This window comes from Molossus molossus, unplaced genomic scaffold (genome assembly GCF_014108415.1).
Source record: "Molossus molossus isolate mMolMol1 unplaced genomic scaffold, mMolMol1.p scaffold_m16_p_20, whole genome shotgun sequence".
In the NCBI taxonomy this organism is placed as follows: Eukaryota; Metazoa; Chordata; class Mammalia; order Chiroptera; family Molossidae; genus Molossus; species Molossus molossus.
Window position 1 is genome coordinate 47,793,461 of NW_023425356.1, and position 143,162 is coordinate 47,936,622.

General features: G+C 52.8%; 1 protein-coding gene across 1 annotated transcript; it reads left to right on the forward strand.

The window, feature by feature from the left end:
* The first annotated feature begins 52,411 nt into the window (after positions 1-52,411).
* Positions 52,412-115,532, forward strand: TNR (tenascin R). Its single transcript, XM_036273134.1, has 21 exons — positions 52,412-52,904; positions 55,524-56,000; positions 62,308-62,571; positions 65,809-65,924; positions 68,354-68,504; positions 71,722-71,991; positions 79,463-79,648; positions 87,443-87,532; positions 88,455-88,718; positions 89,343-89,612; positions 90,535-90,654; positions 91,780-91,926; positions 95,083-95,202; positions 98,004-98,147; positions 98,854-98,984; positions 99,796-99,928; positions 108,904-109,055; positions 110,309-110,405; positions 113,028-113,189; positions 114,567-114,730; positions 115,413-115,532. The coding sequence occupies exons 1-21, from the start codon at positions 52,412-52,414 to the stop codon at positions 115,530-115,532; spliced, it is 4,071 nt and encodes a 1,356-aa protein (XP_036129027.1).
* The last annotated feature ends 27,630 nt before the right edge of the window (positions 115,533-143,162 follow it).

Consider the following 143,162-nt stretch of genomic DNA (forward strand, 5'->3'; position numbering starts at 1 on the left):
GTTGCCTTCCCTCCCACATTCCCACCATCCTTGCCCCATCTACCCTTTTGGGGACCAGCAAACATGCCCCCGTTTCATTCCCCATCCCTCATGCCATCTGCCAGCTTTTCGTGGCGGCAAGGGATTCTGGGAGTTTCCTCTTCCTGCAGTTTCTTGAGTGGCATGTGCATTGGCCCGTGCTGGAACCTCCATGGCAGCTGGGGATCAATAATCAGTGCCCTGACCCAAGTGACATTCTTGGAGAGGGATTCTGGGAAGCATTTGAAACTGCCCAACTTGACACCAAGGACTGTGCAGGACCTCTGAGGTGCCCCTGCCCAGCTCCCCCTAAATCAATTTCTCAGCCCAGCAGAGAAACTGGGCAGGGTTGTATTGAATCTATTCCCCTTCATTGCCCCTCACTGCATTCCCAAATCACATCTGGCTTCTAGCGCCTTCTTCCAACCAGCATTTAATCCTCAGTGGCGATCCTTTTAAGAAATTTAATTCCGTTCTCCTCTCTTCTTTCCCCAACCATGAAAAAAAACAGTTCTGGGAATTTTCAAATTCTGACATCATCTGAAAATTTCTTTGTTCTGCAAAAGTACTCATCTCCCGGAACCATCCGCAGCCAATGCATTGCATGTTACCAGGGTGTATAGATCTCTCACTTGCTAACTGCTTCTTACAACAGCCAGGAATTTCAGCCTTGGAGAAGTTTCAGTGAGTTTGGTTCCTATAATCAATCATCTTACTTTTCATCTATTGCATTGTTCGCAGCCTGTTCATTCATTCGTATGTTCAACTAGTAAGTACAAAGTACCAGACTAGATACTCACCTTCTTGGTGTACCCCCCTGGTACACATTTACTTGGTTATGCTCTGGTACAGAGGGTTACTGTTTGCTGAGCAAACTTTAATCAACATTTTCCTCATTAGCCTATGGCTAGCATATCAGCTCATGGTTCATGCCATTCATTCTCTCTTTTTACATTTAATAAGATGCAAGTTGGATGGTCATGAAAGGTCTCCTGTTGTGGGTGAAGAATTGAAAATAAACATGAATGAAATTAACTCTGGTTTGTTATGTTCAGCAAGAGAAGTGTTATTCCTCCCAGTCATCATACCAAGGGCTACAAAGGCAAAGTCAGGGAAGAGCTGTTGCCATATCCTCCGATTTCCTGAATCTATGGGACAAAACCCACAACATGTAAATAGTAGGTCCGGGGAGTGCGGTCATCTGGAAGCTGACCGAACCACATGTAAATAGTAGGTCCGGGTAGTGCGGTCGTCTGGAAGCTGACCGAACCACAACATGTAAATAGTAGGTCCGGGTAGTGCGGTCATCTGGAAGCTGACCGAACCACAACATGTAAATAGTAGGTCCGGGTAGTGCGGTCATCTGGAAGCTGACCGAACCACAACATGTAAATAGTAGGTCCAAGTAGTGCGGTCATCTGGAAGCTGACCGAGCCACAACATGTAAATAGTAGGTCCGGGTAGTGCGGTCATCTGGAAGCTGACCGAGGCATCTAGTGCAGCCCAGAGGACCAGCGCCCATTCTTCTAGGGCCTACAGACAACAGAAACGAAAACTTGAAGGTGTCTTTGTCCTTGAAGAATTCCTAGTGACATGCCCAGGAAATGACCACTGACCATTTGATGTTGATATGTAATGTGACAACACCTGGGGCTGGGGTGTAGTTGGGGGGCAGTGTATCAGGGAGGCCTCACAGAGGAGGTGACCAACTCTAGACACTTTTCAAGTGGTTCTGTTACAGAGGAATGTCAATCAGAATAGATGTTATCCCCCCTCCCAACAGGACACACTGGGACAGCCAATCAGAACAGATGTTATCCTCCCTCCCAACAGGACACATTGGGGCAGCCAATCAGAACAGATATTACCCCCCTCCCAACAGGACGCACTGGGACAGCCAATCAGAACAGATGTTACCTCCCCTCCCAACAGGACACATTGGGACAGCCAATCAGAACAGATGTTACCTCCCTTCCAACAGGATGCACTGGGACAGTGCTTTGTGGGCAAAGTTGTTTACAGAGAAAAGTCTGGGTCCATCTGGAGCCCTAGGTTCCTGTCTGGGTTACCAGAGTAAAGGCTGGAACGTGGCATTATCTGGAATACTGCCTTCTGGTAGTTGCTAGAATAAAAAAAAAAAATACACCAAAAAGCAGAGGTCAATGTTTAGCCAACGGTCCATCCCCTCAGCCACATCCTTTTCCCAAGAGCCACCCACGGGTGCAGTGTCTGATAGGACAGGTTTTGGCTTTGATCATTCTACCAGGGCTGAGCCACAGGTGGACACCCCAACAGCATCGGTCATCCTAGGGCTGGAGGGGAGCCCTGCCTTCTCTCCAAACAGCAAAGGGAACAAACAACCCCTGTCTGTACCTGACCGCCCCTCCCCCCACGAAGGGCTTAGCGCAGGAAGGGAGCACATGGAAACTCATCTCCGAATCTGATCCCCAGAATCAACCTTTAGGATAACAATTTTCCATGCCCCAGGCTCTCCCTTCAATGATTAGCACCAGCATAGATGTTGGAAAATGTTAACAGTGGCCTCTACTGTCCAGACATAATATCATCATGTACTTAAACCTTGTCTAGATATTTTCATCTTCACTCATTTGTTCACTCATTCACTCACTCAGTCATTTTTCATTAAACATGTATTGGGTGTTTACTATATGTCAAGCTAGTAAGATGATGCACTTCAAAGGGAACAAGGATGAAAGCCCCCCCCCCTTTCTCCAGCCTCCAGTTTTCTCTCTCACTGACGGGTCCAGGCATAAAACCTGAGATTTATACACTTCTTTCTCCTTGGTTTTAAGGCATAGTAGTCCACTGTGACAATGCAGAAAGTTTTTGGTTCAAGACAACATATTACTTCTTGGTAGCCATTAACACTTTAGCAGAAATTAGTTTATGCTATCAGAAAGCATCCTTAGGGGGAATAAACAGAGAACCATGTGAGGGTGGATTAATAAAAGGATCAGAAGGGGTCCAGGATATGCCCCTAGGAAAGGCAGTGCAATGAGGCACAAAGGGCTAGAGAAGGGGAATTGAGGACATCAGGCAGAAGGAAGAAAGGTCAGAGAAAAGGCAGTAGAACTAGTGGCATTGGAGAATGTGTTCCGAGTTCAAGTCTGCCCTCTGGTCTGCTAGCCTTTGATTTCAGGTGAGCTTCGAACCTCTCTAAACCCCCTCCAAATTCCCCACATAGCATTGTGGGGGTGAAGTTAGATAATGTGTGTAAAGTACTTAGCACAGGGCAAGCACGGTGCAGGCACTGAGTGAATAGGAGTCATGACTGGAGGAGAGGAGGGAGGAAGCCATGGAGCAGTGGGCAAACCCCTGCTCACAGGTTGGCCGAGTGCAGCCTTTCCCCTGCTCATCACGTCCCCCGGCCAGTGGCTGCTGCCGCTGACATGAGGCAGATCTCCACAGGCGCTGGGCACGTTCTCCTTGCAGCTGGAAAAGGGAGCCTGGAGCCCGGGACGGGTCCAGAGACCCGCAGGAGTCCAGGGGCACCGTCAGCCCTGGCTGCTCCGAGGAGGCGGAGGGAAGGCTTTCACGGAGACGCTGCCAGATCCTCCCACGGCGGAGCGGGCGGGTCCTGGTGCCTACTGCTGGCCTCTCCTCCCTCTGCCCCTGCTCCGGCTTGGCCAGTGGTGCCATCTGTCCTTGTCCTTGTAGCATGAAGACAGGAGCTCCTTCCTGGGGGTCTGAAATGCCTCCCTATGTATCCAGAACCTCACTTGAATCCTCTTCCTAGAGATTTGAAGTAGATTTGTCCGTGGTTTCGCGTCTTTGGAAATTAGCAGGCCTCATTAGTTTGGCTCAGAGGTCACTGAAAATGTAGCTCCCTGCAGCCGCAGGGAAGGTTTTCAAAGGAGCCGACTGCCCACAGAGCATACCAGCGGGGAGTCGTGAGGGCCCTAGAACTGCACACCTCGGGGCCAGGGCTCAGCGAGTGAGTAACTGGTGAGTGGCCAAGCTACTCTGTTATTGGAGCTTGGTATCGAGAACGGTGGATACCAACCTCGGGAACCCTGGCTGCCACGTTCAGCCAGGAGCCTCGTGTGACCGAAGCTGGCGGGCCCCTGGAGAGCTGAGAGAAACTGGGGGTTGAGTCTGAGGTACCAGGTCACCACGATTATAATTCTTAGGAAGAAGGAGAAGATCAAGACTAGTCTGGCCACTTTGAGCGCCTCCCCCTCCAGAAGCCTGATGGCCCAACATGAAAGGAATTGAAGCAAGACAGCTCCATCCGGGATACTGACTGCAGGGGACCTTTTCAGGGAGTGTCCCCGGAAGAGGCCTTCTGAATGTAATCCAACCCAATGCTAGAAAAACAGTCACCCCAAATTCCTCAAGGAATTCTACCATCAGCAGAGAGTACGTCCTTCCTACAGCAAGGGGGGCAGTTGGCAGCCACTCAGGAAATCAGAGCGTCAGCATGGGTGGGTGCAACCTTGCCAGTGCCTGAGAACAACCTGCCAGAGTTTGAGTCCCAGCTCTACCTAGTATGTCATCTTGAACACGTGTTTTAATGCTTCCGAACATTAATTTCCTCATGTCAAATGGGGATAATAGCGTCAAGCTAGTGAAACCATGTACCTAAAGGACTTGATGCAGTATAAATGCTCCAAGGACACAGGCTAATGCAGCCCGTGTGTCCCATGACGTACTAGCCGCAATCACAGTATCAAGTCCTGTTTCCTTTAGATGCCGCATTTGTGCGGTATGAGCCCCAGCGGCCTAATTGCTGACGTTCGCGAGTGGAATAGAATGAGAGCGTGCGGACGGTGTGACCACGGTCCTGGAGGAGCAGCAGCAGGTCCTACCCAGGGACACAGCCACATCACCTTTTACCAACAGGGAACCTTGCTGGTTCTGCTCGGCCCCCTTCTTTCTCTCCTTGCCCGCTCCGATGAACGCCCCTTCGTGTGAACAACCCTTGCACATGGATTGAAAGCTGGTGCAGGGCTGTGTATAAACTGAACGGGGACTTTGCAACGATCCACTCGGCAGAGAATTGCCAACGAAGTAAAAAAAATTTCAAGACAGCAATTGCACATAACCCTGAATGGTTTATGTTTAACGTGAGACCGCAATGTGTGTCCTCCATTGGCAGCACACTTAATTTCTGCTATGCCTTGCCATCGCTAATACTCGAGTGAATTTGCATTCTTCCAGCACCCAGCAAGTGACAGGTTAGACAGCCAGCCACCCGGAAGACTGGGGGGCAGAGGAAGCCGGCTGGAGATGAAGCACTAGCTTTGCAAAGACCCACACTTAAATGCCACATCCCCACCCCTGAGGAGGACCAAGGCTGGGGGACGTTGTAGGAAGAGGGAGACAAGCACAAGGGAAGGTGGAGGGACAGGTAACTTCTAAAGGTTCCTTCCAACCCTGTGTTGGCAGGAGGGCTGACACATATCTCCTCATTTTTCTCTAAACACTTCCCTGTCTTCCCTCGGATCCTCTGCTGACTGGCCCCGGTTCCCAAGCCAGCAGCAGCTCCCCAGGTCTGGTATTTGTAGGATCCCCAGTGCTCGGGCTTGTCTTATTTTCATTCCGTGGTGCTTTCCACGGGGCAGGGAGCCGGGTCCCTGTTCACCGGCTGAGCACTGCGTATGGCCAGCATTTTGCAAACAATGCAAACAGACAAGAAATTGGCTAATGCCCGAGATAAGCAGTTGACAGAAAGCCACATGCAGATGCCACCGCAGCGAGAGGTAAAAGCACAGCCCTCCACGTGGGGTTACGGGAAGCAGGCGTTTCAAAGAGATAGATGGTACGGCCCGGAAAGCTCACCCGCAAACATATTCTAAGCAGGCTCCTCCGAGTGTGTGTGGCACATACGAAAACGGGTCTCTCCTTTCACGCCGGAGCTGGAAAAGAAAACGTTATTAGTGGGAATGACATGTTGAGGCTCGCTGTGAATAAATAGACCATGTCTATGTATATATAGTACATGCATAATAATGACTCCTCAAGTCTACATCGCGCTTTGCTTCCCGGGCACTAACACTGATCCACGGCTACTACTATCTCATCCATCCTTGCAGACTTTTTGGTACCGCTATTTTGCTGGTGCATTATCAAACTAGAGAAGCACTTAGGAGCCATTCTCTTGGTGCTTACTTCTGGTGCGGCCCTGCCTTTCCCTTATGCTCGCCTTAGGGTGCAGCGAGGAGGGAGCCCTGGAATAGAGCCCTGCCGTGGGCTCACAGGTCTGGGTAGCAGAGGCCTGCCAGGTGCTGTGATGGGTCCCTAAGGACCTACAGTCCTGATGGGCTCCCCCACCCCCATCCTGAGCGTCCATGAAGAGGGTCACCATTTGGGGTTTGAGCTGTGTGCCAGGCGATATGTCTTTCTTACCTGTCAGAGGAGGGGGGTCACACAGAAAGCCCTTGTAACCTGCTAATGCTTTTGCAAAAGTCAGTTAGCAGGTGAATGAGTCTGCTTCCCAGCAAGTGTGGAAGAGCCTCTTGGGTAGAGACTAGTGGTTTTTGGGTGGGGAGGCGTGACTGTGGGAGGCTGAAGGGAGTGTGGAATGTGAATCGCTTCAGAAGCCTCCAAGGAGGGCACAATTCGGAGGCAGGCCCCGGGGGAGGGGGCGTCCCTGAGCGGCATGGGGACAGACACTGGGGACTGTGGGTCAGGCGCTCCAAGGAGTCCAGGTGGGGAAGTAGCATGAGGACCATCAAAGCCACAGACAAAGAGCAGTTGATCTCTGGAGCCAACCCTTGTCTGCACAGTGTTCCGAGTTAGGGGAGCCCCTACGCCACTCACCGGCTTGGTCCTCTGGGCGGTCTTCCACATCAGCCCATTTTGCAGTTGTGTAAACGGATGCTCGGAGACATTGTGGCTTTCCCGAGCTCTTCCTGTGCCTCAAGCATGGCACACTCACTCGCTTCCAGACTCTGGGAGACGGTTACATGGTCACCCAGGGCTGGTGCCTGCTGTCCCCGATCCCGGACGGAATAAAGCAAGAACAAGAAGCAGGTGCCAAGCGTCCGCGTGTGGATGACTGTGTGGCCCTATGGCAACTGCTCTGATTCTCCCACTTGGGCTATATGTGGGCTTCCTGTCCGGGTCTCACTCCCTCCACAAGGCTCTTCACTCGCGGACCACAGCGCCCCCTCTGGCTGCACAACTAGCTTGCACCTTAAAATACGTCATTATAGGGCTGTTGAAGTTTGGAGGGGCAACCAGATACTCTGGGTGGGAAAAAAAGCCAGTTTTAGTCCTTAGATGATTTCAAATTCCTAATTACTTCTTGGGTTCTTCTTCTTGTGTGCATTGATTAACAGTAAGCAAGTAAGTGGGGGGGGATAGGAACAGGTTTTCTTTTCTCATCCGGGATAAGAACGGAATGATTCAGAAGCTCCGAGTTCTACTGGGACAGTCATCAGGGAGATGACATCCGAGGGAGGACATCTGGACGTTAGGAGATGGACATGGAAGATGCTTCCTGGCACAGAACGCAGGCCCGAGCATACGCAGAGGCACGGTGGCATTGACCCAGAACCACATTCCCAGGGCTGGAAGCATTCTGCATGTGTGTAGCATAAACTGTGAATAACAGGAAATAAAGCCAGAGAAGTATCTTAAGGATCAAATTATAAAAGACTCTCTTTTTGTGCCAAAGAGCTTGATTTTTATCCCTCTCCATCCCGAAAAGCTAGTGTATCCACAACGCTTAGCATATCATTTCATGCAACTCGTTAACCAGCTCACCGACACCCACACACCCTTCCCCAGCCCGGAGGTAATGGAGATAATGAGCAGCAACATGCCACGAGTTTTCAATTTTTACTTTGGCAGGAGGTGGAGGAGAAGCCAGGGGTAGAAGATGCAAGGAAGATGCCCCTGGGACACAGATGTTGGGGAGAGCCGAGATGAGAGTCAGCGGGAACCCAGAGGGAAGCAGGACTGGGGAACAGGGGGAGGGAGGAGCGGGGGCACTGGGTCCCTTGGGTGATCGAGAGCTCGCTGCCCCTGGGGCATCCTGTTTCGTTGCAATAGACTTCTTCACCGTGAGCCAGCGCTCGCTCACTCAGCAGACACCACGCACTCTCCATGCGCCTGGCGTTGCTCTAAGCACGTCAACAATTGTAACTGGTTTAATCCTACGACAGCCCACGTGGTGGGAACCGCTGCGACTCCCACGTCACCAATGGAGAATGCGAGCTTGCCGAGGTCACGTGGCCGAGCGGGGCGGGGTTGGCTCCGACAGACAGCCCTGCTGTCGCTCCAGGTGTTCCCCATCACCCAGCGTGGACCGTGCGCCTGTCTGCCTACCTGCGTGTGGACACTGACCGCTGTGACCAGCTCCACCCCTCCTGCCCGGTGCCCTGTCTAGCCCGCGGCAGCATCTCCGGCATTCAGAGACAGAGGGCGCCACTACTGCCAACACCCTTAGTCCCTGTTTTCCAGAAGTTTCCAGGTGCTCCTACTGACCTCACTCAGGAAATGCGTAGCTTTGGGCTGCCCTCCCAGGCCCTTGGATCACTTTCTCCCCAAAATGAGCTCATAGCCCCTGCTCCAATCTCAAGCTTTGGGCCTTTCGTGAGTCTGCTGGGGCCCCCATAGCAAATACCACGGGGTGGGGGGAGCAAGAGAAACCTCATTTCTCATGCTCTGGAGGCTGGAGGCCCAAAATCAAGGTCCCAGCAGGGCTGCCTTCCCCTGAGTCCGCTCTGCTCGGCTAGCAGGTGGCCGCCCTCCTGACGCCTCTTCTCGTGGTCTCTGGGCACACAGGCACCTGATGTCACTCTTTGTGGCCTAATCGCCTCCTAAGGACACCAGTCAGACTGGACGAGGACTCATCTAACAGCCTCATTTTAACCTAATCACCTCTGTGAACAGCTTAGCTGACTACGGCCACATTCAGAAGTGCTGGGGGTTGGGACTTCAATGTCCAACTTGTAGAGGGACACAGTTCAGCCCCTAACACGACTTCTCCCCGTCTCTCCACCTACCTGTCTCGTGGCTCACTTTTCTCCCGGAGACACATCATCTTACGGAAACCAAGTGAATTACGTGGAGATACGCACCAGTACCGTGGAGCTTTCCAGAAATGTAGAGTTTTTGCACGTGCGAGTCCTAAAGTGACGTCCCCCTGCCTCCCTCCCACAGACTGGCTGTGCGGAGACAGCTCCAGGGGAGGTAGTGTGATAGAAGCGCCCCGCCGTGGCCTGAATCTCCCCATTTTAATGCCCTTCATTAAAACCAGCTTTTTTATTACAAAGACCTGCCAAAGTGAATATCAGACAGAAAGGCGTGTTAAGATGCCTTTGGTCTTTCCAGGTAGATTGTACACTGAAGAGGGCACTTCTCACTCTGTTTGCCGCTCGCACATAAAAGCAAGAATCCAGAGGAAAGAGCTTCAGCCTCGTCCCTCCAACGTCACCGTGGCTACCCAGGGGGGCGGGGTGGGCAGAACCAGGCCAGGGTCGGAGCCACCTGCATCTCCTTTCCAAACCTTTTTAGACATCTGGGCCGTGGCCACCTTCTCCGCCCACCCAAGTGACCTTCCCCGTGACTGGGAGGTCAAGGCGTTTACCAGGTTGTTCGTTCCAACCCAGAGCTTCCGTCCCCAGGACAGGGTCTGAGTCGTCCGAGGTCTTAGTTCAGCCAGAAGCGTGTACAGGATCATGTTTCTTCCTCGGTGATTTTTCATCAGTGGGGCGGTGCTCATTTAGGATAGGGCCAGGGGCGTCTTTGGGGGTCTGCTGGTGATTGGCATGTGCAGGTATGAGCATGCATGTTTGTGTCACCATCTGACAAGGACAGAAAGCAGACGGTAGTGGGGAGAGGAGAAAAGTTCATTTGGCAGCTGCGCAAGAAGGTCTATGACGACTGGGCGTGCCGGGTTCACTCGAGCCGGAGCCGGAGTCAGGGCTTGTCTGCAGATGGCCCACGTCCTCACCAGGACTCCCGTTGGCCGCAACAGAGCAGGTCAAGAGGAGTGGATGGGTTTCCCACACTGCATGATGGGAACCCAGCCGTGGGGAAGAAATGGACATGTGTTGTTGAGGACTGTCTAAAGGTAAAGGGAGCCCTGGCCGGTTTGGCTCAGCGGTTAGAGCATCGGCCTGTGGTCCTGAGAGACCCGGGTTCGGTTCCCGCTAAGGGCACGTACCTCGGTTGCAGTTTGTCCCCAGCCCTGGTCGGTTGTGCGGGTGGCAGCCACTCGATGTGTTCCTTTCACATCGATGTTTCTCTCTCTCTCTCTGTTCCTCTCTCTCCCTCCCACTCTACCTGAACAAAAAATGGAAAAAAATGTCCTCGGGTGAGGATAAAAAAAAAATAAAATAAAAAATAAATAAATAAATAAAGGTAAAGGGAATGAACTAATAGTACATGCCAGGTGCTTTGTATCACCCACTCAAGTCTCACGCGAACTCCGTGGGGCGTGCATGATGGCCTCCATCCATATATGAGTGAGGACATTAAGGCTCAGAGAGGGTAAGTGACTTGCCCAGGGGTGACCAGGAGGAATTCAAACTCACATCTACTCCTTTGTATTCGTGCCCTTCCCTTTCCACCGTGCTGCCAGGGAGACAGGTGGCCCGGTGGCCCCGGGATCAAGCCCCTGTCCCGCCCCCTGTCCCACCACAGTCATTCCTGCTACTCGGCAGGTCTCCTGCGCTCCATGGGTCTGCAGGTGTGGAGCCCGGCTCTGGGGCTGCGGCATCACATCGCAGACTCCCATCCAATTTGCTGTTTGCTCGCTCCCTGAGGGCACATTCACGTTAGTGCTTCAAAGGCGAGCATCCCTGCCTGAGGCGGGCACGGACCCATTTGTCACCGGCATCCACGTTATGGGAAAATGCGGTGCTTTATATATTAACGAGTCATTTTCTTGCCCAATGCAGTTCAAAATTCAATAAATGTCGTTTAAGCCCAATTTTCCCACTTGTAGGTCAGAGAGCAGCCACGTGGGGTGGGGAGAAAATTCCCACACATAGCCTGTCCTCCTCCCTGCCTCGCCCCAACTGCCCCCGCCCCCCAGATATCAGTACACCCAGTATGACTGCCACCAACACTCAGGGTGACAGCTGCAGTCTAAGCCCCAGCGGTCCGGGGGGCCTGGAGCCTCACCGAGGTCTGTCCAAGGGGAAGCCCCTCAGAGTCCCCCGTGGGCTGAAATCGACCATGAGAAAGGTCATGCCTCTGAGTTAAGTGCTGCCTAAGCCTTTTTTAGGATAGAAATGCTCCATTAAGTCACTTACATCTTAACTCAGCCAAGTGCATTGTTTCACAGAGTGAACCAAGTCAACTTGTGGCTTGAACCTGAATTTGAAGAATTAAGGGAAATGATGGGGCAGGAGGCAAACTATATGGTCTTTATCTTTCTTCCAAGATTGATGCCTGCTGGGAAGGAGAAGGGCAGGGTGGGCAGGCAGGACATGAGGCTGCCTCCGGCCCTCTGTGGAAGACAGTGACAGCACCCTTGGGCAGACCAGAGTCACCCAGCTCTGGGCACAAGACACCTAGGACACTAGGAATATGAGTCCAGGTCTGCTCTCTGCATTGAATAATAATAAAGTAAAATCTCAATTAAAACCAAGTCATAAATCACATTTAACGCTGCCCTGATGGGTCAAAGCTAATATGCCAGGACTATTAATCATCTGGCAGCCCCAGAATCCCAGCCTCCCTCTGAGGACTCGGGCGGAAGTCCTTCCTCCTCTGTGCCGTGTAATCTGACCCCAGAGAACAAGGGCCGCAGAGGTTTGGGACTGTGTCATGCCCTGAGTGTGGGGAGTGGCAGCTCGCATACAGAGGGGGAGCCCAGCAGAGAAGAGGAGCCCAGAGTCCTAAAGAGGCTGTTTGTCTGCCTGGCGCGGACCGGGTTCAGGCAGTGACTGTAGGTACCGTTGCCGGAGCCGGACACACAATCCGCCGGGTGGAGGAGTGCTCCGGAGACCAGACAATGCCCGGTGGGCATCAGATCTGGGGGACGAGAGGATTTCCACAATCTGCTCCGTGATGGGGGCCTCCAATAGGGAAACAAAGCGGCTGGCCCAGGAGATGGTGGCCATGGCCAGGAACCGGGCGGAGATTCCGGGTGGGACCGGGGTGCCTGGGAGGGAGCAGGTTAAGCCTGGAGAATCAAGGTCAGTATATACAGATCTCCTGGGAGATGGACGGGCTGCAGAAGGTGTGGGCAGTGGCCAAGTGACCAACTGGGGACACTGCGTTCCACAGATCTAAAACTGGGTATGGGGCGCATCCCTGCAGCCTCGGGGAACCTGAGAGCCACTTCGGCGTCCATTAGAAAAGCCAAGGCTGAGAAACGCTAGGACCTAAGATCTGAAGGCAGAGGGGCACTGAGTCCTCCTTGGCGGCCCTGCGCCAGGCCCTCCACCCCTCTGCGCCTCTGCTTCCCCATCTGTGACAAGAAGTCACAAAACTGAACCCCCAGGATTGTGTTGAATGTCCACTGTGACGCCCACGTGTGACAAGTAGGGACTCAACTAATGAAAACCATCGACAGTGCAGCGGCAGAAAGACCAGGTCCACACAGCAAGTTCAAGAGACCACGGGCAGCATCGCGGTCCGGGTGGCACAGCCAGCGTCCAAGCTGGCAAACGGGTGGGATACGAAAAGGTCAGACCAAGTGGGCACTGTCTTAAGCCACCCCACACCACCTTGGAGCCCCCATGTCCACCAGCAGGTCCCTCACTGGGCGAGAGGTGCTAAGGAGCCAGAGGCAGGGTGGGTGTGGTCAGATTGCCACACTGGGTGCCCAGCTCGGGGCAGTGCTGGGCCACGGGCAAGGCTGCGCCGGAGCGAGGACAAGGGGGCCGTCTTTCCACCTCTCCACTCCTTCATCCCTTCCTCTCCCTTTTCTTCCTACTTCTCTTCAATGTGTACTTCTGGGTCCCTCCTTTATGCCAGGCATTGGAGCATGACCCTGGGAACCTGGGAGAGCCAATGGGCAGGGACTCAGGCCCTGGCCAGCAGGCTGCACCCCTCCTAGGGGAAAGCAAGTACCTTCTTACTTTTGAAAGAGCTCATTTTAAAAAATCACACATAGGCATCTAGTTGCTTTATGATTGATATGCTTTGAAATCTACTTGAACACTTGCCATCAAGTCTCATTTTATGCCACCGATGGGCGCAAACTCATAGTTGTCCCTTACTGAGCATGTATAGTATGCCGGACACCGAGCTAAGATGTTTACGGGATTATTTCTTTAATCCTCCCAATCTAGGCACTTCGGCAACATTATTGTCCCCATTTCATAGATTGAGAAACCGAGGCTTAAAGAAGGAAAGGAACTTGCCCAAGGTCTTACAGTAAGTAGGTAACAGAGCTGGGCTCTGAACAGCTGTGTCCCAGGACCTCCGTGCAGGGCGGGTGGTCTGGCTGATTCCTCCGGGATACCTGGCTGCCGCCTGCCACATGGGCACCGGGAACCCAGCGATGCTTTCCTGCCAGTCCGTGAGAGCTAGAACCAAGTGACCTAGGCTCGCGCTGGCTTTGCCCACACGCAGCGCCCACTTTGGTGGGAGCAGGCAGCGTGGTGCCCGCAGGCTGAGAGCCTCCCCCTTCCCCACAGGAGGCAAACCACAGCCCACTCTCCAGCAGCAGCCTGGCGGCTGGATTCCTCCAGCCCTGCATTTGAATATGTGCCTCCATTTCCAGTGCCCTGTCCAGGGTATTCGAACAGGAAAACTAAAACCAAGTCCATCGATAGGGTAGGAGACGATGAAAAATAAATGTTATCTATTAAACTGAGCATTTTCTGGCTACTATTAAGATAGTAGGACGGTGGAAGGTTGCAAAGGGCTGCTTTTCCAATCTAGAAAATGACTTCAGCTCACAGGAGCTGGTTTCCACGGACCCTTTCTGTTTCTTACACTGGCTCAGCCCTTTGCCAGGGAATAGTCCAGGGTACGGTCCAGAAGTTTGCCAGGTGCTTGAATGCCCGTGTCTGGGTACTATTACACCCGAGGTGTGGGCCTTCCCAGCACCCCTGACCTCCTCATGGCTCGGCCCCAGCACCCACTCTCATGCCCAGTGTCCCCTCTTCCGCGGAGCTGGCTGGCTTCTGGCTCGAGACCTACGTGTTTATGACGGGATTCTGCTCTCCTTCAGGAACAGTGACATCTCACTCAGCACTTTGATCTGGATGTTGGATTTCTGAAGCCCTGGGGCTCCTCGGGCCAAGGTGAACCCCTGTCTATAACCCCTGCAACCTGGTGGGCAAATGGATTTGCTCCTATCCAGACGTTCTGAGTCCAGCGCAGTTGGGATTTGTCCTAGTATCAAGTAATTCTTCTCCTGGATCACTCCCCTTTGAGTGCACGACATTCTATCAGGTTTTGGGGAGAAGACATCTGCAGCTTAGATCTTGGGAGGGAAGCGATTAGTCGAGTGAGGACCAGGGGACCAATTTTTCAGGATTAACAAGCCTGTGTGATAACTGCACACTCTTTGCGACAGTGCTTCAGATTCGAGAATCCTAAGAGGTCCGACCAGAGAAGGAAAGAATGTGACTCCTTGGCAGCCTTGCGCTCTATGTGTCCTGATTACGTTACCGACTCTGTGGAAATCATATATTTTGTGGGAATCTACCCAACAGTCTGTGCTCATCTCTTCTTCGTAGCAGAATCCTAGTTTAGTTCACTTGTCTGATAGCAATTCGTTGAGGAGGAGGCTGAGCCCCACTCCTGCCACTGTTGGGAAGGGGGAGTCCTCACCAATCGAAGCCGATCATGGCAACTCTGTTCCCCTGCAAGGAGTCGTCGTGGAGATGGGGACATGCAGTTCTGGCCAATAAGTTGCGAGGCAGCTTTAGGGAATGTTCATACTTTTAAAGGGGGATATAAGGAAGGGAAAGTCCCTCTTACTCAATTCCAAACTTTGGACAGTGCTGGATAAGGAGGCGGCAGCTGGGGCTATGGCAACTGTTTTGGGATCAAGAGGAATCAAGGCTGAGAACAAAAGCCAACATGATGAGCATGTCAGTTCAGGAAGACAAAGATAACTTAGATCCTTGATGATGCATTCAGCTGCTAAATAAACTAGCTTTGGACAAGTGTACATATTGAAAGGATGGAAAGAAGAAAGACAGAGAGCTGGTAAGAGCATACTTCACTGAGTTTATGGAATAAAACCAGGAAAGGGGTCAACTCTCTGGAAAGTGTGGTGGAATCAGAAGCTGCTGTTGAAACCTTCACGTAGGTGGAGTAAGTAAATGTAATGAGCCCTCCCCTCAAAGGTCACCTGCTCCCTATAGGACTCTTGCTTGGAACCCTAGGCTCTCTAGAGATAAAAATAGATACAGGGTCTATTAAGCAGAGCTTCTCCAATGCAATTCAGACAAAACTGCCATCTGCTCTGGCCCCTGACTTCTAGAAAGCTACTGATGACCCGTTTCTTCCTCTAATAAAAGCACAAGAACACAATTCTATGTTCTACAGAAAAAATTTCCAAAACATGGTCTCTGGGTATGTCAAACAAATAAAACCTATATTCTGGCAAAGCAAACTATTAACTTAAAAGCCCTCTGTCCAGGGTGTAAATTTACCCACCACCCTCACCCCTGTCAATGCCGGTTCATATTCTCTGACCAGCTGTCCTTGTCTTGTTGCTGGTCTTTTGTTGTTGTTGTTGTTCTGTTTTTGGTTTTGGGGGGGTGATGGTGGGATGTTGTGATTATTGATAGGGTGGTGTTATTTGCAAATAACCTCACTGTGTCAGTGTGAATTAACTGACTTTTAAGGCAGCACAGAGGTCCCCCCACTGAACCTAATGGTTCCCAGTGAACCCAAGCATCCAGACTGCTTGTTTTATGGCCAAATCCAAACACACAAAATGAGCAAGGTCAGCTCTCGGCGTGCTGGCCGCTGCCAAGGAAGACCTCTGGGGAGCGCCCGTGTCTGCCATTAAATCGTGCGTAATAATGGCGTGCGTCTGGAAGATGACTTCTTGGACGGGTCCGTCTTTATCTTGCGGGCCCTGACAGCTTGTTTCAACCAGGAGCAAATCCTGATGTTTCTTCTTCTCCATTTATCACAATGCTTTCAGTGCACACAGGGAGCGCGAGGGAATTGATCCTTCGGCGAATTTCAGCCTCATCATTTTCTTCCTCGTTTAAATTGCATCTGTGTTTTCACTGGCGTTGGCATCGCATCAAACCCGTCTCGTCGAAGAACTGGCACATACACCAAGCTAAGGCCATTTCTACCTTTATGTGACCTGGTTCATCCACGCAGCTTAATCTGTGTAATTTAATGGATCAGAAAAGGAAAGAATGTGGACACGTGTATAGTCCAAAGAGAAAGGGCTGGGGGCAACGGGACATTTTGCGCGTACCTATTACTTCCCATGGGATCTCATTTCATTCTCAAAATAATACTACATGACGTGTTATTAGCCCATATTTTAAATCTAGAAATCAAGATGCTCAGGGCAGTGAATGTGGCTTCCCGAGGTCATGGCACTATGACAGTCATAGAGTCTGGAATGAAATGTGTGTGTGTCCCCCTCCCCGAAGCCCCCATTCCGCCGACAACACCCCCTGCGAAGGGGGCACAGAGACTCACCGCCAGAGGAGAGGGAAGGCCCATGGCGCGGGAAGGAAACACCAGGAATTGGCAGAGACAAGGGACTATCCGAATTGCGAATTCATGGTGGTAGAAGGAAAAGGTCTCATTTGAAATGAAAACTGAAAATTGATAGAAAAAATAATATGAGCAGAAGCAGTAAACACTTGAAAATAAAGAGTAAGATTTCCCAAGAGATGCTGCAGGGAGAAGTCACCGTAAAAGATGGAATAAGAGCGGGGTGGGGAGGGAAAGATCAGATGTAGAGAATTCGTTTTCTGGTATTTCATGCAAAGTTCCTTGTAGGTTATTCGAGTGGAGAGTCGAGACTAGGACCTTTGAGAAAAACATGAGTAGGCTCTGACATGAATGCTTTCTAATCTCTGGGGAAGTGGATCTAATATTTAAAATTTTAGACACTCTCGCCTCTCAGAGTGATTTTTAAATCTAAAGGTGAGCCAGGGGAGGGAAAACATTTCCTTGGGACCAGGAGTTATCCCTCCTGTGAGGTAAATTACATCTTCCTGGACACTGAGTGCTATCAATCTTAGTCCCAGCAAATCGTCGCCACCGACTACTATGAACCCCAGCTGGAGGTCAGTGGCTAAAAGAGACCATGGATCATGATTCTCCAGAATTGCAGACCCCTGCAGGGTGGAAATCATTTCCTAGGGCTCCTGAGTGACTCCACCCATCCATCTGGGGCCAGGAGTGATTCTTGACACTCAGAGTGATTTTTCTCTGAAGTGAAGGGAAACAAACTATACAACAAAAACCCTGTCCTACTGGTAATGTTTCTGTGGCTTTATTTGTGCAAGTAAGCGTGCATGGGAGTGTGTGTACCTGTATGTGTGTGCACCTGCATGGGTGTGTACCTGCGTGTGTGTGCACTTGCATATGTGTACGTGTGTATACATGCACCCATGTGTGCATATGTGCAAGTGTGCAGGTGTGTATCTGTGTAATGCATGCCCTGTGCATGTGTGCATAAATGCATGTATGTATCCATGCGTGTGTATATGTGTGCATGTGTGTGCCCACCCCCATATGCACACACACAAAAAGCAACAAAGTCTGTGTCTGCAAAAGTGTCTCTAGAGAGGTACTTGAGTAGTAATAAAAGGACTGAACGGGGAGTCAAAACACCTAACTTGGAGCATATTTTGGATGAATTCTTTCCCTGAGTTGCTTTGCCATGATGGACAAGTTACTAACCCTCTCCTAACCTCAATTTCCTCATCTGTAAGATGGGGTAGAAGTCCCTGCTTCATTGGGGTAAGCCAAAACACGTTGTAAAAACACATGCGTTCTCACTTGTTTAGGGGCAAACATGCAAGATAATATATGATGATCGAATTACTCATTTTTCAACTTGAGTCCATTTTTCAACTGGTTCGTCTTCTTGAAATCCAAGGGCTGGCAGAATCGTCAAGGTTTGCCAATGTTCTGGTGCTTTCTTGGTAGGAGCGAGGGGCCCCCCACTGCCTCTGGAGAAGCCCAGGAAATCGGGTTCGTATCTCTGTACTCTCTCAATGCCCAGCATGTCTCTTAGACCTGCTTTGGTGCTAAGGGGGAAGAAGCCAGCAGAGGCCGACTCTCGAGACACATTTCCCTGCTGCCTGTCTCCCGTCCTCCCACCTTGGTGGCATATGTCATCTCCTTGCCACCCATTCCTAGGAGCAGAGAGGACAGCAAATCCTCCATCTGCCTCCTCCCTTCCTCCCCACATCTCCACTGAAAGGCAAAGGTGCCCTGCCCCAGCTCAAGGGAAAAGCCAGATTAACCTTTCTGACACTCCAGCAAATGTTAACAGTCTGCCCTGCCTTTCATAATGCCAGTCCCGACACCCGTCCTTCACCGCCTGTTAGAAATACAGAGAATACATGTCAGAGCTCACCCGCACATGCTGAATCGGAAAAGAGCAGTTATTACTGCAAACTCTATATACATTATTTATCAAACGAACTCTCTGCAGTAGGAATACAATTCATTTCCACTCTCTCTCTTGTTCTTTCATTTCAATAGGAGATGAAAGAAACCATTTATAGAATCTTTCTGGGCATTACTCATGCGACAGTATCCCTGGCTGGGGTTTAAAGTCAGAGCTGTTATTGCCTGAAGCGAGTGGGCTGCTTTGAGTGGGAGACAAACAAGGCATCTACCAGCTCCTCGCGGGCTCCTCTCTCCATAGACACCACGGCCACCCACCGCTTGGATCTGTGAATAACTGGGTATCTCTTCAGCTCTCCAGGCACACTTGAAGGAAGTGGGGGCCTTGGCTCAGAGTCAAGCAAGTAACTTTTAAATGTATCTTCTTGCAGCATCAGCTTAACAAAGTATCACAAGGTGGGAAGGATGTTCCCAATAGGTCAGTTTGGGGTCAAGACCAGCTCCCAGATGGCCTCCCATTAGAGAACAGAAGAAATAAAGCTCTTACTCAGGTTAAATTGGTGTAGCCCTTACAGTGAAGTCCACTCATTTTCATAAGCATCTTGGCTCAAAGTTAGGAGTGTTTCCTGGTGGGGATGGCGGTGTTAGGAGCCATGTTGGAGGCGATGGTGATGACGGTGGAGGTGATAGTCATAATGGTGGTGGTGTTAGTGGTGATAATAGAGGTGATGGTGGTTGTAGTGATGGCCGAATGAGGATGGTGGTGATGGTTATGATTAAATAATAGTGATGGTAGAGGTGATAATAATGATGTTGATGATGATAGTGTTGGTGGTGGTGATGTTAGTGGTGGTGGTAGAGATGATGATGATCGGGAGGGGATAGTGGAGGTGGTGATGATCTTCTGTGTCTCTCAGAGTAGTGGTCACAAAATCAAAGTTTCATTTCTGAAGGACTGGTTGCCTGCTGGTGCCCAAATACATTCTTGTCTTTGGGGCTCGGTGTCTTGACCATCTTCTCTCCTAAAAGTCAAATTCTGGTTGTCCTACAGCCGAGCTCAAGCTCAGCCTCACACCTCTGGCCCACAGGAACAGGAACTCCCCTCCTCAAGCCTGACTTATTGGCTTAGCACATGTGTTGCCTTTATTATTTTACCTTGTGTGCGTGCTTGTCCATCTCCACCAGACTGCAAGTTTCTTGAAGATGAGGTGCATTTCTGGTCTTCCTTAAATCTCTTACCCTTGAAATAAATATATATTGAACAAATGAATAAATGGATTGATGAATGAATCTAGGCATGACGGCGCATACAATAGTCAAGAAATTAGTTTGAGCATAAAGAATAAAGATCTCCTCAGCATTGTAAGAAAGTGGGGAGCTAATGAACAATACTCTAAAAGTATCTGACGTGTTAGATTCTGTGCTAAGCACTTATCACACATCATCTCCTGTAGTCTTCACAGTGAGCTGTGGCATGAGCACTGTGTCCCCATCTTATAGACAAAACATTGGGGGTCAGGGTGTTCCAGTCACTGGCATTAAAGCCCTGTGGTTAAAAGTACTAGCTTCGGACCCAGATGAGCATGGTTTCAAATCAAAACATTGTCATTTGCCAGTTGCCTGGCTTGTGTTAAGTCAATGTTACTTTTGGACTTTGGTTTCCTCATCTGAAAAGTGGGGAAGCAACACTTCATTGTACAAGGGAGAATTCTATGAGAAGTATTATACATTTATAAATATATACATAGTTAATATAACATCGTTATCTCTCCCTCCTCTGCTCCCTCCTTCTCCCTCCCTCTTCTCTGCTCAGTGCCCCATATAAAGTAAATGCGAGCTCTTTCTTTTCCTTCTCTGTTCTCCTGCTTAGGGCATCATAGCCTTCAAGTGATGAAAACAGGGCTTAGCTACACGTCTGGCCGTAGAGCCCATGCTCTCCCACGCCACACGTTTGCCTCCAAAATGAGCTACGTCTCTGGGCACTGACGGTGTATCGCGGGCATCTCTAGGAGTGATGATCATGACCGAACTGTGAACACCCAGGCAGGCTAGTTTGCATGGCCGCCTGTGGTCTAACACCAACCCACAACGTCCATGCCCTGCTTAGCAGTCCACTTGCACGTGGCCATCCACGGAGCCTGGAATCTCACCCACGTACTGTGGCTGCCTGTGGAGACAGAGACCCTCCCACCCGTGCACGGGGTCGATGGGGCGGTTCCTGCAGGGAGCAGCCCGTGCAGCCCCGGGACTCACCGCCGGCAGCCCACGCGTGCTGGTCTGGGGACGCACTTCCCTTCCGCTGCTGTACGCACGCAAGTGTTAAAAATTAATTTAACTCTGATCGCACTGACAGGGGAAAAGTTAATAGAAGTTTTATTTTTAATTTATGAGGAACCTTAACAGGATTTAAACTGAATGCCTCAGAAATGGGGAGGGCTGCTGCCAATTTGTCTACCAGAATCTGCAGAGTGCGGTGTGGAGCTAAGGAAACGGGAGAAGCATTATTTCAGCAGCTAGAGGCAGGGTTGAAATACCCCCCACAGCCGCTGGAAAAAATCCCAATAGTCTGCCAACCCCAGAAAATTGAGCCATAAATTGCCCAAATCCTCAGTTTCCCCTATTACTCTGACCTCCAGTTTTCTTTCCTATCCAGAAAAAAATATATATTTCATTTCAATTTTTTAAAGATATAATAGAGCTTTTCACGTAGAACCGTAGAATTTTAGAGCTGTTTTCTCCCAGCTATAATAATTTATGATACTAAGAGATATGGTGGGAAAGTTTATAACGGAAAATTGTGCAGAACGCGGGCCATACATTTCGCTGTAGACATGGCTCTTGGCTATTTTCAAAGCTACTAACTTTAAAAAAAATCTCTCATGCAAAACATTCTTCAGTGCCCTTCGACTGAGCTGCCTGAGCTATTTGTTGTTAGACTATATTTCATGGAGGCCAGTCAACGACTTTTGCTTAGGAATTCTTTCACTGGGTATTTATCGTGTGGCTGCTACATGTCAAGGGGTTCTAGACAGTCAGGAATTCAGCAGCAAATGAAACAACCCAAAACACTAACAAGATAAATAGTACGCCGGGTATTCTATTGGAAGTGATGAGTGCTACAGAAAAAATAAACAAAGAAATAAAGAAGACAAGACTGTTGAGAGACTCCCTTTTAAATAAGGTAGGCAGGAAGGGCCTTATGAAGAAATGACATTTCAGCAAAGACTTGAAGGAAGAGATGGAATAAGGTTTATGACAGAATCCAGGAGGTAGGGGAGGCAGAGGCAGAAACTTGCCTGTATGGTCAGGAATCATCAGGAAAGGTAGTGTGGCCAGCCAGGGGTGGGCAAGGGGGCAGAGAAATAGGAGGTGGGCTCAGGGGGCTGCAAGGTGGTAGATGGGGACAGGCCTTCGGAAGCCTATTGATGTGGTGACTATACATTCCAATGGCCTAGAACGATCTTGAACTAACACCTGTTGGCCTGGCAGAATTACTAATAATGGCCCTGTTCATTCTCACAGTGACTTTAAATATTTTTTAATTACAGTTGACATACAATATTATATTAGTTTCAGGTGTATAACCCAGTTATTAGATATTATATTTACTAAGTGATCACTCCAATAAATCTAAGACCAATCTGACATCATACATAGTTATTACAATATTATTGACTATATTTTTTATGCTGTACTTTACATCACTGTGACCATTCTGTAACTATCAATTTATACTCCTTAATTCCTACCCATCCCCCAACCCCCTTCCCATCTGGCAACCATCAATCTGTCCTCTGTATCTATGAGTGTTTCTGTTCTGCTTGTTCATTTATTTTATTTTTCAAATTCAATTGTTGATTAGATATGTATTTATTGCCATTTTATTGTTCATATTCTTTTTTTTTTCTTCTTCTTTTTTTAATCCTCACCCAAGGACATTTTTGCATTTATCTTCAGATAGAGCAGGAGGGAGAGAGAGATAGAGAGAGAGAGAGAGAGAGAGAGAGAGAGAGAGAGAGAGAGACTGAGTGGTTGCCACCCACACGACCCAACCAGGGCCAGGGACAAACTGCAACCAAGGTACGTGCCCTTAGTGGGAACCGAACCTGGGACTCTCGGTCCACAGGCCAATGTTCTAACCACTGAGCAAAATCGGCCAGGACCTTTTTCTTCTTCTTAAAGAAGACTCTTTAACATTTTATGTAATACTGGTTTGGTGGTGATGGACTCCTTTCGCTTTTTCTTGTCTGGGAAGTTATTTATTTCTCCTTCAATTCTAAAGTAAAGCTTTGCTGAGTAGAATAATCTTGGTTGTAGGTCATTGCTTTTCATCACTTTGAATATTTCATGCCACTCCCTTCTGGCCTGCAAAGTTTCCATTGAGAAATCATCTGACAGTCTTATGGCAGCTTCCTTCTAGGTAACTAACTGTTTTTCTCTTACTGCTTTTAAGATTCTCTCTTTGTCTTTAACTTTTTGTATTTTAATTATGATGTGTCTTGGTGTGGGCCTCTTGGGGTTCATCTTGTTTGAAACCGCTGTGCTTCCTAGACTTGTATGTCTATTTTCTTCCCCAGGTTAGGGAACTTTTTCATCATTATTGTTTCACATAGGTTTTCAATTTCTTGCTCTCTCTCTTCTCCTTCTGGCAACCCCATGATGTAAATGTTAGTATGCTTGAAGTTGTCAGTGAGGCTCCTTATACTGTCCTCATTTTTTAGGGTTCTTTTTTTCTTTTTGCTGTTCTGATTGGGTGTTTTCTGCTTCCTTATCTTCCAAATCGCTGGTTTGATCCTCTGCTTCATTTACTCCAGTGTTGATTTCCTGTGATGCATTCTTCATACCAGATAATACACTCTTCATTTTTGACTGGTTCTTTATTACATTTTCTAGTTCTATTTTTATGTTTCTTATCTCTTTGTTGAAGTTCTCACTAAGTTCATCTATTCTTCTGCTAAGTTCATTTAGCATCCTAATAACTAGTGTTTTAAACTCTGCATTTAGTAGATTGCTTGTCTCCATTTTGTTTAGTTCTTTTTCTGAAATTTTGTTCTGTTGTTTCATTTGGGACATGTTTCCTTGTCTCCTCATTTTGGCTGCCCCCAGTGTTTGTTTCCATATATTAGGTAGAGCTCTTATGCATCCCAGGCTTGGTAGAGTGGCCTTATGTAGTAAGTGTTCTGTAGGGTCCAGTGCCACAGCCTCCCCATTCACCCAAGCTGGGCACTCCAGGTGTACCCCACCCCATGTGAGTTGTATACACCCTCCTGTTGTAGTTGACCCTTGATTACTGTTGGCACCTCAGTGAGAGGGATTTACCCCCAGGCCACTGGCTACAAGAACTGGCTGTGACCACCAACCTCTGTAGAAGATCAGCTGTGTAGGAGCCAACCCCATGGAGCAGGACTTGCTTCAGTGGGGCTCTGGTGTCTGCTGAGTCCACCCCCGGAGGTCTCCATTGTAGAAAAGGTTGGGTGGTGCTTCAGCATGTTTTAAAGCTATCCACCAGGTACACTGGCTCTGGGAGCCCGTGGGAGATGCAGGCCAAGGTCATCTGCCACCTGTGCCCTGCCCAACGCCACTCACCATGAGTTACAGAGCAATCTGCAGACGGCTGCTACTTGTGCTGGGCTTGGAGGTGCCCAGGAGAGGCCAAGCTGTGAACCAAGGCTGGGCCTGGAGCTACTCAGCAATACGTGTGAGGCCCACTGAGGCCAGATCCTGCTTGTTTGAGGGATTTTAGGTAAGCCCAAAGCATGAGCCAAGGCAGGCCATTTGTATGGAAAAGACCCTGGAAATGGCATAGGTTGGACCGGCAAACTGGGTGGGGTCTCAGGGAATAACCATGATGGGGTGAACAGTGACAGCCAGGGCGATAGAGACTCAGACATAATGTCTGCTGCCATCCCTGTGGAGGGAGTACTCAGAAAAGGAACCATGGCCTCTGCCCGCACTTCTGTCTGATTTTCATCTGCCACACACACGTGTGGGATGAACCCCTTCCATGTCTCTGCTCCTCCTACCAGTCTTGATGTGGCTTCTTTATATCCTTAGTTGTAGGATTTCTCTGGGGCTAGAATGCAGGTGGTTCTGAGTGATGGCTGTTCCGCAGTTTCGTTGTAATTTTGATATGGTTGTGAGCAGATTCAAGTACCTGGTTTATCCACGCTGCCATCTTGACGGGAATTCGCATGTATCGCTCTACCCACTTCTAGTGCAAGGCAGTGAGGATCTTTCTTGTGAAAAGAGAAATTTTTATATATGGGGCGTATGGTCTAAATGTGTGTGTCTCCCCCCTTCCCAAATGTCAAAACCTAACCCCAAAGGGTGATGATGTTAGTAGGTGGAGCCTTTGGGGAGGGATTAGGCCATGGCTTGGAGCCCTCGTGAATGACATCGGTGCTCCCTGGCCCCTTCGACCATGTGAGAAGTCTGCCACCCCAAAGAGGGCCCTCACCTGATCACGGTGCCACTGTGATCTTGGGCATCAGCCTCCAGAATGAGGAGGAATAAAAACCTGGTAACTTGCATCTTCCTTCCCTGTCAGGGTAGTGGGAGGCAGAGGACAGAGTGACAGGGTCCATCTCTGGGAAACCAACCCTGCCCGCCCCTTCCTCACTGCCTGACCTTTTCTTAAAGGCAAAAGACAGCTAAAATGAAAGCTGTCCTGCCCTTGATCAAAATTGCCTGCCAGAGCCCTGAGCTCACGTCCCGGGCCGGCCGTGAATCCTCCATGGGTCCCAGAGAGCGCACCTTGTCTCTCTGGGCCTCAGCTGTGTTCGCTGGGACTTGATGGTCTGCGGCTTGATCTCTGCCCGTCCACCGCTAACCTTCTGTAGTCCCAGGGAATTGACTGTAACTTTCTCTCTTTCCCTCATGCCTGACAGATGCACAATATGAAATGTATTCTTGTAACCATTTTAAGTGCACAATCCACTGCATTAAGTACATTCACACTGTTGTGCAACCATCACCACCATCCCTCTCCTGAGCTGCTTCATCATCTCAGCCTGCAACTCTGTCCCCATTAAACACGAATCCCCTCCCCCGCCCTGGCAGGCGCCGTTCTGCTTTCTGTCTCTGAATGTGAGCTCTCTGGGAACACGGGTACCTCTCTCCAGGTACCTCATGTAAGCGGAATCACACAAGATTTGTCATTTCTGACTGGCTCATTTCCCTGTCTTCTAGGTTTATCCAGTTTGTAGCATGTGTCAGAGTTTCCTTCCTTTTCACACTGGGTAGGATTCTGTCGTCTGCATAGACCACACTTTGTTTCTTCATTCATCATTCGGTGGACATTTGGGTTGTTTCCACCTTTCGGCTCTTGTGAATAATCTGCCATAAACTTTGTTGTGCTGAGTCATCTTTTTTAAAAATGCAAGTCAGTTCTTGCTGTTCTCCACTCTCTTAAAGCTCTCCCAAGCTTCATGCCAAGAATAAAATTCAGACTCCTTCCCCTTGTCCCCTCACCCCTAGAGGTTCCCCTCCTCCCTTCCCTCTCTCCTGAACTTACCAGGTTCCAGCCATATCAGCTCCTGTTCATGTCTCAGACACAGCAGCACATCCTCATCAGGGCCTTTGCACGTTCTGTTACCCCTCTCCCCATGCTTTTCCTCCAGACGTGAGTGTGGCCAGCTCCGGCTCTTCATTCAGGTCTGCTCAAATCCATCCTCCTTACAGAGGCCTTTGTCATGCCCCTGAGTGCAGGGGCCGAGGTACCCAACCAGCCACAGATCCTGTCCCCGGGTTTGTTTGCCTCACCACGGTTGCACCCCTGATGTGACATAATACCCCTGTCGGGTGCTGTCTTCTTCTGCCACTAGACTGTGGGGCAGGCTGCCGTGTGCATTGCTGAGTCCCAGCGTCCAGTGCCCGGTGCACAGGGGCACCCCGTGCTGGGAAATGAGTGAAGCCCAAGTATCTGATTGGACAGCCCACAGCGGAAGTGCAGCTGGAGGGAGGAGTCACCGGGTCCCCGAAGGAGCTGACAGAGGAGACACAGGGCACATGATGGTTTCCCTTACAGTGTGGCCTCTGCTGCTTTGGCCTCCTCACGTGGCAGCCTGGGGCAGACAGATGAATGGCAAGTCAGGGAACTCTTGGTGCAGTAATAACCAAGGCACTTGTCCACTCCAACTAGGTCAGGCTTTGGATCCGGCCAGAGCAATTCTTCATAGACGAGCCCCTAAGTCACTGCACCACATAGTATATATCAGGAGAGACCCCATTAGTCCATGTCCCTCCACCGTCCAAAATGCTAAGTCATTTTTCAGGCTCGGCTTGATTCTCTTTCATCAATAAGAGCTGCCGTCCTGCCAAGCTGGGAACCGCCTTACCTGCCGCCAAGATGGGCAGCTCTGCAGAAGGCGCGGGAGTGTCAGCGCCCTCGTGTGCTCGGCGGAGGCTCCACGCGTCTGTTCTCAGGGCCCTTAGAGGCTCTCGTCCTCGGGGTCGGGGGCACAGCCGACAGTCTGTTCTGGTGCCCCGGTGACGAAAGCCCCTGTTGCGGAGGCACAACCGAGACTCTGCTGCTGGAAGCAATGAGGCTGCGGACTCGGGAGCAGACTGGAGGCCCGGCTCCCAGATGCACTGTTGACTGACCAGACGGCACTGAGAAGTCCTCGCACCTCTTCGAACCTGTTTCCTCAAGTGCAGGTGCAAGGAATTGGGCCGGATCGTCCATAACACCCCTTTAAGCTTGAAAATTCTATGCTTTGATCAGCAGGAGGGTCCCGAGAGACATGGGAAGGGGAGCGAGGAGCCAGCTCTGCTCCCATCCCCTGCAATTCTGCCTGCACCCGCTCACGTCGCTGGTACACTTCAGGACTCTAAGCCAACAGTGAATTTATCCTTATGGGAAAACAGAACAGGAAATTACTCTGCCTCCCCCCGAAATGAGCAGTTCAAACTCTGTGAATGCCAATTGAAAAAAACAGTTTCCTCATAGTGCTTGTGCATGTGTGTGCACGTGTGCATGTGTGTGTGCATGCGCATGTGCACATGTATGTGTGTACTTGTGCGTGTGTGTGTGCATGTGCCCCTGTGCCTGTGTGTATGAGCACGCATGTGTGTGCACTCGCCCAGGTAGGAGTGTGCATGCATGTGTGCACACCTGTGCCTGTGTGTGCGCGTGCATGGGTGTGCATGGAGGTGCACTCACGCAGGTGTGAGTGTGCGTGCATGTGTGCACGCCTGTGCCTGTGTGCGCGCACATGTGCCACCTGTGGGGGAGAGGAAGGCTTGGCAGAGCTCCCTGGGCTGGAGGTTGTGCCGGCCGTTTCCGTGGCAGTGGGCAGCTGTCACCACCAGGCTGCTTGCGGCAGGCGGCAGATTCCACGGTTTTCTACGACTCCACGTGGTCTCTACTATTTCAGATAAGAAACAGTCCAGGGTCTTTGCAGAACTTCCCGTGCTCTGCTGTCACTTAAATGTGTCCTCAGGCGGCTGTACCAGCAGGCTGATCACTGGGTCAGATGACTGGACCCAACAGAAGAGTAATCCTGTTGGCTTGGGGCCAGCCCCCAGGAAGGGTAAAGTGTGCCCAAGCAGTGTCAACCTTCCCTGGACACCCTCTCCATGGGGTGCAGTGACAGACCCAGGCCACTGTTGTCATGGAGGAGAGTAGGGCAGACCCCTTCCAGGCCTCCCCTACCTGCCTTAGGGGCAGAATCAGCTCCCCGCTCCGTTCTGGACGTCCGGGGGTCACCAAAGTGCATGTCAGGAAACTTGAACCTGGAATTGCCTGCGTCCAGCCCGGGAGGGCATGTGACCACTCAGCCTCCTCCAGTGGCTTCTGGTGGCCTCTGCTGAGCCCACACACTTAGGTCTCGCATGTCCCATGGGACCATGCACCTTGGCCTGGTTAGAGGTGGACCGGGGAGCCCAGCGGGCCATTATCCACCAGACTGAGAAGACTCCTGACCGTGCCCGAGAGCGGGAGGCGGGAGGCAGGGCTTGCGTCACAGTGTCAGGCCCAGGAGCCCCCCTGAGGCGCAGAGGCCGCGGCGGGAGAACGGCACCCTTGCAAACGGCCCGAGCTCTCCTGTGGCTCCGAGCCCCCTCCGTCCACTCCGGGCGACTGTTGTCTTCCCCAGTGCAAAGTGACGAGCAGCAGATAGTAACAGCAATAACAAGGGGTAGCGTGTACTGCGCCCTTCCTGTCCAGCAGTCAGCATGTTAAAGGTTCTCACGGATTAGCTCACGAAACCATCAGAACAACCTTAAGAGACGGGCACGTAGTTGGCCTCATCTTGCGTGTGTTAGAATGAAAGTTGATGATATTAACTGAGGGACTTTCCCTCGCTGAGCTGCACACATCTGCCCCCCACCTAGAGCCCCTTCTTGCCCACAGGTGGGGTGGGTGCGCAATCAAGAACCAAAACCACCCAATAACACCATGCGCACACACACACACACAACGAAAACCCAGAGATCGATTGGGTCTCCTTATAGGCACTGTAAAGGCGCAGCCGAGACTGCAGTCTTGAAGCGAGTGCAATGATTCCTGCAAATGCCCGGAGCTGGACACCCCTCCTCTCGGGAGCTGCCAGGGAGCAGGGGCAAACGGCTGGGCAGGAAAATGAGAGCCACGACCCTGTCGGCCTGGACGAGCTTGGCCTGCGCACCCTGCCCCAGCCTTGGAGACCAGCCTGAAGAGACTGAAGGAGCCAGACACCCAGAAAACCACGATTCCCATAACGGCACAGATGAAACTCTATTGTCCGGAACGTTTGAAAAGCGGGAGCTCATTTCAGACAGGGGACGCAAAGACGACGCCGTGCGCCGGGGAAACTCGATCAGGAGCCGTCTAATGAGAGCAGATGATAACGTACGGCTGCAATCACAGGTCACGCATGAATTATTAACCCCGAGGAGTTTTCCATCCGTTCCGGAAACTCCGGATTGCATCTCTGGTCTACGATTCCGGAGATATTGGTTCTCCGTTTCATAAGAGAGGGCCCGAAGCCGCAAACGTAGTCATTTCTTCTTTGAATATACACTGTCATTACCAGTCGGCGATGACTAAATGTTATTAACCATCTCTGGCTCTTCGGGGACCTGCGGTCAGTAAACCTTAGCATCTTCTGTAGTGTGGTGGCCGGGGCACGCACACACCTTTAAAGTTTTGAGACTTTGTTATTGGACATTTTTATAGACAGAGACAAAGAGATGAAAATAAATCTTGGAACAGGTTTAAAGCTTGTGCTCAGAATCCTGTGCTGGTTCTCACTGCAGTCAGAACAGTCTAAACCCCTTTGGTTCACTTGTCAGGCCTCACATGGGATGGTCCAACCTCCAGCTCGGCACCTTGCCTCCCGCCCCTGCTCTGTGTCCGTCAGCTTGGTCTGTAACAGTTTCCAAAGGTGCCGAGTTCTTTCCCTACTCAGGGCCTTTGCACATGCTGTTCCCTGTCCCGGGGACATTCCTATCCAGCCCCAGTGCTCTGCCTGACTCTCTCGTCCTCATTTCTCAGGCCGCAATCTAAACGTCTTTCCTCAGCCAGCTTCGCCTGCACGGCACTGGGGTGCATCTCTGCACCCTGCGGTCTCCTCCCAGGCACTGGTTGCGGGTTAGAGTTGCTCAGTTGTGGGTTCACACGTGAGGCCTCTGTCCCTCCCAGGGGACAGAACACTGAGACTGCGTCTGTATGATTTACTGCTGTAATTCTAGCAATAAGAATGCGACCGGCTATTTGTTGATTGAACAGATGCATGAAGCACGCTGTTTGTTATTTCTTATTTAGGGTGTTTGAAGAACAGGGCTGAGTCAGGACACGTGATGCACACACAGGGATCGGGGCCAGGGCCCTCTGCCCACAGACCGGCACCCAGTGCTGGGCAGCCGCGCTTTCTGCGCCCACAGTGCACCTGCGGGCCCCTCTTTCGGCATGCACCCAGGTTTTCCTCGGCCGGTCCAAATCCTTAGATATCTGAGCCCCATTAAGTCTCACTTCTCCTTTAAAAGGTCTTGGAGCCCTGGCTGGTTTGGCTCAGCGGTTAGAGCGTCCGCCTGCGGTCCAGAGAGGCCCGGGTTCAGTTCCCGCTAAGGGCATGTACCTCGGTTGCAGTTTGTCCCCGGCCCTGGTTGGTTGTGCGGGTGGCAGCCACTCGATGTGTCCCTTTCACATTGATGTTTCCCTCTCTCTCTCTCTTCCTCTCTCTCCCTCCCACTCTGTCTGTACAAAAAATGGAAAAATGTCCTCGGATGAGGATTAAAAAAAATAAAAGGTCTTGGATTGCTTGGTCAGGAAATGAAGAGACACCTTAAATCTCTTCCTCACCTTCCAGAGCTCCTTCCTCCCCGCTGACCAGCCACAACCCTGACCCCCGATTCGCCGCGTGACTACGTGCCCTCCTTCATACACCTTGCTTTCGGGTGCTGATTGCGCTTTTGCTGTTGGACTATCAGTATTTTGATTCGAGTCTCAGATTCTGGTGCCTCCTTACCCTGAGAGGTCTAGACCCGAAGGTCCATGGCCACATGAAGCCAAGCACTCTCCCGTGGGCTTATGGGTTCAGGAACCCCTGTGCCTCAAGCTCATGTCAACTAGAAATCCAGTCCTCTATTAGAGTCCTCTGAAGAGACCCTCCCCCAATCCACCCCCAAACAAAACATTTGTAGGGACAGTCAAAGCTCCTGAAGTTTTAGGAGCTGCAAAGAAGAAAACCACCTCTCAAGTCGGGGAGCAGTGCACCTGAGCCCACAGTCTCGCCTTCCTCCCACCTGCTCCTTGCGACCCCGGCACCCTGCCCCACAGGGCTCCCTGCTTGGTTCCCATCCCTCCCCTTCCTCTCTTTCTTCGGGCTAAACAGTGTTCCTGGGTTCTGGCAGAGAGATGGCATGATCGTCCGGGGACACTGAAACGTCCTGAAAGTATGTCACGCTCCATCCCAGGCTCAACGTGGCAAAGCTTTGTTTAAACTTCTGACCTCACATTATTATTTGCTTTAATACCCCTCCACACAGAGCCCCTGCCGCAGAGCCAAGCACACAGTAGGTGATCAGTAAGCACTTGCTAAGCGGTGACCGAAGGACCTGGTTGACCTGGGGGTGTCGCTTGTTATCATGAGCGCAGGGAAGTGATAGGACATTGGAGTCCCGGTCCTCCTGGTGTGTGGAACTGGAGTCCCCTTCTCCAAGCCCACGAGGACATGCTGCTGTCCGGAGACAGGAACTCCACAGTTCAACCTGAAATAAGGTGGCAGTGAAGTGACATGCAAATATCCACTTGCAGACGCCGAAGGGACTTAAGCAAGCAAAGGGCACAGCTTTTGTGTTGCAGCATCATGGAAGCGCATTTCATCACTCTAGCAATCGGCAAAAAAGTCAAATGCCTTTATGGGGCTTTATCTAAATTACTTTATTAATGCGTGTAATATTGTTGAAAAATTATGCTACAGAGTAAATGTTCCACTGAGCTACAAGTTGCCTGCAGGAACGCGTCATAAATACACAGGGGCGACTCTGTTCCTATCTGTGCAAGGCATTCTGCACGTAGCACAGCCTCCCGAAACCAGCGAGCAGAGGAGTCGGAAAGGCAGAGACATCGTACCACAAAGCAGCAGCGGGGGCAGCTTGCGGAGCCTGGAAATACACCAATTGTCACAGGGTGTGGTAGCTTTTCCGGGAGATGTGTCAGGGTTTCTTTCTTTCTTTTTTAATGTTCTGATTGATTTTTAGAGAGACAGATAGAAATATCCACAGGAGAGAGGAACATCCATCGGCTGCCTCCTGCACGCCCCCTACTGGGGATGGAGCCCGCCACCCGGGCATGTGCCCTGACCAGAATCGAACCGGGACCTCTCAGTCCATGGGACGTTGCTCAATCCACTGAGCCACACCAGCCGGGCTCAGGATTTCTCTTTCCCAGATGACATTTACGTTTAGAAACCTGTTCTGGCTGATCTGGGGCAGGTGACAGGACCTTTCATACTTACTGTATTTTGATGTGTGGATCAGAAGGGCTGACGGCTAAGATGGGCCTGGGAGGATGGGTTTTCGCCCCTTCCTTCTGGTCCCTGACTGTGCGTCTGTCCTGATGGACGGTGCATCTAGTGCCGGCCCAGGGATTGCAAACACAGTGTCTCTCTGTCCCTGGAGGGCCCTGAGACCACCCACTACCTCTCACTGCTCCAGGAACGCAGCCGATACCTTCCAGAGCCCGAAGGGTCAGCATCAGTGTCTCACCACCTCCCTCTCCCAGCTCCGGCCTCTCCTCAAGCACGACCCCAGGGCCACTCCGTCTTCATTCATTTCCGTCCGGGTTCTGCTTAAATCTCCTACCACCGGCTCGGCACTAAGTCAAACTGATGGGCATCGTCTTGTCCTAATTTACGAGGCTCGTGTTCACGTCCTGCTGCCTGATTGAATTCTAGGAACTGGTTGAAGAAGGAGAGGGAGGGGGTGGAAATCCAGGAGAAAAATAAGATGTAAAAGTAGGTAAGTCAGGAGGCAAATGAAAATCGAGTGCACCACGTGCCTCGCGGAATCCCTCAGGGCTCCCACTCCGGGCCTTGCCGCGCCCTGCAGACGGGAGCCACGCGGTCCCGAGAGCGCACGTCACCCCACCGACGACAGACGTCAGTCCTTGCCCCCTGTTCCCGCAGCAGCTCGTCCGGGCTGGGAAGACTCCCAAACGCACAGTGTCACACAGACATAACTTTTACGTTCTCTGTTTCAGTCATTCCCATTTTCATTCTTTGCTTGTCTAACCTCCATCTCCTTGGTTTTTAAAAACATTTTAAAGCCCATCTTTATGTTATTTTTTTCTTCCGGAATACGAGAGTGTTAGGACTATTTGGACCAGGTCACTGAGAAGTAGTTGGTTGGACTCAGAGGCTAGGAAGGGAGAGCAGGACTTGGTCATACCCAGGCCAGCATCAGGACCAGTGCATGGGTGGGGTGGTTTCCCTAATGTAGCTCAACAGGCGACGGGGAGGCCCCTTGTCCCTCCACGGCTCCCCCTCTGGCCTCCCACAGGCCGACTTCCCACAGGCCGACTCCCCACAGCCCGACTCCCCACAGGCCGACTCCCCACAGGCCGACTTCCCACAGGCCGACTTCCCACAGGCCGACTCCCACAGTCCTTTGGACGTAAGTACAGGGGGCAGGATGTGGCCCAGGCCTACCGCAGCCAGGAACGGCCATCTAAGATGGGTTTATCTAATAACAGCAATGCTTAACGTCCATTTAAATAGGTTTAATATTTTTAGGTGTATGTTACGTGTTGTGTGTGTGCGCGCGTGTATATACTTAGATAGACTATATGAATACACACACAGAGTTTGAGTCAAAAGCACTGTGTTTCTCCCGTGGTACCCCATCTCCTCTTGTACAAGCCCCACAAGTGTTCTGAACACGTGAACAGCCCAAAACCAGACAACCAGAAAACGCCAAGTCACTGGGTGGCACTTTGGTTTACCCACCACGCACTTATGTCAACCAAGCGGCAGGCGCCTCGTCAGTCTCTGGGGACACAGCGACATGGGCCCTCAGCTTCATCCTCATGCCTCCTTCTCTGGATGCAGAAGCAATCAGAAGAGACATCCTGGTCACGCCTACTTCCCGGCTCCCAACCACTGCTTTGCCTTGGTCTTCCCTCCAGGAACTAGGCTCCTGGCTAGAGCAGCTCTCTCCACTTGAATCCTGGGGCCCACCCCCTCCTGCCTACTCAGGGACATCAGGCCACCAGGTACTCTCTGTTCTGTGTCACCTATTTCCCTCTGCTCTGAAGTCACCTGTGACTTCCTCAGGGCCACATCCAATGGACACATCTCAGTCCTTATCTTACTGGATTGGCCCACAACTCCGAAACCCTGCGTCTCTCGGTATTGAGGAGTACACTCTCTCTGGGTCTCCCCCTGTCTCAGGAGGTGCTCCTTGTCACTTGTCGGCGCGAGTCCTCATCATCGGTTGAATCTCATAATGTCGGTGCTCCACAGGGATCCATCCTTGGGATCCTTCTCTGCAGTTCCTCCCTCACTCCATTCACTTCTGTGGACGCTCACTGATGCTTTTTGCCATTTATTATCTCTAGTTCAAGTTCTGCCTTGAATTTCAGACTCATATCCAGTTTCCTTCTCAACATGACCTCTTGGAGTTCTGATAGTTATCTCAACTTTATACATCCCCAATCAAACCTCTGATTACTCCCTGCCCTCCACCTGGTCCTCCCTGGTCTTTCCCGTTCTAGTTCATGGCAATGGCGTGATTCGGTCTGGGCAGACCAAACATCTTGGTGCCATCTCTCGTTTCATTCTTTCTCTCACCGACCACCCTCAGTCCATCAGCACACCCAATTAGTTACACCTCCAAAATCTCACACAAGTTGCATCATGTCACGTCTCTGCTCTTAATCCTCCCGGGGTTTTCCTTCCAACTCAGAGAAATATCCACAGTCCTCCCATGGCTCCCAGTGCCCTTTCCAACCAGCCCTGCTCTCAGACCCCTCTCTGACTTGATCGTGTCCCTCTCCCTCTTACCTACTTGCCTTCTTACTGTGCTTGGAATATCTCAAACGTAATCCATCTCAGGGCCTTTGCACCTGCTGTTCTCTCCGGCCAGAAGGCTTCTCCTGCCGACACCTGCATGGCTTGCTCCCTGCTGAAACCGTTCCTCCCCAGAGGTATCCTTAGACCTCCCAGCACCGCACCCCTTTTTACTCTATTGGAACTTTTTAAATAACACATATACTGTATGTATACGTCTCTTTTCTCTCCACCACTAGAGTGTAAGTTCCTTGGGAGCTATTTTTTCATTGCAGAGTCACGAGTGTGCCCAAAACATCCCAGCTACTCAAGCAATACGTACTGTGAACAGAATTATTGGCTCAGCCCTTGCCCTAAGGAGCTCACAGTCAAGCAGAGAAGACAGAAAGAGAAGAACATATTCACAAGGCAATACAGAGAGTTCAGGGACAGAGAGGTGTGGGAATGAGAAAGAGGCAGCTGTCGCTCCCCCCTGGGAGGGCCTCAGACAGCTTCCCGGAAGAGGAAGGAAGGAGGAGTCAGCTGGTGAGTCCTCGGTGGGGAGAGGGAGGTAGGGAGATGAGGGATGGGGAAGAATTGTCCAGGGCATTTTAGGCAGAGGGACAGCAGGAGCAAATGTAAAGGATTCAGAAAGTCCGTGCTGCACACTGGAACGCGGTAGGGAGCAGCCTCGGCGGAAGCCTGTTCCTAAGCACAAACCAAGGGGCCCAGAGTGATAGGAGGTGAGACCGGAGACCTAATAGCCACGTGCTAGAGCACCTTCAATGCTAAGATGATGCGCTTGGAATGCAGATGGCAGGGAGACATTTCAAGGTCGTAAGGAGAGGCAGGATGGTGTTATTCACTCAGGAACTCAATGAACTCTTGCATTGATACAGGCAGCGTGCCTGCTGTTGGCACAGTGACCCTGAGGTCACAGTGCTGCAGTCCAGCAGGGGGTGTCAGTGAGCAGCTGCAATGCAGGGAGGGATGGAGCATGGTCTGGGCCAGGTCCCCTCCCTGGAGATGCCCAAGAATCAGAGACAGGGCCAGTGGGGAATTCGTATTCCATTCAGGCAAGAGATGAGACACTGTCAGGCCCTTCCAGGGAAGGAGCAGTGTTCCCAGAGACAGTCGGCATGCCATCAGTTGTCGTCATCAACGACAGAGCTTCTCCCAGTGTTCATGCCTGTGACCCCTGCTGTCTGGAAATGGCCAGCGCCCCTCCCTGGCTGTCAGGGCCTTCCTGGGAAACCCGACGTGGACGAAGCTGGGAAATGCAATCTGGCTGCATCCTCGGAGTGTCACGTGCTGGTCGTCTGGGACCACACACTGAGACACTTTGCGAGAAAATGTAACAGAAAACAGATGGCAAATGTCAGGGGACCTCGCACAACTGAGAAGGCAAAGGAGTAAACCAAAAACCAAAGCATCAGGGCCAGAGTTCCGAGAGCAGCAGGGAGGTGTCCCCCTTCCCTCCGGCCCTGGCCCCGGGGGAACTGGCAGGACTGGGAGGTGAACTGAGCTCCGGCAGGAGCCGCTCGGGTCTCTGTGGCCCAGTGGGTGAGCTGGTGCTTAGACCGATGGTGGATGGTCCCACATCTCTCCATTCTGTTCTTTCACTCTGAATATCCTTTGAGCTTATTACAACAGCTCAGAACGAACACTCTAAATTTAGACCCAAACTATGTCATGTTTCCAAGGGAACTGTAAGTGACTTTGTGAATGTACATGCAACACAGCCAGCGGACTCCGCTTGACGAAGCCCTCTCTCAAACGCGGCGTCTGAAGGTGCCACGTGAATCGGCGCCTTGTCCACGCCCCAGGACAGGGACAGCCTCGATGGATTGTCTTTGCTTCCCCCTATGACACTTGCGTAGGAAACTCTGCCATGTGCAAGGGACTCCCACCTGCAGCTGCTACAGCTCCGAGCTCCCCAAAGTACCACACTGTGCCTACGAAGGGTTTGTTGGATGGAGAAGAGTGGAGATGCCCCATGGCTTATGATAAGCCACCCAACACGAGAGTCAAAGCACCCGTGTCCTGCCTGACAGTGAGATGGAAGAGTCAGTGACCCAGGAAGGAGAAGTAGAGTGTGGGGAACAGTGCTCGGTGGGGCTGTGACTCACTCAGGAGTGTGTGCAGCTGCAGTAAGAGACTGGACATACCAGTGGCTGGCACTACATAGCAGTTTATTGCTCTCTCAAGAATAAGCCCAGAGACATCCAGTGCAGGGCTGGTACAGTAGGCGCACAGTGTCTCCAGGGACCCAGACACCTCCCACCTTCCCTCTGCATTCCTAAGGTGTCGTTTTCATCCTCGAGTTCACCGCATGGGCCATGAGGGCTCCTGGTGCGCCATCGTCGTTCAAGTCCAAGCCCCGGGGCAGGAAAGAGGAGGGTGGAAGGGCCAGAGTCTGCAGTTCAGCCGGTCAGCGTCCTCTCTGCGGCTTCGCCAGAGCCCCACACAGCACTCTGCTTGCATCCCATTGGCCCAACCTCGATTACCGGGCCACCAAAGACCTTTCAAAAAAGTTAAATGAATTGGGGTGACTTCGGTTAATAGAATGATATAGGTTTCAAGTGTACAATTCTACAGTACATCATCGGTATATTGCATTGCCCATACTCAGATGTATATTGCATCATCTGTATATTGCACCGCCCATACTCAGATGTATATTGCATCATCTGTATATTGCACCGCCCATACTCAAATCTTCTTCCATCACCATATATGTGGCCCCCTCTACCCTTTGCTGCTCCCCACCCCCTTCCCTCTGGTAACCACCACACTGATTCTGTGTCTATGCGTTTTTGTTTGTTTTTCTTGTTTATTCATTTGTTGTTTTCAGTTTTATATCCCACATATAAGTGAAATCATATGATTCTCAACTTTTTCTATCTGACTTATTTCATTTAGCATGATATTCTCAAGATCCATCCATGTTGTTTCAAATGGCAGTATTTCATCTTTTCTTATGGCTGAGTAGTATTCTACTGTGTATATGCACCACATCTTCTTTTTTTTTATTTATTTGTTTTTGTTATAGATGTTTCTCCTTTTTACCTTATTGACACCCTCCACCCCCTCCCTCCCTCCCTGCCCTGTCCCCAGCTTTGTTGTTCATGTCCATTGGCTATGCATACATGCATATAAATTCTGTGGTTTATCTCTCCCCCCCCCCACTCCCTCTTCTGGGGCTTGTCAGTCTGTACCCTACTTCCACGTCTCTGGGACTACCCTGTTCTTCAGACTGTTATGTTGATTATATTCCACAAATAAGTGAGATCATATGATATTTGTCTTTCTCTGTTAGGCTTGTTTCACTTAGGATAATACTTTCCAGATCCCTCCATGTCATCTCAAAGGATAAGAGATCTTTCTTTCTTACAGCTGCACAGTACTCCATTGTGTATATGTACCACTGCTTTTTTATCCATTCGTCTACTGGTGGACACTTGGGCTGTTTCCTGATCTTAGCTATTGTAAATAGTGCTGCTACAAACATGGGGGTACATGTATTCTTTCTGATTGGTGTTTCAGGCTTCTTAGGTATATTCCTAGAAGTGGGATCACTGGGTCAAATGGCAATTCAGTTTTTAATTTTTTGAGGTAACACCATAGTGTTTTCCATAGTGGCTGCACCAGTCTGCATTCCCACCAGCAGTGCACTAGAGTCCCCTTTTCTCCACACCCTCGCCAACACTTGTTGTTTGATGATTTGTTGATGGCGGCCATTCTGACAGGTGTGAGGTGATACCTCATTGTTGTTTTAATTTGCATCTCTCTGATGATTAGTGATGTTGAGCATTTCTTCATATGTCTCTGGCTATTTGTATGTCCTGTTTGGAGAGGTGTCTATTTATTTCCTCTGCCCATTTTTAAATTGGGTTCTTTGTCTTCCTTTTGTTGAGTTGTATGAGCACTCTATATATATTGGAAATTAACCCCTTATCCGATGTATCATTGGCAATTATGCTCTCCCGTACAGTGGGTTGCCTTTCCATTTTGTACCACACCTTCTTTGTCCAATCATATACTGAAGGACACTTTGGTTGTCTCCACGTCTCAGCCACCGTGAATAACGCTGCGATGAACATACAGGAGCATATATCTTTGCAAATAAATGTTTTCAAAATTTTCAGATAGATAACCAGAGGAGGGTTTGCTGGGTCATGTGGTAACTCTATCCTTAATTTTTTGAGGAACCTCCACACTGGTTTCCATAGTGGCTGCACCAGTTTACATTCCCACCAGCAATGAATGACAGATCCTTTTTCTCCACAACTTCTCCAACACTTATCACCTGACTTGTTGGTAACAGCCATCCTAATACTTATGAGGTGGTATCTCATTGTAGTTTTGATTTGCATTTTCCTAATAGCTAGTGAAGTTAAGCGTCTTTTCATGTAACTGTTGGCCATTTGTATGTCTTCTTGAGAGAAATGTCTGTTCAGGTCCTTTGCCCATTTTTTAATTGGATTGTTCATTTGGTGTTAAGCTGGGTGAGTTCTTTGTATATTTTGGATAGTAACCCCTTGTCAGAACTGTTCTTCGCAAATAGCTTCTCCCATTTGGTTGGTTGCCTTTTTTGCTTGTGGGCGGTTTCTTTTGCTGTGCAGAAGCTTTTTAGTTTGATACCTGAAGGCCCCGTTTGTAGGTACTCAGGGCCCCGCTTCAGAAGTGAACGCCACCGGTTGGAATAACAACCAGTTCTATTCTGAACCACTCAGGATGCTCATAGCAAAGTGCCTCGGAGCCCACACAGCACCTCAGGAAACACGAGCAGTTGGGCTAACATGTTCTGTAGAGCGGTCGCTTTGCACTAGGCCTTGTGTTAAATGCTTAATGCACATTATATTGTACATGCTTCAAACACCTCTGGGGGTCCACACAGCATTACTTCCATTTTACAGATGAGGAGACCGAGGCTCAGAGGAAGGAAGTCGCTTGCCCACGATCACACAGCTGGTACCCGGCAGACAGTGTCATGCCTAAGGCACATTTTACCTCCCACCCCACGCAGCCTTAACTCAGGATCTTAGAAAATGGTACAACCAGCCCGCAGTAAGCCACAAACCCGAGCACCCAGGTGCTTGGGTGAGAATGACCCCCAGACTATCTCTGGGGGGTGAGACTCTGGGACCCACAGGGACTCTGGTAGTCACAACACTCCTGAGGTGGCGCCTGGAGGGCACCATCTATGACCAGCTCCCCGCCAACCACTTCCACCAAGTCCAAGGGCAAAGAAGGCTCCAGATCTTCCTCCTTTTAAGTAAATCCACGAGAGGCTGAACGGGCCTGAGTAATCAGAGAAGCCAGCCGTTCAGTGAAGGTGGACCTGTGGCAGGTGAAGACACGTAGGGGTCGGACACCAAGGCACCAAGGGCAATAATAAGAAACAATGTTACAGCAAGAAAAGAAAAGAGAGACCTGGAGTCCTGGCTCGGTGAGAGTCTGGAAGGGGGTGGGCCATTCATTACCCCCCGTACATGTGCTGACGGCGAGCTCCCAGGACAACGGGTCCCCAGTCCCCTCAGAGTCACCCCACACACTCCCTGCAGCCGGCCTCCTGGGCAACACTGCAGAGAGGAAAATTTCCGAAACTTTGGAAGCTGGAAAAGCAGCCTGTGGGACTATGCACATACCTGAGCAGGTACGGCGGGCTGGCACACAGCACATGTATGTAGACATGTGTGCATGTGTTGAGAGGCAGAACTGATTAGACCTCAGGATCTGTGCTCAATGTGGGCATCAAGGATAACTGGGTCACAGACCTGCCCTCTGGGGACCTTCCACGGGGGGGCGGGCACCTCTGTGGACACCTTCTGCGATAAGTTGGTAACCAATCCTGTTTGAGCTCAGACAGGGAGCTACATGTCCCAAGTTCCTTCTCATACAAAGTTTCCAATCCCACTAGACACATCCCTTGATTCAGAAAAAGACTTTGGAGCCAGGCTGCTGACATCTGACTCTTGGCACCTTCACTTAAAGGCTTTGTGATGGTAGACACGCCTTCACCTCTCCGTGGCTCAGTTCCCCTGTCTGCAAAGTGATGAGGGTCAGGGTCACTTGCAGGGTTGCCGTGAGGACTAAATGAGTTAATGTGTAAAGCTTTAGCAGAGTGCCTGGTGTGCCTGGTGTGCGTGGTGTGTGTGGGTGTGCCTGGTGTGCCTGGTGTGCCTGGTGTGCCTGGTGTGCGTGGTGTGCGTGGTGTGCGTGGGTCACAGAAAGCCCTTCCTGCCTTCACGGGGTGACCCTGCCTGTGCTCTGGGCTGGGCAGACCCAGGCCCCGGGTGGGTGGTTCCATCAGACCCGCTTCGCTGAGGTGCTGGGATTTTTCTTCCTCGCTCAGTGCAGCTGTTGGACAGACACCGCCCCGTCCCACGTTTCGATCTTCCAGGGAAAGCCCAGAATCCTTGTTGTTCTGCACAAAGGTGATACCTAGTCATTGCTGATTTAATACACAGAGGTCCTCTTGCAGATCAAACATCTGGATCATTCTGGACACATCCGTGGGTCTAGACTAAAGAGGGGAGCGTATTCCAGCACCGTAGAAGAACAGGCTGCCTACCTCATAATTATCTTGCCACTCAGCCCCTGACGGAGAAGGCGTGAAAAATTCTCAGAGGCGGTTTGGGAAACAGTTCCCCTGCCTGGGGCTTCCCAAGAATCCGCTGGTGTCTTCTCAGCCGAGGGACGCTTGTGCAATGACTTCCCTGTGGGAACCCTGTTTAGTAACAAACTGGAATCAAAGGGACACGTTTTACTCCTACGAACTCCAAAGAAAGGATTCAGTTTTGAGTGGCTGCTAGAGAAATCTGATCGCCTCGGGGTATCTCTCTCCAACCCCCGAGTAGGACTGTTGTTGAGTAAATCCCTAGAGAGAAGTAAAAAGTGTCCTCTGCCTTGACCCGCTTGGGCCCCTCCACCCACTCTCCTCCCAGCTCGGCTGCCAGACCCCACCCGCCACCACCTTGCAGCTCAGAGTCAAGGGCGGTGAGCCCCTCTGCCTACCCCAGGCCTCTGCTCACGAGAGCGCCTCAAAGTGGCCAACGAGTGGAGAACGTAGAAAACCAGCACTTAACAGCTTGCTATTCGCACGAATGAGCCTCAGTGTACTCACCTGTAGAATGGGGCAATGTACCGTCCTCCATACTTTCAAAACCGGAGCAGGCTCCACCCAGACTGTGTTCAGGAAAGCATCCTGAAAACCAGGACAAGTCGGCCAATGTCAGGAGCTGTCCCTCGGCCTCATTTTAGCGCTGCTCCAGAGCGGAAAGGCAGAAAGATCAATGCCGGAGAAAACTGCTGAACCCTTCCGCAGGCAATGAATCTCCGTCTCAGCTTCAGCTGAAGTCACGCCGAACCGTGTCCACCGCGAGGGTAGTTGAAGGCTGCTGTTAAAATGAAAATGTCACTGTTATTTATGGCGTCGGGCCCACCTGTTTCCAAATAGGTTTTCAGAAGGTATTAATTTATTGCCAACACTGTACCTCATGTTACTTTGGCATTTGACTGCTGAGGGAGGGAGGCACCGGGGACAGGGGAGTTTAAGCAGAGTGGGGGACAGGAGAAATGCCTGGGCAAGCGAGGTCCCCGGGAACTAAGTCCCAGTGTACCTACAGGGGCAAGCACTGGACAGTTGTGGTCAATAAGTGAGCGTGCTGGACCCAGACCATCGGAGCTCTTGCCATCTCTACACCCCCCAAAGGTGAGGGCAGTTGGCAGCGAGGTTACCTAAACTCGGAAAGAGAATCAGTCATGCAGAGGTCACCTTGAGGGGAGCAGTGCCCTTCACTGAGGGGTGCAGCCAGTGCTGGGGGCTCCAGGGGGGAAGCCAGGACTCCACTGGCCCGCAGGCTGGAGGCCAGCTCTCCTGCTGGGCTCCACATCGGCTAAGGGAAGCTCCAGGGCAAGAGAACCCCGGGAGAGACCCGGGAGGAGAAGGTGGAGACAGCGTCTGGGTGGAGATGGAAGAGCTCCTGAAGCCCGTGTGCAGAGAGGGGAGCTGGGCCAGAGCAGGGCACAGAAGGTGGGGGAGGAAGGAGCCTGGGCTGAGGGAGAACCCCCATCAGAGAGACCGGGGCGCCACACACAGATCATTTCAGGCATTAACCCAGCCCACCCAAGACACTCTGCATCCTCTTGTGGGCTGTTTTATACCCTACGCTCCGGACTTTGGGGACCCGCACAGCTTGCTCGGCTCCCCAAAGCCTCAGTCACCAGCCACCAAGAGCCTGTGTCCTTAATTTGTCAGAAAGGCAGCTGCGTAGAGCTAAAGAGCCCATTCTTGTCTTCCTTCAGACTGAAAACATTAAAACGTCCAATATTTTACAATACATCTCCCGGACCTCACAGCTAATAAAACCGCACGGGAGCCCCCATGAAACAATAATGAACAGAGATGATGCTGTATAACTTAATGGAGAACAAATACACTTTGTCAAGAGGAGAGAGAAGGAATTTAAGAAATGATGTTCCCTGGAACAATCACTCTGTAAAGTCATGAGGAAGACGAATGTGGGCCTTAGCGACGCCATCCCTGCAAAGGAAGATAAATGACAAGCGAAACAAACTTCTCGGTCTTTCAGATTAGAATTCATCTTTGGGGCCAATTGCAACCACAGATGTCGAAGGGTTTCTTAATCATGGTGTCATACGCCGCTTAAGAAACACCAGTGGTGCCGGGCAGGTGTGGCTCAGTGGTTGAGCGTCGACCCAGGCACCAGGAAGTCGCCGGTTCGATTCCCGGCAGGGCACATGCCCAGGTTGTGGGCCAGATCCCCAGTGGGGGGCAAGCAGGAGGTGGCCAATGTTCTCTCTCATTGATGTTTCTATCTCTCTCTCCCTCTCCCTTCCTCTCTCTCTAAAATCTATAAAGAAAAAACATTTTTAAAAAGAAACACCCGGGGAGTGCATTTCCAAAGACACCAGCCAGGGTCTCTGACATCTCAGTACCTTTCCTCCCTGAACACACAGTCCTCTGGGCCACCACCCAGGGACCGCGCCCTTCGCCAGGCGTGATTCCCTCGGGACGCTCCTCACTGACTCCCTCCGCCTCTCCCCACCCCTCCTTCCACAGTCTTCCTCTTTCCTGGAGACCAGTGCGAAGGCCAACTCTTCCACTGAGCTTCCTCTACGGAGTCTTCTGGTAGAAACACCTTCTTCTGCTGGGCTCCCGGAATGCCCCCATGCCCCTGACCTGGCACTCCTCACGGTCTGCTGTTTATCCTCCTCCCGCGACTCCTTTCCCCCGGGTGACGCGGCAGTCACCTGAGAGTTTCTTGCTCACGCCGGACATCTCGACGAAACCTAGCCCGCTCCCTGGCACGCGATCCGTGTGGAGCCGGATTGAATTACGCAAGTTGTGCCCTGTGCACCAGTGCTGTCAGAGGCTCCTCAAATTTCAGTTAGAAAATAATTATGTTGTTTCATGCACGAGAAAATATAACTCACCTGTGTATAGTCTCTGGGCCAGGGTGGTGCTATTCTATGCTCTAAAAGGCATAATTCACACAATGAAGTCGATAACTCCTTTCGAGCGGAGTATCCATAAGCCATCGCCTCCAACACACGAACCAGCTGAAGAAATTAATGGATAGCCAATACGCAGGCAAGTATTCTGTTCCTGCTGGAAGGATCAACTCCAATCGAGTTATGTCAGATAATTGAAAACAGCATGAATTTGATATTTGACTCTGTCACTGGGTATTTTTAGAACAGATGAATTAGCTGGTGTTCTGGATATGGGTGAGTGTAATTTTTACAGGTGACTATTCCTAAGGTTGGTTTGTTTCTAAAGGGTTTCAGTGGCCTAGAAATCAAGCAAATAGTTTCTACAGTTACAGTGATAATTAATGAGATGTTCTGAGCCCATGCTTCTAAATTGGCATGACCCCAAGTTGTCCTCCTGGACCCCACGGGTCCCTGGGCACCAAGGCCTAGAAACACTGCTAACACATGGCCACCTCCCTCTCCTCAGAGGCGCACATCGGGCATGTGAGAAGTATTTTCATAATCTAGTTTTAATTGATTTTGAGCCTTTGCGACGACTGAAGATGGTCCCTCCAGAGGCAGAGCATCCTTGCGTTGGGCTGTGGGCTCCGGTGGACTCTGCTCATGCCATGCCCTTTGCCTACTGCCCCCCTGCACCCCACAACTCTGTGCACCTTTCTGACCCCACCCCGCCATCTGGACTGGGTCACTCCCTCTTCCAAAGCCTCTCCGGTCACTTCTCCCACACTCATCTCTGCTCACTGTTAGGAGAGCCTCTTACACGTAAAATGAGTGCTCTTCGGTTGCTTAATAAAAACGTCCCCCCTCCTTTCTCCTTCGGCCTCCCGCGTAGGAGTCTCTTCTCAGCTGGGTTATAAGGCCCAGGAGGGCAGAGACCATGTTTATATTCCGAAGCAATTTCTCCATCTGTCCCAAAGAGGACGTCGAGCAGAGCTAGAACCCGTGGAGCCAGCCTGTCGTCTGGCCATCTTGCTCACGAGGGAGTTTTCTTTGCCCTTTTGAGTCTAGAGAAGGGAAAGATGGAAGGGGCTAGGATGACTCTCCGAGAAGAATAATTGAGCGGCAAATTGGGACGTGCTGTCCCCCCAGCCCAGGGAACACGGCTGAGAAACAGCTATTCGTGACAGCAGAAGTCAGACGCTTGGATGAATTCTTGACCAAGATGATGGAGACTAATGAGGAATTCATTATTTATATCCTGCCTCCTTCCCAAGCATGGGAACCGCTGCGGGGGGGAGGCGGTGGCGTCCGCGACAGAAACGAGCCTGGACACTCGACTCGGGAGTCCGCTTGGCTCTACCTGCCTGTGTAATTGGGCGAATCATTCCCACGCTGTGAGCCTCATCTGTGAAACGAGAATAATCCCATCGACGGTCCTCAGGATTAAATAGGAGTATTGAATTATATATATTCAAATGCTCTCCAGATGCTAACAATTCTCTGAGGTCTATAAAAACCGGATAAATTCTCCCCTAAATGGCATCTCTATAGACCCCAAATCCTGAGGCCACCTGGAAGCAGACCATCAGCCTCAGCTGCCCAGCGTTGCCAGTCTATTGGAAAGCGGGAATTCACGCTCGCTTCCGGTCCTGGGGCAGGACGGCCCCCTCGGTGCCATTCCCTTGGTGGACACCCACGACCTTGTTTTGCAGAGGAAGAAGGCGTTGCTCTGGGAGGTCAGGTCCGCTAGTTCTCACAGAGCCTGTGGGACAGAGCATGGGGCCAGCCGGAGCCGGACCCCACCCCCAGCTGTGGCTTCTCGAACCCACACGACCGCAAAGCCACAGCCGCGCTGGGCAGCCCACTTGTGCGACACTGAATGAGCCCCCCTGGCTCTGCACCCGGGCCCCTTCCTGCAGAGCGCGGGGCGGACATCCTCCCACACCCCGGCCTCTGACAGCTCCGGCCGCCCCAGCCGCGCAGTCCTGTCTGCAGGGAGTTTTCTGCCCTCCGGTTCTTTGCAGAAACCTGACAGGCCCAATAAGGGCCCAGCACTGACAGAGAGAGCGGCGGGCTCCTGGCAGCCGCTGCCGGGCTGGCACAATGGGGCCGCACCCTCGTCTTTCACAATCACTCTCTCTCCCGGTGACAGAGCGTCCCCCATGGCAGGGAAGGCAACTATTTTTAAACTATTTCTAACTAAAAAAAAAAAAAGAGAGAGAGAGGGAGAGTCATTTTTTTCACAGATACAGTTCTGGTCTATAAATCACCCTAGGGACAGAGGGGGGACCGAGGTTGGCCGAAGCAGGGAATGCTGAACACTGGCCACAGCCCCGAGAGATCGCCTCCCCAGCCTGCCCAGCAACCTGCACAGGCATTTCCTTCCCCCCCCCCCCCCAGGGCCCTCTGCCAGGGTGTGTCCCTTTCGCCCCCTCCCTGACTGTGGGAGGGGACAGGGGAAAGAAGAGACAGAGGTGCATCTTCCAGGGCAGTGACCCGTGGCCTCCCTCTTCCTCCTCACCCCTGCCCCCGGCCCCACACCGACCTCCCGGAGACGGCCGTCCTCGCTCATCTCCTCGGGTCTGCCAAGGTGAGGCCCGCAGGGTGTTCCTCTGGAGCAGCAGCAGGCTTCAGGGCCAGGAAAGAAAGCCGGGAGGTGGTGGAGGGACGGGGGAGGGGGCCACTCACAAGCACCCAGCTGGGGCAGAAGCCTCGGCTGGGCTGGGGACCTCGCAGAGAGGATGCACCTTCAGGAACAGGGCACTGTCCGGGCCCTCAGGGCTGTCCCGCCCTCTGCCCGCCTCTTACAAATCCCCCAGAGGTGCCTCAGTGCCAGCCTCGGTAGTCACATTGATAAGGGAGCTGCAGGGACGGGAAGGGATCAATGGCACCGCTCGGACTTCTTAGGTATCAACCTGTGGAATTCCTGCAGCCCCCAGGCACACACCTGTGGGCCCCTCGCTAGCTGCCCAGCTCATCACCGTTGGTGCGTGACTCCGTCCTGGGATATCGTCTGTCCCCCGGGGAGGTGTTTACTCGCTCTTCCCACAGAACCCTTGTCTTTCCTCGCCAGCCTGGTGCTCTGCCATTTCCCCTCCGGCTTCTCTGTTGTTCCCCACTTTCCCCTCCTCCCACCACCACTTTTCCTCTGACCGGCCCATCTTGCTTCTAGTCCTGGAGTCTCGCCAGCTCTGGTCGGGTGATGCATCGAGAGACAGGGAGACAGGGAAGGAGGCCGTGCTGGCCTCTCCAGCCTCCCACCTTGCTTTCGGTGACAGATCTTGCATTGAGCTTAGCGATGCAAACACCCCTTCACACCGAAGCCAGACCAGGGGTCCCAGAGCAGGTGGGGCCCCTCTGCAGGAGACACACGTATCAAATGCAGCTCTCGGGGATGCCATGGACTGGAGCAGGCCTTCCGCAGAGGAAGTCGCTAAAACCTGCCCACTCCTTGTGAAAAGTGCCACAGAAAGGGACCTGCAGGACGGGCAGCATTCTTAGTGACACAGAGGACTAGGAGGAGGAGGCAGAGGGTAGAGCCAGGGGGAAGCTTTCAGGGACACAAGGAAGACAAGCCACTTGGAAATAACTACAAAGCGGAGTGAGCTTGGCAGGACTGAGGCGCATTTATGAAGCAGCGTCCATGGCCGCCGGCTTCACTCCTCCTCCTGCAGGGCTCAGAGGAGGCAGGAAACACAGCCCCTCACGCTGTTCACCCACCTCTCTCTGTGCAGAAAAGCAGCCTGAAGCAAGTGTGGGGACAGAGAGAGGAGCAGGTAGGTCTGTGGGGTGCTCGACATGGCTGTTGGGCCCTGGCCAGTTTGGCTCAGTGGTTAGTGTCAGCCCGCGGACCAAAGAGTCGTGGGTTCAATTCCGGTCAAGGACATGGACCTCAGTTGCCGTTCGGTCCCCAGACCTGGTCGGGATCATGTAGGAGGCAACCAATTGATGTGTCTCTCCCACATCAATATTGCTCTCGCTCTCTCTCCCCCTCCCACTCTATCTGAAGATCAATGGAAAAATATCCTCGGGTGAGGATTTGAAAACAAAACACTGGCTGCTGACTGGGCCTGATGGGGACAGAGGGAGCTCAGAGAAGGGAATGAAACCAGAGGTTGTGGGTGCCAGCCCTGGTTTTCCGTAGCTACTGGCCCCGTGGGGAAGGGCACGTTAAAACACGTCTCCCGACTCCCCTGGGATCAAGGTTTGCTGGGCTAGAATTGCTCTTGATTCCTGGGCACAGTGGAGGCTGAGCATCGTCTGACCAGCCTTCCCTCCAGGAGGGGAGACCGGAGCAATTTCTGGGGCAGTCGACGGGGCTGGTAGAGAACACATTAAGCTCAAAGCCGTCGCTGTCAGCAAGTCCTAAGTCTGATCCGGCAGAGGAGAGGCTGATCTGTAGGAGTGTTGATTTGTGTTTTCATGACAGGGGTATGCGGCCACTAATTCAAGCTGAGGAACGGCAGCTCCGAGACAGACTGTGGTCAGCCGCGCTGGGCTCCGTCTCGGCTCCTCTGTCCAGTTGGGGTCAAATTCCTTGGCCCTTTCTTGAAGCTCCTTGTCCTCATCTCAGTAAATGCAAGAGGACCTTCCATCATAGTGACCCCACCACAGGTTACCGCCCGTCTGATGGGGGATGCCTCTTCCGATGGGTTGCTGCCCGAGCCACACCACTTATTAAGTATCTCGACTCCTGAATATCGCTCCTCCCTCTCTTATAAGGTTGCTGTCAGGAATGAATAAAATAACATAAGAAACACTCTTAGCTTGGTGCCTGGTAAATGCCTGACGAGCTGTTGGTATTTGTTATGGATCATTCACCATATCCCACAAAGAACATATGTTGACATTCTAACCCCCAGCACCTCAGAAAGTAACCTGGCTTGGACATAGGATCCCTGCAGATGTAATTAGTTACCATGACATCGTACTGAGTGATGGGCCCTTAATCTCCTATGACGGATGTCCTTGAAAGGGGATGGCCACGTGAAGACGCAGTGGACATGAACGCGCAGATTGGAGTGATGGGTCTACAAGCCAAGGACCCCAGGAGTCTCGGCCATTGCCAGAAGCTAGGAGAGAGCACGGGACAGATTTTCCCTCGGGGCCCTCAGAAGAAACAAACCCTGATGACATCTTGACTTTGAACTTCTAATGTCCAGGACCGTGCCTCTGTGAGAATAAGCTACCCAGGTTGTGTCATCTGTTAAGGTGGCCCTTGGACACTAACAGAGTATTTTACTGGGTACACTCCTCAAAGGCCATGAACCAGAAAGTATTCAGGAGAAGTCCTCAATGTAGATATCAGTCTAATCTCTCATGGGATGCTTGAAAGGCCATCGTCAGCATTCTCACTAAGTAGTCTAGCTGCTTGTGCTTAAATACCTCCAGTGACCAGGAACTCACTACTTATCATGACAACCCAGGAGCTCTATTAGAAAAACTATTCTTTATATGGAGCCAAAAACCTATTTCCCCATAGATTCCCCCACTTGATGGAAACCACCTCCGTTGGATCTTTTGCCATAGAAATGCCCCATCCTTTAGCATGTAACAGCCCTTCAAATACTTGCACTCACTGAACAAGCCATGTTATGTCACGTCATATTATGTGACGTTATGTTATGTTCTCTGGTAAAACATACCAGAGTTTTAGCACATGCAATGTCTTTTGTGTATAATGAACTTCTCTCTGCTCAACCTAGAGAGTAATCTATTAAAATCCAGTTTGACATCACATTCCTCTGGTAGACTAAGTCTGCGGTGGGAAGAAGCGAAGCAAAATCAGTGCTTCCAAAACCAGCGGATTGTTTTTCTCTCTCACACACTAACTTCCACTGTGGCGCAGCAGAGACTGTTTATTGTGGTAGCTCTGGGACCCAGACTGAGCAAGCGGCCACCTTCGTGGACACTCACCATGGGAGGGAAGAAGGTCCGGAGGGTCTCCCATCAGCCGTTAATGTCCCAGCCCAGAAGTGACACACGTCAGTTCCTCTCACCACTCATTGGCCAGTGCTAGGGGCGTGGCCTCACCTAACCAGCAGGAGGCCCAGAAATATAGTCCTGAACAATATTGTCCTACCACGAGTCTGAAAGCCAGGCCAGAAACACAGGACCAGCGGACGGATGCCCACCCCGCCCCTCCGAGTGGATTTCCCTGCTGACCGGGTACTGTGGTTGGGATCACCAGCCCTCCCAGGGCATGTCGTGTGCCCATTGCCCATGGTCATGATCACACTACATTGTCATTGTATTTACTTGTGTGTCCATCTCCTCTGTGAGACTGGGAGATTCTCAAGGACAGAGACTAGGTCATAATAAATATTTGGCGTGCAGATGTACCTGTGAACAGTGACCGTACATCCACAGTGAAAGCCAAAGTCGTAACAGCAGTGCCAAGGCCATATCAGATCGGATCAGGCAAGAACCAGAACAGGCCCGGCCAGCGTGGCTCAGTGGTTGAGTGTCAACCCATGCACCAAGGGGTGGCCAGTTCGATTCCCGGTCAGGGCACATGCCCAGGTTCTGGGCCAAATCCCCAGTGGGGGGCATGCAGGAGGAGACCAATCAATGTTTCTATGTCTCTCTCCCTCTCCTTTCCTCCCTCTCTAAAATCAATAAAAAAATAAAATTGTTTTAAAAAGAACTGGAACAGTTATTCTACTTATCCGCAAACTGTATCTATTTATTTCACTGAATGCCAGGTTCTAGTGAAGTATTTATGCAGATGCTAACTCAACCATCACTACATGGGTAGGTACTCTATGATCCCCACCTTATAGATGGAGAAACTGAGGCACAAGGAGGTTCCATGATCTGCCCACAAGTAGAAAGCAAAGCAAGGCAGCCGGGTTTGGACCCAGGCAATCTGACTCCAGCATCCAGCTCTTCACCTCTGTGCTCAGATCTGGACCCCTCTGGCTTTCCTCCATCGTAAGATGGCACTAACGACAGCGCCCCGTCATAGGGCTGTTCTGAAGGTCAAGTGAGAGCCCGTGTGCGGTGCATAGTGCGTCTGTACACAGCACACGCTCGGCACCTGTCCCAGGTGTGGCCTGTCCTTGGACTCACAGTCACTCACTCGGCCGTCCCTTCGTCCTTCCTCTTCCTCGTCGCTTGAACGCCGCCTTTAGAACGGAAGCTGTAGGGCTCGTTTCTCCTCTACGTGGGGAATAAAAAAGAAATACACTTTTTCTAAAACTGATTTGCATTCCAGGAAATGTATTGTTCTCTGTGGCTCTTTGTGACTGGGGAACCAGCAGAGGAGCTAATTTATTATTTTAGCAATTTCAACAGGACCCTGGAAGAAAGGAGCCGGTGATCACGGAGCACGGGGACTGTACTAATGAGAAGATTAAAGGAGTCTTCAGCTCACACGGTCCCAGATAATCACAAATATACCCAAGGATTATTAACAACCACAATTACCTGGGACTAGATTATCTGCCCAGTTGGTTATTCTAAAGTTGACGTGTATTGAAGAGATGAGCTTGGGCGTATTAATCAATTGCTTTGAAGAGGCTGGTGGGGGCCCCTCAGGATAACTATCTGGGAACATAGGAGGGTGTGCCTGAGGTTCCCCAATGCCTTTATCCTAACTCTCACCCAGAAGTGGAAGCTCCATGTGTTCTTTGGAGAAAGAGCCCCTCCACGGAGCCCGAGCCCCTCCACAGAGCCCCCGCCCCCACCCGGCAGGTCCGCTTTGCTGGAGGACTTGCCAGGGGGCCAGACTCATGCACCCAGATGAGTGTCCGGGACATTAACGTTCTTTAGCAGGAGCAATGTCCATTTCCGGGGACCGAGCTTGGGCTTCCATGAGCCCGGCTGTTCCTGGCCCTTCCCAACCTCCCCCCTGAAAACCTTCGGCTGCCCCCTCCTTGGCTTTGCAGGACTGTACCCCGCGTGGCACCAGGTGCCAGTCTCCGAGGTCACGTCAGCCCTGGTTTCTCTTGCAGATTCCGACGACTCCGTGCTGTGTGCTGCGGGCAGGTCTTGAACGCAGAGCTCTGCAGAGGATGGGGGCAGACGGGGAGACGGTGGGCCTGAAGAACATGCTCCTTGGCGTCAACCTGATCCTCCTGGGCTCCATGCTCAAGCCCTCGGAGTGCCACCTGGAGGTCCCCACAGAAGGGGGCCAGAAACAGGCGGCGGAGGAGGGAGGCGTCACCAGCTACAATGCATCCGACAAAGAGCCGCCCGTGGTCTTCAACCACGTGTACAACATCAATGTGCCCCTGGACAGCCTCTGCTCCTCGGGGCTGGAGGCCTCGGCCGAGCAGGAGGTGAGTGCGGAAGACGAGGCGCCGGCCGAGTACCTGGGCCAGACCTCCGACCAGGAGACCCAGGTCACCTTCACCCACAGGATCAACCTGCCCAAAAAGGCCTGCCCGTGCGCCGGCTCAGGCCAGGTGCTGCAGGAGCTGCTGAGCCGCATCGAGATGCTGGAGAGGGAGGTGTCGGTGCTGCGGGGCCGGTGCGGCAGCTGCTGCCCAGAAAGTGCGGCCACAGGTAGGGTCTGCCTGCCCGGCCTCGGGTGGGAAGGAGAGGGAACCCGGCCTCTCACCAGAAGGGAACAGGCGCCCTAGTCTGTAGCTAGCTCTCTGACACATCGTCTCTAAGATCTAACAGCATCCCTTCCTGGAGGACTCGGGGCTTGTTCTCCACACTGCTTGCTTAGCCGGTTTGAAACACATTAACCTGCTTTTGGGGAATGAGTCAGGTAACGGTACATCGGTTCAGCACAGCAGTGAGCAGGGAATTTGATGTCTGTCTTCATTCATCTTGGGTTTTTACAGGCTGTTGAATTGATATCTCTCTGTGTTAACCTGAGGGACTAGAGAATGAGGTGCATGCTCTCAGTCACAGCCTTTCCCCCATCGGAGTAAATGATAGTCACCAAGGTCTCCTAGGACCCATCCCCGTCTTCTCCAGCAAGATGGACGTTTTGGCCCCTGCCCCCTCCACCAGCATGTACAGGCTCGCATACCTGCTCCCACACGCACAATGCACACACATACACACACACCTGCTCACACATGCACAATGCATACACACACACCTGCTCACTTACACACACATGCACACACACGCACACCTGTTCACACACGCATATATGCACACACATGCATACCTGCTCACACACACAATGCACACACATGCATACCTGTTCACTTATGCACACATGCACATACATGCACACCTACTCACACATGCACAGCTACTCACACATGCGCGCATGCACACACATGCACACCTGCCCCCTCCACCAGCATGCACGCATGCAGACCTGCTCACCCACGAACAATGCACACACACACACACTCACACACTCACACTGCTCACCACTGCCATGGCTGAATGTCCAGGAGGCTACACCCTCTGATGAGTAACACTTTTGAGTTACTGTCTGTGCCTATCTGATAGGAGTCACTACGTTTTCAGATCGAGACTCTCCGAGTTCAGATCCTGACTCTGCTATTTACTAGTTTAATCCTGAAGCAAGTTCCATGACCTGTGCCTTTCTCTCCCCAACGACAAGTGGTGATAGACTAGAAGAACAAGGAGTCGTTAAGCAGAATGGCATCTACTCAGATGAAAGCCCCCCTCAGTAAGTCCCATGGGAGCAGTAGCCATGACCAGCTGACCCCAGTGAGCAAAACCTGGCTCACGCTTTGTGTGCATGCTTCTCTCCGGGAACAGTCCCTTAGAGCCATGCCATCGATGAGAACAGGGCTTTGTCTCACCACCCTGGGTTCCAGCTGCCGTGTCTGATTTCTCCAGGCTCTCGCAGGGACGAAAGCAGCAGGTGGCCTGGATGGCCCACAGTCTGGGGGGCTCATCCTGAGACACACGGAGAGAAGGAGTCGTGTTTGAGTACTGAAATAGGTCATGGATCTTTTCCCCTCCTTCTGCTCTTCCCAACCGAAACTACAAATAAACAATCTGAAGAAGACAAGAAAGTCCAGTCTCCCGTTCCTCAGTGAGAACAGTCAGGTCCATTTTCCACGGAGCAGAGAATTCGGGGAAGTCACAGGTGTCCGTGAGCACGGGCTCTTGGGCGGCTTTAGTGGCTTTTAGCTGGGCGGCTTTAGTGGCTTTTCCCCAGCCTCCCACCAGGCTCCCTGGCAGACACGGAAAAATCTCCACGCAGGAGCCGTGTTCAGCCACGTCGGTGTCGTATCCCTTCAGGCCGCGGGGGCTGATGGAAGTGACAGAATTAAACAGGGTATAACTTACTGCACTTCGTGTCCCCAAGGCCGAGTGCAGAGAAGGATGCTGAGCAGGTGCCGGGTTTGTGTTTGTTTAATACGTCGGTGTGATTCGTGTTAGACAGATAAATTAGCCGCTGCAGTTTCAGCGTGGTGAAGGCTAGACACGGGCACAGCATCCTAAAAAGATCACAGCGAACAGTAACTAGGGGAGACCGGGGCTGAGGCCGGCCTTTGCAGTGACCCTGAGGCTGAGCTGTGATGGACGAGCAGAGTGAGTTGGACAGCAGGAGGGAGATTGAGCGGGGTGTCTGTGGCCCATCAGCCTTGCCCGGCGCTCAGCCTGCATCCCCTCGGGTCCCCCTCAGTCCCCAGAGCACCTGGGAGTCTTTACCAGGGGCTGTTCTCACACTGTGGGACCTTCTTTGGCCTGCTCAGAGGGAGAATGAAGGAACCTGAGCATTTACACCCCCAGGGACAGTGCAGGTGAGGGGAGACCTGCCCCATGACCAGAGCATCCTGCAAGACTGAACCCAAGCTGCCTTCCCTGGGACCCTGGCCTGGGCTCCTTCCCTCCCCGACTCGCTCTTCCCCCAACCAGTTTTTCCTGGGAGCACTTTCTAGTAAGTCACTTTTACCAGAATCCTCACCCAAGGCCCCCTCCTCAGGGACCCACCCTGCAGGTGAGCTCCTGACATCCAGGAGACCAGGTCTCACCTGTCCTTGCCCCCAGCACTGGGCTAGGCACAGGCAACCCCTATTGGGGGAAACATTCATGAAATTGATTACGTAGGTTGAGATGAACTCTCAGCAACATACTGGATCAGAGAGTGAGGAGCGGTCCCTGCCCGCCCCTCCCCACGCGTCATTTTCAGGAGGTGCCACTGCTGCCCTCTGACCTCTGCCTTGACCGTTCCAGGACAACTGGACTATATTCCTCACTGCAGTGGCCACGGCAACTTCAGCCTCGAGTCCTGTGGCTGCGTCTGCCACGAAGGCTGGTTTGGCAAGAACTGCTCGGAGCCCTACTGCCCCCTGGGCTGCTCCAGCCGGGGCGTGTGTGTGGACGGCCAGTGCGTCTGCCACAGTGAGTACGGAGGTGACGACTGCTCGGAGCTCCGGTGCCCCTCAGACTGCAGCTCCCGGGGGCTCTGCGTGGACGGGGAGTGTGTGTGCGAGGAGCCCTACACGGGCGAGGACTGCAGCGAGCTGAGGTGCCCCGGGGACTGCTCCGGGAAGGGGAGATGCGCCAACGGAACCTGCTTGTGCCAGGAGGGCTACGTCGGCGAGGACTGCGGCCAGCGGAGGTGTCTGAACGCCTGCCGCGGGCGAGGACTCTGCCGGGAGGGGGTCTGCTTCTGCGAGGAGGGCTACCTGGGCCCCGACTGCTCTGCAGGTAGGGAGGCACCTCCTGAGGTGCTGGGCCTGGGTGCTGCAAACTAATTGGACAGGGGAAGAGAGATGGGAGCGCAGGCGGAGTTTAGGCAGAATCATTCCCCAGCGGGTTGTGCCCATTTGCTTTCCAAGAGAGCTGGTTTCTTCACTCGATGGCAATTGATGGGGTAGACTTGGGGGGTCGGGGGGCAGAAAAGGTCAGGTTCACGCTGAAAGGTGGATCTTATTCCTGAACCCGAACAAAGGCAATGGCAACAGTGACAGGACTCCACTGTTCTTGAGGAGGAGGGAAGTGGAGAGACGGGGCATGGGACCACCTTAGGCAAGGCCAGGCTAACTCAGAGGGTGTCTGAGGGCTCCTGCGCCTCCTCTAAACACCCCCCTCGCCCGGCGTCATGTCCCCGGACAAGGCCTTTCTGCTGCTGTCGCATGAGATGGTGGTTAGTCTGGTTTGGGAGCTCACCTACTGTAAGAGGCTGTTAACTTATGAAATAGTCTAGCATCCACATGGGAAAAATGTGTCTGTACGAAGGAATGAGACGCAAACAGTAATAAAGTTGAAGGCAACAACTCTGACAATTAGTGCAGAATGTTAAAAGGTTGCAACTCACATTCCGGATGACACGTAGCAAATTGGAACCAACCCCATCGGTGGTCTATGCCATGGCCACCGACACAAAGGTCGTGTCCTAAAATGCAGATTGAAATCCTATGGTGGGATCCGACTAAATGTGTGTGTTTAAATAGTACAGATCAAGCGATCCACCTTGATCCGTTCAGTCTGTAACAGTAGGCTGCAAGTGGCCATGAGAAAGATTTAAAATAAAAAGTAACAACAAGCAAGCATTTTAAACCTTCGGATGGAATTTCCTGATCAGCCTTCTGTTCTTCAGCATCGTCAGCGACTCCCACTGAGAGAGCAGACCAGTCAGACCGGCAGCCTGCGCCTGTGACTTCGACTTAAAGTCTTTCGAAAGATCATTGGCCACAACAGCAGCAAACAAAACCCCAAGCAAAGAATAGTGCACCGCTTACGGAAATATATTTTCATGTTCCTTCATTTTTCCATATTTAATTATTTAGTTTAGCCTCCTAATTTTTTTTTCAAATTGAAATATCTTTTTAAAAGTATCCTTCATGCCCTGGCCAGTTTGGCTCAGCGGTTTGAGCGTCGGCCTGCAGACCGAAGGGTCTTGGGTTCGATTCCGGTCAGTTTGGTCCCGGCCCTGGTCGGGGTCATGCAGGAGGCAACCACTCAATGTGTCTCTCACATCAATGTTTCTCTCTCTCTCCCTCTCTCTCCTCCCTCCTGCTCTATCTAAAGATAAATGGAAAGATATCCTCAGGTGAGGATTATAAAAGAAAAAGTATATAACTGTTTTGAATGAAGCAGAAGTTCAGCCTCAATGTTTCTGAATCTGAAATCACTAGGTAGTTGCTGGGGAGGGAGGCAGAAGCGTGGTCCTGACTCCCACCCACAGGGCACGGCTCCATGGGGCCCCATCGGAGGATGCTCAGGGTCGGCTGGGGCCACTGCTGTGTCTGGCTATTCTGTAGTCCACCTGCTTCCGAACGGAACTGCCCTTTGTTGGGCTATACATACCTGCTTTTCTCCAGGGTTGGGGCCCAACAGAATCTTAAATCTGATCCAGTGTCCACACTGAACTGGAGGTAAGCCCTCTCGGCCAAGCAGGGAAGACTCGGCAGCTGGTCGCACAGCTATAGCTGAGCTGGGTGGAGTCCAAACCATGAGCACAGGTGACCTCCCACACGTTCCGTCTGTGCTGTTTGAGGAACAGTTCTGGAAGCCCAGATAAATCACTTCACAGGTTCTCAAAGCATGTGAGGATGGACAATTACAACATCTCCATCTGTTTCTATGGCAACCCTGGAGCCACCCCTCGCTGCAGGAGGTGCTCTCGAGGTCCGCCTTTTATTTTATTTTATTTTATTTTATTTTATTTTATTTTATTTTATTTTTATCCTCACTTGAAGACATTTTTGCATTTATCTTCAGATAGAGCGGGAGAGAGAGCGGGAAGGAGAGAGAGAGAAACACTGATGTGTGAGAGAGACACATCGAGTGGCTGCCACCCACACAACCCCAACCAGGGCCGGGGATAAACTGCAGCCGAGGTACATGCCCTTAGCGGGAACTGAACCCAGGACTCTCTGGTCTGCGGCGCTCTAACTGCTGAGCCAAACTGGCCAGGGCTTGATACCCACCGTTCAAACCAAACGCCCAGGTCTCTGCCAGGGACCGTGTAGGTCGTTATCCGAAGTGCCACTTGGCTTGCTCTTTGTGAAAAGGCTGTAGGCGAGGGGGCCTAGGTGTCCGTCACTGGTCATCCTGTGTCACAGCTGCCCTGGCCGACAGGCATGAGGAAGTGAGAACATGGACAGCCACACAGTGGACTTCCTCGCAGTCACTCTGTCCTCTTTGGAAGGGCATGGGGGACAGCCGCCCGCTGTGCGGAGTTCACCCTGGGCCCCCAGGCTGCTAGCGGGTCCGTGCGACTGAGTGTTGACAAGGCCACCACATTGGACTCCTGGCCTTGGCCTTTGCTTGGGGTGGGCCATGGGGCGAAACTGCCAACTCTCCGCCTCCGTCCTCCGGCCGCGTAAAGAGAAGAGCACAATAAATACATGGAGCGCGTAACACCGGCCTCAGAGAGAAGCTGCTCCGGACGGCTCGTTTCACAAACCTAAACAGCAGCAGTCTGGAAAGACAGAAAGACTTTCCCGGAGCCGGACAGCTCATTCACGGCGGAGCAAGGGTGGAAACCCTGGTCACCTGCCACCTTCCAGCACTTTAAGCCACATTCACAAAGAAAGAGTCTTTTGATGTGAAAACCAAGCCCTGTCAAATGATTTTTTTTTTAAATGAGATGTTGAAGGTGGGAAGACAAACACGTCAAACCGATTGTCCACACCTCCCCGGTGCGGCAGGTCGGGCACGAAGTGGCGGCGAGCTGCCCGAGACCCCGGTGCGAGGGTAAGGAGCCACAGAGCGGGGACCCGGGACTGCCAGCAGACCGAGGCTTCATGGGCATCGGCCTCCGCGGGCAACGCAGCCAGCCCAGCCTCGGCCCCTGAAATCACGCGCTCATTGGAGCAAGACGCTTCACGGAGCTGGTGTAACTGTCTCGGCCGAGGTGCGACGTGGATACGAGACCGCCTGGCATCTTTGCAGACGCACAGTTCACCTGCTCTTCCCACGCTTCCAAGTTGCAACCGTGGAAAGTAAGACTCAGACTACTTTGCACCCACCCTAAATTCAGAGCATCAAGGCATAGGGCTCCTTTATCCTGTGTTTCCCGTTCGGTATCCTGTCCTTTCGTGTGCGTTCCTGACACGCCGCACACACAGCTCCTGCTAAGTTACAGGGCAGGGGGGGACGGTCCTTGCATCCAGATGCCACTCCCAGAGCACCTCGGCCGTGGATGACGCTTGCGACCTCCTCACCAGAAGTGAGGCCAGTGCCTGCCACCAGCCTCGGGTCTCAGGATGAAAACTTGGCAGGTTGAGTTGTCGAGATAAAAAATCCCTCTGCACCTCTCTTTTTACTTTAAAATCCCAAAGTGTTCGTCTTGGACCATCCTCTCTTAGCATTATTAGCTTCATTTTCTGGAAGAAGGAACCAAAACGGAAGACTGATTTGTCCCAAACGCCCCAAGAGTTGCTCGTGACTGGGCATTCGGAATGGCCATTTCTGTCACTGTGATAGGAGAAGTCCCACACACAAAGCCTGGAATCCGTGTGAATCACAGGAGGCAGGCGCTCGAGAACCGTTCTTTAAAAAGAAATTTCTGCCCGGCTGGTGTGGCTCAGTGGTTGAGCATCGACCCCATGCACCAGGAGGTCGCTGGTTCGATTCCCAATCAGGGCACATGCCCAGGTTGTGAGCACAATCCCATGCAGGAAGCAGCCAATCAATGTTCTCTCTCATCGATGTTTCTCTCTCTTCCTCTCTCTCTAAAATCAATACAGAAAAAAAAATTTAATAAATAAAAAGAAGTTTCTTACCTCCACGAGAAGCACCTGTATGGAATCCACCTCCAGAAGGACAGCGGAATTATTCTCCCACCTGGTTTTCCCTGGAGGGCTGTTTGTCATGAAAGGAGGCATCCGACACAACCCGCACCCTGTTCTACAAACTGGCGGGAGAATACACTAACTGCGAATGATCTAGATTTGGGAATCAACCCCACTGTGACCCGACTCCCTGACTTTTGGCACGGCCCTTCACCTGGGCCTCAGTTTCTCCATCAGTAAAGCTGGGATCATTATAGCTACACGATCTGCTTCACATGGGCTGCTATAAATGGATTTTTTTAAATTCTAGTTAGCATGTGTCTGAACAGGTTTTGGAGACTGTGAAATGCTATGCAGGTGGGACGTGGCATTGTTACCTGGCTGGGAGACTCCAGACCCGCTCTGTCCAGGTTCCAAGCCCTAGCTCCTGGCCCTGCTGACATCTTCCTGTCTCACCTATGAAGTAGGGTGGTCACGATAGCTACCCCACAGTGTTGGCGAGAGGATGAAGTGAGATAACCTACCCGAAGGGGTATAGCATCCTGCCCGGTGCATCATAACTTACTGTAATCATGCAAATTACTGACAGGTGCCACAGATCAATACCATCCCCCCCAGCCCCGGTCCAGGAGTTCTTCTGTATGTACTATACTCACTGTTCTTCGTGCAGCTCACAGCGTAATGATGTCAGAATCAGAACTATGAGCTTCTAAACGGTCACTTGAAAGTTCATTGAAATTTCATTTACACTTCTTTCGTTTTACAAATGTATACGTTGGTAATGTTTTGTTTCGGCCAACCTTTGCCATCTCCAGCGGAGGAAGCTCTGCTGTCTACACTGTTTTACTCAATGAACAGTTTGGGGCAAAAGGAATCGAAGCAGATACTCAACACTGCAAATATATGGCCCCAAATTCCTAGGAGTGCGGGCTCCTCATGTCTGCCACTGCTGAGGACTTGAGGACGCACGTGTGAGCACGCAGAGGGGACAAACATGTTCCACGCACAGGTCCACGCAGCTGCCCGACTCTCTTCTATAACCGAAAAAGTGAGACTGCTCAGAGGAGAAGTTCAAAACCAATGGCAGCTCTTCGACGAACCACAGCCTCCACTACGTATACATTGACGAGTTCATTGTGACTATTTAAATGTTGACCTGATCTTCGATTTCATCTATGAGCAGGTCCGATTGCAGGCGCACTGGAGTTAGCCTCCTAATTGGTCTGAGAGGTTCCGTTATTTAATACCACACTCCTGATGAATCTTCAGGTCCCAACGGGATCACACATGAAACGCTGTGTCAATGAGGTTTAATCTTGGATGAGTCTTTGAATAGCATCTGAGCAAGAGAGAAGAGCAAAGCCCTCAAGAATGCTTCTGTATCATCATCCCCAAGATCAAGGCTAATAAAACTTTAACACAAGTTATATTTATTTCAGATCTTAAAACATTGTCTCCTTTGAACAGAGAAAATGATACAGTAAAGCATTATTGTACGTCTTCAGTAGATCAGGATACCCAGGGCTGACAGGTTTGGCTTCTTAGAGTCTGCAAGATAACTAGGAATAAACTTTTATTTCCACTTGCAAAATCAAATGTTGTCTTCCAGGGTGATCTGGTGTTATATTATTAAACTACCAGGAATCTGGGGCATTGTTATGCTGTTAATTATCTAATAACTAGCTCTCTGAAGGAAAAAGAATAAAAAGCCTTGCTTTGTAGCGATTTCCAGTTTCCATGGTGTAAATACTCACTCTGTGGCCAATTTCAAACTACCCACCTGATGTCAGGTAGCAACAGCTGTGCAGTAGAATGCAATCACCTAGCACTTCCACCAGAGAGACACACCCATGGGAATGACCTCCAGGGCACAGGAAATAGTGAGACGTAGCGACATTATTTGAAAGTGATGAGTTTTGCGTATTGATTACCTTTGAACTATAATGTACTTAGTTCTCAGTTTATATTTAATCTTTCACAACGGCTGTATTTAACAACTGCCTTGCAAAATTCCTGAGACTTTGACCATCAGCTCTCACGAGTCAGTAGGAGCCGAGTCCAGCACACCACTGACTCGGGGTCCCAGGGAGATGGGCGAGCCAAGCACAGAAAGACAAGAACCTGCCCACAGAGGGCATTAGAAGCCGCCCAAGCCACTGGGCCAAGCGAACTCCAGACGGGGCACATAGGGTGAGATGTGAGGAAGAAGATGAGTCGAGGATGGGGAAGGCCGTCCTCTGAGCTCATGCTGTCTGTGTATTGCCTCCCGGTAGCTGCCCCTCCAGAGGACTTGCGAGTGGCTGGTATCAGCGACAGGTCCATTGAGCTGGAATGGGACGGGCCGATGGCAGTGACGGAATATGTGATCTCTTACCAGCCGACGGCCCTGGGGGGCCTCCAGCTCCAGCAGCGGGTGCCCGGAGATTGGCGTGGGGTCACCATCACGGAGCTGGAGCCAGGTCTCACCTACAACGTCAGCGTCTACGCTGTCATTAGCAACACACTCAGCCTTCCGATCACTGCCAAGGTGGCCACCCGTACGTACCCTTTCCCGTCCTGCCTCATTGTTCCTCTCTCCTACCTGAGCTCATGGGCATTCATGACAGTATGGTCGTGTCTTTTCTTAATTCTTCGGGGATGCCTGCAAGAGCCGCCGCTCTCGAGGGGGCTGGCTTCTGACGTGACCCACTTAGGAAAGGGTCTGTCACTCAAAAGGCACTTCTGATTAAGAGTTTCCAAACGCAGGCAGCTTGCATCGATTACAGAACCAAAGGACAGAAAATACTTGAATTATTGAGTTCTGGCTTGTTCTAAGATGAGTCCGAATAGAACGCAAGGGAAGGATGAGAATCGTATAGACTTTGATTCTAGTTAGAGATTCGAAGCCAGGAGATCTAAAATGGGACGTACAATAAGCTCGTGCTCAGCAGTGCATCCCAGATGGTAAGTGTACAGCGGGGGGGGGGGGGGGGGGGGCGGGGGGTCTTATTTCAAACCACAGGTGACAAGCCGCACTTCTTGTGGAGAGGTGGCAGCACGTCCCAGTGGTCTTTTGTTTAGCGAAAGATCTTGATTGCCCAGTTTGATAATACAAGTTGAGGGTCTAGGACATAGTTTAGAAAAATTCAATGGGGAGAAAAAGAGAAAGAGACAGAGATGGCAAGTAAACTGCTCTCCGGGAGAACATGATGTTTTTCTTCTCTATTTATAACAAGGGAAGACTCCTGTAGATGTGTATCTATATTTTGCATGTTTACTGGAGCACAGATTTTAGAAGACTGCATCCTGTGAACGCTGACTGTTAAGGAGGAGACTAGGAAGGAGCTAGGACGTCACTGTGGTGTTTTTCTTTACACACCTCTGAATTCTTCAGTCATCTTCTCCAATACCACTTCTCTGTCTCGGACACCAGCTGGACAACCTACAACTCACTTCAGTTCTGACACTCCTTGGAGGTAGCGTCAGATGCCACAGGTTGAGGACTCCGTCTCAGAGGATCCCCCCCCCCAGGTGCCAGTCACAAGCCCCAGGTTGTCACCGGAACTTCTGACTCACTGGCTATAAATCACGGGGTTCCCACAACCCGTCCTTAGATTTGATCATTCATTAGAACAAGTCAGAGAACTCAGGAAAGTGCCTTACTTACCAGCTTGCTCTAAAGGATACGACTCAGGAACAGCCGGATGAAGAGATGTGTGGGGCCAGGTCTGGGTGGGGGGTGCTTGGAGCTCCCAGGCCCTCCCTGGGCACACCCCCTCCCAGCACCAACGTGTGTGTGCCAACCTGCAAGCGCCCTGCCCCCTTGTCTAGGGTTCTTACAGAGAGTTGATTACGGAGGCTCGGTTGATTAAGGCGCGGAGGTTGGGAGATGAAGCCTACAGTGCCAACCCTCTGATGATGCCTCGATTTGTCTAGAGGCTGGCTGTCTAGGGGCCCAGCCACCTGCTATCTCATAAGCATACAAAAGTGATCCTATCGGTCCAGAGAGTCCCAGGATTCTAGGAGCTGTGTGCCAGGAACCAGCGATAAACGCCGAGCGTTTATTTTAATTGTGTCACAGACATCTTAGCAGGAGCAGAGAACCCCAAGAAGGAGTGACTGTGACCCAGGAGCCCCTGGCCGTAAATGAAACTCATCACCAAACAGGAGAGAAGAGATCAGGGTTCATTTCATGTCCGTCTCCGATGACAAGATGGCCTTTGGGTGACCAGTATGGCGAAAGTTCAGAAAACGGGGAGGTCAAAGTTGAAAGAGTCGGCGTGGGAGCTGCCTGGGGTTCTCGAGGATTTGCAGGATGCAAGGACAGAGACAGGCAGAGAGGACAGGATTGAAGACGTCATCGTGTCCCTTGCTTTCCAGGTGACACATATCCTTTTATCATGTCGGACTCTTTCTATGAAGGCTGACTCTGTAAGCATGCCTATAATTATCTCGGTTTATATTTGACTTTTTTTCCCCCCAACTCCTCTGGTGCCTGGGAGCTAGTTTTCAGAATCTGCAGTGGTGGTGGAGAGAGGCAGGTCACCGTCTGCTGCTGTCCCTGCCTTGCTCCGGCGTGAGGCGTGAGTCACCCCCACCAGCACCTGGCCGATCTCCCAAGCGTCTTGTCTGGGCCTCGTGGACGAGCAGTGACGAGGTTCCCATTTCCCGTGGCATTTCGTACGCCACGTCAGGGCATCCCCTCAGGCAAGCTCCCGGGTGACCAGGACAGAATCATGCAAAGCCACCTGACATGCCTTCAAGCGGGCTCAGAACCAGCCCTGCCTTTTAATCAAGAAACACGAGGGAGCTTCCACCCAGGAAGAAAGAGAATCTGTTCTCTTTCCAACAGGAATGTCCCGTCGGGGGCAGCGCCCCCTGCAGGACTAAGAAAAGTCGCGCCGGCGTGTTTCAGGGCTGGGGACCGGAACTCCACCAGGGAGCATCCTTCCGCCGCACGAACCCTGTCCATGCGTGAGCGTGCGTGTGCATGCGTGTGCATGTGCGTGTATGTGTGCATAGGAAAAGAGGGAGAGGAAGAGAGAAAGAAAATAGCAAGGTAAGAGAGACAAAGGTGACTGAGGGAGAGAAGAGAGAAATAATAAGAAGATAAGAAATAAGAAAGGCACCACTGGAGAAAAGAAGGAGATAGTCAAACAAGAGCAAAAAGTCCAGGTTCTGCTACGGTCTTTGTGCACGACATTGCTTTGCTTATGGACATGAAGTGGAAGTCTCAGGCCGTCATACACTTGGTGACCTGAGCTAACAAAATCCTCCCGCTGCCCATCAGAGGGTCGAGGAAGGCATCCCGACGTTCGCTGTGAAGTGAGCACGGGTTGCATCTCCAGTCAGCTCCCTCTGTGCTTCTCCTGGCTGTGAAATGGGAACACTGACCTGAACCATCTGCCACCTCTCAGGATCCCTTAACGCCCCCAAGGACAGCGCTAGGTGCTCCGAAAAAGACATTATGTGACATGCCGAGACTTTCCACGTCAGGAAGGAAAGGCAGGTGTGGCTTCTCTGTTTCAGTAATAACCTATGATGGGATAGAAAGCATAAACAAGTATTTACTAGGCTGGGTTTGTTACGTTGTCTTGTATTCCACCGAGACTTGGCACGAGGGCCGCCGGGGAGCAGACCAGCCCTGCGCCTGGGACCCACCGTGTGTGTGATGAGATTGGCATAGCCCACCGCAGCCATGGCATGGGGGGCACGCCCAGACCGAGCCCCCGGTGATGCTCTCCATCCCTGCCAAGAATCCCCACGACGGGGTCCCCCCCATTGCTATGTTCCAGATCTCTCCACGCCTCAGGGGCTGCGCTTCAAGACCATCACGGAGACCACCGTGGAGGTGCAGTGGGAACCCTTCTCCTTCCCCTTCGATGGGTGGGAGATCAGCTTCATCCCAAAGGTAAGCTCACCTGCCGGGCCGCTCAGTGGCTTTCCATAGCGTAGTCGTACCCTCGCGGGCTCAGGACAGCAAGGAAGGCTCTACCCCATGTCTCTCTACACCACTGGGAACACAAAGGGACACTCTGCGGGTGTCGGGGGTATAGGTGTGGTGAGGGGACGACCAGCAGGGATGACCTGAGCCCAGCACGCTGGCCTTAGATGACAGGAGACCAGGAAAAAGCTGCCACCCAGCTCTCTGCCCCAAGGTGTATCCACCTGAGATTCGTCAGTCTGAACACCAAGCCTTCAGAAAGCTGGGGCTTCCCTTTAGGACATGAGAAAGGCCGACTGAGCCAGCCCCCCGGTCACCCACAGCCCCATTCTGTGCACAGATAGACCAAGGTCAGCTCACTAGGCCTCGTCTCTCCTGGGTAGGGTGCAACATAAAAACACCTTTTACAGCGTATGAATTGAGAACAAATCTCCTTACACAAATGACATCATTAGTCTTTGAGTGAAAAGTACCCCAAGATTCTTTGTCATTCTTTGAAGCAGTATTTTATTTTCTTAATCCTCAAACTGGCAATTCCAAGGTGCCCCCGGTCCCTGGCTAGCTGGAGTCCCCAGGACTTGTTGACCCCACTGATGTTCTTCCTAACTGTCTCACGCGTGGGGGCTGGTGTCTAGTCATACTCCTTCTCTCTGGCTGCATCTTTCAATGTCAAAGAGCATTGTTTCAGTCATTCATCAGACTTAATGACAAAGGACACGTTTTTGGCTAACAAGACTGATTGCCATTCTTCGAGGCATGGGCTGTTGGAGCTACGAAAGACCTCCAGGTGTGCAGAGTAGACCCTTTATTTCACATCCCATTTGCATCGTTAATAGACACTCAGACTCTGTGAACTCAAAGTTAGACAGCTAGCTGGTGGCAGGCTAAATCCGGGAACCTGGGTGTCCCCTCCCTGCTCCGAGGCCCTGCCCCCGACCTAGGATGCCCCTCTTCTCTGACGTGATATAATCAAGGCGCAGCAAGCTAAATGCATCCAAACAGACATCCCGTGCAAATATTTTGTGTTACGTCTTATTTGTGTTAAAATGACTAAAGTACGGTGGGCAGGTGGGTTTATAGCAATGCAGGGAGAATCATGCCACCCTAGTGCCCAGGCAGATAGGACTATGCAGCTCTGTCTGTCTCAGATCCAACATATGGCAAATAAGAGGGGCTGGCCGGGGCAGGCCCCGGTGAAACACACAGAACTACTCTGTGATCTGTAGGCCGAGGCCACTGGGCGGCATGTGCCCCCTGGTTTCGGAGAGGATGGCTGAGAAGTACCTGTAAGACTCTCCAGGAAGCGTGAAAAGAGACCAAAGAATGGGGGAGAAGGGCAGAGCCACGAAAAGCCCTGCGTCTCCCCCATTTCCAGGGACACACACAGACAGACAGGTAGGTAGGTAGTAAATCCTGGACCGAACATCATCCCGTTGACCTTCTCATTGTCCCTTCCACCGGTCTGTCCCTCGCCTCCTCTGTGCTGTTCTCTGTCCCAGCTCCTTTCTCTCCTCTCGGTGCTTACGGTTGGTTGTCACTGACTCCCAACACGTCTGGGTGGAGAGGAAACAAGACGTTGACACATTCACACCCTGAGTAACACCATGAGAAACTGCAGACACCGCAGAATAATAGCTCTGGCTCATTAAAAAACAAAAAACAAAAAAAAACAAAAACTGTGAATGTCTTAGTTTGGAAAGTGCTATGTGTGTACACAGAGCTGTTTACACACACACACACACACACACACACACACACCCCACACACACACAACTCGACTCTTCTAAGTAGCCAAGGACATGCTCACCAGGATAAATGCCCCCAAATCTGATGATGTCACTGTGACCATCAAACGTTTCATCTTTGGCAAGAGCCGATCTCCATCGCCTCGTGACCAGTTTTTACTGGCAAACTCATTAGACTCAGGAAAGGCCACAGAAATGTTCTTGAAAATTGGTTTTCTCCATTTGCAAAAGCCTCCTAGAGGGGGGCCTCTTCACTGAGCCTGGTGGGAGTCATCCCTGACCCTAGACACTCCGCTGTCCTCATGGAGGGGAGCAGAGGAGTCCCCCTTTCCTTAAAAAAAAAAAATGTTTTTATTGATTTTTTAGAGAGAGGAAGGGAGAGAGAAATAGAAACATCGATGTGAGAGAGAAACATTGATCAGCTGCCTCCTGCACGCCCCCTCCTGGGGATCGAGCCCACAACCCTGGCATGTGCCCTGACCGGGAATTGAACTGAGACCTCTCAGTCCATGGGATACACTCAATCCACTGAGCTACACCAGCCGGGCAGGAGTCCCCGTTTTTAAATCATTATTTGCAAACAGTGGAACACCTTTCTCTCTTAGTGACTCTCTTTTGCTTTCTCTGCTTCCTCCTCCCCACACCGTCCAGAACAATGAAGGAGGGGTCATTGCCCAGCTCCCCAGCGATGTCACATCCTTCAACCAGACGGGACTGAAGCCTGGGGAGGAATATATTGTCAACGTGGTGGCACTGAAAGAGCAAGCCCGCAGCCCCCCCACCTCGGCCAGCGTCGCCACTGGTGAGTGCCCCCAACTTGCTCCACAGCTACCCACTGGGTCACCCAGGAGGGGAAATAGAGACAAAGGAGGGGCTAGGATTTCTCCCAGAGCCTGAAACAATTTGGTGCCTGGAGGTGGAGATACTCTGCCTGATGCTAAGCGTCCTACTGCTTCTGCGAGCACAGAAATGTGGGGGTGTCTTCTATGGGGAAATTCTTTGTCAGGATCCCCAGTGCTTCTTTCAGTCTTACTCATCGAGAGAGCTCATTGGTCAGCCCCCGATATCTTGAGTTTTGGAACACACGGTGAGATTTGGAGACAGTCGTCGACCCTTCTCAGACCTTAACTGACTTTACAGTGATGAGCAATGACACTTCCTTCATCGACGCGCCACGAGGATTAAAGTAGATAAAGCACAGAACGTCATGAGCAGGGCGTTGGTGAGCGTGAGCGCCCAATACCCGGTACGTGCACACGTGCGCAGAGAACACACTCAGAAGTGAGAGCGTAGATGTCATTAAAAACGAGGACGTGTCGGCTGGGTCACGGTCCGGGGTGAACTGAGGTTTAGGATTTCCTCCTCGCCGTTCATCTCACGCCAGATCATCATTTCGAGGTTACTCATGACCTGCGCCGTGTTTTGCCTTATCGTCTCGTTGGCTAACAAAGGCCGTTCGACTTCAGCGCTGTGAATTAGCAATTATAATGCACGTGTGCGTGCCCTCGCGGAGAATGTTCCGCCGGTTATAAATAGCATCTGGTATCAATTTTGCTCCTCAGTTTATGGATGGGAGAACTGAGGCCCGAAGGTTACGCGACTTTCCCTGGGAGTAAATGAGACAGGTGGATACTGATGGCGCTTTACTCTTCGCAGACAGAGGTTGACACTGAAGAAAGCCAGCCACGAGTCCAGGACAAGGCCACACGGGCCAGAAAAGGGAACCACAGCGCTAAGTAATGAGACGCTTGGGTTAGTGGTTCATACTTTGCTCACTGGATCCAAACGAAACAGGATCAGGGGGAGGCGTATGCTCGGTCGAGACAACGTTGGTTTAAAACTATTGTGAAACCAGATTATGTTCCAGTAGAGCCCCGGGGTGCCAATGCAGCACCTCAAGGCAAGGACGAAGTGGACGGATGCCCAGGCCTCTGACTACGCCCCCCCACTCTGATCACACCCTCCAACCCAGCCAGCTCCCCCTGTATCTGTTTCCTATTTTGTGCAGTCATTTAAGAGTCGGTGCTTTAAGTAAGAAGAGTAGTGCCCCTTCCCAAAAGAGGCTTCTGAACCAGGGTTCCAATCCAGATGTGTGTCAGAAGAGTCTCCACAGCCCTGACAGCTGCAAGCGCCCAGCAGGACTCTCTCCAGATGCTGGGGCCGAGGTTCCACAGCCGTGTCCCCGAGGTTCTCTGCAACCTGAAGAGTTGACCTTTGATCGCCTGCGATTCTCCTTTCTGACGCGGAGTGTTTCGGGGGCACCAGATCATTCCTGAGCTGGCAGGGTACAGAAGCCTTCGTTGAACACAAAAGACCAGGAGGAGGGGGAAGAGGGCCAGGAAGAACATACCAGTGGCAGAATGTTTGTCTTCCAAAGTATTGACCGCACATACAGAAGGAGAGTCCAGCCCTGCCTTAGTCTTCTGCTCAAACCCCATTTCTATGAAATGTGCAGGTTTTTCCCGGTCTAGAAGTGTTTTAAGATGAAAATACAAAGTTCCAGATCTAGAAACACGTGGTGAAGCAAGGGAGGATTTTTTTCCCCCCAATGAAGAAAACTATCCTACTTGATATTTGGCATGGCGCACAGAGTCATGAAGACATGGAGAGGATACTTGCCCTGGTTGACTTTCTGAGTAGGACTCGTGCGTGGTTAGAAATAAGAGCCCGCGTTGAAAGCAAGCTGCCACCCCCTGGCTGGACGGGCCAGCTCAGCTCAGCGCAGCAGCCAACGAAAGGTAGGATCCAAGCCTGGCTGCAGAAACTACGGTTGGCTCCCAAGCCTGTCTGCTGTTTTTAGAAAACGATTGTTTAATTATTTCCTTCTGCAGAGGTCTGACCTCCACTAACCCCCTCCTGTGAAGTTAGGAGTCCTCACCAGGCTCTCAGATGCTTCTTCCAGGCAGGGCATTGTGGGAATGCAAATTGCAAGACCTCCTGCCGCTAGAGCACTAAATACACAACCACATTCTAATGTGCACCATCCATTAAGACCAGGGTTTAGGGGGTGGCAAGAGCTGAAGGGCAAAGCCTTACATGGTCCTTTGAGTTTCTGTAACATCTTTTATACCCCCCTCCCCCCAAGAAGTTCCAGTTCATTGAACCCCTTCCCCTGACTTCTCCTGGCTGCGGAGTCCCCTCCACGCCCACTGACTGACTGTCTGCATGTGTCAGGCATTGTGCTCGGACAGCAGCAAGGAGGCTGTCTCCCCCATTTCATGATGAATGACATTTAAAAAGGCCCAAGCCATCGAAAACCCTAACTACAGCATGCTGAAAACATCTGGATGTGTCTGTTCCATCGCATTGTTACCCCAAATATGAAAAACAAAACTTCACTTGAACTCCATCCCAGGTGGCACCAAACTGGTCTGGTGATTTTCATTCTGGCTGGTGCCGGACCAAAAATCCCCAGCTGCTTAATAAAGACCAGGACTGGGCTCGACGCAGAAAGAGGGTGGGGTGACCAGGGGAAGGCCCTACTCAGCAAGTCTGAGGCTCAAGGTCAGACGGAGACCAGTGGAGGGAGACGCCCCCTCTGGAGACAGAGCAGGGGTCGGTCCAGTGTGGGTCGATTGCAAAACCAGTCTCAGCCAGGACTCTTGGGTAACGAGGAAGAAAACTTTCTTAACGAGCTGAAGCGAGAAAGATAATTTTCTGAAAGGACGGTGTCCCATGGAACTCCAGGGCCAGAAATGCAGCTGGGCCTCATGAAAGGCTTGAGCCAGAAAATGCCAGTCAGTGCCCCCTCCCCGCCCCACACCCCACCACCCAAACTGGGAGTGCCAGGGACAGCAAGACTGAGCAGAACTGCGTTCTAGTGCCAGCCACCCACTGCCAAACCGCATCTTCAGAAAAGAGATGTCTCCTTGCTGTGCCTCCCTCTCCCCATCTGTGAAATGGGAGAATAACACCCATCCGCTCCCTGACTGACGAGGCTAGTGTAAGAGAAAAGGAGAGAGCGGATGTTAAGTGTTCATTTCTCAAATTTTCTTTTCTGTTTGACCCTTCCCGTCCAGTCATTGATGGGCCCACCCAGATCCTGGTTCGCGATGTCTCTGACACCGTGGCTTTCGTGGAGTGGACCCCGCCTCGAGCCAAAGTCGACTTCATCCTCCTGAAGTACGGCTTGGTGGGCGGGGAAGGCGGGAGGACCACCTTCCGGCTGCAGCCTCCCCTGAGCCAGTACTCGGTCCAGGCCCTGCGGCCCGGCTCCCGCTACCAGGTGTGGGTCAGTGCTGCCCGCGGGACCAATGAGAGCGAGGCCTCCACCACCCAGTTCACAACAGGTAAGGCCCTGGCGGGGCAGAGGGGCTTCAGGAGGGAGAAGGGATGGGCCAGCGTGTGGTAGCGTCATGGCAAGAAGGGTATTGGGGGAGTGAGGACGTGAGCTGGGGCAGCAGGTCACCACAGACCCCGCAAGGAGGAAGTGAGGGTCTTGGGGATGCCACATCATGGTGGAGGGGCTCACTGTGCACCAGGCATTGGAGTGCATGTTCTCGTCCCCCCTCTGTTACCAGCCAGACCTGCTCCAAGTCTCGTCCGCGGTCTCAGCTTTCTCATTTGTAAAATGAAAACCTTGTCGTGAAGACATTTCCACGTCCATATTATGAGCCTGAATGGCAATTTGGGGAGAGTTCAGGAAAGGGGTCCCTGTGTTGCTGTTTGCAGAAATTGTTATAATAATTCTATAAATCCATCACGACCACACTTCCATGATGGCACCCCCTGGATTCGTGCAAAGCCGCACCTGTGCCGCCGGAAGCCGACCTTCTCCTGACGTCCGGTGCCTGGGTCGTTTGTAAGCGCTCTCAGAGGCCCCTGCGTGCCCGGCTTCCACCGCAGCCAGCTGAATGCAGCCTGCGCCCACGTCGCCTGCCTTGTTGTGATGCCCAGTCCCTGCTTCCCAAGGCTGCTGGGCACTTCACCTAGACCGGGGTTCCAGCATGGCAGCGGCAGGACTGGAGTGGGAGAGGGAGAGCGAGTGGGAGTGTGGGCGGCATCTGCGTGTCGGTGTGGGGACTCGGGGCAGACGGTTCGGGAGTTCCTGGCAGGGAGCCACCGGCTGCTGCGCGGCACTGCTCAGCCAGGTGCTACTTGCTGCTGGGGAGTGGCCAGCGCACCAGTTTGGAAGGTCCACAGGGTCCTTTCTGGGAGGAGGCTGCAGGGAGCAGCTGTGATGGCCCAGCGGCGACAGACTGGCCCACCTGGCCCTGCTGCCATTACCCAGTGCCCAGGACACCTGGACCTGCCACTGAGACCCAGCACTCCCAGATGTCCAGACTTGCTGCCACAAACCAGCGTCCCCAAATGCCTAGGACCGCTGCCATGACCTGGCGCCTCCAGCCCTGCCACCATGACCAGCCCTGCTGCTGAAAACCAATGCCCCCAGCTGCTGGGACCCACCACAGCAACCAGGCACACCCGGGCCCACTGCCGCAACCTGGCACATCTGGCCCCACCGTCATGACCAGCCCCACTGCCACGACCCTGCATGCCTGGCCCCACCACAGTGACCCAGTGTCCCCGGACTCCCAGACCTGCCCCCACAATTCTGCACATATTACCTGGCACCACCAGACTCCTGGTCCTGACACCATGACTCTGAATGCCCAGTTGGGCAATGCAGTCTGAAACCCCTAATAAAGATTAGAGTGGAAATAAACAACAGAGAGACTGAAAAATACAATGCGAAAGATCAATGAAACCAAGAGCTGGTTCTTTGAAAAGATAAACAAGATTGATGAACCTGTAGCCAGACTCATCAAGAAACAAAGAGAGAGAGCCCAAATAAATAAATAAAATCAGAAATGAAAGAGGCAAAGTAACAATGGACACCATAGAAATTCAAAGCATTGTAAGAAGATACTATGAACAACTATAGGCCAACAAGTTGGACAAGCTGGACGAAATGGACAAATTCCTAGAAAAATACAATCTTCCAAAACTGAATCAGAAAATCTGAATAGGCCAATAACAACTGATGAGATTAAAGAAGTAATTAAAAAAAAAAAAACCTCCCAGCAAACAAAGGTCCTGGACCAACCAGATGGCTTCACAAGCAAGTTTTACCAAACATTCAAAGAAGAACTAATACCTATCTTCCTCAAACTATTCTAAAAAATTCAAGAGGAAGAAACACTTCTGAGCTCTTTTTTACAAGACCAGCATTATTCCAATTTCAAAACCAGATAAAAATACCACATAGAAAAAAAATTACAAGCCAATATCCCTGATGAACATAGATGCGAAAAACCTCAACAAGATGTTAGCAAATTGGATCCAGCAAGACATTGAAAAGATCAGACACCGTGACCAAGTGAAATTTATTTCAGGGAGGCAAGCCTGCTACAATATTTGCAAATCAATAAATATGATACATCACATAAACAAAATGAAGGATGAAAATAACATGATTATATCAATAGGTACCAAAAAAAAAAAAGCATTCAACAAAACCCAGTACCAATTTTTTATAAAAACTCTCAGTAATGTGGGAACAGAGGAATCATACCTCAACATAATAAAGACCATATATGTCAAACCTACAGCTAACATTATACTCAATGAGCAAAAACTAAAAGTGTTTCCCTTAAGAACAGGAAAAAGGATATTTGCTTTCATTACTTTTATTCAACATAGTACTGGAAGTCCTAGCCACAGCAATCAGACAAGAAGAAAAAAATCAAAGGCATCCAAATTGGAAAGGAGGGAGTGTAACTGTCATTGTTTGCAGATGACATGATATTGTACATACAAAAACCTAAAGACTCCAGCAAACAACTACTAGAATTAATAAATGAATTCAGCAAAATCAACATCCAGAACTTGATGGCATTTTTATACACCAATAGTGAACTCTCAGAAAGAGAAACTAAAAAAAAAAAGAAAATCCCATTTTACCATTGCAACAACAAAAAAATAAAATACCTTGGAATAAACTTAACCAAGGAGGTAAAAAACCTGTACTTGAAAAACTACAGGACATTGAAAAAAGAAATAGAGGGAGATACAAACAAATGGAAGCATATACCATGTTCATGGATTGGAAGAATTAACATCATTAAAATGTCCATACTACCCAAACCAATCTATAGATTCAACACAATAACTATTAAAATACCAACAGCAGCCTTGGCCAATTTGGCTCAGCAGTTAGAGTGTGCAGACCAAAGAGTCTTGGGTTCAATTCTGATCAAGGACACGTACCTTGGTTGCACTTCAGTCCCCAGCCCTGTTTGGGGTCATATAGGAGGCAGCCAATCGATGTGTCTCTCTTGCATTGATCTCTCTCTCTCTCTCTCTCTCTCTCCCCCCCCCACCCCCCCATCTGAAGATAAATGAAAAATTATCAGCAGGTGAGAATTTCAAAAAAAAATAAAAAATACCAACAGCATATTTCACAGATCTAGAACAAATATTCCAAAAATTTGTATGGAATCAAAAAAGACCACGAATAGCCACTGCAATCTTGAGAAAGAAACAAAGTTGGAGGTATCACAATACTGGATATCAAACTATACGACAAAACCATTGTAATCAAAACAGTCTGGTACTGGCACGAGAACAGACATATAGACCAATGGAACAGAACAGAAACCCCAGAAATTAATCCATATCATTATGGTCAGTTAATATTTGACAAAGGAGGCAAGAGCATATAATAGAGTAAAGACAGTCTCTTCAATAAATGGTGTTGGAAAATTGGACAGGTACATGCAAAAAAATGAAACTAGACCACAAACTTACACCATACACTTGAATAAACTCAAAATGAATAAAAAACTTAAGTGTAAGCCCCAAAACCATAAAAATCCTAGAAGACATAGGCAGTAAAATCTCAGACTGGTACATCCAATGAACATAATGAACTGACGAACAAAATAGGTCCAGAGGCAGGGAGGCATAGACTGCTGATAAATCCGAGGGTGGTTGGGGCAGGGGGAGGGGGTGGAGATGGAAAGAGATTAACAAAAACTTCTATACATATATGCATAACCACTGGACACAGACAATAGTGTGGTGAAGGCCTAGGGTGGAGCAGGGGCTGGGAACAGGGGACTTAAGGGCAGTGGGGGTCTTGGGGGACATCTGTAATACTGTCCACAATAAATAAAATAAAAGAGCTTCACCAATATTTGGTAAAGGCCCGACCTCACAGGGACCTGCCCCCTGACTCTCTGGGAGCCCGTGGCTGTCAGCTAGTGGGCAAATAGGACAGGCAGCATCCAAAGACAGGCTTCCTGCACTCTGGCTGGGTCCGCAGGGACCTGTGATCAGATTGTGAGTCTCTATCTAGCCCAGATTTCCAGTCATGGCTTCTCCGCCCCGAGGAGGTCACATGTCAAGGAATGTCTCTGCCGACTGGAAGTTGTCCCAGGGATCAAAAAAACTGCTGGCATCTGTGAGGTCTCAGAACCAGCACCTTCTGACAGAGTCAAATGCAGGGAGGATCACTCACCCAGGCACCTGTTCCCAGGTGCAGTCGGCAGTGAGGGGCTTCGGGAAGGTTTGATACAGAGCATCCCCATCCCCCACCTGTTAATAAGGCAAAGAATGGGGCAGATGGAGGCCAAATGCCCCTGGATGGGAGCATGTAGCTTACAGTTAGAGCCAGAGAGGCTGGCAGACTGACCCCCTGTGGACTTGGGCAGGCCCCCCTTATGGTAGAAGTTGGGGGCCTCCTCAGGTTCGGACTACAGCACAGAGGAACGGAGGCCTGACTCCAGGGCATAGCAGCTCCCACAGGAGAGGGGACCAGAAGGGCCGTGCCCAGGTCCTGATGCAAAGCTCACCACCAGGCTAGTCTCCCCCCTCCGGCTAAACCCAAGGCCGGGAGTCTCACCGTGGGCCCCTCCACAGCAGGACACATAGGGAGGGGAGCAAGATTCCCTATGGAAAGGAGCAGTGTGGACATCAACGACGTGCGACGGCAGAGTCTGCTTCCAAAGGAGAACCTCAGCTTCCCCCTCTGGCCCCTGGCCTGGGCTCCACCCCACCGGGGCGCCAGTCGGATCTGAACACCCCGTGGCAGCCCGGGGACTGGGGACACGCCTTTAAAAATGAAGACACTGCATTCTGTCCATTCTCTTCCCTTCTCCTCCCTCACTTCCCCAGAACTGCTCAGGGCCTCGCGGGGGGAGCAGCTTCACACAGTGACCCTTTGTGGCGAGTTCAAGGTCGGCCTTTCCTACCCCACCCCTCGCCCGTCCACCACACCACCTGCTCAGGTTGTGGGGTCCCCCGTGGCCCACAAGTCCTGCATTCTCTTTAAAATGTAAAATGGATTTTGTTCGAAAAGCGGTTTCTTTGTGCTTTGCTCAGATAAGGGGTTCGAAAAGGCAGAAAAGGGGGTGAGCACCCTTGAGCAGCAGGGGCAGGCCCATGCTTCATGTTTAGGGTACAAGATGGAGGCCGGATTGGCTGGTGGCCCAGAAAAACTCCCACCAAGACGATGGCGCTCTGCCTCGCGGAGCCCCCTGAGTTCCGGTTCATTGCCGCGTGAACCTGCTTCGGGTTGCCCGGCGGTTTGGCAGCTGTTAGGCCTCAGCCTGCCCCGCTCTGCCACCGGGCGAGGGGCGTGGGGGTGCGCAGATGTGAGCAGCTCTGCCGACGAGCCCTCCCGGCGGGGGGTTGGCAGGTGCCGGTTGAATGATGAGGTGCCCGGACCCTCTCGGTAGGGCCCTCCGTCATTTCCGAACTCCGCTTAAATTCACATTAGCCAAAGTGCTTTTCCAGGTGATGGTTTCAACACCAGGCGTGCACTAATTGCACAGACAATTAAAACAGAGATTTGCTCCCTGCGTGGCGAGTGGGATTTCTGCCTGGGTCTTAGAGCGGCTCGGAAAACGCAGAGCCCTGGCGGAAGCTCCGCGAGGCCCGCAGGGAGAGCGAGCAGCCCCAGGAAGCCCGGGGCCATCTCCACACCCTCCCTGCCCCGCCACAGCTCTGGTTGCAGTTCCAGGGAGGTCCTGGGGCCCTTTCTGCCCCGGGACCCTTCTCTCTGAACACATCCATCAGGACACTGCCCCCAGCCAGCCACCTTGGCCAACCAGAGGCACCTGCTGTAACCCGAATGCCCAGACCCCTCCTGAATGCTCTTATGAGTTGAATTGCATCTCCTACAAAGATATGGAAGCCCTGACCCTCAGTACCTGTGTATATGACCTTGTTTGGGTGATCAAATAAGAGAAGGTCATCAGGACCTTATTCCAATATGACTGTGTCCTTACAAAAAGGGGGAATTTGGATGCAGAGATGGACATGCAGAGGGAGAACACCACGTGAAGATGAGGCAGGAACTGGGGTGATTCTCTACAAGCCAACGAATGCCAGTGGTTGCCAGCGAACCACCAGAGACGGGCACGGAACAGATCCTCCCTCCCAGTCCTCAGAAGGAAGCAACCCCGCCAATACCTATCTCAGACTCCAGTCCAAGGACAATACACTCTATTGTTGCAGCCCCAGGGAACTAACGCAAGGGCCCAAGTCACAGCAGTTGGAGCCACGACCTGCTCCACACTGACTGCACGCTGGGATTCCCTTACAAGGTCAACGTGGATGGCGCCTGCCACCCGGCCAGGACCGGCCGCCTCCAGGCCAAGCGGTTCCTTTCCCTGAACCACCTCCCCCCAGGCATCCTTCAGAGCCCACGGCCGGAGCACTTAACAAGACTTTTCTAGTGGCTCTAAGGGATCAAGAAAGACAGAGAATTGCCGATATCCATGCCGTCGCTTCACGTGTCCTCACTGGACACCTGCTGGGTGCCAAGCACTGCCCTGTGCACCGAGGCCACCGCATGAACGAGATGGGCATGATCCCAGCTCTCCGGAGACATGATCCGGGGGCGGAACCTGGACAAGGAGGAAGGAAAGAAGCACCCAGGGCTGTTCCAGTCGTGATATTATGCCGAGCAGTTCAGAAACATGTCTCAGAGGAGGTGAAGTTTTAATCAAGCCCTCAGTGACCTAAGCCAGGTGAGGGTCCAGGAAGAGCACAGTCCATAAGCAGCAGCCAATGCAAAGGCCTTGGGGGCGGGACGGGAATCAACTCGATGTGTTGTGGGGAGGGGACACAGGCAGTGCGGCTGGGGCGCAGTGAATAAGGGGGCGTGTTCCAACGTGATGTCTGAGGGCAGGTGGGGCCTGAGCATGCTGAGCCTGCAGGCCACCACCAGGGGTCTAACAGGAAGCAAGAGGCAGGTTTTCAGCAGGAACATGGCCGGACCACTTTACATTTTAGAGTTTAGATACGGCTGTTACCAGAGTCCAGAGCCACAGGTCCCTTCCTGGGCCCTACTGGATATCTGTCCTTGCCCGGGCCCTGGCTCACCCACCAGTTGCAGGGCCCAGCCCAGCTCCCACCAGAGGGGGCGCCCTTCAGCTGCCCTCCCCAGAGGTCAGGCTTCAAGACCCAGGGAAACAAACCATTTCACTGCACCCCAGACCTAAGACACCCCCACCCACCTTCCTCCCCAGGCTCGATACAAGCTGGTTCTGTTTAAATTTCTAGAATTCTGCCGGACATTCTGAACGGACCCAGGGGAAGGGGGAAGGGTTGATAGCTAACTCCTCAGTAAAACTCTCCAAACTCCCCACGAATCTTTCGTGGCCAACCTGGCCAAGGGGAGCTCCAGGGTCCCTCACACGTGAGGCGGAGCCTTGGGAGTGGGAGCTGTCCCCGAAAAGCTTGCTGGTGTTCAAGATGCATGACCAGCACACGTGATCCTGTGTGATCCGGGTGATGTCTGACTCTTTTTAGAGATTGACGCCCCCAAGAACCTGCGGGTCGGCTCCCGCACCGCCACCAGCCTTGCCCTCGAGTGGGACAACAGTGAAGCGGAAGTTCGGGAATACAAGGTTGTGTACAGCACCCTGGCGGGGGAGCAGTACCACGAGCTGCTGGTCCCCAAGAGCGTCGGTCCCACCAGCAGAGCCACCCTCTCCGGTGAGTGAGCCCTGAGTCGGCAGCTCTCCCCTGCCCACATCCAGCCCCCACCCACATCCAGCCCCCACCCACATACAGCCCCCCACCCACATCCAGCCCCCACCCACATCCAGCCCCCCACCCACATCCAGCCCTTCACCCACATCCAGCCCCCACCCACATCCAGCCCCCACCCACATCCAGCCCCCCACCCACATCCAGCCCCCACCCACATCCAGACCCCCACCCACATCCAGCCCCCACCCACATCCACACCCCCACCCACATCCAGGCCCCCACCCACATCCAGCCCCCACCCACATCCAGGCCCCCACCCACATCCCACCCACATCCAGGCCCCCACCCACATCTAGCCCCCACCCACATCCAGCCCCCACCCGCATCCAGGCCCCCACCCACATCCAGCCCCCACCCACATCCAGCCCCCACCCACATCCAGCCCCCACCCGCATCCAGCCCCCACCCACATCCAGCCCCCGCCCACATCCAGCCCCCGCCCACATCCAGCCCCCCACCCACATCCAGCCCCCACCCACATCCAGGCCCCCACCCACATCCGGCCCCCACCCACATCCAGCCCCCCACCCACATCCAGCCCCACCCACATCCAGCCCCCCACCCACATCCAGCCCCCGCCCACATCCAGCCCCGCCCACATCCAGCCCCCCACCCACATCCAGCCCTCACCCACATCCAGCCCTCACCCACATCCAGCCCCCACCCACATCCAGACCCCCACCCACATCCAGACCCCGCCCACATCCAGACCCCACCCACATCCAGGCCCCACCCACATCTAGATCCCCCAACCACATCCACCCCCCCAACCACATCCAGCCCCCCAACCACATCCAGCCCCCACCCACATCCAGATCCCCCACCCACATCCAGCCCCCACCCACATCCAGCCCCCCACCCACATCCAGCCCCACACCCACATCCAGCCACAGCAATGCCACTCACTCAGCCTCTGAGGTGCCCAGCCCTCCTTGTCTACTGCTCTCCATGCATGCCCCACCTGGCATAAGCCCCTCCCACGTCTTGTCTTGCATTTCTGATTCTGCACCCCAGGTGCTTACATTTCAGGGACTTCCCTTGCTCTTGGGATAAGCCCCAAACCTTAGCAGAGCCCACGCAGCCTGCCTGGTCCTCCTGCCATCTTCCCCAGCTTCCCCTCCTGCCACGTCCCCTGATGCTCCCTGGGCTCCAGGCCCACAGGTGTGCTTCTCCCAGCGCCTCAGACACCTTGTCCCTCCCTCCTGTCCTCGCTCACACGCTGTTCCCGCTGCCGCCTGTCAGGCTCGCCACTACCCTGTCACCGCGTTCCGTCTGCTTCCCGCTCAGCTATCCGTCCCTGGTAACATCTCAGGGAGCCTGCCTGGTTCCCGGGCGAGGTCACGCCCTCTGGCCTGCAGCCCCTCTCCCTGGTTACCGCTCACCTCCCAGCGCCCCTGTCTGTCATTGCACGCTGGTGGCGTGATGCTTCGATCGCCGGTGTCCACCCTCAGCCTAAAGTTCTGTGGGGAGTGGACCCTGTTAGTGCCTGCTCGTCCTTGGCCCCGTGTCCAGCACAGTGTCCAGCACTTACTCGGTTCTAGATAAGCGATGGCCGGCCAGCTGGATGAGTGAATGAACGTGTGACTGTCCCTGTGCCGGGCATAGACAGGAGGCCAGCGGAAGGTGAGCTCGGTCAGGCCGCAGGCGCCTGCACAGAGGGGAGTGGGAGTCACGGAGGCGCTTCCACAAGGTGACGTGGTCCCTGGCTGTGTGCGCAGCGTGGAGCAGGGACGAGGGGGCAAGGCCAGAGGCGGAGACTTGTCACAAGGCTGTGGAGTCAGCGGGAGAGATGATGGCAGCGCGGACTGAGCCGGTCACCCGGATGCCTGGCCGGGGAGCGTTCCCTGTCCCCCTGGGGCCTCGCACACACCCATCCAAGAAGACCTGCCTGGAGGACCTCCCCGAAAGGCCGGTGACCGGAGTGCAGGACACGTTTTACATGGAGACAGTGCCGAGCAGCCACGGACCAGGGCCCCCACCGCGCCCGCCCCCGGAGACTCTGTCCGGCTCCTCGGCTTCCGGAGAAGCATCCGCCCTCCTAGCAGACAAGGGGGACGAGCGAGGAGTGCGCACGGCAAACAAGGGCAGTGTCCTCGGAGCTGTGTTCCTCCTGGACTGAAAGCCCAGACCGTCTTGCCAAATGAGGCCAGTTAAAGTAAATATAATAAATGCTTTTTCCAGGCAGACGCACTCCCTAAAACACAGCCAGGAGCTGGAAGGATATGCTGACCAAGCAGGTTAATGGGGGTGAATTAGATGTAGCAGGAGCAGACCAGCTGGCGGAAGGGCCTTTACAGTGAGCTGGAGACATTCACAAAAATTAAAGCTACACCGAAGAGCTGAAATGATACAGGGGGGAACTAATTCGAAGGGCAGCCCACCCCTGCCTAGAGCCTCCGGCTGGTTTAGCAATCAGCAATTTCCAGGGATGATGGCTGGTTGTTCGGATGGCGGATACACCATAAAATCATGAGAGAGAGAAGAACCCAGTCACATCCTGGTCATTATTTCCCTCTCCCAAGGGGAACAAAGACTCTCCCTTCACTGAGCATCAGTATTATTCCAGACAGAGTTACAGCTCATTCCACCTTCACAACACCTCACGAGGGATGTTAGCATGCCCATTTTATAGATGAGGAAACTGAGGCTCGGGGCATTTGGAAGTTTGCCCAAGTTCCCAAAGCTAGCAAGGGGCAGGGCTGTGACTCAAAGGTAGTCCCGAGGCCCAGTCAAAAGCCTCCCATTCCCTGCTGCTGCTATTAAAAAAAATAGAATGCAAGGGACAGTCGGAACGTCAGTGGCTTATAAGGAAAGGAAAAATTATTATTGAGAAGTGGGCTTGGATAGGTCGATTCTTTTTTATTAGAGTTGGGCTGATGAAATTAACCTACAAATATATATTACGCATAATTATCCCAGGGAGCTCACTGCTGGGAGATTTATAAAGGCAAATGGCTCTCTGTGACTTGAGAAGAGTTTACAGGCACATAAGGAAGTCAAGTATGTCAGTACTTGCTGAGATGCACATTACAAGGACTGTTGGCTTTCCCGCACTGGCGGGGCACGGGGGTACAGAAGAAAGGACCTTGACGAAAGGGAGGCACAGTAAGGGAGAAGCTTGATCCCAGGTCTAAACAGTTGTGTTTTTGCCCTCACTCTCCAACTTGGATGCTGAAGACAAGAGTTTATAGCTCCCAAGGGCCCCCTTTTTCCCTGGTTCCAGACATGTTGTTTGTTTGGGTTTATAAAACAAGACCCTGGCCAGGGTGGGAGGGGTCCTCACTCCAGGCTCACCTGCAGCAATCCCTCTTGGGAAACTCCAATGCTCCCCACTGCCACCCTCCCTAGCCCCTCCTCATAATAATCGGGGCTCCCAGCAGGAGGTCCCACCCCTCTGCCCCCTCCCCGTTGTCTTTGGAAGCTCTGCTCTGTGGAGCATGGAATAAGAGCCAGGACTTGGGACTCTGCACCCAGGCTCGGCCGCTCCTGGTGTGATCTGGGGCCCTTGACTTCACCCTTCCAGGCCTCTGTTGCACCATCTGTGAAATGGGGATGATACCACTCACCACACAGCATCATGATGAGGCTGTAATGAGATCATGTGTTCAGTGAGTTTCAGATAGCACTTCTAACACAGCAAGCTACTCCGTAGGCTGATGATGGTGCTGGGGGCCGGGGGAGAGGGGAAGGAGTTGGAGGAAGGGGAGGAGGGAGAGGCCTGTGAGCTGATGGATGGTTTAGGATGACCTCTTTGAATCCACGTGGCAGAGTGGAGAACCTTGCTTCTGAGAGTGGGGTGTGGGGATCCGCAGCAAGGGGTTCGCCCGGGAGATGTCAGGGCCTCTCCTCCCAGATCCACCGAATCAGCCCACATTCTAGGAGAGCCCAGGTGGCCTGTGTGCACATGAGTGGGTAGGAAGCACTCATTTCGAGACGGCTTCTGAAGTCACCCCCTTGGGTTTGAGACCCACTTCACAGATGCGTGTCCCCGGGCAGACTCCTTCCAGTTTCCGGCCCGGGGGACCTCACCTGCACTCCCCGAGGGTTGATGAGGCTCAAGGGAAGCATGTGCGTCCGTATATATAAGCACTTAGGACGGAGACCAATGCCAAGGGCGCATTCAATAGCCACTGGACCTTTGGTTGATTCTGATCCCCACAAAGCTCAGACCCGGATCCATGGCTTTCTGGCCCTTCCCTGCTACAAGCTCACACCCCGTTATTCTCACCCTGACCCTAAGCCCTGAGAGCCCTCTGGCACCTGTATCTGCTATTCCCTGCAGGAGCCCTTGTCTCTGTGGCCTCCGTTCCCGCCTTGTTGTGGAGTCCAGGCCCTTCCTGACTCTCCGGGTCTCTGAGTCATGCTAGGGGCTCACAGCATGCACCCCCCACCCAGCCGCCCCCTCACAGACCTCGGCCTTTGCAACGCAGAGGCCAGGCTGGGCACCACGCACCAAACATTCCTTCCATCTTCGTCTCTAGGCAACGCCCAGTGAATCCCCACTGGAGTGTGAGTTTGTTTCTGACAAGAGACTTTGGGTCCGCGGTGATTTTTTCTTCATTCTGGCGGCTTCTGTGTCCCTAACGATGTCTTGTTCAGCTCAGCCTTGCAGCCCGGGTGATGTCTGCTTGGCTTGTGTACCTGGAGTCCCTCAGGGGTCCCCAAGAGACATGTGCTTTATAGGCTCATCGGGGGACCTTGAGGTTGGAATTGGCAGCACCTACCAGGGACTGCACCACATGTTCCCGGGTAGCGATGCAAAGTGAAAACCACAGAGAAAACTCCTGGGAGGGAGGGAAGGAAGGAGGGAGGGAGAGGAGAAGGAAGAGAGGAGAGAGGAGAGCCCGCCCTGGACTGGAATTTGGCTGGGGAGCAGACGCCCCGCCTCGGAGGTGACTCCCCAAACCCAGTCTTGGGAAGGCCAAAAGCTGTGGTGTTTTGCCAAGAAAAGGGAAAGGGGTCCTCCTGGCTGTCTACACTCCCTGGCCGCCCCCACAAGCAGGAGCCCACGTTTGAGAACCTCGTAGGCAGGAGAAGGGCAAAGGGAGCTGGTCCGTAGGGCCAGTGAGCACAGGGCTCCAAGCCAGTCCTCCCAGGCCGGTCCCCACATCCTCACCCACCCCACGGGACACCCACCTGCCTCTCTGCGTGTTCACTGCCTCGATCCCATCCACCAGATGCTAATCAGAAAAACTACCAACAGGGCTTGGGAAACCCAGGGGCACCGTGGTACCACGCAGGATTGCAAGAAAACCAAGACCTACATACAGCCAGACACACACCACACGCTCTGTCTGCCCCGTCAGGCTGTGAGCTGCCGCCCTCTGGCTGCGGAGCAAAGACCTCTACCGAATCCACGCTCCCCTGGGGCGGCTCCCGGTGAGAAGGGGGCTCCCGCGGGCGCAGAGCCCGGAGAGGTGCTTGTCCACAGGGGGTTTTCTGTGAAGGAATCCGGGACTCCCGGAGGGGTCCACCTGGCACGCCAGGGCTGACCAAGGAACCTGTTCGTTCCAGCCTCTCTGCACCCCGGACGTGCCAGGCACAAGCACCAGCCCGGGCACCAGAGAAGGAGTCGGGCAACGGGCCTGGGGCCCAGGCCAGACTGTGCTCAGCCTCCTGTGGGCAAAGTCACAGTGACCCCAAGTGGTCACTTCAGTAAGGCACCCTCTGAACAGGGCGCCACCTTCCAGGGGCTGAAAGGTGGGGACGGGGCTGCAGAGACCCAAGTGGAGCAGAGGAGGCGAAGGGCAGAGGTTTCCGCACCCCCACCCCACCCCCGCCTCATAGACCTGGCACAGGAGGTGTGTGTCCTAATCTGTTGAAGAGCTGGGCGCGGGAACCAGGAGAGGCAGGTGGGAACCACCTGAGGCGGGGTGTCCTGTAGAACATGGGAGTGGAGAAGAAACAAAGGACCTGGGTTCCAAGCCCCGTTTACTGTACCTGAGCTTTGTGGCCTTGGTCAAGGAAGGAGCCCCTCTGAGCCTCTGCCTGCTCAGCAGCAATCCCCTCCCAGCAGAGCTCGGGGGAATGCGATGAGGGGCCTTGCAGGGCTCTAAGAAACTGTCGTTAATGACAGTATCCTTGACCATCAGACACTGAGAAATTCTTCGAACTTTATTTCTCCCTCCTTCCTGCCCTGTTCGTCATTCTTCTAGACCACCTATTGCAGCTCAGAGCTTGGCACAGTACAGGTGCTCGAGAAATAATAGTTTCCTTCTTCAGTACAGACTTTTTCCAGTCTCATTAAGGGTGATGCCCATTCAGCCCACCCTGGTGTCCCGGTTCCCAGCCTCTCAGTAACGCCTGGAGAGTGAGTGCACCAAGCGCCGGGGAGTCAGGGGAGGCTGGGCACACAGAGAGCAGGGCAGCCCGACGCCAAGCTGAACAAAGGAGGTTCTGTAAGAAGTGGAGACTGGCGGTTTCCTACAGCGTTTCCTGCGCGAACGCTAGAAAGGGATCGGCCGTTCCTCTGCTGCCCTCCCAGGAGCCGGAGGAGAGATAAAGGGAGCATTGCAGAGAGCAAGGAGATCTCCAGAACATGAGAAGTCCCTGGGGGTCTCCGAGCGCAGATGTAGGAACGTCCTGGATGCGGCTCGGATACGTTTCTTCTGGCAGAACCGCGTCCGTCGTACCTGCGGGCGGAGAACACCCGGAATGAAAGCGCAGGCAGGGGCCTGTGACGTGGGTCCCACGTCCCCGCGCCCCCGACAGAGGACCGGGGAACGGAGCCCTTGAAATTCTGCCCCACGATTTTCTGGAAGAAGATGATTCCACTGTAAATTATTGAAGATTTCATTTAAGCTTCATAAATAAGACACTCAGATGAAAACACTACATGTTAGATCCGCTTGGCAACATGTAATTTCTGTCTGCCTCCCTCACTCCATCACCCTTCATCCACGTCGGAGAAGTTCTGCTTCTTTATAGGCAACTGAAGGTCTCAATCAGTTGCCTGGGAAAAGTAGTTTATGTCCCAGAGGTAATCTAATTTTTCCAACCAAGGATGTACCTGGGACTTGTGACGGAGATAAATGTGTGCTTTGAACAGATCTAGGGCATCACAATCAGCCCATCAATCAGCGACAGGTGCTCAGCCCTGCCAGGACCAGGGCCCTGCTGACACCTGGACTCCCTGAGTCTCTGGTTTCATCAGCACCATCAGCAGGTGTGCTGAGGACCAACCTGTACCGGCCTGGGGAACACAGAGAAAATGACTCAGAGACCTGGAATTTCTGTGAGCGAGGGAAGAAGAATATTAGCTGCTGTCACATTGAGCCAGGCACGGTACTTTATCCACATGGGTTCATCGCATCCTCCCAGGGACCCTCTGCATCGGATACTATCATTCACCCCCTTCTACACAAACTGACGCTCAGAGACGTTAAGGAATCAAAGTTACCCAAGTGGAAAGTGGCAGAGCCTGAATATTAAAGGGCAGACCTCAAACTCGGTCCGACTTCGAAGTTCACCTCCACTAGCATGGACGTGTCCGAGAGACAAGAGCTAAGGGTTAGGAAGTGGGCGGGGCTGGGTTGAGGAAGGGATAAAGGCTGATGCTAATCCACCCCTGCAAGCGAGCCTGGTCAGCAAGGCCTGGCGGGTTCTGCCCGACTCAACGCGGGGCGGGGGGGGTTTGTTGCTTCGCCTGCACTAGAGCCACACGGGGTGGGGGTGCACACCCTCTGGCTGCCCCACAGCAACCCCTTCATTGACGTGTGTTTCTGTATCTACCGACAGATCTGGTACCTGGCACTGAGTATGGGGTTGGAATATCCGCTGTCATGAACTCTCAGCAAAGCATACCAGCCACTATGAATGCCAGGACCGGTGAGTGGGAGACTTGGTGCAGGACTAGACCGAGGCAGCCTGGGACCCCGAGAAGCCGTGGAGGCAACGCTCCCAGTGAGCAGGTCCCTGGGCCACAGCTCTCGGCCTGGGAACAACGTCCTCCTGGTGGCAATTTGATTCCGTGTCTAACCCCTGACACTGACGTCCAGGACGGGGTCCCGCCCTCTTCCCCATAGATCTGGGCGTGGTCTTCCGTAGTCTAAGGGGCTGTCCAGACACGTCCAGAGCAGAGATGAAAAATCCCAAATAAGTCGGCATCATAGCAGGTCATATTTCTTCTCGATCACCCCGCAGCAGGCAGAAGGTGGTGTCCCTTACGGAGTACCACAGAAGCCCTCAGAAAGGCCAGAGGGACGAAGGTCTAGACTTGGAGATGACCTATGAAATCTAAGAGCAATGGAAAGGTCCACTCGAGACCCTTCCTACTCTGGACCCAGCACTGTACTTCCACGTCCTGGGTGAATTTCCAAGTCACTCCAGTCCCTTAGGTACAAGTCCTGGCTTGAGCATAGACAACCTCACCAGAGAACCACATGGACATGGGTCCCCAGGAGGCCTCGGGTCTCGTTGCCCGCACAGCCGTGGCCAGGTCAGTCCAAATGGCCCTGGGAACGGAGGGAGCTACCGTGGCCAGGAGTGGCCCGGCCCCGCCTGTCGTTCCCGTTTTGCCCTGATTGGTTGACTGAGAAAGGCCGGGAGGCAGTGAATTTGGAGAGCTTGACAGTCCGCAGCCAGCTGATAACACCTTTCTGCAGATTGTCCATCTGTTTGCCGAGCCCCCGACCCCCTTTCCAGGGAAGGTGCTTCACGAGATATGAGCCGAGCGTCAGCAACGACAGGCTGATCCTCATGGCCAGCCTGTGGCACCTGTGCAGAATGGGCTCCTTATGTTTACCCACAGAACTTGACAGTCCTCGAGACCTCATGGTGACAGCCTCCTCGGAGACCTCCATCTCCCTCATCTGGACCAAGGCCAGCGGCCCCATTGACCACTACCGGATTACCTTCACCCCATCCTCTGGGATCGCCTCAGAAGTCACCGTGCCCAGGGACAGGACCTCGTACACCCTGACCGATCTGGAGCCCGGGGCAGAGTACATCATCTCGGTCACTGCGGAGCGAGGTCGGCAGCAGAGCTTGGAGTCCACCGTGGACGCCTTCACAGGTACCAGGCAGCGCAATGCCGCTGGGTTCAGGGATCCGCGGATCTCAGTGTGAGCAGGCCGTCCAGGCTCTTGCCCCGTTTCCTTGAGAGCAAGGAGGAATGTGGGTAGGGAAAGAACAGACAGAGGGGGCACTGATAAGTCATCAAGAGGGAAAGGTTGGAAGCAAAGGAGAGAGGTGAAGTAGGCCACCTACATGTCTGAAAATTTGTATCTGGTTTCATAGCCCAGACAGGGTGGCTGATTCCATCGGTCCTTCCCTACCTGCACCACGTCAGTGGGCATGCAGAAGACTCATGGGATCATGTGCAATTCCCTTCAGGATAGAGGTTTTAGCTCGTGGATCTTACTATGAATAAGCCACAGAGGTAACACTGGCTGACCCTCCCAAGGGCTTGGAGAAAGGAGAGTGGACAGGACTGGAGTGCGCAGACGTAGAGCTTCTGGCTCCGCCCGGGAAGGTGTGGTCCAAGGAAAGCAGGTCCCTGCAATCAGAAGGCTCCTCCAGCCAGGAGCTCCGCCCCCACCGCACGTGTGTCTCACAACTGTCCATCTGCTCTGCTCTCCAGGAGCCCCGCCCCCACCGCACGTGTGTCTCACAACTGTCCATCTGCTCTGCTTTCCAGGCTTCCGCCCCATCTCGCATCTGCACTTTTCTCACGTGACCTCCTCCAGCGTGAACATCACCTGGAGTGACCCATCCCCTCCGGCAGACAGACTCATCCTGAACTACAGCCCCCGGGATGAAGAGGAAGACATGACAGAGGTCTCCCTGGATGCCACCAAGAGGCATGCCGTCCTGATGGGCTTGCAGCCGGCCACCGAGTACATCGTGAACCTGGTGGCGGTGCACGGCACCGTGACCTCTGAGCCCATCGTGGGCTCCATCACCACAGGTGAGGCCGGACGACTTTACAGAAAGCGGTGGAGCACGAGTCAATGCCATTTACAAAGGGAAACGCCCAAGGAGGGGGAGGCGGTCTCGTTTGGCTAAGGAGGGTCTGTGAGCTGCTGGGAAAACCACTGCTCCCGCAGTCGTATGAAACGCACAAGTTGGGAAACTTCCATTTAGAAAGTAGGGTGGACCCAATGTCTTGAGGAGGCCAGGGCTTAAATGTGTTGGTCCAGGGGTCCTCCCACTACGAGCGAGGAGAAAGCCCCGGAGAGAGCTGGTCTCCAGGAGGAAACCCTTCTACAGTGAGGAGATGCCTGTTTCTGTCCTGAAGAGCCATCTCGTGGCTGCTCACTGAAGCAACGGGTACTTCCTCCGAATCTCATAGCTGGACCGGCGGGGTCAACACACGCTGGCTTCCACCCTGTGGTTCTCGAGTGCGCAGTAAAATACAGCACGCAGTAAAAATGGAAAACTGTTTAGGAAAGTGGATTTGTTCTGGACTTGTTCTCTGAGATCCCTCAATAGGCAGTTTTTCCAAACTGAACCAAAAGTGGCTGCCAAAAAAATTAGGGATGTAGATGGAGCTGGGTTTGCCCAAGAGAAGGTGGGTTTGCCCAAGAGAAAATGCCCATGTGAACTCCTAGTTCAAAACGAAACATGCAAACTTCAAGGAATTCGCAGCTGGCCTTCAGGAAGGTATCAGCTGCTGCGCAGACACTTTGTATCATTCAAATACCCTCCAGGAATGTGGCTTGGGACACACCCCTGAGGCTGTAGGTGAGACTTCAGCCTGACCATGGTGTTCAGTACACAGTAAGGTCTGAGACACCATGAGCTCCTGGTCCACATAAAACCAGGGACAGGAATTTCTTTTTCACTCTGTGCTTTCTGTCTGTTTCCCACAACCACCGGCTGCCTTGTAGGAATTGACCCCCCCAAAGACATCACAATTAGCAACGTGACCAAGGACTCAGTGGTGGTGTCCTGGAGCCCTCCTGTCGCATCGTTTGATTACTACCGCGTCTCGTATCGGCCAACACAAGGTGATCACGCCTTTTGATTTCTCAGAGATGAGTGGATTGGAGCTGGGTCGAGGTGGTTTCGGGAGGAGAGTCATGTCACCTCAGGCTTGCGCTTCGTCCTCCTCCGCGGCACGTCCCATCAGCGTGACAGTGGGTGGGTGAGGAGCGCTCAGGGCCCACACTCCCCAGCTCCTCTCGGAGAGGCTGAGCCGCACGGCCCCGAGGGCAGGCTGTCACCGGCAGGGTCACTGGTCCCTGTCACCCAGCCGCTGCAGTGAGGCACGAGGAGCCCGAAAGATCTGCCGAGAGCCAGGCCGTGGGCACGCTCCTGAGACAGTGAGGTCTAAGACCAGAGCCCTGGGAGCAGGCGGGCGCCTGGAGACCCCGCAGAACCAGGGGCTTGGCGGGAACCGCGGTGAGGGCGGCCCGATTTCTGCCACTCGGGCTGAGTTGTGAGTCAGAGGAAGTGGCGCAGACCTCACCTGCGTCCCACCAGGTCCTGCTGGTGGAGGACACACTCACGTCCCCTGAGGAGATGGGGCAGTTTCCAAGCTACTGAGTCTCTGGTCTGTGTGAACTACTCTGTGCAGCTAGACCCTCTATACTGCCTCTATTTTTATTTTATTTTTTAAATCCTCACCCGAGGATTTTTCTATTGATCTTCAGATAGAGTGGGAGGGAAGGAGAGAGAGAGAAACATCTATGTGAGAGAGACACATCGACTGGTTGCCTCCCACAAGAGCTGACTGGGGCTGGGGATGAACTGCAACCGAGGTACGTGCCCTTGACCGGAATCGAACCTGAGATGCATTGGTCCGCGGGCCAACACTCTAACTGCTGAGCCAAACCGGCCAGGGCTACACTGCCTTTAAAAAGACCAGTTTGCTAGAAGACCACCTAATGAGTAGTTCGTTTTCCTTTGCTCCAAGGAGCCTATAAAATGAGGGGCGGAGCCAGCATGCGAGGTCTCCAAGCTCAACATTCCCAGCCCGTGGACCTTCTCGTCCCTCCCCCCTGAGTGCTGGGCCCTGCATCTATCCATGCTTCCTGGCCAAGCGCTACAGCAGCTCCTATGTGGACTGTACTGTGAGCTGTGTTGATAAGTGATTCCACCGAATGTTAACTGTGGCTTCTGCTCTTCCTCAGTGGGGCGGCTGGACAGCTCAGTGGTGCCCAACACTGTGACAGAATTCACCATCACCAAGCTGTACCCAGCTACTGAATATGAAATCAGCCTTAACAGTGTGCGGGGCAGAGAGGAGAGTGAGCGTGTCTGCACTCTCATGCACACAGGTAGGTGCATCTGTGCTCATGCACACTGGTAGGCACATCTGCACTCTCATGCACACAGGTAGGTGCGTCTGCACTCTCGTGCACACAGGTAGGTGCGTCTGCACTCTCGTGCACACAGGTAGGTGCGTCTGCACTCTCATGCACACAGGTAGGTGCATCTGCGCTCATGCACACAGGTAGGCACATCTGCACTCCCGTGCACACAGGTAGGCACATCTGCACTCTCTTGCACACAGGTAGGTGCATCTGCACTCCCGTGCACACAGGTAGGTGCATCTGCGCTCATGCACACAGGTAGGCACATCTGCACTCATGCACACTGGTAGGCACATCTGCACTCTCATGCACACAGGTCGGCACATCTGCACTCTCTTGCACACAGGTAGGTGCGTCTGCACTCTCGTGCACACAGGTAGGTGCGTCTGCACTCTCATGCACACAGGTAGGTGCATCTGCGCTCATGCACACAGGTAGGCACATCTGCACTCCCGTGCACACAGGTAGGCACATCTGCACTCTCTTGCACACAGGTAGGTGCATCTGCACTCTCGTGCACACAGGTAGGCACATCTGCACTCTCTTGCACACAGGTAGGTGCGTCTGCACTCTCTTGCACACAGGTAGGTGCATCTGCACTCTCGTGCACACAGGTAGGTGCCTCCTCACACTCGTGTACACAGGTAGGCACATCTGCACTCTCATGCACAGAAGAAGGCGTGTCTACACTCTTGCGTGTTCAGATAGGCATGTCTCTCTGGTGTGGACCAAGTCGGAACCCTGGCTGAGGACCTGCGCAAACAGAAGACAGAGGAGGGTGTCCTGGCTGATCTGAGGGCAGTGGGCTCGGAGGCTCCAGTCCGGCGCCCCCTGACTGCTATGAAAAGCAGTTTGCACCTTCTCCCTCCCCTGACAGTCCTCTCTCCTCCTGACCCGCTAGGGGTCGTGCTGGTCTAGGCCAGGGGTTTTCATGGAACTTCCCATCTGAGAGTCATGATGGCTATGAATTTCAGCATAGACATCTGAATGACCCCACCTAATTTTTTTAAACGACTCAGAGAAGGAAGGGATTGCTATTTCAGAGACAACTCGTGGGGTCACGAAACCCAAATATGGCCACAGCCACCAAGGAGCTGCTTTGGCGCCTGCTTTCTGCTCCAGAGATGGAGGAAGAAAGCAGAGACCTCTGAAAACGAGCCCCTTGGATGGGCCTGAGGACCGGGCTCCACTGCCCCGCCTTCCCTAGCCCCGCGGCCAGCCCACCTTGCAGAAGTAGGACACAGTCTGTAAAACCACCAGAGGGACAGCCAAAGCCTTCTGTCCCTAAGCCCCGATAACCTGACCTCCCAGTCAAGCGTCCGTTCCCCTAGCCCGTGGGAAAGCATCCAGCTCCCCTCATGGGGGGACACCTGGGTTAACCGAGGTCACCTGCTCCCCTCGGAGAACGGTCTTTCCTGAACGAGGGGAATGAAGCCCGGAGCACCCCACTGCCCCTGGAGACACGTGCAGAAGCAGCATCTCTAAGGCCATGGCCAATGAAGAGTCCTTCCGAAACGCAAAGTTCTTCTTCTGAAGACCCCCCAGGAGATGCTGATGTCCTGTAGTCTCCTTCCAGGCCTGTGACCACAGAAAACCATGCATTTGGTCCAGTCTCACCCCTTCCATCAAATTATCTGTGACCAGTCACGTATCAAGAAATATCGACCCAAAATGACGCCCAGTGAGGCACAGAGAGCCCGAGAAGCACATTCTCCCATTCGCTGGAGTTAGAACACCTTCCTGAAAGTCTCAGGAAGTCCTGATAAAGAAAGTAGGCTTTTCTCACTGAGGACAAGCAAACGGATGTCCAGAGTCTCTGCCCCCAAGGTACAAGAGAACAGAAACTCGGGCCAAAACCTCATTCTTCAGGATCCTGGTCAACAGCAGCGTCTCTCAGCGGTGTGCCCTCCCGGACCGCCCTCCGTCCCGGTCCGCGGTGCTGTTTTGGCGAACTTCCAATAACCAGACCGCTCACAGAAGTGTCTCGTTGTGTTGCCGTTTGCTGTGGTGGTTGTTTGAACGTGAGGTGCCACAGTTTGGGGAAATGAACCTCGTGCTTAGGCTCAGAGAGATCAAGCTGATGCAGTGTCATAAGAGTGTCCTGCCTCTGTTCTCCTCAAATCAATGGATTTGAAGGAGTCGCTAGCGGCGCAGACTGGGGATGCAGTTCAGATGCTAAAATTATAAAGACATTCTCTTGCTGTCGCTTTGAAATGAGGGACATAGGCAACAGCACAGACCTCCCGTGAGAGAACGGGACCGGATCCACAGCAGATCTAGGTCCGCAAAAGTGACCCATGTGACACTAATTCTGAGCTGACACCTAACCTGCTGTAATAATGTCCATTTCTCGAACAAACCCCCAGTTCGTGGAAGGGAGGCACGGTCATGAAACGGGGCGCAGAGAAGGAATGTGGGCCTGTGACAAGCAGAGCTGGCTCTCCCGACAGGCATCCTCGACCCTCAGCCTGGGAGAACCCCCTTGTCCCTCTGCGTCACAGAAACGATCCCAGGACTCAGGGCAGATACGCCTGGTGAGCAGGAAGCAGGAACACAGCAGTCAGATAGGACTTGGGAGACAACCCAGTTCCATTCAGTCACTGCAGGAGGATTGAGGGAGAACCTCCGGCGTGGTAGGTGCTGGAGACGCTCGGCCTCCACGGAGCTCCCACCACGTACCAGCCAAGCACACACGTCGGTAAAAGCACGGGCAGCCTGCGACGCACATTCTCCCATTCACTGAGGTGTTAGAACAACTTCCATACGTTCTGAGTTTTCCCATCTAGCTCGAGATGCCTAAGACACATGGCCATACCTTGGAATCGCCCACAGCACCCGGCAGTGCTGGGCACATGAGACAGTCATGAGTTAATTCAAAGGGAGATCTGGGGAGAATGGGCTCTTGGGAGAAAGGAAGAGGAGGAGAAGAGGAAGGGGCTGGTGGAACCAGGAGGAGAGAGAAGAAAGTGGTCTCCACTCATTTCATTGTTTGGGATGGCAGAGCAGCCGACGTGTGTCCGGGGTGACGGTGGGGGGCACAGTGGGGGGTCTAAGGGCACCGTTGGCTGCCCTTCCAGTGTGCAGGTGCTCCTTTGCCTGACTTCTCCTGTTCTGTTTCAGCCATGGACAACCCCGTGGACCTGACTGCCACCAACATCACTCCGACGGAAGCCCTGCTGCAGTGGAAGGCACCCGTGGGCGAGGTGGAGAGCTACGTCATCGTCCTCACCTGCCTCGCGGGTGGGTGTCTGCAGGCCTGTACCTCAGACGGGCGGGCCTGGCGGGGCGTGGGGCAGAATACAGTATGAAAGTAAAAAAGCAAACCATTGTGTCAACCTGAGAATGTCCTGCCCGCACGGTGTCCCCTCTATCGACGACGGAACTCGAGAAGGTCGTCCCTGAAGGAAGCAAGAAGGTCACATCAGCAAGGGCAAGTACAGAGCCAGAGCGCGCTGGAGACAGACTCGGGACGGAGCTAAGCCTGCCCCAGAAGAACGTGAGCCAGAAAGCAGACTTGTCCGGATACTTACAGAGCAAGAAAACACTGACGTTATCGGACCGTGCGTGGCACAGACAACAGACACAACAGGTGACCAAGGACCCAGAACGAATCAACTCTTCTGTTGCTTTAGTCTCCTCTGCCCACATCCGGCCCACAAGGCCGAGCCAACGTGGCATCCGACTGCAGGGTCGCCTTCGCCACGCGTGTTCACGTTACGCTGTTTGAAACTCAGTCGCGAAGCCCAAAGCGAAACAGTGCGGAGTGAGTCCAAGTCTCTCGGCCTACAAAAATCACTGCCCTGCCCAAATTAAGGATGTGATCACAGAATCGTTGTGGGTTATCTTCAGAACAAAGATATCAGAAGACAGAGGCAGGCAGGTGCCTTAATTTTCAAAATTAAGGAGAGGAAAAAAAATACAGACACAGACAACAGTGTGGTGTTTGCCAGAGGGAAAGGGGGTGGGGAGGGAGAAGAGACAAAGAGGGAATAAATAGTGACAGAAGACTTGACTTTGGGTGGTTAACCCACGGAATGTACAGATGATGGATTATAGAGTTGTGCACTTGAACGCTGTGTTATTTTATTAACCAGTATCACTCCAGTAAATTCGATTAAAAATAAATACTTTTTTTTTAAAGATAAGAGAAAGCCAGGTCTGTGGGCTACAAAGAAAGGAACTGACTGTCCGAACGTGGGAAAGTAGGAGCAAAACAGACTAGTAAACAAGCAGGAAAGGGCATGAGCGATTTCTCCGCACCACACAGCTTCCCCACGAACAAGTTTTCCCCAAACAACTGCATGTCCTTGTTAGTCACTGGCAAATCTTTCAGCACCTTCAGCAAGGCGTTAGAGAAACCCACGTGTCACTTAGATGGAAAATACTGGACGGGTCATATTTGGAGGTGGGATTGCATGACCCTCCTCAGAGAATGAGTCCCTTTCCCATGGCTCCGTGCTGACCCTCTGTGCACGCACAGACCGCTGCATCTTCTACCGTGCCTCCTGGCCCAGCACGACCCTGCGTTTCTTACCTCCCCCCTCGCCTGCCTTCCCCAGCCACCACCCTGCTTCCTCCACCAGCACATTCTCTCCCCACTTGTCTGCCTAGTAAACCCACCCTCCGGGTCTTCGTTTCAACACCGTCTTCTCTGGCCAAGCTCCTGCTATTCCCCTAAGGCAGTCGGACGAGCTACCCACCGGAACAGCAATTCACTGCCATTCACTCGACGAACCCTAGAAGGGCTCAGAGACAAAACACAGATTCACGAAACTCACACCTAGAGGTGATGCAGACAAGGGGGCAGCTGTAACTCGCCGTGAGCACTGTCGGGGCCTGGGCAAGCATGACACACCTCGGGCACATCCATGGGCCACATCCATGGGCCACGGTGACTGGGATCCCAGTGTTGAGGGGGAGAAGGGAGGCAGATCTTAGATAAAGAGAATGGGGGGGGGGGGATTCGAAGAAAAAGAGCAGCCCGTGCACATTGCAGAGATGAGGGAGACTCAAGGAGTCTGAGCAGCCGGAGTCTGGTGTGCGGGGACTGGCTGGCGGCCGGGCGTGGCGTGATCTATGCTCTTCCAAGGAGTCTGTTCAGATGCACTCGTTCAAATGCCGTTTCTACCCTTAGACCACGAGAAACTCGATACCTCAGGTCCCACTCACCTGGTTTGAAGAAGTGCCTGGTGAACATGCTGACGTCTGAGTGACCCTCTAAAGGCACAGGAGGGGCCTTCCCTGAGCTCCTGCACAGGTTTACCAACAGCGTGATGGGTCCAAAGAAGACTTACCAAATTTGCATATAAAACAAAACCATGATTGGTAGAATCCAAACTCAAATCTGTTTTCCTGAACTGAAACCGTGGTCCAAAACTCCAACCACAAGGCAGAAAGCAATAGAAATCGATGCCCAAAATCCACTACCCAAGGCCGGGTTGGAGGCGCTCATGAGTGAGGTCTTTGATTAGTGATACTCTTTGCTGGTGACAACAGCCCGTGGCCGCTCGAACCCTGATGGACTCGCATAATTGGCACCAGGAAAAGCAAAGGTTGATCCTGTTTGTTTCATTGATCCGAACGTCTCAATTATTCTTTCCAGTCCTCGCCCGAGTTTTGCATTTCAGCAGGGACGCTGACCAGTGGTTACCTGTCCAGGGGACGGAAGCCGGGACGGAAGCCAGGACTGGCCAGTTTGGAACCTCGTGTCCTCAGTCTAGAGAAAAGAGGACTTGCGGAGGAAGGGGTGAGGAGAAGAGGTCATACGGACCAAGGATTCAGCTTATTCTTTGTAACTCCAGAGGCCTGAGTAGACGTTAACAAAAAAAGACAATGCAGCTTCCAATTAAGGAACATTTTTCTCCGTTAAGATGCAAAAAACACAAGAGGGAATCCTTGCATGGACTAAAATGCTCAATGAAATAACCTCTAAATTATCCCCCCACCCCCACCCAGAAGTCTCCAACATGGAACCCTTGTGAAATGCCCTTGGATTGGGGAAGCCTTTCTTTATTCAACCCCCACTCACGTTCTGATTTCAGTGGCTGGAGAGACCATCCTGGTGGACGGAGGCAGTGAGGAATTCCAGCTCACCGACCTGCTCCCCAGCACCCACTACACCGTCAGCATGTACGCCACCAGCGGGCCGCTCACCAGCGGCACCATCAGCACCAACTTCTCTACGTGTGAGTATGTGGTCAGCCGCCCAGCAGCATCCCCGGAGGCTTCCGTGGATGCTGAAGATGCTCAGTTTCCATGTGAAGGGCTAGCTTGCAGTCTTTCGGTTTTGGCCAGTGCAGCTATGAGCTGTTCTGACTTTAGTCTACTGCTGCCCAGTGCCGGGGAGAGTCAGCTGCAGCTCGGCCAGCAGACACACGTTGCTGTCTGCTCCCGTCCTGCGTCTGGTGGCTGCAGCAGAACCGGGCCAAGGGGGCCCTGGAAACGCATCTGGCTTGATACTAGGGGGAGAGTTGCCGGATATGGCTGTGGCTGGAGAACAGTAGACAAATGTAGATGTGAGAATGTTACAAGTTCGAGTGAGCAACAACAGTAGACAAATGTAGATGTGAGAATGTTACAAGTTCGAGTGAGCGCGCAGGTGTGCAGGTGTAGCAAGGTCATGAACTCAGACAGAGGGTCAGATTAGAAGAGTCACCCCTAGGCCCAGAGGCCTGGGGAGGATGGAGTAGGGGACAGCTGTCAGAATGCTTATGACCCTCAAGGGTTACCTGCAGACTGGGGCTGCCCTTTCTGCTCCTGTCCAAGCTAGAACCGAGGTCAGCACGCGAGCAGCCCAGAGACCACGTAGGTGGGCAAACAGACGCATGTGCCTGGAGTCAGACAGGGAGGAGCAGGAGGGAGGGCACCCCTGGCATTTTCTCCTCTTTGCAGTCCTGGACCCTCCTGCAAACCTGACAGCCAGTGAGGTCACCAGGCAAAGTGCCCTGATCTCCTGGCAGCCCCCCAGGGCCGAGATTGAGAACTACGTCTTGACCTACAAGTCCGCCGAAGGAAGCCACAAGGTGAGAGTCGCCGGTCAAGGGCCAGGGCCGTTCCGGGCAAGCCAGGTGTTCCAGGGTGGCCCCACGGCGTGCCGGGGGGGAAAGAGCCCCAGTCTGCACTTCAGAGATGGGGGTGCTAGTCCTGGCTCTGTACAGAGGCCAAACACAAAAGCTCTCTGAGCCTTGGCACCATCTCTAGACAAGGGGTGTCTGCCCTGCAACTTCGCTCGGTGGTGCTGTGCTCCCAGTGTGATGATGCAAAGCATCCTGGGAACTTCCCGGCCTCTGTAAGCACACTGCACCGAAAGGCGTCTTCCCCAGCGGGGCCGAGCAACCCTGAGCTGGATGCCAGACTCAGCAGCCTTTTATGGCTCCTGATAAGCATTCAGAAGGCTAATGTACACAGCCTACTGCAAAGAGATGACAAATCTCTGTTTCACATTGTCAGTAGAAACAGTTTAACCGGGTTGTCAAACCTCGGTTAGCAGTGGGATGCTTTTTTAAAGCAAGATAATACTGGAAAGCTAAATGTGCAGAACAGATTGAAGCAGATCTAGTCTGTTGCATGTGCAGCAGGGAGTCCTGGGGCCCAGTGCAATCAGAGAAGCACCGGATTCGAGCATCCAGCACCTGCGTTTACCCTGGTGCGCCCCTGGGAGGTAGCAGCTGTCCTCTCTGCTGTCGGTTCAGTGTTCTCCTCACTGTGGAATGGAGGGGACGACAGTGACCACTGCAGTCCCGACCCAGCTGGCCATGGGTTCCGGACTTCCCCACGCTCCTCATTGCGGGTGGGGCCCTCCCCCCATCTCCCTTCCTCCGGCTCCCTCGGCAGGAGCTGATTGTGGATGCAGAGGACACGTGGATCCGGCTGGACGGCCTGTCCGAGAACACGGACTACATGGTGCTCCTGCAAGCGGCCCAGGACACCGAGAGGAGCAGCCTCACCTCCACCGCCTTCACCACAGGTGAGAGACCGAGCACCTCTCTCGGGCCGTCCTCACCGCTGCGGGACCTCGGCTGCTCAGCAGCCTCCGCTGAGACTCGGCCCCGCAGGAAGCCATCAGAGAGCCCCAACCGCCTCTCCCTGCGAAGGGAAATCGTCATTTTCTCCATGCCTGCCTTTCCCCTTCCGATCCCTGCCAGGACGGTTCTTACTCCCAACACATCCAGGGGGCCCGCAGCACAAATCCTTGTCCACCTGGACCAGCAGATGCACCAGGTTCCCGTTCGGATTTTCGGCAGGTGTTTTCCCAGCGGAGTTCTTCCTAACTCTTCCCTCTGCTGCCTGTAATCAGATGTTCTCCTGGTCAAGGAAGCAGTAGTGAACCCGCACTAGTAAATCTACGGCTTTTCTCCACACACAAAGCACTTTTTTTTTTTTGTACGTGCCCCTAGCGGGAACCGAGCCCGGGACTCTCTAGTCCACAGGCCGTCGCTCCAACCGCTGAGCCAAACCGGCCAGGGCGTACACAGAGCACTTTCGTATTCTTACAGTCACAACAAAGTCCTAACCACAAGTGGGGAGGAGGCTTTATCGGCCCCATGTCACAGGCGATGAAACAGAAGCATGGAAATCAAATCATTTCCATGGCTCATAAGTAGCTGGGTCTGAACTTGAACCAAGGTTTCCTCCTAAATCCAGCTGGTCCCCCTCCTCCCTCATTCAAGCATCCGCACATGATACTTGAAAATGTCCCTGAGGGCTAGGAGTGCCCTAATGTGCAGGAGAGGAAATGAACTAGTCTCTAACCTGCGAGGGCTTTGTGACACGTGTGATCTAATGTCACCCCACGACAGCCTATAAGGTATGTTCTGTTATCCCTATTGGCAGGTTAGGGGATTGGGCCGCAGAGAGAGGAGTTAAATCCCCCGGGACCGCAGCTCTTACGTAGGAGAGCTGGGATTCGACCCCGCTGTTCTGGCTCTGGGGTTTGGGCTGATACCAATCCCCTCTGCCACTTCCCCTGGTGCCTCTCGCTCCCGGCTGTACTACGGGACTGCCCAGTCCTGACGCGGAATGCTCCCCCGGCCCCCCACTCCGGGGTGTGGCTGTGCCCCTGTGGGGGACAAGCGTGAGCCTGCCCCCCACCCTCGACACATGTCTGCCTGCCATCTTAGAGCGCCCGGGACAGACACGTGCCCCCGAGTCTGTGTCCCCCCCAGAGAGGAGACGGAAAGGCCTCCAGCCCTACCACGGGCCTCCCCACTCCACGTGTTCTAAATGACAAAGCAGGACCCTGGACCAAATGCACCAAATGTCACCAGGGGCTCTTCGTGATGGTGAGATTGTGAACGAGTTCTCTTTCCCCTTCTTAACACTTTTCAATCTTACCACGTGTCTCCAACGAACACACTGCTCAAAGAAACTTTTGGTTAGAAAACAAAAATTAACCTTGGTTTCACAACCAAGACGTGAATCCAAGGTGCCCTCACCAAGGAGAAATCGGACACCTCGCCTCTCCGATGGGCTGACGTCCGCTGTGCTCCCCTCGCGCCCTTCCACGGTTCTGTCTCAGAACCAGGGTGCTGCCCTCTTCTCGTGCACACCCTTCCCTGCTCCCTGACCGCTGCATTACGGGGCCCTCTGAGCTACCACCCTACGACCCCTGATTGGAATTTTTCACTAAATTAAGAATGTGTTTCCCATAAAAAGGACACAGATGACAGAAACATAAACAGAGCCCCACTTTGCATGTTCGTGAAGTCTGTACAATCACTCCATCCCGAAATGCATGGGTTTCCATGCTCGTTCAGTGTAGTTTGGGCTTTTCACGCCCACCCTGGTAATGCCTCAGCCCCTGGGTGTGAGCACTGGGCAGTGAGTCTGAGCTGCCCCCGTGTGCTCAGCCATGTCGCTCCAGATCCCCCTGGGCTGTGGAAGTCTACCGGCTGTGAAGCTGGCCTGGGGGAGAGGGGGTGCTACAGTGTGGGTCTGGGATCCCCAATCCAGCTGGGGGCTCAGCATGATCCAATAAGCAGAGTTAACAATTCACGGGAATCTGAAGAGGAGGCCAGGGTAGTGACTGTGTTTGGTGGACAGTGGCAGGAGGGCCATCGGGGTGGAATTAGGTGTTTGTTTGTTTATTGTTTTTACAAAACTCCAATTGACCCTGGGCTCCTGGGGCATGAGCAGCACCAACTAAGATAGCAGAACGCTGAGCAGCCCATGTTCTTGAACTGACGGGGCTGCGCAGGTAGAGTTTGGGGTCCCAGAGAAGTACTCGGCACTACCCCAGTGGTACATGGCAAAGATGTGTCCAGACGTGTTGGGAAGCTTTTGCAGAGTTTCGCTGCAAAGCTCACACTTCAGTTCCGTCGCTGGTGGCTGGAGATGTATCCGAGCCAACGAAATGGCCAGTGGGGGGTTGAAAAGTGCAGGGACAGAGCCACACACCTGAGCACGCCTCGCGCAAAGCCTGGCACACGGCAGACCGGATGGAGGCTGAACTGAACAGTTCAATCCCGGCTGCAGCACACAGAAGAGGGGGTGCCGGGGAAACAAAGCTGCAGGGAGCATTCTCCAGGCCCCTCGCAGAGACGCACAGCCATGGGGTACTGCCTGCAGGGGACGGTGCCCCGAGTTCCTCTATTTCAAGCTCTCTCTGCCACCCCAGAGGCAAAGCTCCCTGGATAAGTCACACTAAGCCTGCGCAGTCATCTGAATGTCAATATTGATGCATCCTCACTGCCTTACCATGTCCTCCATCAGGACCCTCACTTATTCTCCACATACTGGGGGGCACATAGCACACCCTGTGGGCTCCTGCTTGGGAAAAGGAGGAGAAAGAGGAGGAAGAGGAGGAGGAGGAGGAGGGAGGAGGAGAAGGAGGGAGGAGAAGAAAAGAAGAAGAAGGAGGGGGAGGAAGGGGGAGGAAGAAAGAGGAGGAAGTAAAAAAAGAAACAATTACAAAGAGCAGAGCATCTTCATTACTGGAAAGATTGGAGTGCTGCCAGCCTGCACCCCGTGAATCACTCCTGCTGAGGACGCCAGAGCGTCCTCTGGGATGGCAAACCAGGGCTGATAGATTCAGAAGCTAATTCAGTCTAGTAACCAGCATCCATTCCATCTTCATCCACAGTCCCTGAGCTTTCCACTTAGCATCACCCTATTCTTAGGACGGGCTGGTCTCACGTGATCATTCTAAACACCTGTCAAGCTTTGCCTTATGGAACAAAAGAACTTAAACTTGGGTCTCTAAGTGGCCTTCGTCCATTGACAAATCCTCATCTTGTCCTGGGAGGGCCAAGAAAAAGGCTCATTTCAAACAGATGCCTACTTAATGGCCTGGAAAAGAGTTGCAGTGTTAAAAAAAAAAAAATGAAATTAAAATGAAAGAGAGAGAGAAAAGATTGGCTCCCACAGAACCACCTTTGGTCGCATCCCTGCCTTATAACATAAGCTCATTTCATCCCAACAATCACGTTAATAGCTTCCTGTCCTCTGGTCCCTGGTGTTTGCTCAAGACTCTGCGGAGAATTTAATAGAAGTGGTGTGGAAGAGAAAAAAAACATGGATACATTATTTATCATTTACTGTCGCCTGAAATTCCACCCAAGGTCTACTTGTCTTTTGGAGACATGAATATAAATGAGAAAACAAATGCTCCCCACAGAGCAACAGAGACCTGGCGAGGGAGTCTTCTGAGAGGCAGATTTCATTGTCTCTTTTAATACGGGGAGACGCAAACAAGGCGCTCGCTGAAGGCTGTCCTCGGGGCGCTGAACACCGTGAAATAGTTCGCCTTGACCTCGAGGTGAGGCGAAGACAATCACTGGCCGAGGTCCCCGAGACGGGTAATGAGAAGTTCTCTTTGTTGTCTTTGCTCCTGCTCCTGTGACCCCACATCCAGGCCGGAACCGTCTCCGGGGCTTTTTAGGGAAACTCCGGGAGTCTAACACAAGCTTCCGTTTGGGAGGTTGTGAAAATTCGTGAAGATTGGCCAACCCTAGGTTCCGGGACAGTAGATGGTGGATCCGCAAATCCGCGTCGTTATCGGTTAACAGCTGTAGTGCTGCTCAGCGTATCCATTTCACCTTGGCTGAGTTTTGGTAGGCGATGATTTTCTAGGAACTGGTCCATTTCGCTGAATGTATTTCGATAGAGTTGTCTGGACTATTCCGTTGGACAGGGATGTGTGGTCCGTCTATAAGGGGAATTTAATCAGACACTAATGCCATCTGCCATGGGGCTTTATATGTCACTATTCACAGAACTTGATCTGGCCCATTTTCAGTCGTGTTGTTCCAAATGTTTTCAGAAAATCTATTTTCATTTCCCTTTTCATAATCATAGGAGGGGAAATAGTGCCCGTATAATATCATACATTTAACAGATATTGATTGAACCTTCACCGCGGGCTAAACACTGTCCTAATTCAAGGGCATGAGGCAGTGGGAACAGACGGAGGAAGGAAATGGGGTGATTTCAAGTGGAGATGAGACTATGAAAAATAAACAGTGACGGACTAGGGACAGATGTGAGGAGCTAACCTCTAGGACGGCTCTTATGATAGAAAGACTTTCCTGATCGTCCCTCCCACTTCCTTCCCCCAAACCCCAGACCCCGGCCTCAGCGAGGGTGGTCAGGAAAGACCTCCCTGAGCTGAGGACATAAACGATGAGAGTGGACCAGACAAAGATGAGCTTTCAGGCCTAGGGAAGAGTCATTACTCCAGCAGAGGGAGCCGTCAGTTTGGTGTGCTCAGAAGCTTAAAAGAAAGAGAAGGGAGTACTAAGTGGAGGCAGAGGATGGAGGCCTTTGTGGGTGCGGTAAGGCTTGGGGTTTTGTTGTCATTGCAAGAAGCCATTTCAGTTGCAGTGGAGAAGCCATTGGAGGGTTGTTGGCGAGAGAGAGAGATCACTCTGGTTAAAATAGGGATGCAAGTAGGGTCAGAGGGGCAAGAAGAGACCAGGTCAGTGGCATTACCATGGCCCAACCCTCTCCTTGCCACTTCGAATCAAGAGACACAGAGAGGCCAGGCTGCCAGCTGCCAGTCTGTGATCAACTGATCTGCCATGGAGTTGGGTCTCCTGGTGTTGGTGAGTCCAAGGAACAGTAGGGCAAATTATGTCAGAACGGTTCTCTACGGTTAGGGTGCCTGTCGGTGATCTTCCAAGGGAAGACGAGGATGCGTGATGGGTAGAAGGCAGGTGGTCTGCAAAGCTCGAGGAACTTCTCAGCAACTGTGCTTACGAGGAAGACACCCACGCTGTCGAGACTCAGCTGATTCTTTGTTCCCATCACCTCCTCAAAGTCTGTTGCCAATTCTCCTCTTGGGTTCCCACCACGACTCCCTCCTAAACGAGTCTCCCCTCCAGTCTCACCCCCGCTGATTCTTCCTCCACACCCCCATGAGAACAAGCTTTCTACAACCTTGAGCTCAAAGTCCATCCCTGGACTCTGCAGCCCGCCTCCCCAGGTCTCGCCCTCATCCCTCCAACCCCGCCCTTGCTGTCTCCTGGCTAACCCTGCCGTTTCCCAGACGAGGCCACGCCTTCCCAGCGGCCTGGAACACCCTTCCCCACTGATCTGCGGCTTGCCTCTATGTCAGTTCCTAAAATAAGAAGCCCTTTCTGATTGGCTCCTGCCCACCCCTGCCCGCCCCAGGCCCACCGCTCACCCTGCTCCAGCCCCGGGCTCCACGGCGTGCTCACTTGCGTGTTGCGATGGCTGTCTGGGTTTGTCTCTCTTCCAGGGCACATAGAATTTGGGGTTACATTTGTCTGTTTCTCCTACCAGAGTCTGAGCAACCTGATAGATAGGACTCTGTATTTTTCTCTTTTACGTTTCCATCTCTTGTTTAGCCCAGTCCTTAGAACCCAACAGACACTTCCTATATGTTTGTTGAACTCATACAAAAAAGAATAAACAGGTCAACAAATTAGAAGCTGCTGTCAAGGTGGCTCAGGTGTAGGTCTGACAGCCCATGTGGGCCGAACAGGTCCCGTTGCCCTCCCCACAAACCCGCCAACCACAAACCCGCTTCTGGGGAAAACCAAGCTACGTTCTGGTGGCCAGGGGTGGCCCCCCGTCTTCTGTGGAGCGGCACCTTGCCCTGCCGGGTCTGTTCGCAGAGAGACGCTGACATCTCCATTCTGGTCCTGAGGCCAAGGCCATGAGGGTGGACAGTGGACAGACACGCTCCAGAGCCACTGATTCAGACCACTTTAGAGCCTGCATCCAAGAGCCCAGCACAGGAAGGGACCGGGCAGGGACGGAAGAGGTCTCTTCCTTGAATCCCAGCCCCTGGGAGTGGTCCCATGGCACTGTGCAGCCCGGAGCTCACCCCGCTCCGCTCAGATGCCCAGCACAAACCAATTTCTGAGCGATTCTTCCGGTAAGTGCCCCAGTCCTATTGATCTCACAATTACATCTAGAAACACTTAACCATCAGACACTTCAGTGTCCCGGTCACTTGGCATTGCTTTCCTCTTAACTTGGTCATAAACACAGCCTGTGCTTAAAAGACACACTAAGTCTCTCTGTCGTCCCTGCCCCAGCTTTTGCACGGAAGGGAAGACAGCCTCCCAAGGTTGCTCTGGGTCCTAAAATCTCTGCCTTGAGAAAAATCCCTGGGATGATCTATGTCAGGGTTAAAGGTGCGTTTCTGATGATAGTAGATGGTGTGACATCCAGAGGGCCAGGGATGCTGGGAATCTGCCCTGATAATTCCCTAAAAATGTCCTAACCACAGCAAACATGCAGTGAACACAGCAGAATGGAAGTCGGTGAGGTCTCTGTGATCAGCGAAGCCAAAGTCCAGAAACCCTTCTTTTATATGAGTCTTTCCAGTATTTAAAACCTTCTCTTCTCCAGGGTGAGCCATCTCCATTTATTCTATTTGTTTGGGTTAGGTCTAATGAAAGCAACTACCATGTTTGAGCCTTTGGAAAGTATCTATAACAGAACTATGAAGGAATCTGCATAAGCAATGCAAGGTAGCTTGTCGGAGATCGTGCATTTACTTGTTCCGAAGTGGGGTTTAGTTTGGTACGTCTATCTGCAGGAGGCTGTCGTTTCGAGGTTTGGGAGAAGGTGAATGGGGACATACACGTTGGATATCGGGGAGAAACGCGGGGTTCAGGCTCCTGTACGGAGCTGAGTTGGTTCGGGGGGAAGGACGGTCAGTGCACAAGGTGAGAGGGAGCTGAAGACCACGAACATCCTGTGCAGCTCTTTCCAAATGAAACCTCCAGGCTGTGAGAGGGCGGGTTGCTCTAGAGCCCAGGCGGAGAATGGCCTGGAAGCCAGGAACCAACCGCAGTGTTCCCGAAGCAACGGGGGGCGGGGAGGAGCTCACAGCAGCTGTCCCCGAAATGCGACTGTGACCTCTAGGCCCAGGTGGGACGGCGTGCACCAGTGAGCCTAGGACATGCTGGCGATAGAAGTTAATAGCATTTCTGCAGCTGTTCAGGAAATCGGTTTTCAGTTCTGGGGTAACGGTATTTCATGTGAACATAGGACCTCTTTTTAGGTCGCTTTAGCCTTTGGGCTTTGTGTGCTCACAAGACAGATACGGACATTGATCCCCCTTTGCCGCACGGATGGACGCAGATCCGTGAACTGCAGCGTGTCCTGTCCCCTGCTCCAGCCGAGCGCACAGACACTCGCGTTCACGTGGCCGGAGGAAGTCGTGCGATCCCTCTGAGTGCAGCGTTCGATGCGTAACACACTTTGTAGAGCACACGTCCTGTAGAACTACGCTGTGGCCGTGTCCAAAGCAGGCCGTGCCTTGGTTCCAACCCGCGTCAGTGGGAGCCAGCCTGGACCTGGGTGTCCGGAGCTGAAGGGCAGCCCTGTGCTGGGGCACCTCACTCATCTGCAGAGGGGCCTCAAGTAAAGTCTATGGGACCCCTTCCCCACGCAGGATACTTCACGGATGATCCGTGACAGGTGCCTTAGACGACCTGGGCCTTCAACGAGGCTGTTATGTATCCTTCCTTGTGTGGCATTAGCTGTACCTCGCTCTGACCCACCAGCAGGCTTTCCAAGTGGCCCACTGTGGCACCCTGCAGTGCACAGGTACAGCCACTAGGGGGCACTGTAGCAATGGCCCGTGAGGTCCACACCATGCTGGTTTTTGGCCCCCAGTCGCTGCTGCTCACCCAGGAACTGGGCCTTTCACTTGCTCGATCAGCTCCTGCAGGCCAGAGCGCCCCTCTGCTGGGATCTCTGCTCCTCCCTTGCCTGCTAAGCTCTGAAATGTGCCCTGAAGCTCAGCTCTTCAAGACACGTGATTTAAGCTTCTTTCAGCTAATTAGATATTGTTCTACAAATTGGGCTGTTCTCTCTGAAAGATGAGCCGCCACGCATCCCCCTGCCCCCTCTTTAAACTCACACTGAACTGTAAGACGTGGCCGTTGGGTTTCGTCCAATCAGGAGATGCGCAAGGACGAGCCTAGGTCTCCTTGCTGATGCTGAGCTGGTCTGGGCAGGCCTTCCGGCTGCTGGGAAGGTACGGACGGCTTTGCTCAGCTGCCTCTCGTCCTGGTGAAGGTGGGCCCTCCCGTGCTGCACTGTGGCCTGTGGGTCTCAACTCATTGCCTGAGTGACCAGTCACCAGCTGCATGAACCCATCTTCGCCTTTTGGGGGAGGGGTACTTTTATGATCCCCATTTCACTGATGAGAAAGCTGATGCTTGGGAAGAAAGGTCATTTGCCTACGCTGAACAACAGGTAAGTGAAGGAGGCAGGCTGTGAACCCAGCCCGTTTGTCCCCAGATCCCATAAGACCGTATGTTGTCCGATTACTGCAACATCTGCTGGACGGGAGGGATGCAGGCTGAGGCCGGGTTCCCCCACACTGGGTGAGATCCAGAGCAGATGTCTCACCGCTCCTGACGAAGGACCACAGGCCCTCTAAACCCTTCTCCAATTCAAGGGGCCCATGCACAGCGGGAGAAAGGATACTTGCTGGAAATCGCCTCTTTTCCTATGCAGGGGGCCGGGTATTCCCTCATCCTCAAGACTGTGCCCAGCATTTGATGAATGGTGACACTCTGAGTGGGGTTTACACCATCTTCCTCCGTGGAGAGGTCGGCCAGAAGCTGCAGGTGTACTGCGACATGACCACAGACGGGGGTGGCTGGATCGTAAGTACGCGCGCTGTTCTCCGGGCATGTGGACGTCCGGTGTCCAGCCCACCTGGCGCAGCGCCTGCGGACCCAGCTTCGCACCCTCTGCCCGTCCCTCGTCTGCCCCACGTGTGCCTCTCGGGGGCTCTTTGTTGTCCTCGGAGCCCTTTCTCAGCAGCCTGTCATAGCTTTGGCGGGGCAGAGAGAGGACAGCTCGCTGAGGCTGCAGTGGCCGGCCAGGGAGGGCGATGCTTCTGCAGGGACAGCTCACCTGGGGGTGCCAGGACAGGGACCAGAGGCTCAGAGAGGGCGGGCCCCAGCCTACTGGGAACTGCAGCTATAATAAAGGGACAGAGGGGTGAGCCTCTGTGGGGAGCCCATCAGGATCTTTCTATAGGACGACTGCATTTGAGGGAGCAGAGGGGGACAGAGCACGGACAGCCACCTCTAGTTACAAAGGCCGCCCATGTCCCCATCTTTCCTTGGCCCCCCTGGTTTGTCCCCAGAGCTGCCACAGCCTTCAGGGAACACCAATGACCAAGAACACAGAGACACCATTTCCTGCGACGACCCTCCTTTGTGTCTGATCGTTCAGGACAGAGAGAAGGGAAGGGTGGCCCCACAGATGCCCCCGCCCATCAGGACAGCCCCCCCTCCCTGGTGCAGTCGGGAGGGTCCCCGCAGCCCGGCCCCAAAGCAGCTGGCATTAGCTGGGCAGTTGCGGATGGAAACAAGTATTTAAATGAGTGAAATGGTGGCCATGCTCATAACCGCCACTCTTGGGAGACATTTCCTATTTTGTTTCTGACACATTTGTGCCTCCTTCGTAATGCATAATTGGAAATTGAAGCCGAGGCTGATGTATTGGAGGTTAGATGAAATGAGCACTTAACCAGCTCGGAAAGTGAATGATAAGCAATTGCTCTGCCTGCGACGGGACGATGACAGTTACAAGCTGATCTGAAGCTGGCCCTGCTCGTGTGGTGAGACGTGCCGCCTGCCGCAAAGGGGTGGCGCTGAGAGCCAGGCCGATCCCCCCGAACCCTTCCTCTGTGGCAGGGGTGCACATTCGTGCAGCAGCACACCCGGGGGGGCCTCTGCACTTCGAGGAGGACTACCTACGAAAACGGGCGTGCAAACTCCACGCTCTGCACCGCGGCGTCCTTGTCCAAGAACCTCGTCATTGCAGACAGCAAACTCAGTGGCCGCAGTTCTGCTCACGAGAGACCCTCTCCGGGGCGCCCCGTGACTTTGCTCCCCTCTCTTCACAGGTGTTCCAGAGGCGGCAGGACGGCCAAACTGACTTTTTCCGGAAATGGGCCGAGTACCGTGTGGGCTTCGGGAACCTGGAGGATGAGTTCTGGCTGGGTAATGCCTCCGTGATGCTGTCCCTGGGAGACCCGCTCTGCTCCCGGTCCAGCTCACGCCCATCTGTGTCCGTCTGGGGTCACCAGCGCCCCCGCGTCTATTGAGACGTTGACAGCTTATGAATTGCTTTCAGTACCGCCGGCTCTGTTTGGCCGCGCTATTGATCTGTTCTTATCTTACGGCGTGTTTTCCTCTTTGCTCTGTCTCTTCCCATCCCCATTAATAGTCTCTCGTGCTGATTGGTCTTGACATGGGGCGACTACAAAGCGCGGCTCAGTCTGGGGGGCGAGGGGGCTTGAGGAGCACCCAGGCGGCTGGTCATCTCTCTCAGGCAGGCACCGGCCGGCGGCCTGCGGGGTGGGGGGCACGAGGTGGTCGCTCTGCCCCAGCTCTCCGGGGAAAGTCATCACCGGACTTGGCGGGGGAGGAGGAGAGTGAGAGCGGCGTTAGAGGTGACGGTCAATTTCCTAGAGGTCTCACGGGGCAGGGGTGTAGCCTGAGAACCGAACAGGTGTGAGGAGGTGAGCACACACCCGACCCAGCAGACACCTTTAGGACCTGCCTCTCCCCTTGGTTGGGTTTTCAGTGGTTTGTACAGGGAGGCGGGGAAGGGACGATAAGCATGTCCCGAATCCGCAGCCTCCTCCCCACTTCCCTGTCACTGTCTCATCCGTGCCTCCGCGTCTTCCTCCCCTCAACTGGCCTCCAGCCTCCTGGGCCACTCACTGCCCACACGGCCACAAGGATGATCTTCCTCAGGGGCGAGCCCGTTTGTAAGACTTCTCAAGGACTCCTCGTCACCAGGAGAGGGCCAAACCTTGGCTCCGAGATGGGGCCGCTCTCACCTGCCGGGGAGGGTGCTCCCCACCACCGAGGCTCTCTCCTCCCCACAGGCCCCCAGCCCAACACCAACTCCAGCCCTTCGCAGTGACTGATGTTTCCTCTGCCAGGAACACTCTCCCAGCCACCTGTCCCCTCCCCTGGACACCTTGGCGTCCACCTATGTATATGCGAAGCCCCAGAGAGCCCATCCTACCCGTCTGTGTCACCCTTGGCCTGGGGGAGAATTGACCGCTCCCTTGTTTGTGGCCAGCTTCCTGTGTCCCAAATCAGGGTCCATTTCCCTGTCTCTCTCTCTCTCTCTTTTTTAAAAATACATTTTTATTGATTTTTTTTAGGGAGAGAGAGAGATAGAAACATCAATGTGAGAGAAACATGGACTGGCTGCCTCCTGCACGCCCCCTACTGGGGATCGAGCCCACACCCTGGGCAGGTGCCCTGACTGGGAATCAACCCAGGACCTCTCAGTCCATGGGACGATGCTCAGTCCACTGAGCCGCACCGGCCGGGCTTCTCTTTCATCTATTAAGGAAACGATAGAATTTGGAAATACCTCTCTCCTTTTATGTTCAAGGTTATTTAGTCCTTAGGCCCCAAATATTTGCCCTATCATCAGAGATGCCATCCCACGCTGGGAAACACCTTACTGATCTGCGAGCCACCGAGGAGGAGGCCACAGATATTCGGAGAAGGACCAGTTCAGCCTCCCGGGGGCATCGAGGGATGCGTGCGTTGCAGGAGGGAAGGGAGCCAGCAGAGAGGGGCGACGGGTGTTCTGATGCGGGCAAACCGACAGGGAAGAAGCCGGCCAAGCCGTCGGGGAAAGAAGGAAAGGTGGTTAGGTGTAGCGTCCAGTCGGGGAGAGAAGTCTGGACTTGCGGACGTGGGTCACAGGGAGCCAGTGAGGGTCCTGAACAGAGGCCTGGGCCTATGTTGTTTGGCAGCAATACTCAGGTTGGGGTAACACTGTGACCCCCGGCTCATGTCCTAAGTCGGGTTCCCTAGCAGCAGAGCCTGAGACAAGGATTCTTTTTCAAGGGGTACATCTGGCGGTGCTCTCAGGAGAAGGGGAGCAGGGGAGCGAGATGAAGTGTCACCATGTGGTCTTGGTTGGGGAGCAGCTTCGGTCAGATCCTCAGGGAAGCTCTGAGCATGAACTGTTCCTCAGAGTTGGGGACCAGGGGGCTGGGCTTTTGTACCCCACACACCAGGCACTGATGGAGGTCCGCCCAGGGTCCAGGGCCCAGAGGGTAGCTTCCAGGGTGAAGTGCCTCCCGTCTGGTCGGGGCGATTGTCCAAGGAGGCAGCTATGAGTTTCGTGGCGGCTGAGAGAGACGGGCACAATGAGTTAGACAGACCCCTTCGCAGGCGACTAGGGGGTGGTGGGATGTCCCATATCCTGGACCCCGGGGTCCGCCCTGAACTCTCTGATCACTGGGTCTACCGCCTGCTTGCGTCCCTCACGCCCAAGGAGTCATGCCCATGGGAGGGCTCCTGTCATTTCACCCCACACCCTGGGACGGGCTGGGGACGCCGAGGCTCAGGCTGTCCGTCACTGGGGCAAGACCCGACGTCAGGCCCCAGAGGACCTGGCTGACCTTCGCAGGAGGACATGCGGAGCCGGGCGGTCTGTCTGACCAGGGTCTGGGAAGGGCTGAGGGTCAAAGCTCTCCGCTAGCCCGCCTCTCCCCCGGAACCTCTGTTTGGAGGCCACAGTCCCATTTTCCTGCCACTTCCGAACCGCCAGAGCCAGGCTGCCGCACCGTCTGCCCCTCTCCACAGGGCTGGACAACATCCACAGGATCTCGGCCCAGGGCCGCTACGAGCTGCGCGTGGACATGCGGGACGGCCAGGAGGCCGCCTTCGCCTACTACGACAAGTTCTCCGTGGAGGACAGCAGGAGCCTGTACAAACTCCGCATAGGAGGCTACAACGGCACGGCAGGTACCCCGCCCCGGCGCAGACCCCCAGGCCCACGGACGTGCGGCCGGGCCAGGGCCCCCTGCCAGGCCTGAGCTGCCCCGGAATCCCCTGCCCGCCATGGGCAGGGCACAGGGCTGCGATTCACCGGCTCTGGTCCACGCTGTCCCTGACCACGTGGGTGACCTGAAATCAATTTCCCAGGACTTCAGTTTCCTCACCTGGGAAATTGTAACAGTGCCCCCTGCCCTGCTTCACAGAGTGGGGGGGTGGGGGGGTGGGATGCAATTAAGTGCAATTGCTTTTCATGTTTAAAAACCAAAATTCAATGCAAGGACCAAGGATTATTCTTCCTGTCTCGATTAATCAATATGGACTCTTGTCCAGAGAGGGCGGAATCATGCGTTTCCTGGGTAGAGATCTCCCCTACAGTGACATCTAGGAAAACCACCTTTGAACTAATTAAAATAAATCAGATCCCCAATATCCTGGGATGTACCCCCATCCGAAGTCATCATCACACCTCACCAAGGAGCAAAAAACAGCCCTTAAATGTTTCCCACATTTCTGCCCATTCTTCCGTGAGGACCACATCCGTGGCCACGTCTGTGTTTTTTATAGGTTTCTGTGACATTTCTACTAAGTAGAACAACCGACCCTGGAAGCTCCGTTGTGTTTCTGGTTTTATCAGAACATAACCCTGAGTCGGCTGCGTCACCTCGGCCCATTATTTCCTGGGTTCTGTTCCAGGACGTGGCAGAAGACCGGTTCTGCCGAATATTCTGTTGTGTTGTTTGGTACCTGGACTCATTGGTCCTTTCACTCACTCCCACCCCAGGGCTAAATGCTAGTGCACAATCTTAGCCACATGTTGACACCCCTGGGCACAGAGAAGACCATGCCGGTGCTGCCTTCCGGTCTCTGCCGGCCCTCGCTGCAGAGAGAAGCCGGGCTTTCTTTTGGGGGTCTTCATGTTTCAGACCGTTCCCAAGGGCCCAACAAGAGGTCCCGTTTACCACGCTTTGGGCATAAAGTCTCCATTGAAATGGACTGTATTAAACAAAGTATCAGACTAACCCATTTCCAAGGTAACCGGGTGGCTCAGACAGAAGAAGTCGTGAATGTCTGTGTCCCGGTGCTAGCCTGGAGGAAACTAGGGTGAGGGGAGCCAAGTGGACAGAGTTCTGAGCAGAAAGTCGGGGACCAGGAGCTGAGCGGGAGAGAGCAGGGGGAATCCATCGGCCGAGCCCCGCGGGAGGTGCAGGGGTTCAGCACAGCCAGGCTGACCGACAGGTGGCAGTCGGAGGTCCGCGTGGAGGCCAGGCTGGTTGGGAGTGGGTCACGCGTTTAGAACATCCTGACGAAAGAGGCCACAGCCTCACGAATGTTTCTTTTTCCCAGGGGACTCCCTCAGCTATCATCAGGGACGCCCTTTCTCCACCAAGGACAGAGACAACGACATCGCGGTCACCAACTGCGCCCTGTCGTACAAGGGGGCGTGGTGGTATAAGAACTGCCACCGGACCAACCTCAACGGGAAGTACGGAGAGTCCAGGCACAGTCAGGTGGGCGGCTCTGCCCCGTCTGCCAGGCCCAGAGCTGTGCCAACCGCGGCCCCTTCGCTTTATGTTTTAACTGCACCGGGGAGTCTCACATCCCCTTTAAGATGAAATGCTCAGGGTCTCAAGAAAGGGGTATCACGAAGAGGAGGTCGTGCAGACACTGGGGTGAGGGCAGGACAGAGCAGAGGGAGAGGAGAGGAGGAAGCACCCCTAAGAAGTGTTCTAGGAAGGGGGAGACGAGAAATCCTGGTGTAAACCAGACTGTCTGCCCCCACGAGAGGCCACAGGTCCATGGGATGGGCGGGGTGATGGCTGAGCAGCTGGACCCACTGGAGCTGGCCCAGCATGAGCACTGCGAGCCAGCAGCCAGGGTCACCCTCAGTCCTGGGCAAACCAACGTGGTTGGACCCTGATGGTGGGAACCAGCAGCCCTCCCAGCAAGAAAGAGACACACACACAGTCACTGTCTCCAAACTGCTCCTGTGCTGTTGGGGTTTTGAAATTGAGCTCTAGCGACTGGTGCACACAAACCCTGAGGCCCAACACCGAGAGCTGGCAACCGGGAGCGACCAGGCTGTCCCCACAGGGGCCCAGGCGGCAGGAGAGAGCTGGGAGGAGGCCCGGACCCCATCGGAACGCGGCCGCCTCTCGAGTGGTCTGACACGCTCGTCTTTCTCCTTCCCAGGGGATCAACTGGTACCACTGGAAAGGCCACGAGTTCTCCATCCCCTTCGTGGAGATGAAGATGCGGCCCTACAACCACCGGCCCGCGGCGGGGCGGAAACGGCGGGCCGCGCCCTTCTGAGCGGTGGGGGCCGCCCGCCAACTGACCTTTTCTGTCATTTGTTTGTATTTTATAACACGCGGCAAGGGGTGGGGGTCATAGTACTGTGCTTCGCAACGTATCACGAGTGTCGGAAGGAAGCAGGTGTCGCGGGGACCAGCGGAGAATTCGCTGCTCGTGGTTTCTGCAGCCCTCGGGCCTGATCATTCTCTCTCCCTCCCTCCAGCCACCCTTAACCAGCTCCTCTTTCCCCACCCAGGAGGGACAGGCAGAGGTTTTCTTCAAGGGCCAAGTCAAAGGCGAGTCGTGGAGTCGGGTCCTTGCGTGACAGGCACGTGCCTCGTCTCCTGCCCTTTCCTGTGAGTCGTCCTTCCGCCCCCGGCACGTGTCTCTGGTCACCGCCTCCAGTGGCCAGGTCCTCACGCCAGCCCACGGAAGAAGCCTCCGCAAGAGAGTTCTGTGGACAACTCCCCTCAAGAGGGAGCAGACTGACCTCGCCCCATCCGCCGACCCAAGTCCTTTCACGGGCCAAAGATTGTCATCTTCTGACCCTTCCGGCTGAGTGTCCTCTGTTACCCCTCAAGAGCAGTGGCCTTCCTCTCAGCTCCTGTTGATCCTGTGCCTGCCTCCGTCCTGCCCTGGGACCCCCACGGCCCCCCAAGCCCCACCCCTGCTTGGATTCAGTTCCCACGGCGTCTACGGCTGCCCAAGCCTGGCCTGGCGCTGCACAGTGGCTGGTCCCTGTGGGTCATCAGTCACTGCCCCCACATGGTTGTGGTTCTTAGCACTTTGGGGCGCAGCCTTGAGGAAGGACAGAGGGAGAATTCAGGGCGCCTGTCATTGAGAGTCGAGGTCCCACGTTGACACGGGTCTCACCCAGCTCCTTGTCTTGACCCTGGTCCTATGTGCCACGCGTACTTTTTTCTGAGTCGCAAACTGATTTCTCCCGTTGGCCACGCTCTCCTTCACGTGGGAGGCCTCGTAAGAGTCCATTGAGAAGTGATGTGACCGGCCAGCCTTCTCCTTGCTGATAATCCCTGGGAAGGGGTGGAAAGTGGGGGTTGGGTTCCTGTTTTTGTTTCTCTTGGTTGGTCCCCCGGGAACCAGGAATGACCTCCGTACCGAGGCGAGCAGAGGTTTCTCCATCTTCTGTCATCGCCTCTGAGGGGGTTGGAAAAGCACGGAGGAGATGACAGGTGGAAATCCACAGGTGACAGGAGAGGGCCGCGGGCCCACGGCCCCGTGGTGGGTGTGCCCCCTTCAGGGGCGTGAGCTGGTTTTAAACCTGAGAGCTGGAGGCTCTAGAAGCCAGGACCCTTCAGCTTCTCCAAATCAAACGTCTGCCGAATCCTTGTGCAGTTTCCCCGGCTGCCCTCACCCCCCCCCCTTTTCCTCCGGGCCCCAGACCACGTCCTGTAATGCCGCGTCAGTCCACCGGGGGCGTCCCGGTACCTTCCCGAACCCGGTCCCGAGGAGCCTGAGAGGAGACGATGTTCTAGGGGACCCACCGCGATCTAACCGAGCTCTGACCACCAGGCACGGACCCTCCCTGGGGCTGACGGTCACACCTGTGACGCCACGAGACGAAGTCAGCGTCCACCTGCTGTGGGCGAGCTCCCCTTAGCAGGCCTCCGAGGCCTTGTCACGGCTCTGGTGGCGTGTTCACCTCAGCTCGCTGTGGGTTTCAGAAGAACTGGGAGAAGCAGGAAGAAGACAAACAGTCCTTTCGAGAAACCCGTGGATTAAACGAGACTTAGCAAGAGGGCCACCGATGAACAGCGGGAAATGCTCTGAAGAGGAACCTGGGAACTAAGCCAGAGGCCATCTCCGTGACATCAGGGAGGTGGCTTCACCTCTCTGGGCCTCAGTTTCCTCACTTGTTGCATGAAAGGTTAGACCAGAATAGCTTCTAAGTCCCCTCCCGGCTCTGACCGTCGGTAATGCCAGTGAGTAGAGAAATTGGCGTTGGTGAGAAAGCACAGACAAGTGATGAAAACCCACCAGAGCCCTGCTCTGTTTCGGGAGGAGGGGGGAGGGAGGGAGGGAGACTGATTCAGAAGTCATCCGTGAAACACACACACGTGCACACACACTCACACACACATTGCAGAAAGGATTATGCCCAGTAGGAGGCTGCACTCACTTTGTCCACAACAGCAGAGCCCGGGACTTGGGTGGGACCCAGACAGCCCATCCCGTCAAGGGGACTGAGACAGAGAAGGCTTCCGAATCCTCATGTGGCCATTCGGGCGAAAGCCAAGACGCAGCCGCGGAAACCCAGATCTGCCTCTTCCTCGAAGCGTCCTCCCCTGTGGAGCATTTTCTATAAATAGTCTCGGCAGCATCGCCCAGATTCCTTCTGAAGAATTCTAAAGCAAGGAAGGCACTTCGAAGATGAGCTCACTCAACCTTCTATAACATGATTTATAGATTCCTTTTATTAAGTGGAGTAATTGTCTCAGGAGTTTGTACCATTTTTTGAGAGGCATCGTACCCCTTCTCTCCCCAAGGCCCGTGGTCAACCAGACTCAAGGTCTCCCACCTTCCCTCACTGATTCCTGCCGGCCCCCCCCCCCCACGGGTGCTCTTCCCAAGGGCGGATCCAGTGGGGGGCAGCACCCACAGAACACTCCCCTAAGCACCAACGTTTCCTTCGGGGGACACAGAAGGCGCCCACGTGCACCCCATCCAGGGGCAATTTGACTGGAGACGCGTCAGAACGCACACCTACGAAAACAAACACGCAAAAAGCCCACCAACGACTGCAACAGACCCACTGCCTAGTCCCAGGATCCAGAGCGTCTTCTTCTTGCGTTTCCCCATCAGGAAACGCTAGTTGCCAGCACAGGGAACTCACATTCTCCAGAGTTATTTCTGGAAGGTGAAGGAGTTGGATCTAAAAGGGGGAGGGGGCGGGGGGATGGTGAAGATGAATCTGTGGAAAAGTCCTGCTGGTCTGTAGACCAGCTTGAACTGGAAGAGGGAGGCTTGCACAGTGGCACCACCAGGTGGCAGTCACCACCACAACCCCTCCTGCAACCGGAGTGAATGATCCTGGGGGTGAGGACAGCAAGTTCCTTCTGGTTACCAGGAGAACCCACACCAAACCTGGACTCAGGAAAACTGGCCAACGGATTTGCACAGAACTGTTTTTTGGGGGGGGGTTTAATGGCCGCAGAGAAATGCAGAGCAAACTTCCGCTGTTCAATCCACTGACCCCTCACACACCCACTCCTCCTAAAGAGGTAAGAGACCTCACACCTGCTCCCTTCCCCCTGGGAATCCACCAGCTCCCTGCACACGGAGAGCTGGTCTTTCAAAGACAGACCTGGAGAACCAAGGTCGCCAACGAGCTCAGTGCCAAACCAAACAATCCCAACCACATTTAGACTTTTCAGATCCCATCCCAGAACAGAGCTGTAGACGGAAGGACAACAGGTCATCATGGAACCTTCTCCACGAGCCCCTGTGCAGAGCCTCCGTGGAGAACGGGTGTACGAGCTCCCCGCTGTCCTCTCCTCTGGAGGAGCAGACGGAACCTGTGAGGACACTGCACGAGCCGAGGGGGTTGAAACCAGCTAGCTGGTGGCCCGGGTTTGCAAACACTCCTGGGGTTTGAAAACATTTTTCTTTTCTTTTTTTCAACCTCCACCCAGAATTTCAGGAAAGGTGGGGCCACTTGACTCAGGATATGCGCTTTTCTATGGCTTCTTTCTTATCAACAGACTCCCATTCAATCTTCTTCCCGCTCCCGTGTCTTCCCTCCGAAGGAGACAGTCGTCTTGCTCCTCGCTGTCCGATCTTAAAACCCTGAAAAGGAGCCTGTGGAAGATGCCAGTTTGGGTTCCATCCCCCTAATCTCGCAGATGCTGGGACCATTTTCTTCCACGTGCCCCAAACTTACAAGAGGAGCCTTGGATTTCAGAGGCCTGGGGCAAATCTGTGACGTTGGGAGTCTGCCTCTTGCCCACAGTTCCAGGTTCACGGAGCTGCAGGCCGGGCTCTGCGGGCTCCCTGGGTGGTCCTTCCTCCAGGTGACATGACAGAGTCCTCTGCTCTGAGCAAAGGTGAGTCGCAGGGCTGGCTTCTGGACTGGCTGCACCTCCGGGTCCTTGGGCCGCATGCCTGAAGCTTCCTCCAGCCTGTGTTTCGTCCACGACCCCGCACAGGTGTGACGAGGTTTTCCTCAACCATGTGGGCACCGCCAGGCTAATGAGAACGCCCAGATTAAATGAAAACCCCTGAAAGCAAGTAGGGAAAACACTCTTCCGGTCCAGTTTGAAAAAGTGGCTCTGTTCGCCCTCACTGTCCCACCCGGAGTTTGCTTGGGTCCACCCTGTGTTCTCCGAGCTGGAGAAACCGCTGGGAAGAAGGAGACGGGAAATGTACGATTCCAAGTCACATGAAAAATGAGCCGATGGATCACGAGAGACTAAAAGTGTGGCTTCTCCAGGTGGTCCCCCCGTGAAAATGCAGAGACCGGACATGAGGGGCCCTCGTTAGTTCCTTGCTCTCTGGCCCCCAACCTCCCTGAGAAGAGGCGACTGTCCCGGGGACCTGCCTCTGCACAGAGACTAGCTGCTCAGCCATCCCGGCTGGACCTCACTTTTCCTTCCGAAGCGGCCACCAGCCTGGTTCGTCACCTGCAGCATTTCCGATTAATTTTTTGAGGTCATCCCTTGCCTGAAGCATGACGTCATTGCACCTGCAGCACTTTATCGTCCAAATGTCCTTGGCGAGCCTCTCAGTCTCTGGACAGTGTTGCTTTTTCTCCAAACCGGAAGCCCTCCCTCCCCCCCAAGCTCAACCAGGCGACTGTAGAGCATCCAAGCCACACAGTGCTCATTCCTCAGACAGCTCTGCCCCTCCGTTCGCTTCTCAGAGCAGCTCCTCACGGTCGGCTGGGAGGCTGGGCTCTCGCTGACTGTCCCGTTCAGACACACTGAACACTTGGTCGGCGTGGGCTCTCCCAGGTGCTGCATTGGCTCACTGGCCCCATGGGTTCATGGAAGGCAAACGTCCCACGAGGCCTGGGACCCCTAAGCCACAGAGAGGGTAGGGGTCCAGAGACATGGCCAGGAGGCAAATGCATGGGTGAGAACTATTATTTTCTTCCCAGCAATGGTTTAGCAGCCCCCAGGGAAACCCTGGGTTATTTTTTTTAACATCCTGCCATTGAACATTAACGGGCTCAACACTGCCTCCAATGGGCAAACATTGGGAACACACCTTCAGCCCTGGAGGGACTCAAGATCTCCGACCACCGCTCTCATTTCATAGTCCAGGCCCAGAAGGGTGGGGGGCTGGCTCGTGTTCACACAGCCGATGAGTAACAGCGGAGAGCAGTCTGGTCTAGGCTTTGGTTCTCCCCCCGAAGGAAGGCTGACAGTCGGCACACTGCACACCTGCTGTTTCCCAGACACTGGCTGAGGGCTCGGTGCACGTCACGTTGTTAAATCCACGCCAGAACCCCGACTGGAGTGTAACCACATGCAGGTGAGAGTGGGGGCCCAGGCGGTTCCGTGCCGTGCCGGCGTCACAGCGGCAGGAGACACATGCACACTTCCCTGGTTCCCTTCCCCTCCCCTCCCTGTCCCGCCTCCCCAGGGGGCCGAGGAGCGCAGAGGATGGTTGGCTACAATCTCAACTCTCTTTGCCACTTTAGGGAAATAAAGAGGATGTCAGTTCTTGGTAACTTGTATTTTTAGCTGCCATCCCAAACCCCAGAAATGGACCCTTTCTTTTCACTGAATGACATTTCTACAGACAGGAATAGAAAAGTCTCCCCGAGAGAGAACTCTGCACACCGCGGTCCTCTGCCATGGGGGGCCCCTTGAGCAGCAATGACACCCCTGTGTGAGACGCATCAGATACCATGGTCAATGCAATCGTGTCAAACGAGAAGGTGTTCCCTGACCCACGCCCCCTCCCCACGCACACCCCCTTTGGGGCCCAGACTCACATCGTGTTCCCACGGGCGCCAGGTCAGAACGTGCGCGAGTGCTGGTTAACACAGACGCCTCCTTCCTGTCATTCACACCCCCATTACTCCAACCCCAAATACACTCCAGCCCAGAGGCGTGCCGGCACCCCACACAAGTCACTGTGACATTGAAGGAGGCGTCGTCCAGGGCTCAGACCGCTGACACCCACGCGAGATGGTTGTTCTGAGACATCACCAACACCGGATCCTCCCACCCCCCTGAGTTTGCATTTGCCATGTAACCTTTAACAGCCTATTCAGGTCAAAATAACAAAGACCGACTTACTGACTTTGTAGCTACAACGTGCTTGGAAAAGCAGTCAATTGAAAGAAAGGCCGGAAGGAGGCGGAAACGCAGGCGAACGGAGCGCACACTCCTCAGGCCGCGTACGCGCCGTGAACTAAGACGGGATGGAAACACACAGAAGGGAGCAAACGGACCGCCTCCCCCAACTTCACGGCTGTAGCTCGAAGACTGGAATCTCCGCTTGTTAACCATTGTTAACTAGTATTTTTAGTCCTGGTTGCTTTGAGCCTCTGTATAGTTCCTTTTCTAAACACATTTTCTATACGTTAATAAAAGTTCCTGAAGGACTGACGTCCTCCTGTGAGTCCTGTGGGGAGCTGGGAACCTGTTCTCCCGGGACATGTTCCTGATCGCCTCTTCCTCCCCTTCCTCTCTGTCCTCCCTGTCTCCCGCCCGCTTGGAATTCTTCATCTCGCCCTTCACTATCATGGGGTGTGGGGCAGCCCCTGCAGGGGTCATGTCTGTGGTGTTGGGCCCTTGATCAGCCAGGAGGACTGTCTCCCGCCTGGCTCCCTCAGCCCCCGAGCGCCCGTGGGAGCCAGATCGGCAAGTCTCTAGTGCCACCTATGGGCTCTGGCAGAGAATATTCTACAGGCCCAGCATGCTGAGCCTGCCTCCCCTGGGCTCAGTCTGTCTCCAGCGCCTGTGCCCACACGTCTCGGACTTAATCATCTGGGAAAACACGTTCCCTTCTTCTCCCTTGAAAATGGGCCCACGGCACATGGTAAGACCAACTGAAACCTCCAGGAAACGTTAGGTAAGGCCCAGCCCCAAGAGGAGGGCCCTGAGGGCCACCTGCGGGAAGTTGGTCCCACAAGCACACAGGTGTTTGCAGAGGTGGTTGTGACAGGTGACTGCTGGGGCCAGGAGCCCGAACCACTGGGGTGGGGAGGGCATGTTAGGACACTGCCCAGGGGCGGTCAACCTGGCTGGGTCTCGTGACAACAGGAGTAATCAGACAATAACAGGTGACGAGGGAACCACTTGACTAAGTGTCAGAGGGCATAAGACAGCATAACCTGTAGGAGCAGGGCCAGGAGAGGTGGCCTGGCTCCCGGGGCCAGGAGGGACTTTAATGACAGGACTCCTCCCGGGCATCCAAGGACAGACAGAACATAGTGAATCCCCAAGGCCAAGGGAGAGACCTTTTTCCAAGTCCCCTTGTCAAAAGGGAGACACAGAGTACTTTTGAAAGGAAATGAATCCCCAACACGGAAATAATTTTTTTTTAAAAGATTCATTCCTCCCAGTCTTTTCTAGACACCAGCAGGCTTCTTCTGAACCCTGGAAACAGGGGTAAAATCCCAGCTCCCAGCCACAGGACAGTCTCTCCCCACCCCACCCCCACCCTCGAGGAGCCCTGTGGGAGCCGGGGACAGGGCGCTGGGGCTCATTCCCTAGAATACAGATTTCTGGGCCATCAGACAAGAGAGGCCTTTTGAAAACAGCCACATTTTCTGGTCTTGTTTTATTTATTTATTTATTTTTATTTATTTTTTTGTTTATTTTCATTCTCACCCAAGGATATTTTTCCATACATTTTCAGACAGCGTGGGAGGGAGACAGAGAAACATTGATGTGATAGAGCCACATCGACTGGTTGCCTCCTGCACGATCCTGACCAGGGCCGGGGACTGAACCGCAACCAAGTACGTGCCCATGAGCAGAATCGAACCCATGACTCCTTGATCCAAGGGCCGATGCTCTAACCCCCGAGCCAAACTGGCCAGGGCCCTGGTCCTGTTTTGAATAAACCACTCGGGGTTATGTTACCGGAGGAATGGCCATTGTCATATGTAGACAAAACCCGTCCCCTGAATGTCATCCTGACGATTAGCTGGCAAAGCAAAGGGAGGAGGGAGCTCAGAGGAACATCGGTAATTCGTCTTTAATTTTTTTTTTATCCTCACCCGAGGACATTTTTGCATTCATCTTCAGATAGAGCGGAAGGGAAAGAGGGGGGAAGAGAGAGAGACACATCGAGTGGCTGCCACCCACACGACCCTAACCAGGGCCGGAGACAAACTGCAACCGAGGTACATGCCCTTAGCGGGAACCGAACCCAGGGCTCTCTGGTCCGCGGGCCGACGCTCCAACCGCTGAGCCAAGCCGGCCAGGGCGGTAGTTCGTCTTTATTCCTGAGGTGCCTGCTGACACCACCTCTAACTTAAATGAATATAGCTCACCCACTGCCGAAGACCGCAGCCGCACGCACCGCCGTCTGAACAGATTTAATCATTGCTGTGTTGTGGGAACTAAGAACCGCCTGGGGGAAAATTAAAAGTGGATTATTAAGCAAGGGAAATGTTAGCAGCATGAGTAATCAGTGCAATTAGCAACAACCCGACCTAAACACAGTAGTGTCTTCTCTACTGCGATGACCCAGGGTCCCTGGGGACATGTGCCTCAGCAGTGACCTCTTTGCCAGCCGGCAGCGGTAGGACGTCATAGCAGCAGGGCCTGCGGAACCGGTATCTCTCCTCTCGTGGGGTATGTGCAACCTACTCCATTGCCCGGGCTTTCAAGGAATTACAAAAAGAGAGGCATTGGACTCGCAAATCCACACACAACTGCGTCTCCTGTTCCTCTGCCCTGGTGGCACTGTCTGAGTTCAGTGAGCACCTACTATGGACCAGATCTATGCCTCTGAATGAAAGACCCAGTCCCCCTTGAAGAGATGTCATCCCTTTTGGCCTCTTTCCATCTTCATTTTCTTTTTTCTCTTTTATCCTCACCCGAGGACATTTTTTTTTTTTTGCAATTATCTTCAGATAGAGCAGGAGGGGAAAGGGAGGAAGAGAGAGAGAGAGGAACATTGATGTGAGAGAAACACATCAACTGGTTGCCACCCACCCGACCCCAACCAGGGCCGGGGACAAACTGCAACGGAGGTACGTGCCCTTAGTGGGAACCGAACCTGGGTCTCTCTGGACCGCAGGCTGATGCTCTAACCGGCCAGGGCTCTTCATTTTCATCCACTTGTACGGAATTCCCACTCTCCCACCTAGACACACGTGTGCATAAAGCCCCTCGCTTCCCAGTTTTCAAAATAAAATAGAGTGAAATGTCTCCACTTGTGTGTATGTGCTCACGAGGAACTGGAAAGATACAGAGAAAAAGGCTTCTGTGCGTTAGGATCAGGGCTGCCACTTCAATACTGACAGTTGTGTGTGTTTGTTTTTGAACTCAGACACGTTTCACACACATCAAATGCTAAGAAAGGTGGCAATTAAGGAGCTTCTTGAACCCAAAAAGCTACCAGAACCGTCTCAAAGGATTAAGCACCACAGACTCGTCCTTGGGGAAGAGGACATCAGAAAAAAAATGTCCTGATGCTTTTAGATGCTGTTGCCCTTTAAGACCTTGAACCAGAACTGCTGTGACTACGACCACCACCAAGCACCTATTCATTGCTTGTGGGTGAGCTTCGGGTCTGCGCTGGGCGGCACAACACGCCCTTTCGAGGGTTCTGGGAAATGAGTATAAATTACAAGAAATGCAGAAGCAATTATGAAAATCCAATCGGCTGGCTGCGCAGGAAATGGAAAGAGCCAAGATAAACAGCGAGGACGAGGAGGGGCGTGTAAGTTCTGCCCACGCGGCCGTTACCCCGCGCCATGTGTGGGCCGCCTCACTTTTTATGACTTTTCTACCGTAAATACAACCCACAGAGTCATAACCCAAACTTGTATTTACAACCCGAGCTACACTGAGACAATTGTCAGCGGTGAGGACCCGGATCTCGGTCCCAGGCCCCTCGGCTGACTTACTGCCGCGGCGGACTCGCCGACGACGAAGACAGCAACGTGGAAGAGGGCGCCGCCTGCTTTCCTCCCCCAAAGCCCCAACGGCGTCGCGTGCCATGTGACTACTTTGAGAGACATTCCTGGAAATCTAGCTTTCAACGGCCCTTTTGTTTTCCCGAAGAAATGACCCGAATTTTAACACGGTTTGAAACACCCGTTAACACACCAGTGCATCTCGGTCAGACCCTTGTTTGTTGCAGAATATTCCACAGCATCCCTGGCCTCCTCCCAAATTCCAGCAGCACCTCCCTCTGCCCTCCGCCTTGGAACAGCCCACAATACCCAGATCCTGACAATGCAGTTTGCCCCCAGCTGAGAGTCACTGTTAGATGTAGCACCAATTAGCTTTAAACTTCTTAAACTTGCCCCCATCTTGCCCTGGCCAGTTTGGCTCAGCGGTTGGAGCGTCGGCCTGCGGTCCAGAGAGACCCGGGTTCGGTTCCCGCTAAGGGCACGTACCTCGGTTGCAGTTTGTCCCCGGCCCTGGTTGGTCGTGCGGGTGGCCGCCACTCGATGTGTCCCGTCACATCGATGTTTCTCTCTCTCTCTCTTCCTCACTCTCCCTCCTGCTCTATCTGAGCAAAAAATGGAAAAATGTCCTCGGGTGAGGATGAAAAAATAAATAAATAAATAAACTTGCCGCCATCTCAAACCCTGAATGTCCCACTGACCTCCTCAAATGGAATATTTCTCAACTATCATTTTCTCTCGTCCATGATGAACCCTTCTTTTTGCTATATCCCTTCTTTTTGATCGTCTCATTATTTTCATATCTTTTTCTCTTTAATCCTCACCCAAGGATATGTTTTAGTGATTTTTAGAAAGACAGGAAGGGAGAGAGCGAGGAGAGAGAGAAACATCCATCTGTTACCTCCTGTCTGAGGACCGAACCCGCAACCCAGGTATGTGCCCTGACCAGGAATCAAACCCAGGATATTTTGGTGTACGTCGGGATGATGCTTCAGCCAGCTAAGCCACAGGGCCAAGGCTATTTTCATATCTTTTATCGCTTCTCCTTTTGGCTTCACACAAAAACAAAAGCCACAAAATTAATAAAGACATTCAAAAAAAAAAAGATTTATCACCAAAAGAAGATGGCTTCAATTCAGACTTCATTAAAACAACATTTGGCCCTGGCCCGTTTCAGTCCGTGGTTAGAGCATCAGCCCGCAGACCAAAGAGTCGTGGGTTCGATTCCAGTCAAGGGCACGTACCTCGGTTGTGGTCCGGTCCCCGGCCCCGGTCAGGGTCGTGCAGAAGGCAATCAATCGATGCGTCTCTCTCACTTCGATGTTTCTCTCTCGCTCCCTCCCTCCCACGCTATCTGAAAATAAACAGGAAAATATGCTCAAAAATATCCTTAAAAAACAACAACATTTGGACAAACATTGTCTAGGCTGTTTCAGTCCAAAAGACACAGAGCCCCTGAATAGAACAGGGCCGTGGCCCCTCTGCTGAACTCTCCTTGTGTGGTTTACGGATGTTTGAAGAGCTGCCTGTGTTTTCAGTTTCGTTTCGCTGGGATCACTCTGGGCATGAGATTAGGTGGCAAGGCAGGGACTGGAATGGATACAGCGGTGCTCACAGAGGACGGAGTCGGCCTGACCACGGTCCAGCCGGTCACGGCTCTCCAGGAATCGATTAAGTTTCAAATCGAGGGTCACTTGTAAATTAGACCTTTGGCTCTGCTGCGTCCCCCGAGGGACAGTAATAAACGGAATTGATTGCCTCAGATCCCCGAACACCTCCCTCTGCTCTGTCCTGGAGGTTTCTGAAGACAGACAAGAGGTGAGGGCAAGTTAGGAACCAAGGACGAGGAAGGGAAGGCTTTGTCCCCAAATTCTGCCCAAAGAAGCCGGTGTCCTTGTCCACACTCCCAGAATGTGGACATCAAAGTCACATGCCTAAGTGCTCCAAGATGTTGCGGAGCAGACCCCCAGCCAAGGAAAACGTCGTGTCCCAGGAATAGAGATGAAGCAAAAGGAAAAAGTAGGAAGTTGTCCGTGAAAGAAATCTGCTGTCACCTGGGTTAGTGGCCGAGAAGCGCAGCTACTACCAAACCCCTAACCGGGTCCCCTCCCAAGCCAGGGAGGGGAGGCAAGCAGGGACGCCATGCTTTCTTCCAGCTTCTTCGGAGACGAGTCACAACGTTGATGTTTCTTGCCTACTGTCCTAGTCATGCCTGTTGGCCATGGGGCCTAGTTCTGTGCTTAGAAAGTTGTTGCCACAATAGACCCATGTGATGCTCAGGGAGTGGTGGAGGCCGCCTGGGCTCAGAGGGGGTCAGCGCCCTGGCTGGACGGGCAGCAGCCCTCGCCTTTGCTTCTCTTGCTCAGATAGGATGGATCTGGCTCATTTCCGGGGAAACTGATGGGGTCCCTTTCTGCAGGGGGGTGTGTGTAGCCACAGAGCTCACAGCAAGGCAGGCCAGTCGGGGTTCACATCTCCGTGCTGAGGATGTGCTGCTGTCCATCAGGAGAGTCTCCCAGGTCAGGAGCCAGGGACGCCGCTCCAACTCTGCCTCTACCAGTGGGGTGTGCCCGGAACTCCTGACTGGTCCCAGAACCACTTATTTGTCTTCCAAGATCGAGCCACTCTAAAGAGGAAGCTGGTGTCGTCCTCTGTCCGTGAGAGACCAGTCGAACACACACATACACACACGCACACAGTTATGACAGCCAAACTGTCACCTGGGAGGGAAATCATACCCCACCCCCCTGAAAATCTGCTCCAGGGACAGGGCACAGTGGTTCGGGCCCGAGCGACCAGCACAGTCCTGTCCTGGCCCACAGTTCTTGGTTTGGGGTGAACAAAAGTTCTGGTTCTGTCCCAGAAGACTAGAGCCCACCTCTGGTGGCCCAGGGAATGAAACTCTCGCTGCCTCTGACTCACGTGGTGTGTGGATAAAACTCTCGGGACACGCATCCGTCTCCTCTCATGAAAAAGGTCAGACTCAGAATGAGGCGGACACCCCAGGGCGCCGAACACAGCCGCTGAGGGACCGGTCCGATCCATCAGGTTGTGGAATCCAGTCCGGCCTGCATTGATGAAATCCTCTCCTTTTGTTTGTTTGTTTGTTTAAGACAGTTGGGGTTCTTGTTATTTGGTACTAAAAGAAACTTAACCGAGAAAACATGGTAAGTAGGTCCATAACATTTAGACCACAGGAAATGTTGGATCCAGTCTAAAAACTAACCTACTGTTAACTTCCATTTATGAAAATAAAAAATTAAAGAAAGTTGAAATTGCCTCTTTTCATCTTTGACCTCACCGCACCCAGTCCCAAAGGCTTGTCCTTCCCGCGTACAAATGAATCCCGTCAGAAGAGTTTCATCCCCTACCCTCGTCAAAATGTCCCTGAGGACCAACCCAGCCAGATGGTCCTGAGCGACCCCATGACGGAAAAGGAAGGGTAACTGAACACCTGGATTCTAGATGTTTCTATGATCGTCTTGCTGTTGACGTTGGGGAAATGCCCCATGTAGAGCAGCGGTTGTCTAATTGTGGCCCACAGATCCTCAGGGGTCCATGAGACCTTCCCAGGGGCCCCACAAAATCCAGATTATTTTATATGACTCCGCAGATCGGACGGAGCTCCTTCGTTGCCGGACCCTTGCACTGACGGTTGTCAAGCTGCAGACACTTAGCCACTTAGCCCAGGTCAAGTCAATGGCAACAAACTGGACTCACAGACGTGTCTTTGACTCGCAGTGAAAAAAAAAAAAGCCAATTTCACTTGACAGAAAGGTAAAAATTAATTTGATCACACCTTTATTATGAGTGCTTGCATGGCTAATTCGGCATGATAAGGGGAAGGACGTCACCCAAGTGCAGTGGTCGCCTGGAGGGAATGGGCTGTGTGACCGAGTGTCAGGCTGACCTCGTTGCTTTGGTCCATTTTGACTTGCAAGAACCGTGACAGACAAACTATGGTTTTTTTAGACGTGGGTATTTGGCAGATGTTTTCGCAAAAGTAAGCCAAGTGAGCCTGTCATTTCGGGGAAGACAATCGACAGTGTTTGTAGCCATTGATAGAATTTGAGCTCTCGAAAGAAAATTAGAATTTTGAGACACGAGTGTCCGCCACACCAACTTTGACGGCTTTCCGATGCTCAAGGGCTTTTCTGATGAGATCGGTGGTGATGTTAAAGAAACAAAATTTTTAAATTTTGTGTGATAAACTATATCAAGCTTGGAAGATCTGTATAACTCCTTGAATGGGTTTTCTACTAGTTTGCCCGTCATTTTCTTACTGGCTTTAGGAATTATTTTTATATAGTCTACATAGAAAGCATTTATCAGTTTTGTGTGTTTAAAATACCTTCCTGCACTCTGTGCTTGTCTCTGCCTCTAAGGTGACTTTGATAAAGAGGGCTTCTGGTTCTGATGTAGTCAAGGTTACCCATCGTTCCTGGGTCGTTAAAATTGCTGCTCTTGTTTTCTGATCCTCAGACTTGCAAATCTTCTCCTGTGTTATCTGTGGTTTTATTGTTTACATTTAGGTTTTTGATCTACCTGGAATTTTTTTTTTACCAGGTAGAATTCTGCCTACATTGGACTGTTTTTGACCTACAAAATGGTTCGACACAATCTATGGTATGAGGCAGGGACATATTTATATCCTTTTCGTTTGGATGATAAACTTCCCCAGCGCTGTTGATTTTGAAGTCTGTTCTCACTCGATGACCTGCAATGACAACTCTCCAGTGGGGTCTTCCTGTCACCCTCAGCCTCAACGCCACCTTGTCTGGATCGCTGTGGTTTGGAAATAAATCCTGATATCTGCAGGCCATACCTCTGACTTTGTTCTTTTTCTTCAACTCTTTTGAGAGAGTTCGGCTACTCTTGACTCTCTGCTCTTGGAAATAAATTTTAAAATCAGCTGGTCAAGTTCTACCCAAAAAAGAAAGAAAAAAAAAGGAATTTGTGTTGGAATGGCGTTGACGCCAATAAGTTGGAAGAATGGGCCACTTCGCAGTCTTGATTCCTTCTGTCAATGAACACGGAACATCTCTCAACTTATTGCATGTCCCAGAATGTCTCTCAATAAAGGCTTCTCATCTTCTTCTGAGGGGTCTTATAAATCTTCTGGGGGTCCATGATTTGATTTTACCCAATTACAAGCTCATAAATCAGCCTGCTGTCGTGTGAACACCTGGTAGAAGACAGGAGACTTGACGTTTCCTGGGCCACCAGCTCACGTGAATTAGACTTTCACATGTCCACACGAAGGTCCGCTTGACATTTTAATTATCAGGAAGAGCTGTGTTGGGCTTGGGTTTGGGGACTGGGTTTGTATTAACTGTGTTTTGTCTGGTACTTGGTCAACTTGCTTGCATTGCCTGTGTGTGGAAGGGTGCAGCTGGGTCTAGTTAGGGATCAGGTGTGTACACGGCCGGTGACCCACTGCGGTCCCAGGGCTTGGGGACGACACTGCCTCCCCTTAGAGCAGTGGTTCTCAACCTTCCTAACGCCTCGACCCTTTAATACAGCTCCTCATGTTGTGGTGACCCCAACCCTAAAATTATTGTCGTTGCTACTTCATAACTGTAATTTTGCTACTGTTGTGAATCGCCATCGGAAATATGTGTCTTAGGCGACCCCTGTGAAAGGGTCGTTCGACCCCCAACGGGGTCGCGACCCACAGGTTGAGAACCGCTGCCTTGGAGGGTGGGCTGATAAATCCTTGCTGCTCTATTTTACCCTCCTTCAATGCTTTTAAGAAGATTTTATAAACTATACATTCATGACATTTTTTACTGTGACTACCAGAAAGTCTGCTTCAGATACCCAGCAGTTACATGTTTTCTTTTTTTTGGGGGGGGGTTAAATGTCCCTAGTGGGAACCAAACCCAGGACTCTGGTCCGCAGGCCGACGCTCCAACCGCAGAGCCAAACCGGCAGGGCTGTTACATGTTTTCTGAACATGTAAGTTTGCAGCAAGGAGATACTTCAGAGTGAATTCCTGCTGAACAGGACAATGCAGATCTGTGGCTTGATGACCTTCCAAAGGGACCTTAGAGGAACATGAGGGTCATTGTCTTTAGGCACAGATACATCTCAAACCAGAGGCTGCAGGCTGCAGAGATTCGAGTTTCAGCTCTGGGCATTCCAGTCCTCAGGGCTGAGATTCCTCATTTACATTTTAATGCACCCCTTTGAGCACTTAACAGGTCAGAAGCATCGTTTTACTGGGAAACCCAACTCCATAATCCCTTTGCAGAGAAAGGGTCATCGGAACAGACTCCAAACACAAGCTTTCGATGGAACCCCCTCTGTACCCTAGCTCCACACAGGTGGCCCAGCTCCTCTGGAAGTAGCTGCATAGGTTGAGGGTTCACAACCCATACGGCCCTGGGAAGACTGAGGTCACACTCAGGTCCCATGAGGAGCAATGTCAAGGCAAAATAATCAGCACACCTCCTGCAGGACCCCGCCTCCTCTTAGTTGCCCCAGGGATGGCTGATTCGGATAGAAGACCCTCCCAGAACATGCTCCCTTAGCCCTTTTACCTTGACTGGCGCCATGTGGACAGCAAACCATCCCTGGGCCTCTCCTGGAAGCTTCTCTAGAGCACTTTCTGTATCTGCTCCTTGTTTTTATCCAGGCGACTCTAACGGGGGTGGGTACCTGATGAACGAATGAACGAATGGCCGGCATCTGGAGCAGCAATGCTGCGCCACCAGGCTCCAGTGACGGGTCAGCGCCACGTGTCCATCGTACAGGAAGGCTTTCATCTTTCCAGGTGAAAAGCTCTTCGTTCATGCTAAGAAATTACTTGAAAGACAAAGTAATTCAACACCCGCTTCTCTGGCCAGTCTCAGCACTTCATCCCACGGAAGGTTTTGCATTAAAAAAAAAAGATAAAAATAACCAACCGAAGAACATAATAATAGGATTGGCCAGGGCCCATGAATCCCTAGAAATGGTCTCACACAGTCGTTGTAGGAGCCCAATGTTGTGTGACTAAGTGGTCTCCTGGGTGAACACAGTTCCCTCCCAGGAGATGGCTTGGAGCTTGAATGGAGTTTACCTTCAGTTACAGAGCTGGGCATTCAGGGGAGGGGGGAGGGGCCGGGATGAGATACAGTGAGGAGCTAATAAGCATATACGCATAACCAATGGGCACAGACAATAGAGGACAGCAAGAGCCAGGAGGAGGGGGGTCAATGGGGGCGGGGCATTTGTAATACTTTCAACAGTAAAGAGAAATTAAAAGGAAAAAAGAGAAATAACTGGTTTCAGCTGACTGCTTCCTGGGCCCCAGGTACACTGCGCCTTGGCTTCTGAATACTGCGTACTGCCATGAAACCGCCCCGCCTAAAATCACCAGCGGCCCGTCGTCCTCATGTCACGTCTTCCGCAGCTTCCAGAATCCTAGGCTGCGTCCCCGCAACAGAATGACGCTGGAGTCTTCTGCCAGAGTGGAAGTGGGAACCCTTCTTCTTACACAGATGGGGAGACACTCTGGGTTCCAACTCTCTCTTTAAAGTGATTTGAACTCCTCCTCCTGGCTTTAGATCCTCCCTGTCCTCGACTTCCAGAGGGCCCATTACCTCTGATTCCTGAGATTCGGAGGCTAATCTCTGGTTCAGATCATCTCCCTGTTTCGTTCTCCCCGCTGCTTACTCAAGATTAAAGTCCAGCCCGGCCGGTGTGGCTCAGTGGTTGAGCGTCGACCCTGCACCAAGAGGTCGCCGGTTTGATTCCCGGTCAGGGCACATGCCCAGGTAGTGGGCCGATCCCCAGTGGGGGGCATGCAGGAGGCAGCCAGTCAATGTTCTCTCTCATCCATGTTTCTATCTCTCCCTCTCCCTTCCTCTCTCTCTAAAATCAATAAAAACATTTTTTTAAAGATTAAAATTCGGCTCCCTCCACTGTGCTACCCCACCGCCATACTGCCATATACAGTCCAGCTTCCAGAACTCTGTGACTGCTGTGTCTCCCCTGCCCTGTTTGTCCTTACGGCTTATGTGTTTATAAAAATCGCATTATCCTCCCTTTAATAGAGTTTTGGCAGGGAGAGAGATAATGCGTGTTCAATTTACCTTCTTTAAATAAAGCCCCCTGGCCTTCAAATTATATTTCTTGATACCCTTCCAGACATACTCTACTTGGGGTTCTTCAAATGTATATTCTCTGTCTCTCTTTCTTACACACACACACACACACACACCCCTTTGTTGCTCCCTCTCCCAGGCGGCTGCCTCTCCCCTGCCCCACATCTACCCGGAATAGTCCAGCTCATCCTTCCTTCACCTCCCGTGGGACCCTGCCCAGCCCGCTCCTGTGACCCCACAGCTCCCTGGCACCCTCCTCCCACACCACTTATCTTCCAAGGTAATAACTGCTCACTTTTCTGTCTCACCCACTGGCCAATAAAGACACCCAGGTCTTTCCCGAGGCCTTCCTCCTCCAGGGGTGCCCCTGGCACAAGGACAGCTGTTTTTTTAATTGAGTGAGAAGCCAGAGACTATCACAGATGTTCCCCTAAGACAGTGTTCCAGACCCAGAGAAGGCCTTCGTCCAAACCATTAAAAAAACTATTAGTATTATTATTGTTTCTCTCCCAGATTAGTCCTCCGAGTTAGAGCAGAAATTAACTACCTTAGAAATTACAGATAGCGCTTTGTAATCAAAGCATTTTAGCGCTCATCAATTAATAATGGTAATTTACCATCATTAGCTAGCAAATTAAATTTGAAACGGAACCTTCAGAGGAGAGATACCAGTTTGACACTTGGCCCCAAGCAGATGCCCAGCGGAGGCTGCACTCATTCCCCACCTTCCGGAGCGGCTCTGGGCTGGAACTGGACCAAGCCACCATCTGGGTGCCCCTCCCCCCTCTTTATGCAGTCCCAGCCCAGCACCCCTCCTCCCCTGAGTTCCAGAACAGCCCTGAGTGCACCCTCCCAGGTGACATGCTCATCAGAATCACAATGTTCTCATTACCAGCAGAAACGAGAGGTTGCCTGTAACACAAATACACACAAAAGCCTGGGCTTCTCGGGCCCTCCCTCTTGCGACAAAAGGGGCAATACAAGGGCTGGACTGTCAAGGGAGCCAGGCTTGCGTGCGTGAGGGCCGTAGGAGGGGAGGGAGTAGGGAGCATGGAGACATGGGGGGAAGAAGGCCCCGTACAGGCCTCTGCTCAGGAACGAGGATTCCCGTGATGCAGTGCAGCCAGACCCCAGATATATTTCTCATCCACGCATCAGAGACAAGGCCAATGCGGTCACACGTGTGCTGTGCTGCGTGCGAACACTGCAGAGGAAGCTCCGTGGACTGGGGGGCGAAGAGACCTGGGTTCTACTCCAACATGAGCTACCCGGATGATCTTAACCTGCCTAACCTTGACTTTTCCCTGTTTTACATCGGATAACAGTCCCTGCCTCTGTCTACCTCCCAGGAGCTTTCTTCATATCATCAGCTTACTAATCACTGTTGCCATTACACTGAGGTCATTTCCGATGACGAAAGGCACCAGGGAAGAGTTCTGGTTTTGAAGGCACGTTGAGGGTTCATCTTGCTGGGTCCTCCCACCCTTTCCTTCTCCCCAGTTCTCAGACAAACCTGACACATGCACTGTGAACCCTCCACACCCAGTGCCTGGCCCTAAACCAAGGACCAGGGTGCCTGTCACTGCGCATCCGAGCTGCTGTAACGTTCACATAGGAGCCCACTGTCTGTGTGCCTGTTAGAGAAGCTACGTGATCAGGCAGGGAGTGTCGGGGAGCGAAGTGACAGTATGTCCTGCGAATGAAGCCAGGGGACTCAGAGGGGACTGACGGAGGGCTGACAGTGTCCTGGCCCCTTTCGCGTCTCTGCAATGTGATGGCTGCTTCACCAACCACATGCTCCTCTCCAAGATTCTTGTGTATCTGTCTCCATCACTCTTCCCTGTCTCTGGCACATCCTTTGGACTGAGATTTGTCCCCTGGTTTTAACTTAGCTCTGCCTCTCCTGCCCCCTGAGTCAAACTTCATTGTTCGATCCGTTCCACGAGCGTGCTCACACCACTTGGTTTGTCCCTGTTTACTACAGTCGTTCTGCTCATCGCTTTGCCTTCATCCCTACACTTCATAAAGGTTTTAGCTGATGGCCCATGAAAGAGCCGGTCATAAAACCACGTTCAACTGAACTGGAAGACACGTAGCGACTGTCCAGATTCTTGCTGCTCTGGTCTGCAGGTCAGCAACACTGACACCAGCCAAACGCTGACTCGAAATGCAGAATCTCAGCCCTGCCCCTGACCTACTAACCAGAACCCACATGTTAACGACATCCGCCGGTGATTCATATGCGCATCAAAGTTTGAGACAGGCTGATCTAAACCAGCTACCTCATTTCACAGAGAAGTCCAGTGACTTCTCTAAGGTCTCACAGCAAATTCAGGGCTGACCGGGACTAGATGTTGGGTCTCCTGATGACTACAACTGCCCCACACTACCTCTTAAAACCATTGGTTCATTTTTATACTTAGCTAACTTATCCAGCTTTCGTTTTCATACAGGATAGTCGGTGTTGACATAAAAGTATGTCAGTATTTGGCTTTCCGATTCTCCCCTCTTGCCTACTACTATCTATTACTTTGACATCATAGCTTCCTGGCTGTCTGCAGCCTTCTTGTGTTTCATTCCTTGATTGAATTACTTTCCCAGCGCCTACTCTGGTCCTATTAATGACATGAGGACAGCTTCTCTTTAAAGTCTTCCTACTTACCTCTTCCTTCTGCATTTCCCTTTCACAACGCCACCAACTGGATTGTCCACTAGTCTCACTATCTACTAATATTTTGTTTAGAATTCTCATACCTATATCTAAAATAAAAATGATCTAAAGTTTCCTTTTCATTTCAGTTCTTGGCCTTCATCTTGAGATTCAAATTATGATTGCTTCGTAATAAGAATTGGGGAGTTGGAGAATGAATTTTAAAACATATGGATCTCACCCTGGCTGGTTTGGCTCAGTGGTTAGAGTGTCGGCCCACGGACCAGAGAGTCCCAGGTTCGGTTCCTGCTAAGGGCACGTACCTCGGTTGGGATCGTGTGGGTGGCAACCAGTTCATGTGTCTCTCTCACGTCAATATTTCTCTCTCTCTCTCTCTTCCTCCCTCTCTCCCTCCCACTCTATCTGAAGATAAATGCAAAATAAATAAATAAATAAAACGTATGGGTCTCCTCAATGAAGGCTTTGCCGGGACACACTTTATAGCTCATCTATATTTTGAACACTTTTACAAGACCATCCTCTTTGAAAGATCAGAACTACCTAAAACCAAAAGCAGAATAATGTTTTCTTGGACAACGTATACTGTCATGTTCGCAGCTCTGAGATTTCTGGTACGTCTTGGCAAGGAAGGAAGGATGGAGAAGGGGAGACGTGTCCTTCAGCCCTCCCACTTCATTCCCAGCGGCCCCCTCATGAAACATACAATCTCACACCCCTGTAATGCGGTCTATCAACCCATTGCCCCTGCCCGTGACACCTCCATCGGCATTTTCCAACTTTATCTTGTACCAGGAAGCTTAAGAAACTGGGCCTGGGGGTCCTGGACTCCAGCGCAGCACGTCTCTGGGAATTTCCCATTTCAACGCTCCAGCGGTGGGGAAAGATCACGCAGGCAGCTCCCAGTCACACGGGGGCCATCTGACGAGGCATGTGTCAGCGTGCACGGGGCAACTGCGGTGACGCTGAGGCCCTCCCTGATCTGGAAAGACGGGGTCATGAGTCACGTTTCTGCGGCAGGTGACCAGGAAAAACAGAGTCTGCCACTTAGTGTTATTAGCAAGTGTCCCTCTGTCCTTGTCCTCACGCAGTGTATTCCCAGTTCAGAATTGTCTCCTAACCTCAGAACAGCCTGCAGTTAGGAGTTCCTGAGCAACAAGAGAAACCCAAAGCTGTGTCGCTACCACCCCCACCCACTCAGTTTGCGTTGAGAAATTCTTGTGCTTGGAAGGAGCTGAGGGACAGAAAGGAAGGTGGAAGACTCTTAAAACTTACTGCGCACACACGGACGTTTCCCGAGCTTGATTCGCAGGTCGAGGAGGCAATCGCTTCTGTAATGTGGTCTGAAGACATTAATCAACAAAAGGGCTGCCTACCTCTCTCAGAAATGCTGCCACCAATTTGCTGATGGAAAGGCCCTCCTTTGCTTTCTGTCGCAGGGCAGGAGGAGACATGCGACTGTGCATGTAAATCCATGCATTCCACACTTTGCCCAGCTCTAAGCTTGCTCTGAAATTTTCACCTAGTTCAGGAGGGTAGAGGGCATCCCAGGTGGGTATCGGGGGTGATGGGGAGGGTGGTGGGAGGGAGAGAGTGGGAGTCAGAGAGATGGAAGCATTTCTGAACTGGGAAAGACTCCCAGCGAATGCTCAGCTCTGCAAAACCCAGGAGGAAGATAAGTGTGCAGCGTCTCTGCCTCCTCCAGCTCTTAGACTTTCCTCCTCTTGAGGAGGGAGTCAAGCCTCACCCGGCAACTGAGTAGGAGCATTGGAAATATAGAAAAGAAATAAAACCAGCACACAGCATCCGCCCTGGCAGCCTGAAACAAACCTAACGGTTTATTTACGTACATGTTAATTTTATGCAAGTAATCCCAGAATCGCACATTACTTTTACTGTTTCCTGCGTGCGGATCCTTAGAGAAATTCTCTTATTTTTCTAACAGCAGACGGGTGACAACACAATTTAAAATGACAACAGCATGGGCAAGGTGGGAGCAGTGACAAGGGCCCCCAGAGGGATCGGGCACAGTTGCAGTTTCTCCTTCAAGTTCTGAGTTGAGGCTGCAGGGGCCCAGTCTCCACAGAGAGACCCAGGAGACGGAACTCCCTAGAGGACATGCCTGGTCACCCATCCCTTCATTCAGCACACCGTAAGGAATCTGTACCCTGGGCCAGGGGTCCCTGCTATGGGCTGGTCACTGGCAGCCCAGACATGAATAAAACGGCACTGGACAGTCAGAAAACAGAGCATTACAAAGCAATGTGGTCAACTTAGAGGTAAAAGGGCAGAATCTTGTAGGAGAATTAAGAAATGGCTTCCAATTTAGAGGATTAGCTAGGCAATGTGTGTGTGTCTCTGTGTGTGTCTGTGTGTGTGCCTGTGTGTATGTGTCTATGTGTGTGTCTGTGTGTGTGCCTGTGTGTGTGCCTGTGTGTGTATCTGTGTGTGTGTGTCTCTGTGTGTGCCTGTGTGTGTGTGGCTGTGTGTGTGCCTGTGAGTGTGTGCCTGTGTGTGTGCCTGTGTGTGCATCTGTGTGTGTGTCTGTGTGTCTGTGTGTGTGTCTGTGTGTGTCTGTGTGTATCTGTGTGTGTGTGGCTGTGTCTGTGTGTGGCTGTGCATGTGCGTGTATGTCTGTGCGTGTGTGTATGTGTGTGTGTGCATGTGTGTTGAGAGGTGACATGGCATGCACAGGGAACAAAAGAAACTTTTATTGCTGGAGAAGAAAATGTAGGGATGTGGGGCAAATGCCAGGAGATACACCTAGAGAAGCCAGCAGGGGGCGCTCACGAAGAATCTTGCGTGGCAGGTTAAGGAATGTGCACTTTACCCTGTAAAGTGCACATCTATTTACAGGAGAGCCATGCACAGAATTCAATCAAGGACATATCACAGTGAAACTTAATTATGAAGATGCAAGTCTCCGACTGTCTGGAGGATGAGTTGGAGGAGGTAAACAATGAAGGTAGGGAAAGCAATTAGGAGGTCACTCTTGTGGGTAGGAGAGAGGTGACAGAGGCCCATGCTGGCAGTGTGGCTGTGGGGATGAAGGGGCAGGAATAACAATGAGAGCCATGTGGGAGGCAAAACCAACGATATTTGGTGGCAGATTGAATAAGGAGAGGGAAGGAAGGAAGCTATTCGGCAGGGCCACAAGCATCTTACTTAAGTAGGATAGTCTACATGTTACTTGTGGAGGGCCAGCGGTGTAGCTAGGGCATGCAGGAGGGAGGAAGTCTGATAGAGAAGATGATGTATTCTGCAGACGCACGTGAGGTTTGGGGGCTGTGTGGCGTCCCGGTGAATATTTTTAGCAGGTCACTTCAGAGGAACGAAGTAGTCGAGAGTGGGTCAGACTAACTACGATTCATCTGCAGGAGCCCAGCCTCCTTAAGAGCACGGCCACCAAACACCTGCACCGAAATGTACTCTGTCGTGAAGAAAGAATGGGTGGGCATGGCTGTTGGGTAGGTGACCAAAGTGTCTGCCAAAGCAAGGACAGATTTAGAATAGTTTGTATCCAAGGGCAGAAATGATCTTTAATTTTCCTTGATTTTCTTGATTGTCTGCTGAGAGTGAAGAAACAGGGGTTGAATAGGAGGCTTGAAAAAATAGATACGTTTTGAAAATCATTGAAGGAAACAAACGAGTTGACCAAAGACGAGAGATCGAGAGGCAGTGCTAAGGGCCAAGCCGAGCTGGGAGACCATGAACTTTTCCTTATGCCAACCAACATGTAGACTATTTTCCAGGATACTCCCCTACTCTGGTGAAGATCAAAGGAATTAGAAAGTAATATTACCATTCATTCCAGGTTGGGATTTTATGGGTAATAGGATAGAAGGATAAAGGATGGAAAGGGATCAAAGATGCTTATGAAAGAGTGGTTCCGATTTCTGCATGACCCATGGGATCAAGGTTGTATAACAAAAAGCAGATAACTGTGACAAAATGATGTGCTCAAGGGACAGAAAGTACATATGAGGTCAAAGTAATGGGAGAGACACTGTGGGGACAGGTCACTGTGACTAGAGAAAGTAGGATACTGGAGAGTTACCCAAGCAAAGTTGGTTGAAGAGGAGAGAAAGGAAGGACATTGGAGTTCATAATGTCCAGGAGTTTGGAGACTGGGGTATTGAATGGGTTGTCTTACAAATGTTAAAATAGCCTAGGATTGTGTCTAAAAAAAATGGGAATGATCACTGACAGCCATCTCAAAATTGTCCGTGAAGAAAGGGAACTCTCCAGGAAATGGGCAGATGTCAGCCACCGGGAGGAAAAGAACATGATATCACATGATAAGACCTGGAAGGGAAGAGTTTCTACTTGACGGTTGAAGATCTGGAGTGGAGGTGACAGCCAGGAGAACACCACCTTTTTCCAGGGTGGATGCTGCGTGGATGCCAAAGAATGAGAAGCCTCTATTGTGGGGACTACAGAAGAAGTCAAGGCTTTGAGGAGATCCAGGTCTCGATTCCGAAAAGAGGTTGAAGATCTGAAACATCTTTGAGCAGAGTGGAGTTTTTGTTCACAATGAAAGTGAGCCAGTGGTCGCCAACCCTCCCCAAAGAATTCTCGGGTCCTTGGCTGGGGTAGATGACAGTCTGACTCAAACTTAGTATACATTTCAATAAGCCTAAGTAAGAGCCCTCCATGTACTGAGGGAGGGCTTCAATGTGACCATGACTTCCAAGCTCTATAAAACATTAACAGCATCATTACTAATGCAAGGAACCTTCTTATGCCAGAGCACATGAAAAATAAAGGTGTGCTTTTAGATAGGAGATGATGTGTCTCTGAGCAGGAATTTATATGTTTCTGCCAAGCCAGTTGCTGCTCACTCACACTCTTTGTTTTTCTTTATTTGCATTTCTGGATCCTTTTCTCATTACAGCCACTATTTACTTGACAGACAGGTGATTGAAGGCCAGCTGAGGGTGGAGTGCAATTAGCATATAAACAAGATTTTAAAATAGCTGGAACAGGGAAGGACTTTAGAGTCTGCTAATCCCTGGAGACTTGACCTCAAAAATAATCAAGAGAAAGTGTCCTTGGGCAATCCTCAGCAAGCCCTAAGAAGGCCCCTGTCTTGCATGGGGTGACCTAGGGTGAGTCACTATTTAACTTGGCATCAAGCTGCCACCCAGTTTTTCCATTCAGCTCTAATATTCTAAAAAGACTTAGTGGCAAGTGCATGATACTCAAAGGAAATATAGAAAAGGGTAAAAAAATGGAGTTCAGACTCACGACAATACCGGTTCTGAATGTCAGTTGCCATTCCAAACTTTAGTTTCCTTAGCAAGTACCTTGAACTCTGAGTAGGAGAAGTAACCACCTAAGGTAAGTCCGCTATAGGTCGAGTTCTTGACGTGCGTGCATCACCAGAATCTCCCCGTCTCCACCAGCTCCCGGGGTCAGCCTCCCCCAGTGAAACAGTCGGAGCCCCTCCCCTTGAACCAATCAGAGAAGTCTCAGACCCTTCCCAGGGTTTCCAAGGTGGAGGTGAATGTTCTCCAAACTGCTGCCATCAGATCCCTTCTCCTCTCCTGCGGACCCTCCTCTTGAGCCTGCGAACACCTTTCCTGTAGCCGGGATCTCAAAGCCCTGCGTCTCACCTCGTCCCCCTGCGCTTTGCCTTCAGTGACCACAAAGGGCCCTTGAATGTGAATCCCTGCTTTGGGCTCCACCCCTCGAAGCCTCGAAGGGCCTTCTTCCCGCACGTGCCCGCTCACGGCCGGTCGGAGACTGCCCCCTGGAAGTAGCTCTTCGTGGGCCGGGTGGGACCCGGAGCATCAGCCTCACCCCTCCCCTGCCCGTCCTTGCAAACCGCCCGGTCCAGAGGTTCTGGGATTCCACTCTGCTGGACACGCGCCACTCGAAACCCTCACGGCCACATCGGAAGACACATCTGATTCGCCCCATTTCGCAGACGCGGAGTAGAAGCTTAGAGAATCGAAATAATTTGCCTGGTGTCACCAAGTTCAAAGTGACAGCGTCGAGGTCAGGACAGTCGGAGCTGCTGTTTCCTGGGAAGCCAGCTGCCATGTCCCAAAGCGCAGCTCGCTGGAGGCCGCCGTGCTGTGAGGCAGCCGTGAGCCCGTGGGGCGCAAGACACGGAGCAGCGACAGGAGGCCTGCGCAGGGGGCGGGTGGGGTGGGAGGGAGCAGTGTCCGCTTCCAGGGTCTCTCCGAAAAAGTGACTTCTGAGCACAGACTTGCATGAATCCAGGGAGGGAGCTATGTGGACAGAGAGGAATGTTCCAGGAAGAGGGGCGAGCAGAAGACAGGCCTGAGGAAGAAACAGGCCAGGCTACTGCGGCCGGGCACTGTGGCTGGGTGACATGGAGGGTGGCATGGAGGGTGACATGGAGGGGTGAGATGGAGTGTGAGGAGGGGGGACATGGAGGGCTGACATGGGGTGACATGGAGGGGTGAGATGGGGTGTGAGGAGGGGGGACATGGAGGGCTGACATGGGGTGACATGGGTGACATGAGGGACGAGCAGGAGGGCTGACATGGGATGACATGGAGGGGTGACATGGGTGACATGAGGGATGAGCAGGAGGGCTGACATGGGGTGACATGGAGGGTGAGATGGGGTGTGAGGAGGGATGAGCAGGAGGGCTGACATGGGGTGACATGGAGGGTGAGATGGGGTGTGAGGAGGGATGAGCAGGAGGGCTGACATGGGGTGACATGGAGGGGTGAGATGGGGTGTGAGGAGGGGTGACATGGAGGCTGACATGGGGTGACATGGAGGGTGAGATGGGGTGACATGGGTGACATGAGGGACGAGCAGGAGGGCTGACATGGGGTGACATGGAGGGT

Excerpts from the sequence above, each read along its gene's own strand:
- TNR (XM_036273134.1), top strand. The coding sequence starts at position 52,412 with ATGGGGGCAGACGGGGAGACGGTGGGCCTGAAGAACATGCTCCTTGGC. Across the intron at positions 87,533-88,454 it reads CACTATGAATGCCAGGACCG|AACTTGACAGTCCTCGAGAC; the intron begins GTGAGTGGGAGA and ends GTTTACCCACAG. Across the intron at positions 109,056-110,308 it reads CAGACGGGGGTGGCTGGATC|GTGTTCCAGAGGCGGCAGGA; the intron begins GTAAGTACGCGC and ends CTCTCTTCACAG.